Source organism: Rhinolophus ferrumequinum, chromosome 24 (assembly GCF_004115265.2).
Source record: "Rhinolophus ferrumequinum isolate MPI-CBG mRhiFer1 chromosome 24, mRhiFer1_v1.p, whole genome shotgun sequence".
NCBI lineage: Eukaryota > Metazoa > Chordata > Mammalia > Chiroptera > Rhinolophidae > Rhinolophus > Rhinolophus ferrumequinum.
In genome coordinates, this window is record NC_046307.1 from 5,887,052 (window position 1) to 6,008,947 (window position 121,896).

Consider the following 121,896-nt stretch of genomic DNA (forward strand, 5'->3'; position numbering starts at 1 on the left):
GGTGAACAAGGCCCAGGGTCTGAAACCAGGGCTGGAGGAGCAGGCCAACCGGAGCTAGGCCTCTCGGGTTCTGTTGTTTATCCCGTTGTGAGGTCCCAGCAATGGCAAAGCTAAGCTGAGGGGACCCATGAAACGGTTATTCACATGGGAGCCAGGATATCACAAAAAGCAGCACTTGCTACTGACCCTTGAGGGAGGGGTGGCAGGAATCAGAAGGAGAAACCTCCAGGGAGAGAGTGAAACTTAGGGCACAGTTGTCCCAGTTTCATTAATGGAAGCAGGAGCCCCTGGCAGAGGGATCCCAACTCAGAGGAAAGATGGCAGACTCCAGACAGGGCTCATTTGTCTGGTCACATCAGGGTGTCACCTGGCCCCTGCCCGGCTCCTGGACTCTGAGCCCCTCAAAAGTATTGATGGCATCAGTCAGGCACCTTTTGGTCCCCACTGACTAAGCCCCACTACGCCTGTTTCCATCACAAGAGGAAATGTGCTGACTTACACCTGAAAGTCAATCGATTGCTGAGCTGGCCACTGAGGGCCGCAGAGAAGGTTCATGTTATGTATCAACTTGACTGGGTCACAAAGTGCCCAAATATTTGGTCAAACATTGTTCTGGGTGTGTCTGTGGGGTGTTTCTGGAGGCGATCAGACTGACAAGCTGATTGCCCTCCTGCTTTGGGTGGGCCTCATCCAGTCCGTGGAAGGATGAGAATAGAACAAAAAGGCTGACCCTCTTGAGTAAGGAAAATGCCTCCTTCCTGACTGCCTTTGAATTGAGACAGTGGCTTTTTCCTGCCTTCAATCTCCACTAAAACATCGGCTTCTCCCAGTCTTGAGCCTGCTGGCCTCCAGGCTAGAAGGACACCAGGGGCTCTCGTGGGTCTGCAGCTTGCCAATGCCCCCTGCAGATCTTGGTACTTGTCAGCCTCCATAATCATGTGAGCCAATTCCTTATAATCAATCAATCCATCTCTCTCGCTCCAGTTTCCCTGGAGAACCTTGACTAACACAGCCTGGGGCATTTGACGGAAAGAGGTTCAAGCTCAGGTCAGGAAGTGGCTGAAGCTGCCTCATGTGGCCAAGGTCCAGCAGAGAGCAGAGCTGGGGATGTGAGAAAGCCCCGCCTCTCTCCTAGATAAGTTCTTGAGGGGCCTGGAGCCCAGAGGTGCACCCAGCTCGTGCCACCAGCTTCTGAAGTTGCCTCAAAAAGAATTCCTCCTACTAGAATGGCTGGAATCAAAAAGTCAGACAGTAACACGCGCTGGCAAGAAATGTGGAGAAATCAAGACCTCCCACACCGTAAAGTGGTGCAGCCACTTTGGAAAAGTCTGGAGGTTTCTCACACGCAGAGTTGCCATGTGACCCAGGAGTTCCACTCCTAGGTATACACCCAAGAGAAATGAAAACATCTGTCCACAGAAACATGGACACAAATGTTTATAGCGCTATTCATAATAGTCAAAAAATGGTAGAAACAACCCAAATGTCCATCAACTGATGAATGGACAAACAAATGTGGTCTGTCCATACAATGGAATATCATTCTGCTGTAATGATGGAATAATAATGGAAAATGATTCAGCCATAAACGGAATGGAGTACTGACACAGGCTACAATATGGATGAAACTTGAAACATTATGCTGAGTGAATTAAGCCAGACACAAAGGCCACATAGTGTTTGATTCCATTCATATGAAATGTCCAGAACAGGAAATCTATAGAGACAAAAAGCAGATTCGTGATTGCCTCGGGTTGGAGGCACATGGGGATGATAGCTAAAGGGTTTCTTTTGGAGGTGATGAAAGTGTTCTAAATTGACTGTGATGATGGTTATGAAGATCTGTGAATACTCTAAAAACCACTGGATGGTACACTTTAAATGGGGAAAGTGTGTAGTATATAAATTATATCTCAATAGAGCTGTTTAAAAAAAAAGCAACTGTCCTTTGTAATCTTTGCAATTTGAACCCCCAGAGAGTTCTGGAACCTGAGTCCTCATCCCAGAATAGAGAACCTGGTCCCTACTAGGCCACTGCCCCCATTACTCTAACTAACCCCCACATCCCTGAGGGCTGGGCCCCAAATGCTGCCCCATGGACGGGGCCTCAGCCAACCCTGTGGGTCTGAACGAAGTCTCCCACGTTCAGCTGGACCCTTGGGTCCCTGTGCTGCCTTCAGGGAGCCAGGTTCCCTGGAGGATCCCTGCATACCCGTGCTCTCCAGCCCCTGCCTGTGTTGCCCCCGTCCACAGATTCAGCTAGCCAGCAACCCGCCAACCACACAGTGCCCTCTGATTCCACCCTCCAGCCCTTGCCTGTGGCCCCACCGTCACGTCCAGGGTCATGCCTGCTGTTCCTTTGCCTGCCTCACTAGAATCCTGCCCTCCACCTTATGGAGTGACACCTGGAGCTCTGGGGGTCCCTCTAGGGGATAAGGTCTCTCTCCCTTCCACTCTGATGCCCTGTCCATCCAGCTCCTTGCTGCTCCCCTGTCTTCTACCCACTTGGGCAGGAATCCAAGTGTCAACCACCTGGGAGGCAGGCAGTTGGCTGGAGCTCCACAGGGGAGCCCCTTTGGGCAGCAATTGGGCAGTGTCTCCTCCAGCTGAAAATGCACGCCCCTCCCCACCAGCGAGTTCACTGCTCACCCGCCCTCAAGAAAGTAACCCAGGTGCCCAGGAAGAGGACAAAGGTCCTTGCAGCATGGTTTGTAATTGTGAAAAGCTGGAAGCCACCCAAGTGTTTGTCAAGGTGGCTAAAACACGGGCTCGCCGTGGAAGGGAGAACCACATGGCAGTTCCGGGACATTTGGAGACCCATGTGGATCTATGCACACAGAGCTTGCAAACACTGAGTGCAAAAGACAAGGAGCTGAATGACATAGTTTAAGAATGGGGGTGGAAATCTATTACCTCTTTTAAGGTATCTTTTTATATTTGTAAAATTAAGAGGAAAAAAATATTAAGAGCAGTTTCTTCTGGGGAAAGGAAAGAAGAGGTGGGGCTGCTGGTCACAGGAGGCTTTACCTGGAATGTTCTCATTTTTTCAAAAGGAGAATGGTCGTTGTATGACATGTGTAATTTATCATAACTGAAAAAAGACAAAGAATTCCAATAGCTGGGCCACATGCCCCTTGTGTCAGCCTCACTCTGGGCTCCCCACCGGCCTCCACTCCCCCTACCTCACCCCTCACCCCTCAGGCCTTCCTTCAGTCCCATCTCTCCGGCAGACCCCAGAGCTGGAACTGTTAGATCTTCCATTTAAAACTCTTCATCCGAGGCTCACTGGGGAGTTTCTTATTCCCTTTCAAATGTAACTGTCACCAATAATAGTCTTTTTCGATTTCATTTCCTTCAGCTCCTGCCAGCCACTCTGAGAGCCTCCTTCCTCCTTCCCATCCCCGCTGCACCCCCCAGCCCCAAGTCAAGGGGAAAAAAATACATTTTTGCCTTTACTATGATGTATGCGATCCCATAAAATAGTGAAACAGATATGAAAGGTTGAAAGAAGGTAGATAAATGGCTCCTATTATTCTACCAATCAAATGAAATACCTCTCCACGTCCTCATTTGAATGATAATAAAACTCAAAGAGGCTGCTGGTTCACTGTTGTCATTGCTGGCAGCAGCTCCAGCCCGGAGCCACAGGCCAAGGTAACCTTGGGGTGTCCTCTGCAGCCAGCAGGGGCCTGAAGCCCCCATCTCCTCGCCTCTCACCCAGGGCTCTCTCTACTCTTACCCCCATCCTCCTTTCCCTGCCTGGCCACCCCCCCTTCCAGATCACCCACCGGACACTTATGCCCATCTCCAGCTCCCTCGAAGGCCCCCAGGGCAGGGGCAGTGCCCAGGATAAAAAGCCAGCACCCCCTCCCCTCTGAATGCCCCCCTCTCTCTACCACAGCCTTTCACCACCCCTCTCAGCCTTCCTGGCCCAGGCCTCCTCTGGAAGCCCCCCAACCGCCTATAGAGGCTCACCACCACCCGTCCTGGGCATTCCCATGGCACTGGCCGCATGCCTCAGTGACAGGGCTACAACTGTGTCTTGTTCCATCTCTAGTCTGGGGCACGTCTGTCTCCACTGCGCAACTCTGAATTCGGGAAGTCAGGGGCCGCATGGGATGGGCTTGGCAGCAGCCTCCAGGCCCAAGCGCTGCGTAATTGGCACTAACGAACGAGCGGAGTCTCATTCATTCCACCTGCATTGACCAAACACCCGTGGAGCCCCTTCTAGGTTCCAATGCTGTGTCCACAAAAGAACAGATTGGTATCCTTTCCTGAGGGCAGCTACTCCATAGGTACAGGCTGCAGGCGAGGCCACCTCCCCTCCTGAGCCCTACGATACCAAAAACCTCTGTGCTTATAGTTCGGTTTTCCGTGGACTTGTGGGCCTCCCATGAATCCTTGCCTGACAACCAAGGGACAACTGTGGCTCTTTCCTTCCCTGCATTTCTCCTACTTTTCAGGGTGCAGCACCAGAGGACTCACCCCTTCCCCTCCACAGGTAGTCCAGGCTGTCAATCATGAGCACTTGTACCCTGGTGGGTACTGTCGCAGGCCAGTGAGGCCAGGCAGACCCTTCTCAACGATTTTGACTCTTCAGCAAAATTTTTCATCCTGATGGCCACCCCCTAAAAAGACTTTCCTTTCAGTTCTCACTACTTAGATCCCCAGCACTGCCCTAATTTCTGCCCTTCCAATAAATTCCCCTTACTTGAGGGGGCTAAGGTCGGTTTCTGACCCAAGAGTCTGGACGATGCCCCTAGTTGGCCTCCAGGGTATTGGGACTTGCTCTGTCCTCTCACCCCACTGTGACATCTTATTGTCCTCCCCTCTCCAGTAGGGCAGGGCCCAACCAAGTCTGCTCCCCCCACTGTCTCCCCAGCACCAGGGACAGCGCCTGCCCCATATGAGGCAGTCAATGACAGTGAATGAAATAGGTAAGGGTGCCCATTTTAGAGACGAGGAAGATGAGCCCCAGAGGGCAACTGACACGTCAGTACCCAAATCCACATCTTCCGTCCCCAAGCCTGGGACCCCTCCCTCTGCACCAGTTGCTCCTAAGTACGATGCTCTCTCTCATGCTGAGGAAAGTCCAGAGGAAGAGACTCCTGAGAGACAAGCTGGAGCTGAGGCCTCAAGTCCACGAGGGAGGGGAATAGTAAGCATGGTAAGCAGGGTGAACTGACTGCAAGCAACAGAAAGCTCCCAGAATACACTGGGGGTTGTCTGGCAACTTGCTGAATTAAGAGCAGGCAGAACACCCAGGCCTGGAAAGAGCCAGGAGCAAGTGCTGCTTGGAGTCCGGTCCGTCCACTTGGCAGTTCTTGTGTCAGGCCTCCCTCTGCTTGGCTCAAAGCCCTGGGACAGAGATGAGCATGTGATTGTCCTCTGTCTGGGTAAGGCCTTGGGAGACAGTCCCTGCAGGCTGCACCTGATGGAGGAGGAGGACGGCCCTGTTACCTACAGCAAGGGGAGTGGATTTGGGGCAGCGGAAGCCCCACAATCCAACAAGCCAGCCTCCAGACCCTGTCACTCCTGGTTCTAGCCCAGCTCGGCCTCCCAACGGCTGCTTTGGGCCTGGCCCCTTTGCTCAGGCTTCCAGCAGGGTTAGGATCACAGGCTTGGAAAACCGAGGGCTCCTTGGAGGGAACTGGAGCTACACATTGTGCAGCTGGGGAACCTGAGGCCTGTGGAGAGACAGTGACAGATGTCCTTCCCACACCAGCACAGGGACGAGCCTGACTAGAGACCCTCAGGTCTCCGCCAGAGAAGAGGCGGCAGGCAGAAGCTGTGAGCTGAGTGACCTCGGCGGGCCAGCACAGCCCTGAGCCCCCATCTTCTCAGGTACAAAATGAGTCTGCTTTAGAGGACAATTGTAAGGATTAAGCAAATATTATGTTTATTTTGCTCATATGAAAATACTTGGAATGGAAATGAAAACATCTGTCCACACAAAGACTTGTACACAAAAGTTTATAGCAGCTCTATTCATAATCGCCCCACACTAGACACCATCCAAATGTCCCATCCACGGGGGAATGAATAAAGGCCAGGTGTACCCACACGATGGAGCACCTCTCAGCAGTAAAAGGGACAAACATGATACACCCAACGACATGCGTGAATCTCAGAAACATTATGGTGAGTGGCGGAGCCAGACTCACGGGGCTGCATGTGTACTCGTATGTCCCAACCAAAGTCGCTTCTCGTTACTCATGGTTGTCGTGCTCCAGAGTCTCCACAGGCACTGAATTTGTGCTGGGCCATTGCTCCTGGGTTCGGTTGCTGGGAGCCTCTGGCCATAGCATTTTCATCAACCAGTCAATACATAACTTTGTTGTATGTGTCATTTAAAGAGATGTTATTTAATATATATTGTTGATTCATCAACATTGACCTCAAGGCCACCAGCACTGGAAGCCATGCCTGAATGAAGCTCATCCAACACACGTATTTTCTCCGTAAGGCACAGCACAGGCTTCTCACACTTAAGGAACATGAGACAGCACTTCAGCGCCACACTTGGCGGCCATTTTAAACAACAAAGCCACCACCAACAAAAAAACCATAAAAATGTGAAAACCATGGCATTAAATAGACTGCAAAAAGGAGAGATTTCCAGTGTATGAGCTGACACAAAAAGGCAGAGCGTTGCCTCAGCTGGGAGTCTGTGCATCAGGCACATTCAAATTTTCACCACTCGGCCCGTGTCTGTGAATGACCAGAAAAGCACTGGCAGTATTGATTTGGGGGTTACAAATAAATTTTAGCAAGTAAGCGAGTTCACAAATGTGGAGTATGTGAATACTGAGGAATGACTGCATATGAAAAACCCTGGAGGAAAAAACTCTAACCCTTGGTGACAGGAAGCAGGTCCGTGGTTGTCTGGGGGGAGGAACAGAGACTAAGAAGGACCACAGGCCACCTTCTGGGTGGTGGAACATTCTCCATCTTGATTCGGAAGGAGTTACAAAGGGAAATAAATTTGTAATACTCAATGAAATATACACTTAAAATAGGTACATTTCATAGTTTATAAATTATACCTCAACGAAGCTAACTATACAAAAATGACTAAGCATGATGTCTGATCATTCTGCCATTCCTCTTGGGATCTTGGGACCAGCCCCCTTGGAAGGGTCATCACGGGACAAAAAAAAGAGGAAGGGATGCCAACCTCGGCTAGTATGATCCAGAACTTCAACTTCTCCCACCCAGACATTCTCATTGCCATTGTGTCAATCAAATTCTTGGTTGCAGATGTCAGAAACCCAACTTGAAAGAACTTAGACCCAAAAAGAGGGAGAAGAGAGGCAAATTTATTTGCTCGTGTCATTGGAAAGCGCAAGAAAGCTCTGCCTCAGATATGGCTAGATCTAGGGCTCAAGTGTGGTCCCCAGGCCAAGGCTGGTCACCCTCTCCTGACCTATTTCTCCATGTCACCTGCTCTCTGGGACTAGGAGCAGGAAGGTGGTCACCAACAGCCCCATAACTCCAAGGAGAGGGAACTGCTTTGTCTCAGCAGACTCGAAAGCAGGCGTCCTTTGCCCAATTCTCCATGGCCAAGGAGATTGTCATGTGGGGTGTCAGGCGGGGTCTCTGGTCCCACTCCCCACATAAGAACGCAGGACATGGTGAGGCCAAAAAGGAACACCCACGGAGCCATAGGTAGGGGAGTCACACCACTATACTCTCACTGGCGGCTGGGTTGGAGACACAGGAACCAGGAGCAACACAATTCTCAACCCTCACTGTGCCGCTTGCAGACTCAGCCACCATCTTCTTGCTAGCTCCCCCCCGTTTTCTGCTAGCCTAGCTACGGCAGTTATATTATTGCCCAATGGCTCACTGGTTACAGCTGACGGCCAACTAGCCACAGCTGATGGCCATTTGATCACAGTCGATGGCCATTTACTACCTGAGCCAGCACCTTTCTATGTGAGGCCGAGAGCCTGGAAACTGCTTTTTGGGGCTCTGTCCCCACAGAGATGGAACTGGTTAGGCCTGGGTCCTGTTCCCACACCGCTTGAAGAACGGGACAAAGGATTGGGGAGATTTCTCCCCTGAAGAAAACCCAGGTGCCATTTCCAGAAGATAGGGGAAGAGACAGGGACCAGGCAGAGAGAATAGATGCCCAACACTCAGTTTGTCCTGAGCCAGAGCTACTTTTCCTGGGCATGTCATAGACACATCAAGAATCCAAACCTGACAGGGAATAGACAGGAAGTGGAAACTAAACTCAGTGTTCTAGAACCCCATGGAAAGCAGCAGGATATTCTAACTCTAAGTGCCCCAAGAGAAAGAGCAGAAAGATTTTCTGGGGCCCATGACTCTTATCCATGCAGCTCCCCCTGGTTAGGCTCTGCTGCCCCCGTTTTCTGCTCCCGATGCAGAATCCAGGTGCCATCTACTGCTGTTGCCACCGAGATTCCACCAACCTAAACATCTTATCCCAGTTTTGGAACCAACACCAATTATTTTGAAAACTGAGTCTTTTCCTGGCATCCCAAGAGCTCTCTCGTTCAGTTCTGGTCTTAGGGAAATGTCGTGCTTCTGTATTTTTGGCAGGACCACAATTATGGAACCTGTTGAGCACCAGTGAATTTTCTCAGACTTTTGCTATTAGAGGATCAGTTCTGTCCCTGCCCCCTTCAACAACTTAAGGACACACTGACTTTTTCTTCAATGTAATGAACAGTTATTGAGTATCTGCTTAATTGGAAACAAGATAAAAGAGATGGTCCCTTATCTTTTCCTTCCTAGTCTATCTACTTCTTATGTATTATCTTGTGTTATTGCATTGGCTCGGGCTCAAATGCAATGCCGCAGAGCAGCAGAGACAGTCAGCATCCTTGCCCTATTTCCTGTTACTAATATTTCAACGTTAAGTATAATGTTTGTTCCATTTGTTCTTTATCAGGTTAAAGGAATTCCCTTTATTTCTAGTTGCAAAGGAATTGTGATTTTTTTTTAAAAAATCATAAATTGATGTTACAATTTATCAGATTTTTTTTCTAGATCATATTTTACCAGGATCTGTAATCCAAAAGCTCTACTACACTGAGCTCTAGTAGAGGGGAGGCAGGAGCCTAGAGGAAGGAGAGAGGAGAACCAGGGAAATGAAGGAACATTTAAGTAGGTCCTTCAAGGGTGTGAAGCAACTGCCCAAGGGGGATGGCATTGTGCATTGGGGAGACAACCAAAGCAAAGATATGGGGGTGTGAACATGCCTTCAGAGAATGGGGACGAGTCTGGTGTGTCCTTTCATGTGAGATCTCACCCTTGGTTTGCAAACGCCTGCCCACTGTACAAACAGTAGGGACTGGACGCTTTCTCCCAGGATGGCCAAAAAGTCCTCTACGTCCCCTCTAAGTCAGGCTGAGGCTAGCCCAGACACCCCAGGAACACTGCCACCCCCACAATCTGCAGGCACGGTGACCAGGGAGTGACAGGGGTCTTTGCCCAGCCTGGCTTCCCTGGGGTCCTCCAGCCCAGCTAACTCAGGCGGGACCTTACTCCCTGCCTTTATGTATGGCAAACACCACCTCAGGAAAGGTGTTCTGTCCACCATACCCCACAGACCTGGCAACTGGGCTTCTGGCCTTCACCATGAACTTCTTGGCTTTATTGCCACTGAATTATCAGCTCATCTTCTCCACAGGCCATTCTCTAGCCACACTGGTCCCTTCTTTTTCCTTAAACACTACCTCAGGACCTTTGCACTTCCTGTTCTCTTTGGCTGGAATGCTTTTCCTTCTCACCATTCAATCTCAGATCACATGGTGCCTCCCAAAGCCCCTACTTCCTGAAGCACCATTTCCATTCATGCACCCCCATCACATAACCCTGTTTATTTTCTTGTGAGTTTTTATCACCATTTATTACCACCTTAAGTATTTTTTTTCCTGTCTCCCCCCACTCATGGAAGATCTTCACTGTCTTGGTCACCTTGCAGCTACCAAGTGCCTGGCGTACAGTAAGCACTTAAATATTTGTTGACTGACTATATCATGGAATCCTTATTTCTGGTCGGCTTCATGGCTGCCCAATCCAACTTTGGAGTGTCTCCTCTCCTCCCCCACACATGACTAACTGGGGACACTGCCTGCCTTACCTTGGGGTCCCAACACTCATCGTTTTCCTCGGATTCCATCCTTGAACACCTCCTAGACTGGCCCCTGCCCCGGCCCCTGCTCCAGCGGGCGACTGAATTCCAGAGCCACTCTGCCCACCTACATGCTCATCCTGCCCCAGGGCCCAGGTTGGGGACCAGATAGCAGCCTGGGGATGTGAGGTAGGCAGAGGCAGCTGCAGGCTCCGCAGCTGAATCGTGGGCCTGCTCAGTGCATCTCCATCTCCTGCCCGCCTCTCCGCCCTGTGTGGGCCTCTGAGAGAACATCCCTCAGCGGCAGCACCTCCCGCCCCATTCATCCCCATTAGCTGCTGTCCACACTGGGCCGGATGGAGATCAATTACCAGTGCTGGCCACTGAACCGTGCTAATGAGGATGTACGCTTGCCTGGCCGGCGGCGGGGATGGGTAAGAGGTGCAGGGGAGGCTGAGGGGCAGACAGGGGCGATGGAGGTTACCTCACTAAAGGCTTGGGGGGCAGGCCCCCTCTGGGGACCCTAGTAGGTGGCCCCGGGGGCAGAGACCCCCCAGAAACTGAACTTAAGCTCAAGCTATTGCAGGAGCAGAGGAAACGGGATTAGGGACTCAGGGAGCAGATGTGACACTGTGGAGAAAAGGGGTGCCCCAGGCCTGGATCCCAATGCCCCTGCCCTCCCCTCTGTCAAGAATGCCTTCTCTGTGTCTACCCCACACCCCAAGGGCCAGCTTGGATGCTTCGCCTGCAACACTCCTAGACCACCTCCATTCTCACCTGGAAAGAAAAACCACCCAGCCTTTTTGACGCCTGGCCCCACTGGACCTCACTCTGTATGAGTCTGACTATACCGGGTGACACTGATCTGTATGAAAACACGTCCAACCTCCTGCACAAGAGCAATGCAAAGGAAAATCACGAGGGGAAATGTCTTCTATCAGATTAGTAAAGACAGAAAGGTGAGTAAGGCAGCTGGCTCTGGCTGCTGGGACGGGAGGGCAGGTGCACCTTAGTAAATGGCTGTGACCTCCTCAAAGGGCAATTTGGTAATAGCTCTGGACATCTAAAATGCATGTGCCCTTTAACCCAGCCATCCACTTCCAAGCATTTATCCTCCGAGATACAAGTGCCCAAAGATAAAAGTACAAGGGAGTTCACTGCCTGCAAACATCCGGCATGTCCCTCAGGAGTGGCCGTGAAAGTTGGTCAGGCCACATCACACCGTGGGGCGTCCCCAGCCCCCTGGCCTGCAGAGGGGCAGTAGAGCAGTTAATATAAACAACGCGCGCTTAGCGGAGTGCCCCGCACATAGTAGGTATCAGTTCTTGCTATTAGTATGGGTTTGCTGTTGTTGGAAAGAGTTGGGTGGATCTATACATACTGATATGCAATTGTCTCCCAGAAATACTGGTCAGTGAAAAATGCAGACAGAAGAGTGTGCAGCAGTCATGCAGTGAGTGGACTGGGTTCTACTTGCTTTGTTTCTTGAGTAGAGCTGCTTTTGAACATATCTCCGGAGGACAGGACAAGGCTGGCAACTGTGGCTGCCTCTGGGGGAGGGAGGACACAGGCTAGAGGGAGATTGGCACACACGCTCCATTGCAGTTTACAGTTTGTAACCACATGCCTGCACCACCTTACGCAACAAATAAATCACGAGTAATGACTGGCAATTCACCTGTCTGCATCTCCCACCAGACCGTGAGCCCCCTGAGGACAGGAACTGTGTCGGAATCACTGCCGGACTCCCAGCTCCCAGCATAGCCTGGCACTCAGAGGTACAGGGCAAATGTTGGCTGACAGGCAAGCCCGCTGGGATCCTCTGTTGGGACCCGTCTCTCCAGTCACGATTCCTAGGAGACTCCCACAGATTGGGAGTGGGGCATACCAGGGCAGCCTGGGCAGGGTCTGGCCTGGACGGAAGGCAGGCCTGGGGAGCTATTTCCCAGACAGGATCACCCCAGACACGGGACCCAGGTGTTCAGGTGTGTCCACGCCTCCGGGCACCTACAGCAGTCTTCAGCCAAGGGTTAGACACTCGTGTCACCATGGAGGCCCCTCTGTATGCAGGATGCTGTGGTCCCCATCTGCCTGCCTAGCTGCACAGTGGACCAGGGAGGCATTGCTGTGGCAATAGCCTTGGCAGTGCCAAGGGGCTAATTGCGTGGCTTTCACACCTCTAATGGGCATGATATCCGGTTGATGCCTGAGCTGAGGAGCAAAATGAGGCCCCCAGGCCAGGGAAGCATCCTGCAGGGGCCACCTGCCATCAGCCCCAATGTGGAGGCACCCTTTCCTGTAGCACTTGTCCTCCTGCCCGGCAAAGCAATGGCTGCTCCAGGGAACAGGGCTTGGCTTTGATTCTAACCAGAGACTTGGGGTGGAAAGAGCCCCAGAGCAGGAACAGCTAGACTGTCCACCATCCATCAGGTGAGGGACGGAGAGGCAAGCATGGCTTGTCCCTGCAGGAAAATGCCCCCACAGTCACACAAAATGAGCAGCTTTAAAGCACAGACATGATTGGGTCTTCAAAACACATCGTGAGGGCAGAAAAGCAAGACACGGTGAGAGGGGGACGGTCACCTGCCACTTCAAACACACAAAAAACAATACTGAATGTTTTCTACAGGTACATAATATGAGGGCAAAATTTGGAGAATGCAAAAGGTCCAAAAGGATCTATAGCTCACAGCTGGGGGAGGGGAGGGGAGTGGAGCAGAATGGGGCGGTACAGGGACCCGAGTTTCTTGCATTTTTAAAGTAGGTTGGGTGTCTATTTTACCTGTGCTATCAAAATAATTTAAAATGAAAATCAAAAGTCTTTGCTCCATCTTGCTTTCTCTAGGAGGCCCCCTCTGAGTACCCAATTTAATACCAGGGCGTGCCCCGCCTCCGCACAGCCAAGGCCCCATACTCACCCTTTTTCCAAGGCACTCACACCCTCTCCCAGCTGAGTGACTTGTTACGCAGCTCACTGTGTGTCGTCTCCCGTCCTAGGTTAGGGGTCAGCCATTCTAGCCCACTGCCTGTTTTTATACAGCACAAGGGCTAAGCATGGTTTTGTGTTTTTAATGGTTGAAAATCAAAAGAGGGATAATATTTTGTGACACCTGAAAGTTATATGAAATTCTAATTTCAGTGTCCAGAGAATTTTACTGGAACACTGCCACATCCGTTCATTTGTCTTGTCAAGAGCTGCTTTCTGCTGTAAAAGCATAGTTGAGTGGCCCGAAAGCCTAAAATATTTACTCTTTGGCCCTTTGCAGACACAAGCTGCTGGCCCCGGGTCTGGAGGTTGAGCACCACGAAGGGGATCTCCATTTTATTCCCTTATGTGTCCCAAGTGCGTACAACAGTGTCTGGCACATAGTAGGCACTCAGTAAGTCTGGCTGAATGAGTGAAAAGAAGTGTATGTGGTGGAGCATGTCGCTTCAGCCTCCTAGAGAAAGTGACACCCCCCCCCCAGCTCTGTCTGGCGGACATCACCACTTGTGGGAGCTGGAAGGTGGGCTCAAGTTTCCTGGAACACACTGGGAGATTCGGGGGTATGGCGGGGGGCAGTGTCGTTTGCTTCAAGTTCCTGGAAAGGACAAAGCAGAGGGTGGCAAGGCCTGGATTTAGCAAAAGAGTGGACCCCCAGGTCTCTGGAATGATGACATGGCCTTACTCAGCCACAGGGGCTCCCCTCAGTGACCCCCACACCCACATCCCCTCTGCCCTCAAATAAGAGAAGGTGTTGGCTGCACTTTGGTGCCCTCTGGTGGGCACCTAGAGTGGCTCCCTCCAAGGCAGGTACCACCTTAGCCTCGCTGGCCATCCTGAGAGGGTTCCTGACCTGACCTCCCTAGCCCATCTGACCACTTCACCCAGAGATCCAAAAGCTTGCCAGCCCAGGATCTCTCTGTCCCTTCCGGTTCCCCCTCCGGCCCTCTCTGAGGCAGCCCAATGTCACAGGCCCTCACACAGAGCTGGAAGCCCCCACTCCGGTTAGACGAGGCAGGCCCAGGGCTCCTGGGGAGCTCACAGGCTGCCAGGTAGTGCACACCTGTCACCTCCAGCATGCACACCTCCCTGACAGAGGGTGGGACGGTTACCCTGGTCCACACGGCCCAGGGACACGCCTAGAGAAATGTGCAGGGGTGGCCTTACAAGCTCCCTTGTGTTCTTTACACATCTGGAATGGTCCGGATGTAAGGGCTCCTCAGTGCAAGGCAAAGAACTGCTCTAAGTTCTCCTTTGGGGACAGATTTGTCTGTAGCCAGCGTAATATCCCACCTAGCAGTGATCTTCATGTGCTCGTCACCATGTACACATTGCACCACTAGCAGCTGTTCCATCTGCCTCTGCCAAGAGACTGAGGGCTCGGGAGGGCAAGGGCAGTTGTGAGCTGCCTCAGTAACCCCAGCCCCCAGCCAGTGCCTCCCTGAGTGGATGGCAGCGGATGGGGAATGAGTTGGTGGGTAGATGGATGCATGGATGTCCTGCAGCAAAATTGAGCTTTGCAAAACTCTGGGTCCCAGCCAGGGTCACAACCAAGCCCTACCAGTCACTCCTATCCCATGTCATGAACCCTAGTACCAAACATAAGCTGGCTCCACCACTTCCCTCTGTCCATTCCCGCTGCCCCTTGCCCACTCCGTCCTCTCCTGGACCCCAGCCTCCCTCACGCCGAGCCCACTCCAGCTTCAGGGCCTCTAGGGCAGCTGGTACCAAAACCTGGAACACTATCCTCCCAGAGCTTCCCAGAGACGGCAGCCCCGCCCCGGGTCCCCCCAGCAAGGGGTCCCTTCTCCCACAGCCCAGCTGTCATTGTCTAGCCCATCACTCTTGCATTCTCCACAGCACGTATTCCCAACATGAATGCTTACTTGCCTGCTGTCTCCTTCACAAGGCAGCATAAGGGCCAGACTCTGCCCTGCCCTTCATCCCCAGCACCTAAGCGGTTGCTCACCTCCCACTTGGGGAATGATAGCTGACTTCCCCTTACTGGTGGGCACTTGAGTTCACAGGTTTCACCCTGATGTGTCCGAAAAGCAGGACGGGTCTGGTGCAAAACTCCAACGAAAGGGGCCAGAGCTGGGAGCCTTCTCCAGCTGTGTGCTGGGCAACTTCCTCCCCTGTCTGAGCCATGGTTTCATCAGAAAAGAATCTCTACCTCACAAGGGGATTGTGAAGTTGGGGTGGGGGGGTAGTGAAAACATTTGAAAACATGAGACACGTGCACAATACTGTGAATTGCATTTATTGTAACATCTATAAAACACTTGCAGCCGGCGCCTGTCAGGGACCCAGGACACGTCCAGCCTGCATCTGGGAGCCACGATGCTGGCTGCATGCCCGACGCCCTGCCCACCTGGCAGCAGCTACCAGCATCCCTGAATGGCAGAGCAGCTGGGGCCCCGATGGGTGACTATCCCAGAGAGGTCTACAGTGGCACAGGGGCCAAAGCCGGCCCCCACGCTTTTTGTTTGGCTTGCAGCGTTTTTAAATTTTTTTTCATTAGTTGCCAACAACTTAAAAGTTGAAATATTTTACATAAAAATCTGGATTTCTGTTTCTCCAGATTTGTGACATTAGACCTGCATTGTTACTTCAGAGCACTTAGCTACAACTTAATGACAGCCACCAACTTCAGATGGGGATCTGTGCTTTGCCCTGCACCCCAACACACCCTATCGTCTCCCGAGGCCAGTTGCCATTATCAACCTGCTCGTCACAAAACAGTGTCCCAGCTCCAGTAACACTAGGAAAGTCAAAGGTACTGCAAAGGCCTCACTACTCAAAGGCCTGCTTCATTCATCTATGAGCGTTCTGGCCCTCGGGACATCTGAGTTTGAGATCTGGGAACTAGCCCAAAGCGCTCCTTTCATCCACACAGGGCAGCCCAGGGAGTGCTACGACAGTCACGCCACACACACTCCTCCATGCAGCTAAGAGGCAGAGCTGGGGGCAGCAGCTAGACTTCCCCAAGTCTGAGCCAGTTGGCTCCTTTTGAAGCTGTCAAGCTCCTGAACCCAAAGTACTAGTAAGCAGGGCGGACACACCAGGCACTTGGCTGCACCCCGAGGTTGCCAGAGGAAAGCCAGACACAGGGAATGCTGTGCTGGTGCGCCCTCTGGTGGCCGCTCTGCAGGCCACGGGGAAGATTCTGAATTTGATTCCAAGTAGTGAACCCAGGAGTCAACAATCATCGACGGCCGCCCAACCAGGCTACCCAACCCCATGGGTGCCCAGCTCTGGGCTTCCAGCTACTTCCTTCCCCAAACCTTGCTGATCTCTATACTACCCCTAAGCCACCCTCCTGGGCCTTCTGGCACCCGTCTCAGTCCCAGAAGGGTCGGCCCCTTCACCAGCCCCTTCAGGGCAGGGTCCAGCCTCCCCAATCTTCCCATCCCTGGGCCTCACTCCAGGCTTGACCACAGCAGCCTGGCAGTGTCAGCAAGGAATAACCCTACAGAGGTGGGGGAGGTCACCCCCCTGTCCATGAGTTGGGCAGGGCACGGAGGTGAGAAGGAATGGGCCAGGCGGGCCTCCGAGAGCAGGGACTGTGTGTCCCAGGAGACTCTGCCACGGAAGAGTTGCTGGGGTCAGATTGCCTCTTCCCGAGAAGCTGGGGATGTGGACTTTTATGTGAAATATACCGAGTTTTAAAGGGTGGCTCAAATGTATGCATGACCCAGGCCAAAGAAAACAGGGCAGGGTGGGTCCAGGCCAGGGGCCCTGAAGCTGACAGAGCCTTCGAGATGGTGGGCGTAAGCCAGGGGTTTTCAAGGTTTTGTTTATTTGTGTAGTTTGTAGCCATCATCTTGTTTGAGCCTGAGAGGCAAGCAAGGAAGAGAAACTTCTTGGACCCATTTTAGAGTCTGAGACATTGAGGCTGAAGTGGGCTCCTGGCAGGGTCAAGGTCACAGCTAATAGAGAAGGGAGCTCTGGAGCTGCATGAGGCTGTTTCTGGCAACAGCAGGCCCCAAAGCCCACCCCGCCGTCGCCATGCACAGTGTGCCCCAGCCTGGGCCCTTCCTAGTCTCCTGGAGAGCTCAGCACACAACGTGTAAGAAGTGGCTCCCTGTGCACACCCACACCGACACACGCGCCTCCATGCACACAGCTCCAGGACAGGCAGCCTGGGCAGAGCCACGTGGCTTTCTCCGCGGGCGCACAGCACACCCGCACACGAGCCCCGTGTGGGGCTCAGGTCCAAGCAGAAACGCCTCCTGCAGCCTTGCCCATCACGGCACAGTGGAGGGTCCCTGGGAAGGCCAGGCAGGTGGCCATGGCCAGCATGGCAGTCTCACCAGTTGGCCTTCACTGCCTTGATGTCACTCACGAGGTTCTGGGCCAGGCAGATGCCAAAGATCTGTAAAACGGTGGGCAGGTGAGGGAGATGCAGGGCGGGGGGTGGGGTCCCAGGGTAGGGGGGGCAGCATGCGGGGCCTCAGCAGTACCTGGAGGAGGGCGATGCCCACAAAGACCCCGGCCACGATGATCAGGTTGTCCTGCAGCCACTTCTCAAACTGGCCCACGCAGCCCTTGGTGTGGATGGAGCCCTGCTGCTCCAGCTCCTGGCGGGGTGGAGGGCACAGGCACTGCACTCAGCCCACCCACCACCTCAGGCCTCGTCTCAGTCCGTCCTGCCAAGCTCACACCTGCCCCGGGCCTGGCGCCTCAGCCTGGCGCCTCAGCAGGCCTCCGCATGGCTGGCTCCTTCTCATGGGGGTCTCAGCACACATGCCCACTCCTCCGAGACATTCTCTGAACCACCCAGCCTCAATCCCATCATCTCCCTATTTTATTTTCCTCCAAGCTCCTAGCTGAAATGGTCACATTACTGTTCACATTTATGTATCATGGAGCTTCCCGCCTCTTCCTCCACTGGAGCTCCCGTGCCTTGACAGCGGGTTCTGTGTGTCTCAGGAGCACGAATCCCACGCCTAGGGTAATGCCTGGCACCCAGTGGGTGCTCACATAAGTTGGAATGAGCAGACGCACCTGTGCCCATGCTGATGGGCCCACTGCCCCCACGTCTGGCAGTACCAAGGCCTGCGTGCCTGGACGGTTCTTGGGACTCTGCATCCCCTCCCCCACAGAATCCTTGAGGCCCCTCAGAGGAGCTTATGGAGGGCCTTTGCCATCCCAGGGCCCCCAGCTACCCCCATCCCTGGCCCCGGCCCTCTCACCAGTTTGAGCCGGACATCATAGCCACACTGGGTGTTGAGAACATCTTCCTGAGGAGAAACAGGCCCGTGAGCCACTGGTGAGGGGGCACCCCCCAGGGCCCATGGCGCCCAGCACTGCAATGGTTCTTGCTTCTCAGATGAAGCAGATGAAATGTGGATTCTACCACGTCCACTGCTCCTGAGTGAGGCTCGCAGGGGCCCATGTGCCTCTTTGCCTGACGCCAGCACACGCCAGCTTGAGGTGCCTCCTGTTTAGGAATTGTGCCTACTCACATTTTACAAAAATGCGAAGAAACCTGGCCCTCAGTGTCCCAGATGAACTGTACTGGAGGGATATCACTGTAAGAAGTTTTTGCTCTGAAACCATAAAGGGATCAGAACCCCCACCCCCTGCCACCCCAGCATGGTGGCCCAGGAATGTGGCAGCCGGCTGCGGCCTGGGTGGCCCCTGCCACATACACCCATGACTAAGGGAGTGACCCAGCCCCCGACCCCAAGACAAACTTCAGGCTGGCCAGGAGCAGACACTGCCTGAGCTGCATTTAGCTGGGAACACCGGGTGCTGGGAGCCCGATGGGCCAGGCCATGTGCCCGGGGTCCTGCAGCTGCCATCTCACCACAGTCAGAGACAGGTTTCGCTGAAAAAGCACAGCCCCGGCTCCAGCAGGCCTCAGTGCTACCCACGGACACAAACTCCCCAGCCTGGTAGGGGTACCCCATGTAAAATGACCTCCTCCTGACATGCATGGCCCCCAGGGTGGGGCCAAGTGAGCCCTGTGGTGGGTTCCCCCCCCCCCCGCCACCAGCCCACTCACCGAAGGGTCCCTAACGCAGCAGGAGAAGGGCACCCCACAGCGCTCCCGGCTGGGGTTCAAGTCAGTGCAGTTGAAATAGATATTGAGGTTCCAGTCGTTGGGCCCTCGGGCTCCACAGCAAGACCACTGGAAGGGGAAGGGGAGAGCCCCAGATGAGCCAGGCCCACCCTGTTTGGGGACAGGCCCAGGCTGTCGAGAGACAAGACCAGGCTGGGGAGAAGGGCGGGGGTAGAAGCAGCCAGGAGGGTGGATACCTCCCCATCCCCCACCCCCAACAGACAGGCCGGTCCAGGCCCAGGGCCATCGGAGCAGCTCTACGTTCCTCCCCAGGTTGGTGCGAGCAGGGAGGAGTGGGAAGGGGCTCCTGAGCTTGCTCCCCTAACCCAAGAGAAGCTGGAAAAGCAAGGGATGGAGCAAGAATGTTGGCCCAAGGACTCTGACTTCCTCCAGGACACCCTGAGGGGTGGGTGCCAAGCCAAGCCCTGTGGGGAGAGGCACCACTGAAGCCATCGGTGCCAGGTCTCCCCACACTCCCCCCCGAGATTTTACGAAGCCGTCTCTTCCTTCCTGCCACCTTCATAATTCTCCCGTTCCACTTAGTAAATGCTGTTGTCAGCACCCATATCCCCATCACCCCCACCCAGAACACGGTGAGATGCCTCCCTAGGTACAGCAATGGCGCATGTGCGGCTGTGATAGGGCAAGGCGGTCACGACCTAGCAGGAGAGACAGGAGCGTGCAGCCCGGGCTGCCGGACAGCCAGCCCTTGAGGGACCAGCTGAGCGGCAGACACAGTAGGCCACGGCGGGGCAACAAGGCACGGTAGCGTAGCTGTGTGTGCACAGGTCCCCATCCTGGCCTCTGCCAGCCTCCTCTCCTCCTAGCACCTGCTGGGGAACACTGCCCCCTCTCTTCACAACCCTGTTTCCTCTCCTGCCCCAAGGTCACCCCCCACAGGCTCTCCCCTTCTCTACTCTTCCCCATTTCAGTCCTTACCACAATTTGTAACTTTACACACACACACACACACACACTCCATTTGTTTGCTTTGCTTGTTTTTCATCCGTCGCTCTCCCACACTGCCATCCCCACAAGGACAGGTCCCTGCTTTTTTCACTTCAGAATCCCCAGCACCCAGCCCAGGGCCTGCACACGATAAGCCTGTAGCAATTCCGTGTTGAATGAACAAACCACATCCTAACCACCTGGCTATATGTCTGCCTTGGACCCAGGTTGAGAACTCCTGAAAGCAGGCACCAGCTCTAATTCATCTCTGGATCCCAGAGCAGACAGGATGTGAATGTGTAAATGAGTGTGACTGGGGGTGACGGTGTGCACAGGTGAGAACTTGTAGGTGTGAGGTATCTAGGATTTCATGAACTGTTCACTGACTGCTTCTCCACAGGGGCAGGTTGTAAGCCTGAGGGCAGAGCTTCTGTCGGGAGTCTCAAACTCTAATATGTTCAGAGGCCAAACAATTAATATAAATGAGAGAAGAGGGGGGCGGCCGGATGGTTCAGTTGGTTAGAGCGCGAGCTCTGAACAACAGGGTTGCCGGTTCAATTCCCACATGGGCCAGTGAGCTGCGCCCTCCACAACTAGATTGAAGACAACGAGCTGCCGCTGAGCTTCCAGAGGGGCGGCCAGATGACTCAGCTGGTTAGAGCGTGAGCTCTCAACAACAAGGTTGCTGGTTCAATTCCCACATGGGATGGTGGGCTGCACCCCCTGCAACTAAAGACTAAAAACAGCGACTGGACTTGGAGCTGAGCTGCGCCCTCCACAACGAGATTGAAGGACAACAACTTGGAGCTGATGGGCCCTGGAGAAACACACTGTTCCCCAATATTCCCCAATAAAAAAATTTTTTTTTTTTTAAATAGAGAGAGAGAGAGAGAAGAGGGCCGACAGGTGAAACAGAACACAGAGTGGTAGGGACAGTGGCAAAGCACCCCTGCACTAGCAAAGAGGGTAGCAGCAGTGTAGCCCCAGCCAATACTGTGGGCCCAGGGTTCAGTAGATGGGAGAATCTATCATTTTACACCACATTTCCTCCTGTAAGTGTCGTGTACGCCCTGACCTACAAGCTGCCACTTTGGAGCTTCTGGCCTCTGTTCCCCAACCCTGTGTCTCTGTAGGGCTAGGCACATGAGGACCTGCAGGGATCAGCAGGGGCTGGCCTCCCCTCAGACAGGGGACCTCCTGGCTCTTCCTGGGGTCTGCCTGGCCTCGGTAGGTGAGGAAATGGTCCCAGCACACCGGGCACTTGCTCCCACACTCATCTGCCCAGCAGGTGCCTCCTGCAGGTGGCTAGCCCGTGCTGGACGCTGGACTCACGTATTCCTGAGCAAAGTCAATGAGGTTCTGGAGGTCAATGTCGTCCCGATAGGCCTTGACGTTATTGTTGATGAAGAGGTTGAGCTGGTCTCGAATCCAGTCCTTGAAAACGAAGGCCAGGATCCCTGTCGCCAGCTCCAGGAAGAAGATGAGGCCGAGGAACACGGAGAACTGGGCATACAGACGGTGGAGGTGAGTCACAGGTCCTGGGGTGCCACTGGGCAGAGCTCCACCCCTCCCCCACCCTGCCTGGATCCAAGACCACCACCCAGAATCTCCACCCTCTATCATGCCAGTGTTGTTTTATGATGGTAAAGACAGTGCTGTCTTTATCTATGCGTCCACTCCATTTCCTCTAGTAATCACCTGTTTTCTTTGAGAAACCACCTTCCACCTACACCTTCAGTTTCCGTGGCTCAGCTGGAGCGTTCGCCACCTCCTTCTCCATTCCCAGACAGAGGATTGGGCATGCTCCGGGAGCTCACCCATCAGAGCCCTACCTCCCCGGGGGCCACAGGGATTGGTCCAGAGACAGCCAATCAAAACCAAGGAGATACAATTAAAGGACTTGGACAGAATGGTTGAGAAGAGCCTCAACCTCCAATAGGAGTTTCTAGGAGGGGAGCGTGAAGCCAGCACCCACCACCCACCGTTCCTGGGCATCCTTCTACCCCATGGGGAATGGAGCCAACCCAGAGGGTTAGGGCTGAGAAACAGAGAGACCAGACCAAGTGACACTGTGGTGGCTCCTGGATCCGAACGTGCGGGCAGCCAGCAAACCGCTAGGCTTTTCTTAGTGACCCAATAAATATCCTTTTATGCTTAGGCCACTAGTTTTCAGTCACTTACAACAGAAATGATCCTATAAATATAGATAATACAAATCTGATGATTATTGTTATAATAACATAATAAAACTACCTGTTATTAAGCACAAACTATATGCAAGAAGTGGGCAGGAGGAGGTTGGGGTCCCCAGTGGATCTAGGTGGAGGGCACTCACAAACTTGAGCAGGAAGGTGTTCTCCCGGAGGGCCCCGATGCAGCCAGCAAAACCCAGCACCGACATGACGCCTCCAACCACTACAAACAGCCACACGGGGTCAAAGCCTCCCAGATCTGTCAGCGCTGAGATGTTGGACAGAACGCCCTGTACCAGGGGAGCAGATGCAAATGGGGTGTGATCCTCCTACCACTTTGACCCATGGCAGCCCCACGCCCTACCCCACTATCTTACCTTCTCACCCCAGGCCCAGAGACCAATGGCCAGAAACAGGGCTCCCAGCACCTGCAAAAGCAGCAGCAAGGAGCTGAGGGCTGGGGCACCAGCATCCTGCTCCACTCCCAGTAGACCCTCTTTTCCCCAGCATTCAGGGTATTCAGGGGGAAAGAAAAGAAGAGGGCACAGGGCTGTAGATGGGATCCAGGGTCCTTCCACCTTCCCAAGAACACATGTCAGTGCTTCTTCCCCACAGGACACAGCCTGGAAGACTGAATGCTCCCTAGCTCTGGGGTGGACATCAGGGGTGCCTTCCTGGAACTCAGAACTGGAGCAGAAGGCAACCAAGACACTCCCACCAAGCAACAGCAGTTGCTCCCACCCCAGCCCAGGCTGGGGGCTTCAGGCCTCTACCCCCTCCCAAGTCTGGCCCTCCAGCTGCCCTGCAGCTCTGTGACCACCAGCCCACCGCCATCCCACCATTTCAACCTCTGTCTGCCAGAGGCTGTTTTCTGCCAAGTTCCATTCTCGTAGCTCACAACCAAAGCCCCTTAAGTGACAAGGAATCCTGAGGCCGAGCAGGACCCAGCGGAGGGGCTCCAGTGGCTGTATCCCAGAAAACATGTGGCCACAGTTCTGCCTGGGCCTTCTAAATGCCACCTGCCATCCTGCCCTCAATTCCTTACTGGGAAGAGACCTGGCTGTCACGGCCGCTGCCTGACCCGGAGCAGATTCCTGACCACCCATCACCTGCTGCCCACGCCTAAGGCCATGAGTTCACCTCCCCCAGACCTGCTTTCTCTACAGGCTCCTTTCCCTCAGGACATAGCCTCCTCACCTTTAATGGCTTCTCTTCTCTGACCCCAGGCTCCTCCCACTGCTGTATGCTTTCTTCAAAAATGTCTTTCCTTCCCTCCCCCACACGGGATCTGGGATGTGAAACCAAACATCACTTCTCCTGCCTCATCCTGCTTGACGCGCCCATGGCCTTTAGACAGGCTCCCATCACTGCTTTCTCCTTCCTGACCCCCTCGGCGCTTAGCTCAACACCATTCCTCACCATGCCTCTTCTCAGCCTCCCTCCCAGCTTCACCCCCCATACACCTGGCCCCCCCTCACCAGTCCCATCCTCAGCCTTCTGCCCTTCTTTGTCCTCACACTCACTGTCCACCCCTTCATGACACGGACATCTCCCTACACCGCCCAAGCCTCTGCTTGGCTCCAGACCCCTACTGTAAACACCTCCGCGGTCCAGGCTCTGTTCTAGGTGCTGGGAGTACATCAGCGAATAGGACAGAGAGCTCTCAGCCCTTATGAAATGTTCACACTGCAGCAGGGGAAATCCACAGTGAGCAAACAAGGTAATTTCAGATACCAACACATCCTTTAAAGAAAATCAAACAGGGTGACGCAATGGGGAGTGGTTGGGGGTGGCGGGGGTGTGCTTTAGTTAGGGAAAGTGGTGACATTTTAGTTTGAGATTTGAATGATGAAAAGGAACAACGAGGAGAATTCCAGGGGGAGGGAATGACAAAGGCCCTGAGGTAAGATCACGTTTGGTTGTGCGAGGGACAAACTGAGGGCATCAGGACCAGACCCCACAGGGTGCTGGAGGCCATGGGGAGGAGTCTGAACGATATTCTCACGAGAAACCACTGGAAGGCTCTGGGCAGGGTAACACCAGAGTTTGCTTTCCATTAAAACAAAAAAACATCTCTGGGACTATTTCATAGGCACCTCCCTTAGGCCATCTTGACCTAAACCTGCAACCTTTCCTCCACCTCCAAGTGGCCCAGTCCTATCAGTTTAGTCTCATGACTTCCCCTGAAGCCTTCCTCATTTTTCCTACCCCCCACCACCCCAGATTTGCCCCAGCCCTCCTCCCTGGTCTCCCCACTTCCAACCCTGCCCCTCACCCACACTCCCCATGGCAGCCAGACAGATTGCCTATAATACAAGCGACAGAACAGACCCATCACCCAGCAATGATGCCTTCACTGGTCCACACTGCCCTCAACATAAAACTCAAACTCTGCCCCAGCTCAGGAGCCCTGGAACAAGCCTGGGTCTCTCATATCTGTCCCCTCTTGGAATTTGGGGGCTCCCTCTGCTCAATGCTCTGCCTTACCTCCACCCACTGCCCACTGGGCTGTCACCTTGGCTCTGCACTTACTGGCTGTGTGACTAGATTAAATGACTTACCCTCTCTGTGCCTGTTCCCTTATATGTAAACTGTAGATAACAATGTGGCCTCAAGAATACAGTAAGTTAGAATTCATTTAATCTGTCTAACCCTGAGGGGCAGGCATCATTATCACCCTGTCCCAAACAAGGAAGCAGAGCCCCAGAGAGAAGTGACTTGCCCACAGTCTCACAGCTAGGCCTGCTACAAACTGGACCCAGGCCTCCACACTTCCCTACCAGCATTCTCTGCACATGTCCCACATCCTCTGAGAGCTGAGCACTGCTGGGGCCAAAGGATACCCACACATGCATGACTGCACGGGCAGCACATGGGTAATGGGCAGTGCCATCGAGTCCTACTGAACAAAACTAAACAGGCCTGGCATTTTGACCAAGGTAGCAGGAGCAGAGACTGCAGAGGCAGCAAGCAGCCTTGGAGAGATGAGATGGGGGAGGGAGAAGGAAAGATGACTTGGCAGGGCCCAGGGGCACAGATGCCACCCTGGGAGGGGCACCAGAAGTTCCCTCCTCAGGACAGGGGCAGGCCTGCCCTGGAGCCTCGGTTGGGTCAGCAGTGGAATGCAGAATTATTCCCCAGGGCCAGCTCCAGGCCTCTCAACGGGAGATTTCTCCCCCTCCCCCAGGACTCTGGCTATTGGCCCTTTCAGCCCCAAGGCCTCCCAGAAAGGGGCTGGGGGTGGAGGGGCTTTGGCCCAATCCCCTTAGTCGGAGCTTAAGGAGAGGCAACAGTCCCAGATACTGGCGGGGCAAGGGGGCAGGAGAAGGAGCCTGGCCCTTCCCTTCGCACAAGACTCGCCCCCCTAAATCAGGGGTGGGGCTCCGCGCGCATCCTACACCTCAGAGTATCAAAGAGGACTGGGCAGGAGAGAGGGCGACCCGCACCACGCGTGCCCCTGGGGCTTTCAAGGAAACACTCCCCTTTCTCCTCCAGGCTTTGGGAAGACACAGGGAGGCTCCCTACCCCATCCCCGGGGAGGCTAGGATCCGCCCCCATGCAATCTGGGCTTCCCGGCAGTTCCTTCTGGTGGTCCTGGAGATGGGCGTGGAGGTAGGGGTGAGAGGAAGGAATGGGGAGACCATCCCAAGCCCTTGTGGCAGGGTGTGGTCTATCCCCAGTAAGGGACTGAACCTCCTGCTCCGGTCACACACAGCACAAGGCCCAGAACCCACCCGGCGCTCACCCAGAAGACAATGTTGAAGCCAAACAGGAAGTATTTCCCGCAGCAGCCGACCTCGGGTTCGTGGAAGTGCTGGTGCTTGCCGGGCATGGTGAGCGGCCGCCCGCCGGCCCGGGAACCGGAGCCGGAGGCCAGGCCCAGCCCTCCGCGGGCCGCCCTGGGCTAGAGCCGCCCGGGACCTAGCCCGGCGGCTGCGGGTTCATGGCCTCGTCCACACCAAGCGCCCGTCGGGCCCCGCCCTCCCCGCAGGGACCGCCCCCTGCGCCGGGGCTGCCCAGTTCTGAGCCCGCTGAGTACCCTCGGAACCTTAGCAGCCCCTAGGCCTGTCTCCGCCCCCGGCCCGGGCTCCGCCCCCCAGCGCGACTCAGTCCCCCGCAGTACCCTGTTTCTGGGCCTGGCCCCGCCCCCGGCCCGGGCTCCGCCCCCCAGCGCGACTCAGTCCCCCGCAGTACCCTGTTTCTGGGCCTGGCCCCGCCCCCAGACAGGCTCCGCCTCCAGCTCGCTGCACACGCAGAGCCGCAGAGTGTGCCCAGGCTTCCTTCAGTACCGCCTGAGAAGCTTACTAATGGCCACGCAAACCACATGGAAGGACCCCCTCAGGTTCCCCGACCCCGCAAGGCTCAAGACCAGCGCCATCACAATCCCGGGCCTCTCTGTGGGAGCCCGTCTCTAGATTTAATTATTGCGCTGGTAAGCAGATGGGGATTCGACTGGTGTTCTTAATACACGCGCAGGGCATTTTATTACAGTGAAGTCGAATCAGACGCGTTTCACTCACTGGAAATTCAGCCCTACCTATACTGGCTCGAACTCGGGCCAGATGACGCCCTGCTCTTTTGAGTGCTGTGCTGGTTGCTCCCTGCCCTTTCAGTTTTGCAGGGGGCATACACCCCACCCCTGGCTCAAACCCCTTTGGCACTTGGAGCCCCCCAGTCTTACCCCTCTCCCCCATCCCAGCTAGGGCCTGCTGGGCTCCTTAGTAACAGGGAGTCTCACACGAGCCTCTTTAAGGACTGGAGCTGATGGAAGTTTGGAGGGGACCGAATCTTACCCAATGTTTGCACCCTCCCTAAAAATCATTCCCATTTTGTTCAAACGTGAGTATTTAGAACAGGAACAGAACAGAAAGGGGCCTCAAGTTAACGCACCTCTAAGGGACAGAGGTGAGGCCTGACCACCACCCTCCTCCTCCTCCTAAGTCCTGCCCTGAGAAGGGCAAGGCCCAGACAGCCCTGACCCCAAGGGAGCAAGACGGGAAGAGACTGTGCAGAGCTGCCTCCCTCGGCTCTACACATATCTCTCGGTGAGATGTTCTGCCTCTAAGCCGCCAGCCTTTGGGTGGGGGTACAGGGAAGGTGTGGGATTCAGGGTGGGCTCCAAGGCCACGGATCTGACGAGGCAATCCACAAGGCTTTTTTTAGCACAGTGATCACCAAAAGGAGAGGCCCTCACTCCTATCCCTGAACTCTAGCTCTCAGAGCATCAGTGGCCGTGAGTTCCCTCCCCTCCAATGGAAGAGTCTGGCCCTCAGGCCACCTAGCCAGCCCCCTACCAGGGTAGTCACACAGTAAGTGCTGGATCACAGGGTTCTCTCTCCTGACATCTTTCCACCTGTGGTTGAGCCCACCCAACCCCAGTGATATCCCACCCTCCTCCCAGCCTCCCCCATGAAACAGGAAAACCCAGGGATTTCCTCCATCTTTCTGCTGTCCTGGGTCCTCAGCCTGCCCTCCCCACCCCGACCTCACCACCCCAACCAGCACCACCACCACTTACAGACTAGAGCCTGGGCCCAAACTCATGTTAAAAAGTGTTTGTTCATTCTAGAATAGGTGAGAACCAGGCCCTCTGACCCTCCAGTCCTGCTCAGGATCGACACCCAGCAGTGAGAGGCTCAGGGGTGGCTGCACGGGGAGTGGTGCCAAGGTCCTCTCACACCACAAACTTGTTCTTGGCTAGGGTATTGCTCTTGGTGGCCGTGTCTGCATGAGCCTGGTATCCAATGACGATCTTTGTGGAGAGTCCCAAGCGCTCTTTGTAGACACGCCTGGGGGGTGAGTGGGAGAGGAAATAGACAGGCAGTCAGCAGTGTGTCATGGCAATAACCTGGGACTGTAGGTCCTTTGTCCAGAGCTGCTACCCTGGTTCCAGCCACAGTCACTCCTGTTTTGTGTCTCGGCCATGTGGAAACACAAAATAAGACTAATGCAAAAGATAACAGTTCTGCTAGAAATAGTTTGAAATCTCAATTCCAAACCCTTTGTACATGTGGGTAAGGCAGAAAGGGGAGACGGCAGGGGGAGACGGTAGGGGGAATCCCTTGCAGGCCAAGCCAGCCTCATTTCACCTTCTCCCCTAGAAGAGAGCCAGCTCCCACCCCTGCCAGAGACATCCTCACCCAATGTGGAGCACGCCTGTCTGGTTCTCTGCCTCCCGAGTCCACACGGAAATCTTGTCCCCCTTGGTGCGGATATTGATGACAGCCCCACACACGTCTCGGCTGTACTCCTCAAAGCTCTCGCCAATGAGACACAGTAGCTGCGGCCAAGAAGGGGGATGATGAGACCTCCAGCTGTGGCACAAGGACTGTACCTGCCATCCTTGAAACCACTGCCACCACGGTCCCATACCAGCCCTGCCCTTTCCTACGAGGACCCTCCCCGCCCAGCCCCCTACTCACTGTCTCCAGCCACAGGCGGTCCAGCTCGATGTGGCGCTGCTGTTTGGAGAGGCTGACCAGCCAGCGACCACCCCGCTTATTCCTGGGATCTTCCCACATGGGTTTGATGCCATCCTGGGACGCAAATGGCAAATCAATTGCCTCCTTTTGTTCAAAGGGAAGTGGGGGCACAGCCCTGCCCCCACTATGCCAGCCCCTCAGTAGGTCTCCACAGGCCAAGTTCTCTCTTGCCTCTATTTCCTCTGTACAGACAAATGCTACCACCAGCCATTCAGCCCCCAGACCCACCTCTGAGCTCCTCCAGGCCCCTGAGCCTCAACATTTGTCCCCTTTTGTAGCCTTGCAGGTATGTGTGTGTCTCCTTTACTGATCAGAGTTCCTTAAGACAACAGTGAAAATGGGGGTGGTGAACAGAGCCTCTGGGGCAACCCCAGTGTGGGCCAGGCCAGACATCCCAGGCTCGGCTGGGCACAAGGTCACCTGGGAAATCTTCAAACTCTGATGTCAGGGCCCTAGCCCACACACCTGCTGGGTCAGCACCTCCAGGGATGGGCCTGGACCTTGATGAGCAGTAGCCTCAGGCAATTCTGATGCTTGTGTCTAGTTAAGCAGCCCAGCCAGTCCAGAAACCTGGGCTCCTCCCTTATTCCCCCTCCACCCCGCCCACCCCCCTCCCAGACTCTTCAGTGTGCTGCAAGGTGCAGCTCCGGTCTAAGACTTCGGCCAAGCTTTGTATAGCATTCCTTCAATCAGAAGTCAGCTCTGAGGGAGACTGTCCTCCGCACCCCACCCCCAAAACCCCTGTAAAGGAGTAATACAGCAGATGCTGAGGAAAATCAGCCCCCCTGTGCCCGGGGGCAGGGGTGGGGTGGGGGGACCAGAGCTTACCTTGAACAGGGCATAGTCACAGCCGGAAGAGAGCTTACTGGCCAGCTGGGTGTGATTGTACACCCTGGAAAGACATCCCCAGCTCAGGCAGAAAGTCCAAGCTTTTCAGGGCCTGGTTCCAACTGGCCTCAGCCCCCTCAAGTTCTCACCAGACCCCACTGCTTTCCCCTCCTTACAGCCTCCAAGCCCTTACTCGCACTGGCGCCCGCACCTGGAATTCCATCACTACTTACCCAAACCCTCAAATCCCACCTTCTCCCTGGAGCCTTCCCTGACCCATCATCAAAGCCCCAGGCCTTCTCACCTGCCCCTAGGGTCTGCACAGCACTTTTCAGGTCCCCTCACTTGACCCCCCACTGACACGGTGAAGCAGCCTCATCCTTAGTTTGTGATTGAGACAAGCTCAGAGACGGGAAGGAACTTGCCCAGGATCACAAAGCATGAAGTGGCAGAGTCAAGGTCAACTCCTTGCTTCTTCCACTTCCCAGGCTCTCTCCCTAAGCCCCAAGAAGGCTTCAGGGGGCCTGTGCCCCAGCCTGAAAGCCCCCCCATAACCCACCAAGCCCCAGGGAGGGCTAGGAAAGCTGCGTAGGAGGCAGCGTCCTGGAGAAGAGGAGTCTGGGAAGGATCCTGAGCTCAGAGCCCCCTGACCCCCACCTCCTCCATTAGGGGCAGACACTCACGCCCAGAAGTCCTCCACAGTGTCAAACTTGGTGACCAGATGCAGGTTGTCCTGCCAGGCCCGGCTGCGGTCATTCTTGAAGAACCACAGAGCCCACCTGGGGGGAGGGGTAGCCAAGAGGAAGCAGAGAGCCCCCATGCCCACCCTGGCAGTACCTGGGCTGGCAGGGAAGTCTCACACCTTCGAGGACAAACTGGGAGATGGGATTTGGGGGTACAGGCCCCCTAAAGTCAGTTATCCTGAAGGGTCAGGGGACTGGAGGACAAGTAGAGGCATTTAACCCAGAATCCCCGCTGGGTGAAGGCTGGAAGGGCCAACAGGGCCTAAGTCTGAGGCCAGCCCGGGCCTTCCCAATCAGGAACTGGGGCCACCAGAGGAAGGGGTCATCCAAGGTGCAGAGCAGGGGCTGCCCTACCTGCTCTGCAGAAGGTGCAGCTCTGGCTTGACCTCCATGGGGCCCTCATCCCGGGCCTTGCTCCTCAGAGAAAAGAGGTCCCTGGGAGAGTCCAGACCCTCCTCTTCCATTGAGGCCCCTCCTGCTGCTGCTGCTGCTGCTGCTGCTGCTGCTGCTGCTGCTGCTGCTGCTGCTGCTACTGCCTCCTCTTCCTCTTCCTCTTCCTCTTTCTCTTCTTTCTCCCACTTTTGGATTCCACCCTCAGCTTCTCTGTCCTGACCAAAAAAAGCAGTCCGAGTGGGCTGTGAGTCTGGCCGGCTCCAGCCCCGTCCCTTGCTGTGGGTAGAGCAGCCAAGGGGACTTACAGAGTTGGCGGTGGCCATGCTGTGGCAACTGGGGCTCCAGCAGAGGGCCTGCCCCACCTGCTTCTTTTTAACCCACCAACACCCCCGTCTGGCCAGCCCAAAGGGGGCGGAGCCAACATGGAAGTGCTCAGAGGGGAAGAGGTTACACTTTTCCTTCTGAAAGCAAGCCTTTAGTGAGCGTCTTCTGCATGCAGGCTCAAGGCTGGAGACGGGGCTGTGACCAGGCGAGCCTAGCCTGCCCCCATGGTGCTGGCCGTGTGGGGGCTGAGACAGAACGGTATGGGTCAATATTAGGGATCTGCCCTTGGTGAAACCACATCCCACTGAGGGCGAGCCCTGAATGTAAAGCGACTATCCCAGAGATGGCAGAAGCAGTGACTAGACACAGCCAGGGCGAGGCCAGGTCAGACCTTATACACGCATTAAGGTATCTCCTTGTTTGTCTCTGCTGCCATTCACCCCCTCAATTTGGCCACCAGTGTCATCTGACACAGGCATTTATCTGGTCTCTGGATGCATCTAAGTTTATTTTAAATGTAATCATTCAGAAAGGGGAAATGATATATTAAAAAGCCACATTTTTGGTTTCTCTTGAAAATTTGGGAAGGTCTGGCAACACAGGGGCCTCCACCTCACAGGTCCACAATCCATGGCAGCTGAGGCTGTCCTTTGGATGAGCAAATTAGGTTCCACACGGCCCCACCGGCCCACCACACTCCTGGCCTTTCAGAGTATCCCCCGCCTGGGCCTGGATGGCAAGGGGTAGTGCCATACAGCCGGTTCAGGTCCTCCCTGCCGTGACCTCAACCAAGTTACTGAACCACATGGAGTCTATTTCCCGATCTGTAAAATGGGAATGTTATGATACACAACTCAAGCTTATTGTGATAAGTGATATAAAACACAAAAAGCCCATAGACCAAGGCCTGGCTCAGAACTCATAGAAATCACCTGAGGGCTACGCCAGGGTAGGGAAGCGATTGGGAAGGGGAGGAAAGAAGAGGGAGGGGAAGGAAAGCTCTGGCTCAGGATACCCTCCCCAGCCTTCCGAATAGCACCCTTTTCTGGAGAGGCTGAAGCCTCCCCAAATTTCTTAAGGTTTCTCACCCTCCCCTTGGCGAATTTTAGGGGCCCCTCCTCTCCTCGACACCCATGGAAGCCCATGACCACCTGGAGGCTGACAGTCACCATCTGTTCAACCCCCATGCCCAGGTATGTGCACAGGGTTATGTGCTAGGAGGCGGTGAGAAGCAAAAACTGGGTGGCTCTGGTCTGCCAGGGAGCCCGACATCAGATGATCCCACAAGGACCACATTTGTAACCACAGATGCAGACCTCTGAAGGAAAGGAATTTGCAGGTGGAAAAAATAAAGTCCATGACCTGAACCGGAGGCTTTACGACTACAGTTCTCAAGTGCATGGATCAGAACCACCTGCAGGGCTTGTTAAACCGACCGCAGGACCCTGGCCCAGAATTTCTCAGGCTTGGGCCTGAGAACTGGCATTTCCATCCAGTTCTCTGATGATGCTGGTCAGGGACCTCATTTCGAGAACCATCAGCTTAGAGGTAGTTGGTGGAACAGGTGATGCTGGAGCAGAGACCTAAAGCATGAGTGAGAGTTAACCAGGTGGGTGGGGGCATCTCAGGGTGTGGAGCAGCGTGAGCCTCTGGGGGCAAAGGGAACGTGGGGTACTGGAGGAAGAGAAGAATGTGGTGAACCCCAAAGGAGGAAAGGATGGTTAGTCTTGATCCTAGGAACGTGGAGAGCCACTGAGTGCTTCAGGTGGATACAGGTGGGCTGGGCAGAAAGTTATCTGGGCTGCTGTGTGGGAAACAGACACAGGCGCAGCAAGAGTGAGTGGGGGTAGATCTATTAGGATGCTAACGTAGTTGTCCAGGAGACAGGGAAAATGGAGAGAACGTGTTGAGTTTCAGAGGCATTTAGAAGGAAGACTCAGTGGTGTTTGGTGATGGACAGGCGCTGGAGAAGTGGAGCACTGTGTCCCAACTGCCTGTCACTGCATAATAATCCACCCAAAATTAGTGGCTTAAAACAACAATCATCTTTTTGGGTTTTTTGCTCACAGGTCTGCAATGTGGGTAACGCTCAGTAGGGACAGCTTGTCTCTGCTCCAAAGCCCTGTGGGATGGAGTGGCTCACAGGCTGGGGCTGCAGTCATCGGCTCACTCCCCATGGGGCAGTTGATGCTGGCTCTCAGCTGGAACCTCTGCTGGGGGTGTCGGCTGGGACAGCTCTACATGGCCTCACAGTGGCTGGGTTCCCAGAATGAGTGTCCCAAGGGATGAAAAACAAGCTGCCAGTTTCCTAAGGCCTGGATCCCAAACCTGGCACAACATCATATCCACTGTATTCAAGTCCCAGGACCCACATTCAAGGACGGGGACATAATAGTACCTCCCAATGGGAATTTTGTCAGGGGAAGCCCTGGAAGAAGGCCAGGCTTGGGGAGAGAGCCTGAATCTAGGTTTGATGGAGAAAAAGGGAGAAAGGACCTTCCCCAAGTGCCAGGCATGGCCTTAGATAGCTGCCTTAGAGTCCTGGCCCACAGCCTGGCATGGAATGACCCTGCCAGCCACAGCACCCCTTCCCGCCATTTCTCACATCTTCCAGCCCAGGTGACTAAGGAGAGACCCTGGCCCTACTGGGGTCCTGGCCCCTACCAAAGCCCTCCCAAGCCTGTCTCTGAGGGACATCTTCCCAGTGTGGTTGAACAAGCAGGAGCTCTTAAACCCCAATCCTGGCCTTCTGTCCCTAAAATGTCTTGAATCTGCCAACTTCCCCCCCATGTCCTGCCCCCATGCCATGCCATCCCCGGCCTGTGTCACTGCCCCGGTCTCTCGTAACACTCTCCTAGCCTCCATTCCTGCCTCCCTATGAAACATTCTCCACGTGCCTCAGAGGGATCATTTAAAATACTAATCTGATCACTTAACTCCTCTGTTTAAAACCCTCCTGGACACCCAGGATGTGATTCAAAGTCCAGATTCTGGGCCTGCAAATTCCTGCAAGATCCAGCCTCACAGTGCCCCAAGCACACTGATCTTTCAGCAGGCCAGATTCATTCCTGCCTCGTGGCCTTTACACTTGCATTTTCTTTGCAACTCTTTACATGACTGACTTCTTGACATTTGAGTGCTTGACTCAAATGTCACCTTCTCAAAGAGGCCCTCCCTGACCAACCTGTCTAAAGTAGACCACTCTCTGCCACACACTCTTTAACTCATTACCCTGTTTTATTTCCTTCTTAGCACTTACCACCATTCATTCATTCATTCATTCATTCACTCATTCATTCAGCTATTCATTCAGCAAACACTGACCTAGCAGTTACTTTGCACCAAACACTGTTTTAGGCACTGGGGAACACAGATACGAACAAAATCAATGGTTCCTTCTCTTTGCTTTAGAAGACCCCAGAACTAAGCCCTTGGATCTCTTCTATGCTGTCCACATTTGCTGTTTCATGATCTCATCCAGTCCTGGCCACTACATGTCACATGTACAGTGTACCTCGGGCCCCGACCTGAAATCCAGAAGAACACATCCAACTCTCTAAGGCCCAGCTGGGATCTAATGTGCCTCTGTCTCAGGATTATGGCATGCGAAGCTGAATTCCTGTCTTCCCCCGGTCTCCAGACCTACTCCTCACACAATCTTCTCTATCCTTCCAGTTTCTGGAAGTATCCAGGACTCTTTCTAACCCATCAGAACATTCTATCTTCAGCTCTACTTTCATAACAGATCCAGGATCCGACCACTTCTCTCCACCTCTATTGCCACCACCCCAGGCCCAGCAACAGTTATCTTGCCTGTATCATGGCAATGGCATCTGAACCGGCCCCCCAGCTCCCACCCTTGCCCAAGCACCATCTACTCCCTACATAGAGGCCACTGAAAATGAAAGTTAGGGCCCATCACTCCTCTGCTCTCAGCACAGGGTCTGCAGGGCCCATCAGCTCTCTGCCCTTCTCTCTTACTCGCTCTGCTCCAGCCATACTGGCTTCCTCGTAAGTCTTCAAATGTGCCAGGCCCTCTCGGGCCATAGCAAGTCACATGGGCTGTTCCCTCCATTCCAAACTCAAGTGAGGTCTTCCTTGCCTACCGTATTGAACTGTCCAGGCCTCAGGCCCACGCCAGCACCATAGATTTTACTTATTTATTTTCCTTGTTATCTGCCTTCTACAAGAACATAAGGTCCCAAGGCCTCTTTCATTCACGGCTGTGTTCTCCGGTGCCTAGAACAGGGCCTGGCTCAAAACAAGTACTCAGAGGTCAGAGTGAGGAGGGAGAGCTGACCAGTAGATTTAGCAAGGCAAATGTCGCTGTTTTTGGCAAGAGCCGCCCAATCTAAAGCATCTTATTTGGTTACGAGTTCATTCATTCATTGTCTGTTGCTTCCTAGTGAACCGTTCCAGAAGAGTAAGCACTTCGTTGGTCATTTTTTCTGCTGAATCTGGGGTACCTAGAACAGTGCCTGGCACACAGTAGGCACTCAGGAAAAACTGATAGGATGGAATAGATGTCAACGACCAGTGAGTTCCCCTCTCTGGTGTCAATTCCCTCATCTGTCAACTCAGAATGAAAATGCCTGCTTTAAAGAATTGTTCCTAGGGCTTAATGATATACTGGATGTAGTGCCTGGCACGCAGTAGGTGGTCAATAAATATCACCCATTCCTTTATCTGTTGTCAGCCCCCCGTCTGGCCTGCCTATCTTCCTCCCCACCCTGAGGCTTCTGAACCACAGGAATGTTGATAAATGTTTAATCAGACTGTCAAGCACCACACACAGAGTTATAAAGGCACATCTGAATTTTTGCAGAACCAGGCAGGGCTGTGAGAATGCCTTCTGCTCCAGCTGCTTCTGCTGGGATTTTCTCCCACCCCCTTCTCCACATTCTCCTCCCCTCCCCTCCCAGGAAGCTTCAATAGTCATTCCCCTTAGTACATTCTATAGGGAGGGGAGAGGCAAGAGAGGAATGGAGGGGCCCATTTTCCAGGGGCAGAGAGAATTCACAGGTTTAAGGCCTGGCCAGAAAGAGACATAGAGGCCTGAGCTCTGCCACCCTATACCCTAAGGGGGGCCAGGAGTGTGGCATGGGTAAAGAACCCACTGTGCTAGAAAGTGGCAGCCCAGTAACCATGTCCCCTTCTTCTGAGGACAGCACATGTAAAGAAAACAAGAAAAATGTAGCAAATGTTAACAATTGGTGAATCTAGGTGAAGGATATTCGGGTAGCCATTGTACTAATATTGCAACTTTTCTGGAGGTTTTGTTTCGTTTTTTCTTTTTTCTTTTTTTTTTAACTTATTTTAAGTGTATCTTTCCAGGACCCATCAGATCCAAGTCAAGTAGTTGTTTTAATCTAGTTATGGAGGGCACAGCTCACAGTGACCCATGTGGGGATCGAACCGGCAACTTTGTTGTTGAGAGCACAGCACTCTAACCAACTGAGCTAACCAGCCGCCTCTGGAGGTTTTGTTTCTTGTACTATGCTTGCAACTTTTCTCTAGGTTTGACATTTTTCAAGACAAAAGAGTTGGGGGACAGAAAGAAATAGTGACAGAGACGCTAGTACCTCACCAGTAACCATTCTCCCTTCTAATTGGATTCTGGGAAGTCATATGCCCAGCTAGATGACCACACTTCCCCAGCCTCGCTGCAGCTAGGCCTAGCCAATGAGAGAGAAGTGGAAGTTGTTGGGTTGGCTTTTGGGGAAACTCCTTATGAAAAAGATAGACAACAGGAAAGTGCTTATTTTACCCTACTTCACTTCCTCCTGCTTTCTGCGTAGACATGATGGCTGGAGCTGCAGCAGCCATCTTGGACCATGAGGTGGCCTTGAAAATGGAATCCATGTACTAAGAATGATGGAACAGCAAGGTAGGAGTCATCACACCAACTGTGGACTGCCTCCTGTTGGACTTCTTTCTTTAAGTGAAAGGATATACACCTGCTTTGTTTAAGCTTCTGTACTAGCAGCCAAATGAACTTCCTGCCTGATTCAGAATTTAACCTGTTTCCTGTCCCATCGACACTCTGGACTTTTCCACCTGCCAGATCCTTTGCCAGGAACGCTCACCACCACTTGTAAGGTCTTTCTCATCTTTCAAAACCCATTTTGAATGTCACTTTCTCCTGGCCACTTCCCCTTCGCTCCACACACAGACACATACAACCAGGGCAGCTGTTAAACCCCCCACTTGCTGCCAGTCCAAAGACCACTCACTACTCATGGCTTTGGCCCCTCTAGTATTTATCCTGTTGTCCTCTAATGTCCTTGGTTTCCCTGCTACCACTTTCTCCAACTTCTCTTCCTCTTGGGGCTGTTCCCTCTCAGTCTTTTCCCCCGGTCTCTCTGCTTCTGAAGGTTGCAGTGCCTCAGGATTCTGTTCCAGATTCTCTCTTTGTTCCCCTGAGCAATTGCATCCTCCCCATGGCTCCAGCCACCACTTCTGTGCTAACAACTCCAAATGCCGTGGTGTACTGGGCCAGTTATGGGACTCCTGAATGATACTCAAATCTCTCCCTCTGATCCTGTTCCAGGCTCACTGAGGCTTCATGTTTGTCATCCCTCCTGTGGGTTCTGCCCCAGCCTCCTCCCTGATCTCGCCATGTCCCCTCCAACCCACCTCCATTTGGCCCCATACAATGTAAATCTTATACAGGTCTCTCTCGTGCTTAAAATCCTGCGGTGACTCCCAGCTCCTACAATAGGAAGCATAGATCCTCTCATCTGGTCTTCTTTCTCCCTTCCTCCCCTCCTCCCTCCTCCTCAGTCCTTCCTCATCACCTACTCTCACATTCAGGGGTTCCTTAGTCCCGACTCACAGAAATCACTTCTGGCTAATTCAAGCAGATACGTTTATTAACCAATACTGGGCAGCTCAGAAATTCTCCAGGGAGGCCAGACCATTCTCCCTGGAGACCACAGCCTGGAATCATGCCCCAAATCACAGTGCCGAGCAGACCCAGGAAGACTCCCATGATGCTACGGCTGGGTACAGACAATGCAGCTTGCCCTGTCATGCGGGATGCTCCCAGAAGCAGCGTCACTGATGCCCGTGGGCCATGACAGGAGCTGCCATCACCAATGCCACATGTCCTCACCAGGGCAGACTCCCTCCTTCCCTGCTGCTCTGGCACTAGCTTCAGGTTCTGAATCTGGGGCTGGAGTGTCTGGGTCTGATGTCACCAGTCCTGGCTGCAAGGAATGCTGGGAAAGCATTGGCAGCTCCTAGAGGGGGAGGTGGGCTCTGCCTCATAAGGTGGGGAATCCCCCAAACATAGGAAGGGGCAATTCCAATGCTGAGAGGCCAACAATAATGATGTCTTTTAAAAATGTACAAGTAAAATCCTATTCAAGGTAAAATAATCAAACAGCACAAGAAAGAAGGCAATGAAATGTAAAAGCATCTCTCCTTAGTCTCGTTTGCCAGGGGCAACTACTGTTGATGGTTTGTTTGGAAGTCTGTATGAAGTCTGTATATAAGGTACCTATAATGTATATATATGTGATAAGTATATACATATATACATATGTATATATGATTTTCTATGTATCAAAATTGGCTTGTCCCACGTCCGTACACCTGGGCCTGGCTTATCCTTTCCAGCAGCACCACATTGACTGACTGGATATACCACAATCAAATAGCCAGTCTTCTACAGATGGATATTTAGGTTACTTTCAATTTTTTGCTACAAGAAACCATGCTGCAGTGAACATCCTTGCACAAATGTCTTTGTGCGCTTGTGCGAGTAGAGATCCAAAGGATAAATTCCTGGAAGGGGAACTGTTGGCTCAAAAGGAACACGCATTTATGTCTTAGGTAAACATTGCCAAATTGCCTTCCAAAAAGCATGCGCCAATTTACAGCTCTACCAGCGGCCTGTGAACATTTTTTTTCCAGGCCCTGTACTCTGGCCGCTGGCTACCACCTCACCTCATCACCTACCTGTCACTTACACACCCTGCGTTTCCAGCCATAGTGCCTCTGCCCATGCTGCACCCACAGACTAAAACGCCCTTCCTCCTTTATCTGCTGGATGAAATCTTACCCATCCCACAAGGCCCAGCTTAGATGTCACCTCCTCTGTACAGCTTTCCCAGACTCCTCCAAGCTGTCAGATTCCCCTTTCTCTGAGATCCCAGCTTCTTCGTTCTAATTCTGTCAGAGCCCAGGCTGAGAGCCTCTGTGTGCCTGGCATCCTATGACCATTTTGACAGTCCTCACTACGACCATACAAAAAGTGGTCTTGTCCACTTCCTTCTCTCGCCCTCCTGACTCTCCAGCAGCACTGCCTTTTAACTGTTCCAAAGCACAGCCCTGCCTCAGGGCCTTTGCACCTGCAGTTCCCTTTCTATGGATCTTACCTTCACCCGTCGTGGCCTCAGTGCTTCTCTGTGCTTCCTTCCATTCACCTCCTTACAGAGGCCATCCCTGACAACTCTGTCTCAAGTACCCCTCCTCTAATCTCTGTTACATCATCATTTTATTATCTTCACAACGCTCCTCACAAGCTGAAATAACCTTATTTGGTTTAAGTGTTGTCACGTTTATTTTCTGTCCTGTGTCCCGTCTCTGCGGCACACAGCACTGTAGCTCCAGGAGAACAGAAAGCACGGCTGGGATTCGAACCCATCCGAACTACAAAGCCAACTGCGTTATTCCCACCCCCGTCCCCGCCCCATCTCTTAGCACGCGGCACTGTCTCCCTCACCAGACTGGGCTTTGTGGGGCAGGACGTAAGTGTGACGCCCTGAGGTCCTCAGCGGCGCGTCCCAAGCCGGGCCGGGGAGGCCGGCGGGCTCTGCGGAGTTGTCACCCTCCCCGCCCCCTTGTCAGTCAGGCCGAGGGGGCGGTGCGGCCGCCAGGCGGGGGCGCTGAGCTCAGAGCTGCCGCAGCGCCGGAGCGGGAGCCCGAGCCCCAGCGCGCGAGCGAGCTGGGCGCAAGGCGCGAGTGGTGGCAGGCGACGCACCCAAGACCCGGGCACTGCTACGTCCGGCTCAGGTCCCGCGCCCCTCCTGCTGCGGACCGACCTGATCGCCTGGCGAAGCCCCGATTCCTCACGGGTCCCAAGCCCACCGCAGCCCGGCCTAGCCGAGCCCCAGCATCCGCTCGCCGCAGCCGCCGTTCCATCCCCTGCTCGGGCCCCACACCCAGGTGAGGCGGCCGCGGTCCAGAAGCGAAGAAAGGGAAAGGATGGGGATGGAGAGGGGATCGGGTGGGATGGAGAAGGGGCTAGGGATGGAGAAAGGACCGGGTAGGATGGAGACCGCCCTGGAACTGGAGAGGGGACCGGGTGGGATGGGGAAAAAGATGAGGAAGGGGCTGGAGAACCGAGAGAGGGCGCGGCGGGTCTGTGTCAGTGTGCGCCCCGGGGTATGTGTGTCTGCTGCTCTGTGTCTGCAACCACCTGGGTGGCCGTGTGGACGTGCGTCCGCGCCTGTGTGCCGGTGTGTGTTGGAGTGTCAGTGCGCGTTTGAACGTCTGCGTGTCCTGTATGTGCACGTGAGCGTGTCCATGGAGTATGTTTGTGTACATGGTCGTGTGACACTGTCGTGTGCGTACAGGCAGGTTCCGGGGCTTCGCGCCGATTCCAGCACTCCGGTTCCGCGGGGCTGCAGGTTGCGGGGCCCCGTATAACCGAGAAGGTGGCCCCTCCCGCGTCCCCGGATTTCAAGGACGCTAGGACTCGCCGCGGCCCAGTGCCTCGCGCTGGAGACGGGGAAAGGCGAGAGGGGGCTCCGGGTCGGAAGGGCGTCGAGGTCTCAGGAGGGAGGGGAGGGGACCCCCGCGTCCGTCGGGAAGGGCTGGGGTGAGGGTGCGGAGCCAGCGCACCGTGCCCGTGTGTTCATCCTCCCCAGGCCGCCAGGATGGACGTGTTCATGAAGGGCCTGTCCATGGCCAAGGAGGGTGTCGTAGCCGCCGCGGAGAAAACCAAGCAGGGGGTCACCGAGGCGGCAGAGAAGACCAAGGAGGGCGTCCTCTACGTCGGTGGGCAAGGGGAGGGGCTTCCGGGCGGCGGGGACCAGGTGTCCCCTGGGGGAGTGGGGCTGGGGTCCGTAGAGAGAGTCTGGGCAGGAGAATATGAGTCAGCAGATGAGGTGGGGTCGGCAGGGGTCACTGAGGACACAGCCCATGGGTGGGGGAATGGGGGGAAGGGTTGGTGAGGGTGGAGTTTAACTGGAAGGCCAGAGACTGAGGGAGTGATGGAAGCAAATAGTCTCCCTTTTCTTCTTTTTCGCATTAATAGTTACCTGGTGTTGAGCCCTTACTCTCTGCCAAGTACTGTGTGAAATGCCAACACATCCATTACCTCATTTAATGCTCCCTGCCCATTCCACAGACCAGGGAAACTGGGATTCTCAGAGGTTTGACTATCTTGCTCAAGGTCACACAGCTGATAAAATCTGAAGCTGTAGTTTGAGCCAAGCTTTCTGGACTCCAAAGCCCCACCCCTCCTCTTGCCTGCCCTCCCTCCTGTATTTTGGGGGCTCCCTCCCAGCACTCCTCTTCAGCTACTTCCACCACTGAGTTGCTCTCCATGTCTTTTTGCCTACCAGTGCTTGTGGTTCTACCATTGCCATCTCTCATCTGGGTCCCCTCTCTTTGCACCCACCAGCTGGCAACAGGACAGAAGCCAAGTGGTTAAATCTCTCACCCTAAGTGAAAAAGGAGAGGGAGCCTGTGGGCTCATTTGCATAAAGGGAGGTTGGGCCCAGAAGCTGACATTTACTGAATCCTTTTTGGTAATTGAGGCCTTTCTTGTGTACAGTGTGTAGAAGTGTCCCTTATGCAGGCTGAAGAGGGCTGGTTAACCTCCCCGTGGAAGATTTGGGTTTGTGGTCATTTGAAGAATATTTGACCACCTACTATGTGCCAGCCATATGCATGGTTCCTAGAGATGTAAGAGTGGACAAGAGAAACAAAGATGCCCTCTCCTAATGGTGACTCAGAACATTCCAATAGTGGGATTTGACATCAAGTGGCTGTGGTGAGGGGCCACTTTGGTAGGGTAGTCAAAGAGGGTGGCATTGGAGCTGAGCTCTGAGAATAAGAAGCCAGGAGGTAGGTGGAGGAGGCTGGAGAGCAAAGGGCAGGAAGCAGGGATAGGTGGGCAAGAGCCAGGTCATGAGGGGGCCCTAGGAGGCCAGGCAGAGCATTATTACAGTTGCCATGGCAAAGGGGAAGCTAGGGACTGACAGGGTCTAACTTCAGTTTGGAAATGTCCCTCCGGCCTCTGGGGACAGTACAAATCACAGGAGGTAGTGCAGCCACCAGACAAGGGTGGTTATAGCTTAGGGAGAAGTGATGGGATCAGGGAGAAGGCTTGAGCCCACGCCCGCCCGCCCAGCTCCGGCCTGCCTTCTGACTCAGCCCCTGCCCAGGGGCCCCCACTAGCCCCTAGTTCCTACACGGATAAGCCTCACGGATGTAGCCTGGCTTGGTCCTGCCTCCGGCTGTTTCCAGCTTTGTTTCTCATTCCCATTGCTGCAGGCACACAGACGGCATGGATGTGCTTCGTGCAGGCCCTGAACGCACACCCCTCTGTGCCCTGCCTGCATGGTTCTCTGTGCCTGAAGTACCCTCCCCAGTCTCCTTTCTGCATATCCACCTGCTCCCCGTTTGTCAAGGCCCAGGCAGTGCCCCTTCCCCTATCACGTACCGCACTGCTTGAGGCTGGCGGTCCTCTCCCCACTGCTTTAGGTGCTGGGCACCGAATCTGCTCTTCTCTTAACCCCACACAACAGTGAGTGGTTGGCCTGGGGCCTGGCACAGAGCAGGTGCCAACAAATGTTTGTGGGAGGAATGAATGGGCACACATACAACGCCTACCCCCATCCCTGGGTCTGGCTGGCCTTAGGTGTGAAAATCCTGTCTTCCCACACCGGCCTCTCCTCCTCCATGGGCCTCAGCCTACCCAAACACCCGTTTCTGGGTCTGTTAGCTGTCCTCTCCCCTGAAGTCTCCCCCCCAGCTCAGATCAGGCCCCTTGGCTTTTCTCAGCAGCCCCACATTTGTCGGGAAGGCCCAGGCAGTGTCGTGGGTGTCAGCCACAATCTGCACATCACCCTTAGACCCATCCAGCATCTAAGACATTCCCCACTCCGGCCAAAAGGAGTAATTTGCACCCTTGTTAGAAGAGAATCTTTGGAAGAAATGAAGAGGGGGGTGGTGAGACGGGGATGCCCACAGGGGGGAGGTGGGCAGCCAGGCACCAGGGCAACCTTTCCAAATACACAGTCTGTTTGTCCCCCACCCCACTCCCACTCCCACCCCCACATGCTCCCACCCTGGGCAGAGAAATGACCTGGTACAAGTAGAGCACTTTGCAAAGTGCTGGCACTCAGGCAAAAGCCACCTGAGGGCTGTGGGTACCACATCAGGTGGGGATGGTGGGGGACAGACCGTGAGGAGAACTGAAAGTCCTGAGGAAGTAGGCGCAGGGGGCTCAGTGCAATGATGAGCTGGGACTTGTGAGATTTTGAGGACCAAGGTGGCAGTGATAGGGCCAGGAAGCCAGCTGCCAAGTGAGTCCCTCTGCCCACTTTTTAACCACCATGCTTGCCAGAATCTCTGTTCCCTCAGCTCAGAGCCCTTAAATGTGCCCCCTTTGTCTTCCTGCAGGAAGCAAGACCCGAGAGGGGGTGGTACAAGGAGTGGCCTCAGGTACCAGCCCAGTCCTGGCACAGCCCCTTTCCCTCCCCCAGGCTGAGAACTGGCTCTGATCCAGGGGGTGGCAGGGAGGGGTGGTGGAAGAGGGCTCCATGGGGGTGCTCCATGGGGAAGGCAGGTCCTGGGACACTACAGGGGGAGGGGGATACCTATGCCTCCTTCACCCTGGCCCCCAACCACCTTCCCCAACACCCTCCCTGCTCCAGTGGCTGAGAAAACCAAGGAGCAGGCATCACATCTGGGAGGAGCTGTATTCTCTGGGGCTGGGAACATCGCAGCAGCCACAGGCCTGATGAAGAAGGAGGAATTCCCCACTGATCTGAAGGTGAGCGATCCTCCCACCACACACACTCACACATGCACGCACACACACACAAATGCCAGGCACACCCATGAACCTGCCACTAGGCTCCCTGCTCCCCCAGCCAGCCTGGGGCACAAGACACCTGTCTCACATTCTGCGACCATGACCCAGATCTGGCTGTATACATGTATTCTGCTTACAAGTATGACCTCGACTGCTTCTGGCCATGTCTGCATGTGTCACTGATTGTTCATTCACTTTTTTTTTAATTAAAGTTTATTGGGGTGACAATTGTTAGTAAAGTTACATAGATTTCAGGTGTACAATTCTGTAATACATTATCTATATCTCACATTGTGTGTTCACCACCCAGAGTCACTGTTCATTCATTTCTTTTCATTCAACAAGTATTCACGCCAGAGAGGAATTGTTCCAGGGGTTACCGCAGTGAATCAGTGCCTACGTTCATGGAGCTGACACTGTAGTATAGTGGGAGAAGATAGTAAAAAGCCAACCAATGAGCAAGATGATTTCAGACAAGGTTAAGTGCTATAAAGAAAAGACCACAGGGTGCTGGGATAGAGAGTCCAGGGATAAGGAGGCTACGTTGTCTGAGAGGACCTCTCTGAGGGGGTGACATTTGAACTGACACCCAAGTGGGAAGTGTATATGAGGCAGTAGGAACAGCGCATGCAAAGGCCCTGAGGCAGGCATGAGCAGATGTGGGCCGTGGGGGAGGGGCGAATTGCATCACAGGTTTGCGCAGGCATATTCCCCCAGGGGAGTGGTGATGGCTATCCCTATGTGCATAAAGAAGAGGCCTCCAGTAGGACACAGGGCAGAGTAAGAGCTGTGAGCTCTGGAGCCTGACAGAGCTGTATCTGAATCCCAACTCCACCACTTCCTAATTGTGTGACCCTGGTCAGGTCCCATCACGTCTCTGAGCCTGATCCTTTGCCTGTAAGAAGGGAGATGAACATAACAGGGCTCTTATGTAGATTAGGTAATATAGATCAAAGTTTAAGTGTGCATCGGAATGACTAGTTGACCAAATTCAAATACAGACTCTTGGCCCCACCCCGAGAATTTCGGATTCAGTAAGTCTGATGTGGGGCCTGAGAATCTGCATTTCTAACAAGTACCCAGGTGATGCTGATGCTGCAGGTGTAGGAACCCCACTGTGAGCACCGCTGGTAAAGGGCCGGGCTTGCATACAGTGAGTGCTCAGGAAGAGATGGCGGCCCCATGCCCATGTGAGCGGTCTGTGTCTGCCCCCAGGGGCTTATGTGACCACAGGTGTGCGTGGAAGGGTACTATTATGACAGTGCACCCTGCCCACTCATCTGCACAGACAGCCTCCTGTGTGCATGCCTGTCCTCGGACATGTACAGATTCTGACTCTGTGGGGGTGGGGCTCCTTCTTCAGCGGCTGGTTTGGGAGATCAGTGTGCTTTATGCATGAGTGTACCCATCGGGCTGTGCGAGGAGACCCTACCCCACCCTCCCTTCCAGGCCTTTTACACAGTTGGTTCCTTCCCGTGTCAGAAGTCTCAGACTTGACTCAGAAGTTCTGATTCAAGTCCTGCCTATGCATTTTACCAGCTGGGTGACTTCGCATTTGTTATCATTATGTTTCCAGTGATCCTTGCTATTATTTATTGACCTCTTGTATGGGCAGGCACTGCTCTCGATATGTTACATGGAGTAATTCACTGAATCTTCACAATGTCCCTATGAAGAAGTCACCACAATTAGCCCATTTTACAGATGAAGGAACTGAGGCTCAGAGAGGTGAAGTGACTTGCCGAAGGTTCCATTCCTGCCTGCCTCCCTGAGAAGTGGTCAGGAGGATAAGCTCAGGTCCATATGATTAGAGTCACTTGGTGCTGACATAGGGCCAGGCCCTGTGCTGGGGGGCTGGGGTACAGAGAGAGGCAGGTTTGGGCCTGAGCTGTCAGTCTTGAGGCTGTTTGTGAGGGGCATTTGCACAGAACCATCATCTTTCTTAGGCTGCCTTCCTCTTATCAGCACTTGTTGACAACTCAAGCCTCCTCTCTCAAGGGAGCTCAAAAGCATAGATTTACAATCCAAACCACAGCCCTTTGGGGCCACTGGGCACAGGGGAACCCGTGGAAGCCCAGGGTACATGTCCCTGAGTATCTCTCCATCCCAACCCGCTCACATACGTTACCATGGAAGCCTCCTATACTCCTCCAAAGCAGAGACGCCATCTCATTTCCCAGCTGAGACCACTGAGATCAGAGGTGAAGTGACTTCCCTAATGCCAGACAGCTAGTGAGTGGCAAGGCTGGGAAACTCCCCCCTGTTACCAGCCTCCAAATCAAGACACAACATCAGCCCCTCAGAAGCCCCCCTCCAATCCCTACCCCTAGTGCCAAGACTAAGGTGAGATGAGGGAGGTGTCGGGGGTGCAGAATTTAAGGGACACTCATTCTGGGGTCTCATTTGCATAGCCCTGAGAGTGAGTGCCTTCTTAACACTTGCACCCTAGGCACCTTGCTCTCCTTACCTTCGGCCTGGCCTTGTTTCCTCCTCCATGGGTAACTGCTTCATGGCTTCCATCACCACAAATTAGTGGGGTATTTTTGAATTGCACATAAATGTTATCCGAACGTACATGCTCTTCTGTACCTGGCTTCTTCCACTCAACAGGCAGCCGTGGTATGCACTATTGGGCTCCATGTTTATTGTACAGTACCCATGTGTGATGAAACCACAGCGTACACATCCTTCTACTCTTGTTGGACATCTGAGTGGTTTCTAAATGATGTGCTCCAGCTGGGATTTGTAACACTCTGTTTCTTTCCCGGGTTCTGGTCATAGCTGAGTGACTTTGAGCAAACTAACATTTCCCCACCTCCTGGACCTTGGTCTGCCCATCTGTACACTGGGGGGAATGAGCCAGTTCAGGAGCTGTAAACTCCTGTGCCCACAGGGCCCACCTAGACAGGTAATGCGAAGGACGTGAAGCTGCCTGGATGGGGCTGGGCCAACTCTAGTGCAGAGATGGCCAGGGCAGGCTGTCTCAGTGCCAGCCTTCCAGGGTCCCAAGAGTCTTATCTCCACGCAGTAGGGAGGGACAGTGGTATGTGTGGAAGTAGAAGAGGTGGTATGCCGCCCTGCGTAGTTTCTACCAGGGTTCCAGGTGTGTACTAGCCCGTATGGCCTTGTGCAGCCACACATGGACCCCAGGTTATTATTGTATGTGCCTGTATGTGCAGCCAGCTCGGTCCTGTGTTTGTGTGCATACATGTGCTCACCTGCAGGTGGCTGGCCATGTGTCTGGCAGCCCCCCACTTGCATGCCTGCTGGTTTGCACCCATCTGGGCAGCAGATGTAGGGGGAAGGGAGAGTCTTAGCTCACACATCCAAGCAACACCATGAGCTGTTGCTTCCAGCTTATCTTAAAATAGCAACAGCTGAAGAAACCAGGCCATGCAGGGCCCTGGGGGAGGGATGGGTGGAAAGTGGCAGGGGAATGGCTCAGAGCCCCTGCTCAGCCCTGTATCTGAGCCTCTATTTCCCTCCAGCCCAGAGGAGCCTCCAGGGGTATCTCTGGGGTCCCAAAGCCCAGCACAGAGAGTCTGACCCAAAGAGGTAGGGATTAATGGGTGACTGAAAGTGCTATCTCCCCATTCCATTCAGTCCAAATGATGGAAGTGCAAGAGGCTGCCAGGTGCTGGGGAGAGGGGGATGGAGAGCCCCGCTCCGCTTCCTACCCACAGCCTCAAGAGGGATTTGGAGGGATTTCACTCTTCATGCCTGCATCTCACTTCCAAGGCACTCCATATAAACAATTTAATTAGAAATTCTTGATTATACTGCCAACCAACCCTAGTCTTCCCCCAATCAACCAAGAGTTTCCCAGGGTAGGAATCTGAGGGAGCATCCCCAGCTGTCTTCACAGGCCCTGTCCTTTCTCTGCCCGCAGCCCGAGGAAGTGGCCCAGGAAGCTGCTGAGGAGCCACTGATAGAACCCCTGATGGAGCCAGAAGGGGAGAGTTATGAGGAACCGCCCCAGGTGAGGGGTGGCAGGGCTGGGTGGGGACTGGGTATCCAAGAGGATTGCTGAAATCCCAGCAGGGTGGGAGGTCCTTGGCAGGGTAGGGTTGGGCCGGGAAAATTCAGGCCCCTCTTTTCTAGAACCCAGGCCCCAGGATGTAGCACCAGGGAGGGAGGACAGATGGGGCCTATCACTGAGCCCCAGGTACTAGTGCCCAGGACTGGCCAGGCTGTGCCCCACCTCACCTGTTCCTCACCTGCCCAGGGGGAGGGGATGTACTGTTCCTCCTTGAAGGGAAGGGGTCTTGGGCTCAGGGCCTGGCCACTTGGTCTCCAACCCCTTCCTCTTTTGCTCTTCTCCACTCCACCCCCATCCCTCTGATGCAGGAGGAGTATCAGGAGTATGAGCCAGAGGCGTAAGGGCCCAGGAGGGCCCCCTCACCAGCAGCACAATCCCTTCCCTGTCCCTGTCCCACCCCCCAAAGCCAGGGCTGTCCTTCTACCCCTTCCCCCCAAACAGGAGATCTTCCTTCACTCTGAGGGGCCCCCTCAGAGCCTGTGTTAGTGTCTGTCCATCTGTCTCTCCTACCCGCCCACATCCAACCCTGTGGCGTGGACAGGGCAAGGGCTGCGGCCTTGACTCGGAGCCTCTCCCCACCTGTGTTGCCCGCCCCTCGCCCCATCCTGTCCAGTGTGTGCAGGGATGTAGCATGTTCTATGTGTTTTTAAACGAAGATCTAAAAGCGATGGCTCTCCTCTCCCACTCCCGACAGAAGCTCTCTGAAGGGCCATCCGGCAGCCCCAGAGCCCCCCACCCCCCCGCCCACATCGACCCCAAGAACCATTTTTTTAACCAAAACCAGGAGCCAGGCTGTGCCATGCCCCCTCCCCCAGCCGGCCCGGTCCAAGCGCGGGCGTCATGTGTCGTGATTGTGGCATGGAGAGTCCCCCAATCCCCGTGTGAGCGTGTTCCAGGCGGGCAGCATTGCCGCCCCCTTCCCCCCTCCGTGTCCATGAATAAAGCCAATCTGTCTGTAGCCGGCGACGCAAGAGCAGGACAGGGCTGGGTGCCAGATGGGGGTGGCCGACGGGCTTCCAGGTCCCAGCCTGCCCCACTTCCCTCTTTGGGGCCCGCACACTTGGCCCAAATAGGAGACTGACCACCTCTGGCTTCAGCTTCTCGGTCTCCTACCCTCTCCCGGGATGACCTGGAGGGAGGGGTTCCCCCCCAGGCTAGGACACACAGTTGGCTGGCAGGCCGGAAGGCGGCCTGGGGCGCCACCTGCTGGGCCGTAAGTCGACAATTAGGGGTGCAGGGCGGAGGGAAGCCCGGTGTCGCAGGCAGCGCAGGGTAGACCAGCTCACACCTCGCCTCACACGCAGCGCCGGCTGCCACGCACGCTGGTCCCTGAGCTCCAGCCCGAGTGTATGCACCCTGGCAGGTGTGCACCTGCAGACACCCGTGCACGCACGCTGGCCGATACGTGCGGGCCCGTGCACACTCAACTGCACGCGCGCCGTGAGAAGTCCTCGGAAACCAGCAGCGCGGGCACTGCAAGACGCTGTACGTGCAGACGGACCTCTACCCCCCCACAGAACGTTTACATACACACACACACACACACACACACACACACACACACACACAAACCCTGCCCAATGCAGGAAAACCCATCCAAGGGGAGATGGGCAACTGCCCCACAAGGAGGCAGAGTTCGTCAATCAGTGCTCCACCCCTCCCGGAAAGGCGCCCGGAGGTTTGTGGCCTGGCCTAAGGTGGGCGAGGGTCCACAGAAATCCGAAAGCCGGCCAGGCGCCTCGAAGGGACCAGGATCGACACTAGAGGGACCCCAACACTGCTTCAGTGAGGGAAAGAATGGGCGGAGAAGCCGCGGAGCTGCGCAGAGGCCCCGCCTCCGTCAAGGCGAAGAGCTCTTATTGGCTCCAAAGACCCGCGCCGAGGCCCCGCCCCCATCGATGCGGCGCTCAAGCAGTCTGCGACTGTCCCTGTAACTTCGTTTTCTGAGGCCGGTCCCCGCCCCGGCGGAAGCCCCGCTTTGTTTGGCCACTGGGACCCCCAGCCTCGCCTGCGCGAGACCCCACCCCCTTCTGTGTCTGGTCCGACGTTCTTTCCGCCTCCAGCCCCAGTGTTGGAAGGAGCTTGCTCCATCCAGTCTACCCCCCAAGTGTGAGCACCGCCTCCTTCCCTGAGTGGTTGGGGGTGGGGGGTAGTGCAAGGCCAGGAAGGCCTTGAACACTGCAGGAGACCAGTCCACTCAAGTCACTTTGGCCTGCAGTGTACTGAGCTTTTACTTCAGTAAGTCGGAGGCGGCTGGCAGACGTGTGTGGAGGGAGAACAAACCGGTGGGCTGGGATTCTCTGACTCAACGCGCGAGAGCCACAATCCCAGATACCTTTTGGCTGAATTAGGACACTATTTACAACCCGCAGTCCTGGAGGATTGCAAAAAACTCTTGGCCCTCAGGTTGGATTTGGCCTGTAGAGATGTTTCATTTGTAGCACAAGGTTTAATTTTTTTTCATTTGATGCCAGTTGGCAAATGATTCCAGTTTCTCTCCCTATCCACTCATGTTCATGAACTGCCTGGTCTCTAAAGAATTTGAGTTTGCCACCTCCTCTCCAGCTACGAGCACCTGATCCCCAATTTTAGATGCCAAAACCAGATTCACCATCTGGCTTGTGGAGGGTTTGGGGGTTATTTTGTTTTCCTGGGTGCCAAGCCACGCACCTGGTTTTCTGAGCCTGGTTTTTTGCCCAGAACCAATGTTCCCATCTGCTGGGGTCAGTTTAAATGCATTCCAGGCACAAGCCCAGAAGCGTCAGCGGAAGATGCCAGCCCTGACTGTGGGTGCACATGTGAGAATACACCACTCATGGGTCCCTCCCTCCTGAAAGGAACGGAGCTATTTCCCAAGCGCCCACCATGCCCCAGGCATCTCACACTTGTCTCCCTTAATTTCACCTGAAACCGTGCTCAAGGATTCTTTGTTAGTTTCAATTTACAGACAAGAGAATGGAGGCCAGGGAGGCGACATTACCTGCCCTGGGGAACAGTGCTAGAAAGGCCACATTCAGCTGGAAGCCTGAGTCCAAAGCCCCATTTTCCAAAACAGACTTGCCCCTAGGGGAGACAAACAAAACCAACAACCATAGGAAAACATGGGAACAGTAGCACAAAGATAACAGATGCCTGTGCAATTTCATGCAGACTGTGTATGTGGGGGTGTTGAGTTATGTGTACACACAGATATGATGCGGTTATCTATTTACACATGTACATGGGTGTTGCCCATGTGTGTTGTGTGTGTTTATTTTGTCATCCAACAGTGTGTGTTGCACACCCACTCTGTTCTTAGAAGTGAGGGGCCGCAGGAAACAGTCCTGCAGGTCACTGCCCTCACAGAACTCATGTCCCATGGATCAACAGATACATGGATCAAGATACTTTTGAGTTTTATGAAGAACATAAAACAGCAGTGGGATAGAATATGACGGGGGCGGGGGGTGGTGACCAACATTAAATTGGGTGGTCAGCTCAGGTGCCTGAGGAGGTGAGGTTGCAGCTGAAACCTGCATGAAATGTGGCGTGGAAGGTGTGGGGAGAAGAGTGCTACAGCAAGGGTGTAGTCCACCCCTCTGTGTCTGCATGGACACGAGTGTGCGGTCAGCCAGATGAGCCTAGCCAGGCCTCCCAAGACGTGTGGGTCCAGTCCCACCTCGCCTGACCCTAACTTCCCTTCTTTGCCTGCACTCTTTCCTCCACAGCTGCCCTCAACTCTGCCTGTTGAAGCCCTTACCCCCTCTGAGCTTTCCCTAGTCCTCCAACCAGAAGGGTTTTCCCATCACCCCCATCCCGCTCAGCTGTGCACACAGAGATCCCCTCCCCACCCATGTCGGCACTCTGGATTTTTGCCAGCAAGCTAACCTAAAAACTGCCCCCTTTTCCTGATGAAGGGCCGAGGGCCATCTCTCCCTCACCCCCAGCTCCCCACCCCCACCCCCTGGTAATGCAGCTCCACAGCTCTCCCTGGAACTTTATTTTTGTTTTCTCCCTTCCCTATTTATAGCTCTCTCCCCTTCAGAACCATCCCTGCATCCATCCTGTTGCCTAGAAACCAGCTCTGGGCTGAGGGTGGGGGAAGGCCAGGCCAGCCCAGGCAGGGGAAAGAAAGAACTGTCACACGCTCCCCCTCTCAGCACCGCTCCCAAGCTCCCAGAAGCCCACCCTGCCCTTCGTCCAGCACCCACGAGTGTTTTTTAAAAGCTAAAATGTGGAAAACAGCAGCCTTTGTGAAGTCCTTCACAGCTTCTAAAGGTCATGAAGCATGTGATTTTAGTCAGCACCTCTCAATTGCCTACCTTGCCAGAGGCTTGGACCCAGTTTTTCCAGAGGAGGAAACTGAAGTTTCAGGAAGCAAAGATCCATAGCTCAAAAGTCTTCTCAGGAGAAACTCCATGGCTTTGGACGTGTTAGCCTTGGGATATCAGCCTAAAACACGGAAAAGAAGTAAAAGAATTTTTAAAAGCATGAATAATCCCATAACCCATTAATTTCAGAAGGGTAAAGAGAAAACTTTTGTCATGATCTTGCCACACACTAAGCCACCAGTCCTGCCTCCACCATACACCCCACCATACATTCTGCCATGCCCTCCACCATGGCCCCAGCATGCGCCTGAAATGCCCCCACCATGTCACCCCACATTCCACCCACCATGCCCAACCACAGCCCGACTCCTGGTTCTAATGCTTACCTTCCACAAATCCGACCAGGAAGCCTGAGTTTGCTTCCTGGCTCTGTTACTTCACCAACTGTGTGACCTCGGACAGTTCACACAACCTCTCTGAGCCTTGGTTTCCTCAGCTCGAAAGTAAGAATGTTAATTTCCACCCCTTCGGGCTAGTAAGAAAATTAAACGTGATACTGATGAGACAGTGCTTTTAAAACCATAGAGTTCTGTAATATGTGTGATCAATCAAAATAGTTAACGTTGTTATTGTGGTTATTAGGACCAAGAGGTGGGACAGGGGAGCCAAAATGGGCTTAGGGCTGACAAAGGGAGCCCCTGGCCCTTGTCCAGGCAGAAGGACCACTTTCCCTAGCAAAAGGAGGGACGTGGGTGGGGGCTGCCTGAGAGCACCTGCAGACCACTGAGGAGTAGGGGAGGGCCGGACCCCCCCCCATTCTCAAACGCCCGCATCCCCTCCTGCCCTACTCCTTATCTCCGACCCCAAGGCCCACCTCTGCCTTCGACATAGGCTCTTTAGGAAGAACAGGGGAGAGGTCTGCCAAGGAGCCGCTGGGGCATGATTCAGCCTGAGTCACCCATCCAAGTCCCAGGGCCACCCCCAAATGAGCTGTGGCCTGCAGCTGCTGGGGGGTGGGGATGTAGAGAGGGAGGGAGGGGGCCTGTGTGCGCGGCAGGCTGTGCTCATATGTGCCCAGGCCAGGGGCTTCCATGAATATCAGGGCAACGCTGTGAGGGACTGGGAGTGGTGCACGTGAGGAAGGCAGAGTGGGGACATCAGTTACCTGGGCTAACTGAGGAGGCAGGGTTTGTGTGTGTGTGTATGTGTATGCCTGTACATGCATGGGGTGTCATGGGTATGTCTGATTAAATGAAGAAGGGCTAATAGTGTGGGCTGGAGTTTGGCTCCCAGCTTTGTCACTTTCCAGCTGTGTGACCCTAGCAAGTTACTTAACCTCTCTGAACTTCTGTTTCCTCATCTATGAAATGGGAATAAATCTCAGATGGTTTTCCTCAAAGAGTAAATGTAATGAGATGATGACTATAAAACAATTAGGCAGTCAGTAAATGGCAGACCATCGTCATCTAGGGTATATTGGGTTATGCATTGCATGCATGAGTACAGGTACATATCTGAGTGTCTGTATTTAGGGGTGTGTCTGTACAAGCCTTAAGCCTCAAGCGGATGGGGGATCTGGTGAGTATTTCTTGAAGGAGCTGATGAATGTGTATTGTGTGCATCTCTGAAGCAAACATAAGAACTTTCCAGAAAGTTGGGTTTATATGGCAATGCCTGCCACATGATCTCACACACACACACACACACACCACCTTCCCTAGAGGCTGTGACTTGCAGCAATTGGGTCTCTACCAGGACCAGTATCCAGGCAAAGAGGTCAGGAACTGCAGATGCTGTTGTATGGGGACTCTCAGACCTTCTCAAAAGCCTGTAACCTCAAGAACAGCTGGAATGGGGGTAACTGGCTAGACCCCAAGTGTGGGTGTGCCTGGGGTGTGAAAGGGGGACTGTGTTTGATGGAGGGGATGTGAACATGAGAGAGCACGAAATGTGTGTGTGTGTGTGTGTGTGTGTGTGTGTGTAGAGGTGGTTTTGGGGGGTGGCTGCTGTCTCTGCTCTGGTACAGTCTGCTTGTCTCCATGGCGCCTGTTGCCACACATGCTTGCTTTTCAGAAAGTCACTGGGATTGTTTATTCCACCCCCGGCCTGGGCGCCAGCCAAGGAGCTGCAGGCACTTGTTTATCTTCTGGTGCGTACGAGTGTGTATGGCTTCCCAGCGGTAGACCAACTGAAATACGTGCACACACACTCACATGGGTGTGGATGACCGTGTTGGCTGTCACAGGATGAGCCTGAACCCGAGGGTGAGCCAAAATCTGGCTCCAGGAAGACTTGCTCCACACGAGGACAAAGATGATCCCCCAGCAGCCCCAGGGGACACACCACTAATTTAGCAACCCCCAAAAGCTACAGAAAAGTGTGAGAACCAGTTGATCTGGCCTCCAGCCAGTGCTCTACTCCCACCTCCCAGACCTAGCACTGCATAGTGATTGGCCAGGCCTGGGTCACTGCCCACCCCGAAAGCTGGCAATGGAGTAAGTCCCACCCCCACTTAGACTGGAGTGAGGAGGTAGTTCCCCAAGGAAACTGGTGGTGCTGTGGTCAGAAAAGGGTGCACAGTGCCAGGCCGGCCATTATCTTGGTGTCTAGCACACAAGCTACCCTATGCCTGGTGCTTGTTTTTTGTGTGTGTTTGTTTTTTCTCCCTACATCCTCTTCAGAGCTCTGAGAGCTAAGAGTTACAAGTGACAAAGTTGAGTCTCAGGGAGACCTCAATAAGGCCACACAGCTAGTAACTGGCAAGGCCAGGATCTGAACCCTCCCTCCTGCTTCCATGCCATTTTTGAGCTACACTCTGCCTTAGCAAGTGTTTTGTTTCATTGTCTGGAAATTTTCATTTTAAAACATGGTTTTATCAACAAGTCCCCATGGAACAAGAGTGGTTGGAGAGTGTGGCAAAGGGCACAGATGGAAAGAGGCCCTGACTGTGCCCACATAGCAGACATGGCCAGAGCTCTGACCACATCCCTTCAGACAACTTTACCAAATCTGTACCCACCAGTAGGACTCCCAACAGGACCTGCGTCTTTGTCAAAGAGTTGCCCTCTGACTGCAGAACCCACTTTGCTCGCAGGCACTGTGGGCCAGAAGCACCTGGAATTAACACACAGCATCCGTGTCTGCCAGGTGCTCAGAAAAAAATACACTGGCTTCCTTGCCCTTGGCCAGGGGAATTCTGAGACGTTCATTTACTCCATTTCCCAAGACTTCCTGAAGGATTAAGCTCACTCACCCACTGTGGTAGCTGGCTTAATAACCACCTCTTATTGGATGTCTTCCCCTCCTGGATCACCTTCCCACTCCCCTACTGGTGTCCCTGCACCTCCCAAATAGACCACGTTCCCTTGATCTTCATTTCAGGGTCTGTGAGCTGCCCCAGGCTGCTGGATCCCATCCTAGCCTTCCACCCTGAGCATCTGGGCCCAGCCATCATGCTCTTCCTTCCTGGCATCTCCCCTTTCCCTCTCTGCTGGCCCCTCCCATCAGGATTTAAGTGCCTCCAATCTCCTCCTAGGCCCCTGTAGAGACGGTCATATCTCCTTTCTCCCTCCAAGTCCAAACTTGTTGAGAGAGTCATCTGCTTGCCCTCTCCACTTCCCATTTACTCATCAAATCTGGCTTCCACCTCCACCACTCCACTAACTGTGCTTTCACCAAATTTCCATTACCTTCTTTCCAAGTCTAGGGAACGTCTCTCAGGCCATATCCTGTCTTCCTGATGCGGTTGGCCCTGACCTCCTTCTGGAACATTCTCTCCCCTTGGCTTCTGAGACATCACACTATCCTAAGTTCCTTCTGGTTTCTCGCACCACTGTTTCTCATTTTTCTTTGTAGCCTCCTTTTTCCAGCTAGCCCCTTAATGTTGCTGTTCCTCGGAGTGGACCTGGGGCCTTCGTCGCACCCTATATGGTCTATACTCTCCCTTCATGTACTGACACACTCTCATGATTTCCATCACCAGTCCCCTGGTCTGCCCACTCCATAGCTGGGTTTTGGACTCGGATGTGTCAGCATAGCCCACAAGCTCCTGCTTTGCCCAGGACTCATCAGGTATCTGTCCTTCATCCACTTGGCTCCCCAAGGCAGAACCTCAGAGAGGCAGCAGAACCCCCTCTCCCCTCACACCCATTTCCACCCCATGACCAAGGCATGTTGGCTTTACCCCTAAATAGGTATCAAATCTGTCCTCTCCTCTCCATCCCAACAAATGCTGCCATGATTCAGGCAGCAGCATCTCTAACCTGGCCGACTGCCATGGCTTCCTCACTTATGCCATGGTCCCACTCAGATTCCCCCCTCGTCCTGCCCCAGGAGGACATTTTATTTTATTTTATTTTTTAAAAAAGATTTTTATTAACAATATAGCTAACATACAATATCATATTAGTTTCAGGGGTACTTATTCAACATTCATATACCTAAAAAACTAATCACCAGGATAAATCCAGGAACCATCTGACACCGTAACGTGCTATCATAATATTATTGACTGTATTCCTTATGCTGTACGTTACACCCCCATGACTTATTTGTTTTATGCCTGGAAATTTGGACCTCTTATTTCCCTTCACCTTCCCCCCCCCTTTTTAATTTTTAAATTACACTTGACATTCAGTGTTATTTTATATTAATTTCAGGTGCACAGCATAGTGATTAGACATTTACCAGTAGGACATTTTAGAGAACAGTTTGGTCTTACTACTTTTCACATCTTGTGAACCTTCCCAAGCCTCCACGTCTTCATCTGTATTAGGGGGCCAATCATATTTACCTTGAAGGACTACAGGCGGAATAAAATGAAACGACAAGTGTAGAATAGGGTTTTTAAAGTGTGAAGCGAAGTACCCTTGTGGGCAATGAACAAGCAGTTTTCAGGGCCTGAAACCTTAGGAAGCAGCCCGGGTATGGATGTTGTCCGTGGTGCTGAAAATTGGTCCGGCCCTCTGCGGTTTTCTGCTTCCCTGGAATGCTGGCTGAAGACGCCCGCCCGCCCGTTTGATAGACGTTCTTCATTTGCTATCTATATTTTTTTAAGAAGTTTTTAAAAGATCACGGTGACTTAGGGTTCACCAGGAAGTGAGAGGAAAAGAAAGTGAAGGTTAAGCATGAAGTTTCAGGAGTTAGACAGCTCCGCTACTAATTAACTGTTCTTATCTGAAAAACGGGGATATAACACATTAATATTAACTTGCTTCTAAGTGATTGGAAATTGAAATTATATGAAACCATGCACGATGTCTGTCCCTAACTAAGTGTTACATTAACGTTAGCTGTTACAATTTTTAGTAGATGGCTTCACAGCACAGGCAAGAGGGTTTTTTATCATCTCTCAGCAATTACAAAATTATTTCTTCTGCTCCTCTGGGAAGTCAAAGGAGAGGGGACAATTTCTCTGCCAAGAAACGTCGAGGCGGGGTATGCAGCAAGTCCTCGTGTCCTTAGCAATCCTGAGTCAACTGGAAGCCCCTGAACATCTTCAGGCTCCTTCATCCTTCCAAGACCACTGGGAAGTGATTAATGTTAGTCCCATTTCATAGATCGGGAAACTGGAGCTCATTCAGGTGAAGTGATTTGCTCGAGGGGTAACCAGGGGGAGGAGAACTGGACCTGCACTGAGTAGAGGGTGGGCGGGCACCTGGCGAGGGCGGCCGGTGGCGGAGGAATCGAAGGGACTTCCTGGAAGAGAGAATCGAAAGGACCACTCGTGTCCGCTGCACTCGCGGGGGCGTGGGCGGCGGCGAGACAAAGGGCGGGGCGGGAGGGGGGAGATGGCCGGAAGTGTGGCCAAGGTGGAGGCGGGAAATTTCCGCGCAGTGGGAGCTCGGAGATTTCGCTGACCTGGGTCCCCCATCCGGACTCGAGTGTCCTGGGGAAAGTCGCTTCCCCTCTCTAAGCTCCAATTTCCTTTTCGGGGAGACATGGAGAGGGCGTTCGCGGGGCTGGACTGAGTGAGATCTGAGACAGCGCGCCCGCCCTCAGCAAGCGCGCAGCAAGAGGGCAGCCTCGCCGCCCTTCGCTCTCCTGTCTCCCTGTAAAATGGGAACCGGGTCGAGGACGGCGGGGGACCCAGGAGCCCCGTGGCCGCCGTGAGGGCGTCCCTCCCTCCCTCGGCCCCAATTCCCCGCGGGCACCGCCCCTCCCGGTTCCGAAGCCCGAGTCGGCCAGTGCGCATGCCCGGGGCGGGGCGCGGGGCGGGAGCGCGGAGCCGGCGCCGAGGACAGCGGCGCCGAGTCCGCGGGTCCGCCCGCCAGCCCGGCCGGAGGCAGCCGAGGCCGCTCGGGCGGCGGCCGCGGGAGCCGGAGCGCAGCGCGTGGAGGAAACGGAGCGGCGGCACTGCCGGGTAAGCGCCGTGCCCGCACCTGCTGCCCCTCCGGGCGGGCGGCGTCGACCCCCTTCGTCTCTCACGCCAAGCCCGGAGTCGCTGTCCAGGGTCCTCAAACCGCCTGGGTGACGGGGCTTCGGCCCCGCGCGCGGCTTGTGTCCGGCGTGAGCTCGCGTGCGTGTGCGCGCGCGGCGGGGGCGGCGGGTGTCCATTGCCAGGCTCCTTGACGGGCCGGGGCGGGGCGGGGGCGGGTCCCGCAGTCCTGGCCGAGCCCCGGAGGGGCCCTGCGGGCCAGCGCGTACGTGTGTAGGACCCGGGCTCCGCGCTGGCCATGCCTCCCGCAGCCCCTTTGTTCCGCATGGCCGTGCGGGAGGGGGCGCTTCCCGCCACCGAGGGGCGGGGGTCCGCCCGCGTTGATTCATTTCTCCCCTGGAACAAGCTCAGCGCTGGAGTGGCTCTGCTGTCTACGAGACACCGAGCACACTCGCCGTGGCACATTTAGTGTGGCACACACGCTGGGGTCCCATCACACACTCACCGTGCGAGGCCACGGGTCCACACACATACACTATGGCCTTTGGTCATTCCATTGGACTCATACATTCGGCCACCTGTGCACCCACCCAGTACGCCAAGCGGGAGCCTTGTGTACACATCCAGGCATAGCTAGCTACGCACTCACACCCGCCATCGCTTATCACAGCACACTCAACTCGACAGTACTCCCTGATTATAACACACTCGCAGCCACCCTGCTCTGGCCTGCTTATGCCTGTTCACACCTGCTCATCACGGGTGCCCCTCGTGTACTTCCAAACCCTGGAGTAGGCGGTCACGATTGTGCACACACTCCCTGTCACACACTCTCTGTCTCTTAGCTTGCTGTCCACCCCTCACCCACACTCAGCCCAAGTGTGCACACACTCTTGCCCTCCTGGGGATGGATGGATGGATGGGTGGATGGATGGATGGATGGTCTGGGGGCGGTTTCTGAAAGGTTTGGCTATCACCCTTAGCTAGACTCCTTCCTTCTCCCTTCCAGCCCCAGACAAGAAGCTTTGCTGCTCTGAGGGTACTGGCATGCAAGGGGGTGAGGGGGCGAGGGCCGGCAGACACAGGCACATACTCACACCTGCCAAAGCCCCACAAACCTTTGTAAGTCTTGTCACCATGGGAGGAGGTGTTCGCTGGTGCCTGGCAGCCCTGGCTCCATATTGGGAAGAAATCGTTGAGGGAGAGGCATATGCTGGCTGGGTGTCTGGGCCAGAATGGGCATTTACAAGGGCTTTGCTGCTCAGGAGCAGGGCACAGGCGCCTGTGCACACATCCAGGCCAGCTCTCCCATGAGTGAGACTCTCAGGCCACGTGGCCACACATGTGCACACCCACAGGGTCCAACGCCCCCCATGGGACACAAACAAACAGTCCATTCTGCACGTACAGGTTGCCCATGTGCACACCAAGCTGTTCTTGAACAGAATGCAGGAACCAGGTCCTGCTCCCCAGGCTGGCCTACACTGGCGCAGACATCCACGAGCTGTCTACAGGCCCTCTGCACACCAGGTGAGCTGGCCCACACACCTACGGGGTCATTTTAATCTTTTACCTTAATTGGGCTATACCTCTGCTCATAGCGTGTGTGTGTTCCTGCAGACGGGCATGTGCATGGGCGACACTCTTGCTTCCTCTCCTGGATTCTCCCTGTACTGTTGCCTATTAGGTCCGGGGGATGAGGAGGACCCTTGGCCTGACCCCAAAGAGCACAAGCGTCAGTGTCCAAGACCTTAGCTGATACAAGTGGGAAGAACCCCGGCTTTGGGTTTAGACACAATAAGCTTTGAGCCACAGCCCCCAGCCCCAGCTGTATGGCCTTGGTGTTGTCTTCTCTCCCTCTGACCTGTGTCCTCCTCTGAGAAATAGGATGATAATATCCCCTTTATGAGGTTGTTGTGGAGTCCAGATGCTAAAGTAAGGCTGAAAGTGCTCGGCCCAGGGCTGAGCACACAGCGGGAGAGTGATGGATCTGGGTTCTAGAGGGAGGAGTGGGGGTGTGGAGGTGGCACCCTAGGCCTAGCCTGCTTCTTGGAGAAGTGGCTGGAGGAGACCAAGTCTTCCTCAAGAGCCAGGAAGGGCCTGGCAGAACTGTGAGCAGCAAAGCCTCTGGGAATGGTATCTTGGCTGGTCTTAAACTGAGGTCTGGGCCAGCTCTTCTAGATATAACTACACCCCCTCCCCCATTTCACAGATTGGGAAACTGAGGCCCAGAGTGTGGAAATACTCAACTAAAGTCATGGAGCAGGTCAAAGTCACTAAGCTCAGGCTTGACCCCACATCTTTCTAACCCCTGGCCAGGCTCTCTGTCCCTACCCCAGACCTGATCCCGTGTCAGAGAACCTCGAGCTGGGACTTGAGAAGCTGGCTTCTTCCAGGGGACGCTTTCAGAATGGACATGTTACCAGCTGGATCATGCCTGCCTCCCAGAACCTGTTTCTTCCTCTGGAAAATAAGAACACAACACCTGCCTGCCAGGTGTACGAGGTCTGCACATACGTAAACATAATAAAGGCTTGATGTATGTGAGGTCACCTCCCACCTTTCTGAGCATCTAAGTCAAGGGTCAGAACTCAGGTGGCTACAGGCCAGGTGGATAACATACTTGAGGGGCTGGCTTTAACAAAAATGATGGTACAAATTCAGTGACCAATGGCAACCAACAGTCAGCCTCAGTGTCCAGTACACCATAGGGAGGGTTGGAGATTGTGGCTAATTGAAGACTACACCCACATCTAACAAGGCAGCCACTTCTGGGCTCCAGCCATGCAGGAAGCACACTCAGATAGCCAAATTTAATTTTCCAAGAGAAGCTGGAAAACTGATTTTCACATGAAATCTTCTAATTTTTAGAAGTTAATTCCTTAAAAAAAATTTTTTGTTTTAGCACACTGGGTTAAACAAGCATGTCTGAGGGCTGGGTTTGCCTGCTTGTGCTCTGCTGTTGGCCTTCCCCTCCTCTGTCCCCTCCTGGGAGCACAGCTGGGCTCTGACAGACTGAGAAGACAAAAACAGGTCTTCCACATACACAGCCTGGCTCTAAAGTGCAGAGCACATGCACCCCTCATCTTCTGTAATTCTCACAACAGCCCTGTGGGAACAGGGGGTGGGTTTGTCAAGGTCCCTAATGAGGAGCAGGGACTGAGCCGAGGTCACAGAGCTGGTAAGTGGGGAGCTGTCCTGACTTGCTGCACAGGCCGCACCCAGGGCGAGGGAGCTTGTTGGAGTGGCTAGTGTGAGGGGACCCCAGGGTAAAAGGAGGGGTTGAGAACTCAGCACTCCTCCTACAGCCCTTGCTGACTCCTTCCAACTCCGTCTCCAGTTCCCCGTACACCTGCCGGGCAGCAGTGCCATTCCTATTTTCCGCAGAAGGAAACAGGTTCTGAGTCAGGCATGGCAGGCAGACCCCAGCCGTCACCAGAACCTGAGGGCTCTCACTTGCCCATCTACCCAGTCGACCTGGCTTGTAGCATCCTTTCCCACAGTCACAAGGACCAGGTAGATGAGAGGTCTGAAGCAAGGGACCTACAGGTCAGAGCTGGCTCACAAAAGTGAGTTCTTTGGCCTGTGCGGTACTTTTTAAATTAGCCAACATTGAAAATATAGAAAAATCCAGATTGATGACTGCTCAAAAAAATTAGGAGGACTGGCCATGCAGGAGCCACATTTACTTCTCTGCTTAAAACGCCCCAGGAGTTTCCCTGTAGCCTAAGGATAAGTCCCCACTCCCCCGCGGTGGCCCCCGCACGACGCTCCCACCTGCCTCCTCCGTCTCCCCCTTCCAGCTCCACTCCAGCCACTCAGGCCTCGTCATGGCTGCCGGTGCTGTTACCTCCTCAGAGGGGCCTTCCTCGACCATGTGTTAAACCAGCTGCCCACTCCCTTGTCTTCACAGCATCTGTTATTTAAAATTGCATTTCTTATTTGCTTACTTGTTAATTGCTCTCCCCCCAATCTTTACACACCTGGAAGGGCATTCTTATTCACTGTTGTATCCCCAGTACCAAAAACAGTGTTTAGAACATTGCACATATGCTCAATAAATGTTAAATCAGTAAATGAATTCCTAATTCGCTGGTAGAACTGAGCGCAGCTGCCCCAAGGGCCAGTGCCCTCCAGGTTGCCACAGTCCCCACCCCTCCCTCTTGCCTCCCTCACCCTGAGGGTGTCAGGAGTCTTTAATCATCTCATTTGCTCTGCTGTTTTTCTTGTGGGAGAAAAATACTCATCTGTGCCCATCTCACCATCAAGAGGCAAAAAATGATGATGGATGCAGTCCATCCCACTCAAATCTAATGACAGCCTGATCCCGGTGAGCCAGTGACCTTCCAACTCATTTTTATGCTGCTGAAAACCAGATCCAAAGAATTCCAGCCAGACCTCTCCTGTGTTTCAAACCTGTCTCCCACCTGCTGGACGTCCCCCCATAAGTCCTGTAGGCACCCAGTTCACTTTCTCCAAACCAGTGCCCTACCATCTTCTGCAAAACTGCTGCTCCCTCTGCACCCCCATTTTGGGGATGCCCCCCACCCCCAAGTCATATAAACCCAAAGCCTGGGCACCCAGTGGTGAACAGCGGGAGCTGAGTCCCCATCCAAGGACCTGAGGTCTAGGCAGAGACCCAGAGGAATAAAGGGCTAAGGGCAGAGTGACACGAGTCTGGTTCCCACTAGAGGCTGTGGGAACCCCACGGGAGGTGGGGGCAAAGAAGGCTTTCAGAGGAGGAGGCATTTAAACTGAGACCTGAAGGTTGGGTGAAAGCCAGGCGAGAGGGTGTGTAGAGGCTGAGGTGGGAGAGATGTGCAGCCATGGAGGAACCCAGGGAGGTGGTGCGTGTGTGTGTGCGTGCATGCGTGTATTTGTGTGTGTGTGTGTGCGCGTGCGTGTGTGCTCATGTGTGAGTGAATATGGGTGTGTGTGCGTGTGCATGTACATGCTTTGGGGGAGGGAGACGTGATGAAGCATATAGCCCAGCAGGTCAGTAAGTCCGCAGGGACTGGAAAGCACATTATGAAGTTGGACGTGACCCCACAGGTAATATGGAGTCATTAAAGGTTTCTTTCTTTCCTGTTCTTTTAGAAAGCAATATGTGCACATATAACCCAACTTCAGACTTCGCAAAGGGGCATACAAAAAAGTCTCTTCCACTTCCAGACCCCTGGTCTCCCTTCTCAGAGGCAATCATTGCTAAAATTTCATAGGTTTACTTCCCGAAATGTTCTCTTTATAACCAAGCCATAGATGTGTATTTGTTCTTTTCCTTGGCTACACTCATGGAATCCCACTGGCCATGCTGTCCCCTGGCTTTTTTGACTTGTCTTGGGCATCCTTCCTCATCACCCCACACTTTCTGACAGTGGTCGCCCTGCATTTCACAAATCTGCTGCCTGCTTCTCACCACCAGCCATGGCCTCGTGCACCTTCAATGCACCATCAGGTTATCTTGAAAAGCGTCTCTGGAGGTGGGCATGCTGGCCTACATGCTATGGGCACTGAGAACTTTGATGGAAATTGATAAATGTCCTTCTAAAAAGATTATAGCCTATTTACTTCCCCAAAAAGAACCAGGGGAAGTAAATTGTATGGAATGGCGTGGTTGGACCAACATCTTAGAAAGATCATTCAGTCCTTCGTTTGCCAAATACTTATCGGGAGCTACCAGCTTACTACTTGCCAGTCATTGTTCTCCACCCTGAGGATATATCAGTAAACACAACAAAATCCCTCCATCTGAAGCTGACATTCTAATGGGAGAGACAAATCGTAAGCAATAAAGCAATGTAATATGTCGGGCAGTGACAGATACTCTGAAGAAAATCTGAGCAGGGCACCGGGGCTGCAGAGCACCCGCAGTGTTGGGGAGGAGGCTGTTTTATCCAGGAGGGGTCAAGGAGCGGGCCATGCAGCGAGCCGGTGGGACAGCGTTGTAGGCAAAGGTCAGGGCAGGAAGTGTTCAAGGCTCAGCCAGGCAGCCAGTATGGTGGAAGCAGCATAATCGAGGGAGAGATAATGGGGCCAGAAAATACAGGGTTTCATGGGCCATTGTAAGGAGGTTGCTTTTGCTTTGCATGAGATGGGAATACATTGCCTGCTTCTGAGCACAGGAGGGGTGAGGTCTGTCTTGGGTCCTACCGAGATCCCTCCGGCTGCCATGTTGAGAAGGAGCTCTGTTGGGTGAAGGACAATACATTGGTCCTGAGTGCAGTTGCTGAACACCCAGGTGGCATATGATGCGGGTTAAGCTCAGAGTAGTGGCCAGATTGTGGGTATACTTTGAAGGTAGAGCCGTTACATTTTGCTGATGGATGGGACGTGGGCTGTGAAAGTCAAGGGTGAGTAGGGATTTGGGCCTGAGCACCAGCACAGTGGCTCTGGAGATGAGGGCAGGAAGAGCAGGTTTGGGGGCATTGGGAGCTCGGCTCACTTTGGTGGCTGAGTATAATGAAGCGGAGTTGCTTGCAGACCCTCCCCCTGGCTGTCCCAAGTACCACATGTGGCTTACCCAAAACACAACTCTCCCTTTCCCCACATCTCCTGCCACGACCATCACCCAGCAACCCACACACCCCCAGCCAGAACCCTGCAGGCTCCCCTCACTGTCACCCCCACAGCCAGCTGGTTCCTGTCTGTTTTCCACCTCCCCATGCCCAGGACCTCTGCTGTAACGTCTCCCATCTAGACCACTGCAGCTGCTCAGGGTCGCAGGCAGAGAAGGGGCTGCATGAATGAATGAAGAACTGGATGAATGAGAGATTCATTTGCAGCCCCCTCCTGGGTCTTGGCCAGCCCCTCTCACACCATCCCAGAGCAATCTCGGAAAATGCACGTATTGGACTGTGTCCCTTCCTCGACTATCAACTGTTCACAACTCCCCAAGGCCTACACAGCCTCGAACTGGTGGCCTGCAGACACATTTTGTTTGGCCCCATAGTGTTGTTGTTTTTGTTTTGTTTTGTTTTGTTTTTTAAAGATTTTATTGGGGAAGGGGAACAGGACTTTATTGGGGAACAGTGTGTACTTCCAGAACTTTTTTCCAAGTCAAGTTGTTGCCCTTTCAGTCTTAGTTGTGGAGGGTGCCGTTCAGCTTCAAGTTGTTGTCCTTTCAGTCTTAGTTGTGGAGGGCGCAGCTCAGCTCCAGGTCCAGTTGCCGTTGCTAATTGCAGGGGGCACAGCCCACCATCCCTTGTGGGAGTTGAACCGGCAACCTTGTGGTTGAGAGGATTGCGCTCCAACCAACTGAGCCATCCGGGAGCTCAATGACAGCTCAGCTCAAGGTGCCCTGTTCAATCTTAGTTGCAGGGGGCGCTGCCCACCATCCCTTGTGGGACTCGAGGAATTGATCTGGCAACTTTGTGGTTGAGAGCCCACTGGCCCATGTGGGAATCGAACCAGCAGCCTTCGGAGTTAGGAGCACAGAGCTCTAACCACCTGAGCCACCGGGCCGGCTCCTGTTGTTTTTTTAAATCTTAACTAGGATGCTTTACATCAAAGTACTGGACTTCCCACTTCTCACTGGTCCTACCAGGATACATTTCTCCAGAGCAGCACTTGGCTGGTGGAGTAATGGTTCCCTCTTCGACAGGGCATGTGCTCGCACTTTGCCGTAGTCCTCACTACTCCCTACTATTTTATACCTAGCCTGCTTCTGTCACTTCAATTACCTACCTGGCTCCTATGGCATCAGAGCTTGTGACCCATGGGCAAGAAGACAAAAGCATAATTTCTGGGTAGCATATTGCATGGGGTGGGCTGACAAGGGAGCGGTAGATGAAGTTGAAAAGTTAGACTGTGGCCAATTGTAAAGGGTCTTGAATGCCATGTTAGGAAGTCTGGCCCTTATCCAGAGGCCTCTGGGAACAATGAAGCAGGGGAGTGATGTGGAGGTGTTAGTGCTTTTAGCCCAGACTTGTTGGACATGAGGAGACCAGACGGCGACAGAGAACCTGGTGGGGGCCTGGCTGCCAGGAAGAGGGTGAGAGAGAGGAGGCACGTATAGAGGCTCCTCCCAGCTGGGTCTCCCCTGAGTCTGAATCTGCTCTTTCTGTGTTTCAGAACCAGACAGCAGCCTGGAGCTGAAGCATGGTCATGAGGACAGTTGGGCTGTGCTGAAGACCCAGCTGGCTCCAGCTGTTTTGAAAGGACTCCAGCCCCCCAGGACCCCAGCCAACAGCCCTCTGCTGCCCACAGGATGGGAGCCTGGGGGCTGGGAGCCTGGCCATGAGGGACAACTGCCCCTCCCAGCTAAAGGCCAGCCCTGCACCCCCCAGGCATACCCCTACCCAAAGCCCTGGCATGGACTCCAGACACAGCAGCCCCAGTGGGGCTAGGGAAGGGGCCTCCTGCTCTGAGGGTCTTGGAGGGAGCTTGGCCTGCCCCTCCCTGACCTGCATTCCTCCCCAAGAGGCAGCCACCAAGGAGACGGTTGGGGCACATGGAGCCTCAATCTCAGGGACCCCAGAAGTCACCTTCTCTGGGAAGCCAGAGCCTGTGTCCTCAGTGAAAACTGATCCTTCGTCCTTAAAGAACAGAAATCCTATGTTCTTGGAGAAGGTGGACTCCAAGTCTTCAACGCAGGCAGACCCCACTTCCATCAGAAAAGAAGATGCTGGGTCCTTGAGAAAGGCAGATCCCACGTTCATAGGAAAGACAGAGCCTGCGATCTTGGGAAAGGGGGATCCTGTGGTTTCTGAAAGGATGGATCCTGGGACCCCAAGAAAGGAGGATCCTGGATTCTTGGGAAAGGTAGATCCTGCATGCTCCAGCAAGATGAATGCAGTGTCCCCAAGGAAGGAGGATCCTGTATCCTCAGCCAGAGTGGATCCTGTGTGCCCAAGACAGGAGGAGTCTAAGTATGCAGGACAAAAGCTTCCTATGTCCTCAGAAGAGATGGGTCCTGCCTCTGCGGGCAAGGTGGATCCTGGGCCCTTGGAAACGCTGACTTCAGTGTCATCTGGCAAAATTGAGCCTGTGTCCTCTGGAACAGTGGCTCTGGGGTCAACAGGAAAGGTGGGCCCTATATTCTTGGAGATGACAGACCCTGTATCTATGGGAAATGCAGACACTGTGTCCTCCACGAAAGAAGACGCTCAGTTCTTGGGAAAGACAGATCATGGTTCCTCAGGAAAGGGAGATCCTGTGTCTGTGAGAATGACAAAAACTGGGTCTGCTGGACAGGTAGAACCTGTGTCTTCAGGCAAGGTTGGTCCAGTTTCTTTGGGAAAGGTGGATCCTGTGTCCTCAGGAAAGCCAGAGCCCTTGTCTCCTGGGCAGGCTGAACCGATGTCTGCGGGAAAGGCAAAAACTATATCCTCAGGAAAGGAGGACCCAGCGTCCTCCAGAAAGGTGGATCCCATTTCTGTGGGAAATACAAAACCATCATCTTCTGGAAAAGTGAATCCTGAATCTTCAGGAAAGGTAGACCCTGTGTCCTCAGGTCCAGGGGATCCCAAGCTCTTGGGGACAGCGGAACCCTCATCCTCTTTAGAAGCTGAGGTTGTGACTGGGGGGAAAGCAGATCCACTGTCCTCAGAAAAGGCAGGTCCTATGGCCTCGGGGAAGTCAGACCCCTGGGCCTTGGGCAAGGTGGACCCTGTGAGCAGGGGAAAGGCAGAAACTGTGCCCCCTGGAGAAGTGGACTCCATGTCTCTGGGAAAGGTGGCCCCCACGACTCTAGGAAAAACAGTCCTGGCACCCTCAGGAAAAGCAGAAGCTGTACCAGAGGGAAAGGTGGGTCCTCTGCCTCTAGAAAAGGGGAATCCTGTAAACGCCACAAAGGTGGACCCCAAGACCACAGGGAAAGCAGAACCCAAGTCCCAGGGCAAAGCTGAAACAAAGCCCCCTGAGCAGGGAGGCCCTTCTTCATCAGGAAAGGCAGAGGCTGCATCTCTGCAGAACGAGAAGCCACCGGCCTTGGAGAAGGGGGATCCCGGATCCTCAGAAAAAGCAGACCCTGTTGCTTTTGGAAAGGTGGAACCTGTGGCCCCGGGGAAGGCCGACTCTGCACCTCTGGGAAAAGCCGAGCCCCCATCCTCGGGGAAGGTGGCCCTCCTGACTCTGGAGCAGGTGGAGGCCTCTTCGTCCACGCAGTCAGATGGCAAAGCCTGCGGCTCAGCCTCTTCTCCCTCGGGTGCGGGAAGTGGCGGGGACCGCGTTGAGCCAGCGACGGCGTCCAGCACGGAGGCCTTTGACCTCGTCCAGAAAGACCCGGAGGCTGCAGGGGCCCAGAGAAGCCCCGGCCTGGAGGCCGCTGCTCCCTTGCCTGGGCCACGGACTCGCGACAACTTCACTAAGGCACCGTCGTGGGAGGCGAGCGCTCCACCGCTGCCGCCACGCGAGGACGCGGGCACGCAGGCGGGCGCGCAGGCCTGTGTGTCGGTGGCCGTGAGCCCCATGTCTCCGCAGGATGGCGCGAGCGGCCAGGCCTTCAGCTTCCAGGCGGGGTCGGGCGCGCCCAGCCCCGCACCCAGGCCGCCCTCGCGCCGGGACGCGGGCCTGCAGGTGTCGCTGGGCGCGGCCGAGATGCGCTCCGTGGCCACGGGGCCCATGACCCCGCAGGCCGCCGCACCGCCCACCGCGCCCCCCGCCTTCCCCGAGGTGCGAGTGAGGCCCGGCTCCGCGCTGGCAGCCGCCGTGGCGCCCCCGGAGGCGGCCGAGCCTGTGCGCGACGTGAGCTGGGACGAAAAAGGCATGACGTGGGAGGTGTACGGCGCCGCCATGGAGGTGGAGGTGCTGGGCATGGCCATCCAGAAGCATCTGGAGCGACAGATCGAGGAGCACGGCCGCCAAGGGGCGCCCGCGCCGCCGCCCGCCGCCGGCTCAGGCCCCGGCCGTGCGGGCTCAGTGCGTGCCGCGCCCCCCGAGGGCGCCGCCAAGCGCCCACCCGGCCTCTTCCGCGCGCTGCTGCAGAGCGTGCGCCGGCCGCGGTGCTGCTCACGGGCAGGACCCACGGCCGAATGATCTGCCCCCCCAAACCCTTTTTGTACGCCCTGGTTTCCAACCTTCTCAGGCTCCCTTCTTGACCCCAGGCCCCTAGAAGGGATCCCCTCGACGCGCGACAGCCCTCCGAGTGGTGGGCAGCCTCTAGGGCCCTCATCCCCTTCTTTTCAGCCCCCTCCCATACCACACAAATGTACCCCTTCTACCCAGCTTCCTTGTGGTCATGAGCCCATGAGCCCAGCCCTGAAACCCTACTGTCCCCTCACAGCCTTCAGCTCCGCTCCCACTCGGTCACACTGTGACCTCGGGACCTGCTCACCACCCCTACCCTGAGAGCTGAGGCAGCCCCGGGAGATGTCCAGATTGGTGCGCTGACATTGGCGGCCAGGTCCCCAGAATGGGAGAGACTGTACGAAAACTCCAAGTGTGCAAGGATTGGCGTGTGAGGCCCCCCGAGTGTGCAGGGCTCTGAAAGTGAGGCCCTGGGCGTGTGTGAGTGTGTGTCCTCGCCATGGGCTGGCCCCCGTGGCCCGGGCATCTCTTGCATGCTGGTGGTCATCCCCAATTCCTGTCAGACCCTCACTGGCCCATCCCCCAGCCCTGTGTCCACCCTCGTAGGTCACCCGGTCATAATTCCCAGGCAGCTGCAGGGGTGCCCTGGGGGCTCAGTTAAAAGGAGAGTCACAGCAAGGTCAGAGGGTCTCAAACAGGTCTGGGGATCACAGGCAGAGGCTCACTGAAGGTCTTGGGCCACAGGCAGCCTGGTGACAGCTGGTCTTGGGTATTGGGGGCAGAACGGAGAGCACGTTCTACCACAATTGTCCTTTAAAGGCCACCCTCTCCAGCCCCTCATACCCCCTGTGCTGTGAGCCCCACAAGTCCCTGAGGATCAATCAAGTACCCCTGTCCCCACTCCTCCAGCCACAGTTTTTGGCTACAAACTGTCACAATATACATTGGTAATAAAACTTTCCCCCAACTCTTGTTAGCTGTGATTGGCTACAAGCAGAAGGGTGCAGAGTAATTATGTTCAGGGAGGGTAGGCATAGTTTGGGGGAGACAGGTCATCTTCTGAGGTAGACCAGAAGAGTGGGGGCCCATTTAGGGATGGGTGGAAGGGCCCCCATCATATGTCTGTGGTGTCTAGGCCAGCATTGGTGAATGACAGCTTGTCCTGCTGTCCCCCTGTGCCTGCCTTTCTTCCTGACAGCACCACACTGAGGGGCTCTGCGTCTGGCTCCATTGAACTATGCAGGGGCTCCATCTGTGGGAAGAGAGAGGGGAGAGGTGAAGGACGGGCAGGGGTGGGGTGATCTCCCCAGGCCCTACAGGAGTGGGTAGGCTTTCACGCCTCCAACCAGATGATTGTTTGGCGGGAGTGCCAGCTTCCTGGCTGTGTTCCAGAGGTGGCCATGGCCTCTGGAGGTGCAGATGGGCTCAGGTAAAGGGCTGGGCCTAAGGTTGTCTCCTCTGACCTCTGCCCCATCCATGGACACAGCAGCTCCTTGGCGTTCTGCCCAGTCCTGAATAATGCCAGGCCCTCGGCCCTGTGCCAAGGAGCCAGTCCAGCACAGTTCCTGTCACCTGCGTCCCATGGCAGGCACCGTGCTGGGTGCAGTAAATCCATTACCTGAAATACCCACAGGAACCCCCTGAGGGAAGGATCGTGTGGAAACAGGTTTGGAGGGCTTGCACGGCCAGAGGGGCAGAGCAGGGTTTGAGCCGCTGGTTTTGCTGGCGTTAAAGTTTGTCCACAGCACAACACTACCCCGGTTCAATGTGACATCTCCGGCCAGCCTCAGAGGGACACGTCGCACCCACAGTCCCACCCTTTCATGGTGGTGCTCACTCACTCATCTCCCTGCCTTTCTTCTTCCCCCTCCCCAGGTGACAGGTTGCGTACATGCACACACACACCTCACAAGTTCACCCTCCTGTGGACCAGCCAGGCCCAGGCTCAATTACACAGCAGGGGCACTATGGGGCAGGGTCCCCTCTGCCACCACCTTCCCCAGGACACGCCAAGGGCTATTTCCAGACTGGAGCTCTTCCAGTCCCTGGTAAACAGTGGGACATCTGAGGGCCCCAGGATGGGCTAACCATTCTCCTGTGCTCCCTGGAGCCCTTGCCACAGACTCTCCACAGGAGCTGCTGACACAGTAACCCAGGAAAATGTGACCTGGCCTGGGAGACAGAAGACCTAGGTTCTGGTGTGCCCTGGCCTTGCGAGCTTTCTGACCTTGGGCAAGTCAGCATCCCTCTCTGGCCTCGGTTGCTTAAAAAGTTTGGATTAAACGATATCTCAGCTATCTCATACCTGCCACACACACTTATAGAGGTCTTGGGTGAGTCAGGGTACCAGGGATCCAAGGAAAAAGCCCCTCACTGCTGTGTTCCCTACCCAGCCAAGGGAGAGGAGGGGCAGCCAGCTCCTGAGAAGGCCCCGTGCCCCCAGGGCCTGCCCAGAGACCCCAAGGCCCACCAACTGCTGCAGGAGAGGGGGTGGCGCCTTGGGAAGCTTCTGGAAATATAATGACCCCCTCTCATACCAGGACAGTCGTGGCTCTATCCTGGTTTTGAAGGCTCTCAGTGGCCTGGCCCCTTCCCTCTCTAGACTTCTTTCAGAGCTCCCTGCCCCTCCCTAGCCCACAGGTCCAGCCCCATTGCTGGGGCCCCTGATTCCACTCTCCTCTGGGGGTCAGCTTTGGCCTCTGCCAGGAGCCACCTGTCTGGTTACAGCTCTGGCAGGTAAGACTGTTCCCTTCTGCCTTAGTACCCCCAAGACATGTGCTTTGGAATTTTTGCCTCAAACCATCTTCAGCCAGAGATGAGCCACCCACCCAGGGGTCTCCAGCACTTTCTGGTAGCCTGGATTGCCATCTATGACCCCCATCCTAAGAAGCCCGTTTGGAGGTCTCCATGTCACAGCCTGGTCCCTGTGCGACATTCTGGTATTTTAACACCCACTAGAGGCTTTGAAAGAACACCCACCGAGTGTTTCCATGTAAGGCGTCCTCAAGGGAAAGGAAGTACCGAAGCATGAAGGAAAGGTGGCGAACCCCAGAGAGCAGAGCCCAGCTGAGGGCAGGACCCAGAGAGGAGTGGATACAGTGATGGTGAGTGGATACTGCACCCCACCACACACACACACACACACACACACACACACACAACCGCAGACTTAAAGCTCAGTGGGCCTTAGAGCTTCTACTCCAGTGGTGGTTTTCAAAGTGGGAAGGAGACATGGTAGTTTCTTCCGGTTCTGGCTCCCTGCTCCTCTAGGGAGAGGACCCATCCCCCACCCCGCCCACTGATCTACTCTGCTTCGCAATCCTGCCTACACATGAGAACCCCAGGAGCTTTAACCACATGTTCATGCCAGGCCCATCTCAGCCGTCGGATCAGAATCCCTGGGCTATGACACGGCATCTCTAAAACGCTCCCCGCAGGATTCCAGTCAGCAGCCGAGGCTGTGTGAGCTATTGATCTAATCGATCCAACTAACCTATTAAACAAATGATGGGCCTATTGTTTATTTGAACCTACCTGCTCTCCTTTGCCAGGTTATATTCTCCTCCAGATCTCTTCCCCTACCCTGCCAGCTTTTATATAAAAGCTATAAAGGCAGGGAACCAGATTTTTTAGTATTTGCTTTGTGCCAGCTGGTTTTTATACCCACTATCAGTTCATCCTCTCAACAGCCCTGCGTGGTTGGTGTTCTGATCTCCATTTACAGGTGAGAAAACAGAACCAGAGGGAGAAGTCGCCCAGGGTCACGATGAACCATAAAGGAGCAAGGACACCCCATTCCAGAGCCATAGGGTGTCCTAAGGCCTGGAGCAGAGACATGCCCAAGTCAGCAGCAGTCCTTCAGCTCTGTCCTGAACCCCACCCCTTCAGAGAAGGACCCCAAGTCAGAATCCCCGGACAACAACTCATCCTCCATCTTGCCTTGGTTTCCTGTTTGTCCTTTTCCAGGTCCACGGAGTTGTTGTCCAGGGAATTGAGGCTGTGGGGGAGATGATGGAGTTCAGACACTTGGCAGGCCCAGGCCTCCCTGTCCGTGTCAAGAACCACCACTGCCTCTACCACCTTCACCACCATCACCGCCACCACCATCACCACCAGACCCATCTTCACCACCATCACCGCCACCACCATCACCACCAGACCCATCTTCACCACCATCACCGCCGCCACCACCCTTACCAGCACCATCATCACCACCACCCAGCCTGGCTGAGGGGCACTGCTCACCTGATGTGATCCAGGTCGCTGGAGGAGGACTGACTCTCAAAGCCTAGGTCCTTGGTGGAGAGGTTCAGCATGGGATTGGCCCTGGAGAGAAGGCCTAGTCAAGCAGCCGCGGACCTCAGCTGTCCTGAGGGGCCTCTTACCCACCCTCCACGTCCTGCTCACCGCTCAGAGGTGTACACGTTAGTCCCGGGGATGGCAGAGACTGAGGGCATTACCCCTGCCGCTGTCTTCCGGGCCTCCTTGGCAGCCTTCATAGCCCAAAGCTTCCGCTGGTAGCTGTGGGGAACCAGGAAAAGGGTTACTACTTTCCCTGCACACCCACTGTGCGCCCAGTACAGGCCCTGGGGATGTGTCTTCACAACAACCCTGGCAGGTGTGAATGATCACTCCATTTTGTGGAGAGTACAAGTAAGAGCCAGAGAGGAGAAAGGATTTGCCAAAAGACACACGGTTAGCTAATGGCAAGGCCTAGAATCAAACCCAGATGTGGCTGCTGACTGCAAATGTATTAGAAAGGGGAAAAGAAACAGCATTTATTAAATGCACAGTATGTGCCAGACATCTTGCTGAGTGTGAGATGCACATTGCTTCTTTGAAGCCTTTGAGGAATCTGGTGTCACACCCATTCTGCAGATGAGGAAATTGAGTCTTGGGGAGGAGATATGACCTGCCCAAAATATCACAACAGGTAACTGGGGATTGAATACAGATATACCTGGCACCTAAACCCAAGTTCTTTCTCTTCCCTCCCCACCATGTCTTGAGGGGTTGGAGAGGTGGGGCTGGAGACAGGGCGATGGGAGTAGCACCTCTTTCGGACACACACGAGGACCAAGGTCATGATCATGATGACCAGCAGCAAAGCCACTCCCAATCCTATGATGGTGCTAGAGAGCGTCTTCAGCAAGTCTGACTCCTGGCTCTGCTGGGAGCCCTGGAGAAGAAGGGGTGTGAGGGAGGCTCTGGGGTCAGTGTGCCCTGCCCCATCCCCCATCACTTCCGCCCTGCCGGCACTCACCAGCACCACCAGCCCCAGCTGCAGCAGTTGTGTCAGGGAGTCCTGGTCTTCCCGGATCAACCTGTCCACAGAGCCCCGCTCAGGCCCGAGGGACATTGGCATCCCCCAGGCTTCCTGGTCCCCCTCCTGCCCATCCCCAGGGCACCCCACTCACACATTCAGCTCATCAAGTGTCAGGGCTGACCCATTCGAGAAGACAAAGTAGGCATCGAGGTAGGAACGGCCTCGGGCCCTGGCATGGGGCAGGGGTGAAGAGTCAGCAGCCTAGAACTGCCCAGCAGACCCGGCTGCTGCTGCTTCTCTCCCTCAGCCAACACTGCGCCTGCGGGCACTCACCGAGCCGTGGAGTCCAAGTCCTTAATGTCCACAATGTAGACAGTAGTCCTGGTTGCCTGGGCAAGAGCCCTACAAAGGGGGCAGGTGTCACAGAGGCCTGGGATAAGGCCCTTACCCCAGGCCTATGGCCAGAGCTCTGCCAGTGGAATTAGGAATTGTGTGAACTAGAAAGGGGCACTTCCTCTGGACAGCTCCATTGGCTAAACAACTCACACCTCTGTGCAAACAAACAAGGAAGCCCTTTCCTCTGGGGTTGGGTTTACAGCTAAGCAAGCAGAGTGTTCTTGTGCAGTACACAGCCTTAGCAACTGTACATGGCAGCCTCATTGATGCCTCTCCCGCCCAGCCAAACCATAGTCTTCTAGGGACAAGCAGAAAGGAAGTGCAGGTACAGGGTCAAGGACAGGGGCAAGACACAGTGTGTCGGGGACAGGGTTGAGAGACATTCCAACCAGGTCTCATCAGGGCCCAGGTTCACAGGCCCTGTTCTCCCCCACAGCCCTCTTCCAGGCTCCCCAGACCTACGCCATAATCTTCTCCGTGTTGGCGCCCACCTCCTCCTTGTTCGTGGAGAATTGCAGCCTCACACGGTAACTCTGGTCCACAGTGAAGAGCTACGAGAGGAGGGCATGTGGGGAGATGAGGCACGAGGGACCCGGGGGCTGGCAGAGGGCACTGGGGGCTGGAGGCAGGACCCAAAGCTCACATTCAGGGTGATTTTGGATGCCTGGGCAGGACCCACGGAAGGTTGGTCCTGGGCCTGAACTGTCACTTGGTAGGTACCTCGGAGAGTGGAATCAAGGCTGGTCACCAGCCTATGGAAGGTAGGAGGGCACAGCTCAGTCTTGGAACCTGAGCTGGAGTTCTCTGGAACCCACTTGTTTACCGCCAACGATGGGGAACTCACTGCCTCGAGGGCCCACCAAGGCTCCCCCCGCCCCCATCCAGGGGCTGCCCACAGTTACTCAATATTGCCGATGAATGTGTTGGCCTCCGAGGAGGTGGAGACCCGGAAGAAGCCCTGGAAAGGGATCACGGTCCCATCCTCAGTGATGAAATCCACTTGGAGGATGGAGAACAGGATGGCCCCGTTGCTCCCTGAGTCATTGTCTCTAGACTGGGAGCAAGAAGGGACAAGATCTGTGGACCAGGCCAGGCATCCCTCCACCTCCAGCAGGAATCAGAGGCCAGGGTGGCCTGGGAGGCTGGTCCCCATCATCTCTATCAGCCTTTCACGGGCCACCCAACTGAGAAAATGCTTTAAACAAACTCAGGTTTGGGCAAGTCCCTGCCTCTGGCTCCCCAGCTCCAAAGTCCCTTTCATGTGGAAATCCTGCCCTGCTCCCCCCACCCACTACCACGTACACACACACAAGCACAGGAACACTCAGAGTTCCTGAGCACCTACTGTGTGCCAGGCACCTTCCCTGGGAGCCCTCATTTCAGTGCTTACTAACGAGAGTACAACTTCCCCTCCTGGACCATGAAATGACTGGGGGAGAAGGCACAAACATTTTTATCCATTCCAGTGCCTTTTAAAGGAAAACACAGCCAACACACAGAGACACGAGTCCACTGACATCACTGCTCAGGATGCAGCCAAAGCTGGTGTTTAAGTTTCAAAAGGAGTCGATTTAAAGAAATTGTTCAAAGTCGTGGCCAGACTCATGACATTGGAAGGCAATTGGCTGGAGATTGGAAAACTGACCATTTAAGGCTTGAAAGAACCTAGTGAGGGAGAATTACTATCCCCATTTTCTGGGAGGAAACCGAGGCTCCAGGAGAGTCCCCCTCTTACCAAAGACTTGGCTCTCAGTGGGGCAGGCTGGGCTGTGTATCTCCTGCACCCACGCCCTTGCCACAGCACAGGGAGTGGCACCAGACACCACAGCCAGCTTCTTGTCCAGGAGGGAAACTGAGTTCCAGAAAGCCTTGGAGGCTCCCCAGGTCAGTAAGAGACCCGGCCTGGCCCGGGCCTCTGGCTGCGTGGGAGGCTTCACACTCTGCATGGCATAGCCACTGCCCCTACTAAACACACTGCATCCAACACCATAACAAAAATTGAAAGTCTTTTTATGTTTCTCTGGAAATTATTTAACTACAAGGAACTCATTTAATTTACAGTTGCTACAATTTCTCTGTAATACTCAGGAATTCTAGTGTAGTGAGACAAATCTAGCCTGCAAGTGGTTTTTATGGTCATGAAATTTTTATGAATACTAAATTTAACAATTAATGGAGTTTAATCATATCAATTAGGCAGGTGTTCATTTCCATTCTGGGCTTTCTTTTCACATGGTGGAGCCAATACGTTTCCTTTCCAGTGTTAAAACATTTTGGAGGTGGCTCAAGGGCCTGAAGGCCGTTGCCCTATGTCTCCTGGAACTAATGTGACAGACAATGGCTGAAGCCAGGGACTTACCCGGACAGAAGCCACCTGCTGATTGGGCAGCACAAGTTCTGGGATGATCACTACAAGTATGGACAAGAAGGGGTCAGTGGGGTCAGGGCCAGTGCCCAGCTGGCCTAGTGCTGACCCCAAGCTCAGCTCCTCCCCTCAAAACTGCCTTCAACCTCTCTACCACCAGATACCCCCATACAACTACCCTTGAGCCATTCGTTCACAGGTCATCCACCTCCCATTGCGCAGATGGGGAAACTGAGGCCCAGAGAGGGAAGGCCTGGCCCAGGATCAGACAGGAGTTGGGGCGCAGCCTTGGCAAACACTCAGGTCTCCCCTCCTGTTGGAACCTTGGGGGAGAAGCAGGACTGGAGGGGCCTTCTTCCCTTTCTAAGGGCCCACCTGGGACTTGAGGAGGGTCTATGGCAGTTGCCCACAGGTAGTCCTGGCAGAGTACAGTGCGGGTGGGGAAGGAGAGGATTGCTGCTTACCGAAAGTCTTATTCTCAGGCAGAAAATAGGGTGCGTTGTCATTCACGTCCTCAATGGTGATGAGGAGGCTTCCTAGGACACAAGGTTGGCTGGCTCTGGTTTCAAGTCTAAGGCCTTGCCCAGAATGCCTGGGCCTCAGCCATGCTCCCAGCAGCCTCCCTCCATGCACCACCCGTGCTCAGTCGCCTCCCCTGCTCTGGACCCCAGATGCCCACTCAGTCTCCTCTGGCCTTTGTGGGAGGGAGTTTCCTTCCCAGACCTCAGAGAGAGTAAGCAACTTATCCAAGGTCACACAGCCAGAGCAGTGGGCCAGGACTGAGCCCAACCCAGGTATATCTCACCCAAGCACAACATCATACTGACACTTGTTAGCTACGTATGCGACGTTATTAAACTGCCCACTCTGTGCCTCAGTTTCCTCATCTATAAAATTGAATAGGGATTACCTACTTCGTGGGTTGTGTGGGAGTGAAATGAAGGCATGCTTACAAGGTGACTGGCATAGCTGTTGGCTGTAGTAAGGACTCAGTGTATGCTAACTGTTAATACAGCTATCACTGCTACTTGGTGTCAGAGGTGGGATACGAGCACACATCTGACTCTGAAGTGTGCACTTTCCTTTACACAACCTCACAAAATAATAGCACTAATTGAGTGCTTACTATGTGGCAAGCACTGCACCAACGCTTTATAGGCATGGTTTCATTTGATCTGCACAGCCAACCTACTCCATTTGACAGACAGGGAAACTGAGGCTTGGGGAGATGTCATGACTTTCCCGTGAGACAGCTGGAGCCAGCATTTGAACCCGCACGTTGCAGGCCCCAGTCGGGGGCTCTTTCCCATGGCCCCTAAGCTGCAGCCTGCGAGCCCTGCAGGCCAGGCGCCTCACCATTGTCACTGTAGGCCTGGAAGCGGGGGTCCGTTGTGAGGTCATAGGCCCGCACGACCAGCGTGACCAGGTCACAGGTCTCGTAGTCGATGGCCTCGCTCTGATTGACGAGCACAGAGCCGTTGGCCAGCACAGAGAACCAGCCGTGGCACAGGCTGCCCACGTCAACCCCAGCCTTGGTACAGGTCACATCCACAAGCTGCACCTCCAGCTGGGCAGTGGTGTCCACATCCCGGGCAACCACCTCAGCCACCAGGCCATGATGCGAGCCATTCTCAGCTACACGGATGCCCCGGAGCGAGGCCGCGTCCAGCGTGGGTGGCTCATCATTCACGTCCTCCACGGGCACGAAGATTCCTGCTGTGGCCTCAGCCCCCTGGGGGTCTGGGTTCTCGGCACTCACTGTCAGGTTGTAGGAGGCCTGGGTCTCGTAGTCCAGGCTCACGTCTGAGGCCAGCCTGAGGTGGCCCTCGGCCTGCCCAGACTGCAGCACTGAGCCTCGGATCACGAAGTTGCTGGCACCGCCCCCTGACAGGCTGAAGCTGATGCGGTTGTTGGCTTCCGTCTGGTCTGCATCCCAGGCCTTCACCACACCCACCAGCACCCCTGTGGACCAGGGGCAGATTTCAGAGGGGCCCCTGGCCTGGCCACCTGGAGGCACCCCCTGCTGTCACCTCCCTCAGGAGCTTCAGGCCCTCCCTGGGGGTGGCCGGATGCCACACTGGGCTCCAGAACCCCACGCCCAGCCTGGCCCAGGGAGGACTTACCTAGGTCCCTCTCCTTCACCGGGAAGGTGTAGCTCAACTGGCTGAAGATGGGCACATTATCATTGATGTCCTGCAGGCAGGGGCAGCTCTGAGTCCAGGGACCTCCGGAGACCCCAGGGCTCAACCTCCCCACAGCCAATCTGAGAGACCACCACTTCCTCTGGCCCAAGGCACAGACTGTGTGGTCTCCGCAGACAGCACTGCCCACTTCACAGAGGAGGGAACAGCCTTGGAGAGGAAAGAACTAGCCCAGGTCTCACACCTGGGGCTCAGAGGCCTCTGCTTCTCCAGCCACGCTCAGAGCTGTCTTAGACCCTGTTCTCTGGAAGGACGGTTCCGTGTCCCCGCCTGTGTCCCTGTCTGCCCAAGTTTGGCTCCCACCTCCCGGATTTATCATGTTGGCACCAATACCACTGTGTTTCCACAAACATGTTGGAACCCGAGCTTTCCCTCATCCCCTCTTCCCTCTTGTCCCTCCTGCCCTCAGCTGACAGTGGACATTGCTCTGTACTCAGGCAACTGCAGGGCTGAGACTTGGCCCTGCCCTCAGAAGCCCACTGTTTTCTGTGCTCACTGTCTCTCTCTGGCCCTGGCCACCTGCATAGACAAAGCGCTGCCACTGTTGTCACAGCATGGAGCCAACATCGCCTATCGCTTCCGCCCCTAACACTCGTGTGTGCTGGGGGTGCCCTTGGCTTTTCCAGCCCTCCCCCGGGGAGCCCACAGGCACCTGCTTTTGCTTTCAGCTTTTTCTAAATAACAGTAGAATGGACATCTTTGAAAACAAGCTCTCTTCCTCTTAACTAGACATTTTCTGATGGTGATTTCCCAGAAATGGAGTAACTGGCTCAATGCACGTAGCCTCTGCATTCTCAAGACTTTCTTAACTCGCAGGAGTGGCTGAGCACAGCTCTCAGTCAAATCCAACTCCACCTCTGCCTCACATGTGGCTTCTCTGGGCCTCAATGTCTTCATCTGCAAAATGGGTAGTAGTCCAGGACCTACTCACTCCCTAAATGCAATTCTGCTTTCTTCCTTCTTTGTGGCCTCCTTCCACTCCAAGGACAGTTGACAAGTCCTAATTCAGCTTCTGTTTCTCCATTTTCCCTGAGGGGTCACTTTGATCCTTGTAGGAAAGTCCATTTCCCAACCCAATGCGACACAGGGCGGCTGTGTAAGGTGGGGGACGCGGTGCACTGCACGACCCCTAGGGGGCGTCATCCACATCATGGACATTTTAGAGACGCACATTTTTTACAGGACTTGCGTGCAAGAAGGTGACTTTTGGGCTGATAGCAACCTTATAACCAGACAGACTGGGTTCAAAACCCCATTCTGTGACCCTAGGCAATCTACTCAACCTCTCTGTGCCTCAGTTTCTTGGTCAATGAAATGGTAATAACCACCCCTACCTTGCAGGGCTGGGTGTGCAATAGACACTATAAATGCTGAGTTTTGCCCCTTCTCTTCCCCTTTGAATGGTAGTGGGACATAGGAGGGTGTCAAGTAGATTTGTAAATGACAACTAGAGCTAATATTTACTGAGTGCCTTCTATGGCTCAGGCACTCTTCGAAGCACTTTCCATTTGTTAACTCATTTGATGTTATTCTCATCCTTATTTTACAGATGAGGAACTTTATGGCACAGAGAGGTTGCGTGCCTAGGGCCACACAAGTAGGGAGCCAGGATTCTAACCCATCAGTCTGGCTCCAGAGCTCTCTTACCCACCATACCGCAAAGGGCAGACATGTAACTCTAATTGGGGAGAGGTGAGGAGCTGGCCATGTGCTCAGGGGCCCCCAGGCAGGGCCCATCGTGGCCCAATGACCCCGGCTGCACCAGGCCTTACCTCCACAGTGATGCTGACGTTGACCTCGGTGCTGAGGACAGGGTTGCCACAGTCAGCCACACGCACGGTCAGCACAATTCGGCCCCTCAGGGCAGGGTCGATGGCCTCTCTGTCCAGGGGCCCCAGGTTTCTGAGGAGCCCTGTATCGGGGTCCACTGAGAAGTTGTGGCTGTAGGGACTGGGCAGTAGGCTAAAGTACAGACGGCTATTGTTGGTGCCTGGCTGGTCGTTGTCATGAGCCTGTGCAGATAAGCAGCGCTTGGCATCAGCCTTCAGGTGCTCCCCCCTCCCGACTACCCCCCACAGACTGGCCCCCGAGGACAGTAACTGGTCCTGAAGCCAGTGGGATGCTGGCCAATCTCCCAGCCTCAGTCTCCCAACTAAGAGGGTCCCATCAACAGCTTGCAAGAGCTTCTGAGATCTTAAACACTGAGGTCGTTCATTCATCCCCAGTGTTTACTGCACATGTGCCCGGCCCTGTTTCAGGCACTGGGAATAGAGCCAGGATCAAGACAGTTCCCTTCTGGAGCTGATATTCTAGTGGGGAGGAGGGCATGGGGGCAGTATATTATAGAGATTCAAAATTTAAACAAACAAACATAAAATAAGTGTGAAGTCTGACAAGATTCTGATTTTTCCATGATGACTAGTGCTGTATTTTCAAAATAGCTGCTTCTTTACCCAGTGTGTGTGTGTGTGTGTGTGTGTGTGTGTGTGTGTGTGTGTGTGTGTCACATGCTGGGTTTGCCTTTGGGGTGATCCTGCACGGAGAATACCATAGAGCCTTTGCACATGCTGTCCCCTCACCCTGTATACCCTTTACACCTTTTCTGCCTGACTCCAGGCCAGGTTGGAGTCTCCCCCAGGCCTCTACGACCCCTGTGCTACCTTCAACACAGCACAAGTGACACCCCTGAGTGACTGTCCGGTGTTCTTCCCTAACTGAGAGTCAGCCGGGGCAGGATTATGGTGGATTCATCTCAGGACACCTGGGGCCCAGCAAAGGGCCTGGGGTATAGTAGGTGCTCGGCAATGTGGCTCTGAATCCAGCGCTGGGCCACGCTGACGTGGAGCCAGTTCTCTCCCCTTCCTCCTTGCCCGCACCCCCAACTTCAGCTCTTTCATTTCAGTTCTGTTAGAATCTTGTTTATTAAGTGACTCCTGGGTAGGCAGCCAGAGATGGTTTTTCCAGAAGCCTGACCCCATCTGTTCATCCCTCAGTACCCTGACCTCAGGCCAGCTACTTCACCAAGTGCTTCTCTGGGCTCACGCTGGGCACTGGGGTTACAGCAGCAGATCTGACATGCTCCTGCCCAAGGAGCTCACAGACGGGGGTGAGAAGCATCAAGGAGCAGGGAAAAGGCCCAAGTCTCAGGGCAGGGAAGTCTGATGTCCAGCCCAGCGCTGCAACCACAGAAAAGTCACTTGACATCTTTAAGCCTCAGATTTTTCCTTCTGTGAAATGGGACCATTAGAGCAGAGCATCTGCTTCACAAGTCGGTCATATCAGGAATGGGAACATGCTCTGGAAACCACAGCTCCAGAAAGACGGGAGGGCTCCATGGTCACGTGTACGTTATTCTAACAACCTGGTTTCCCACTTCTCACAAGACTCCTTTTCAGATGACTCAGGGGAGAAGCTTCTCTCCTGTGTTTCTCTGGAGCCAGTAGTGTGTTTTTATCTCATAGACTCCATAAACCCGGCTGTTGATCTCATTTCCTTTTTTGCTCTGGCCATTAAGCTCAGAACTGAATTTTCAGCCTACTCCTAGCAATTGTGTGGCCCTGGGTTCTAGATCTATCTTTGTGTCCTTTAAAAATGCCATCTTTATTTTCCCTCTTTCTTTATTTCTTCCATACTTTTGCCTTACTTTTTAATCTAAGCCACCTCAAATCCTTTTTGGAATGAGGCAGAGGCCTGAATTTAAAAGAGCAATATGTTTGGGGGGCTCACTCTGTGCTAGGCTTTGTGCTGAGCACTTTACATCCAGTATCTCATTACTCCCCAGTGACCTGGGAAATAAATAGTACGATCGCCCTCATTTTCCAAAGAGGAAACAGAGGCCCAGAGAGACTGAATGGGCCACACAGCAGAGCCCAGGTTCCAACCCAGGGCCAGCACGACCACAGGGCCAGGCTTGGTGCCCTGCCCCACCCTACCCACCAGGTCTAGGCTGGCTCGCACCTGGATGGTCACAGAGACATTGCCCTCCTCCTCCTGGACAAAGATGTTGTAGGAGCCGCTGACCACCGGCACGTTGTCATTGATGTCCAGCAGGTAGACATGCAGCATGGTGGAGGACGACAGGTTCCCGCCGTCGGTGGCCTGCAGTGTGAGGTAGTACACGGCCTGCTTCTCCCTGTCCAGCAGCTCACTATTCTTCACCATCAGTTTCCCTGAAGCTGGGTCCACCTCAAAGATGTCTTCCCTGTGCAGATTGAGCAAGTGAAAGGACAGGGTGCCACTTAAATGTGAATTTCAACTAAACAATGAAATGTAGTGTACCACAGACTATCTGCAACCTACTTATACAAAAAAAAAAAAAAAAAAAAAAAAAGATTCGTTGTTTATCTGAAATTGCAATGGATTGCAATTGGATGCCCTGTATTTTATCTGACTAGCCTAGACCCACCACCCACCTGCCCGCCTGCCCACCCCCTGCCCACCCTGAGCACATACCCACTCCCTGGAAGCAGGCTGTAGGTGATGCGGCCCCCCTCACCTGTGTCTGGGTCAGAGGCCTGTGAGGCAGAGAGACGGGCAGTGGCACACTCTTTGGAAGTGATGGCACTCGTTGCCAACTACACAATTGGGGACAGGGCTGTACTGCTTCCTGGCACAAAGGGAGAGCCCCCTGACACAGATTCACACATAGGCACCCCACACAACCCCCCACACACTCAAACATGCATGCACACTTGCTGGGACCTGAAGCCATTAGACGATACGGAGACTCGGTCAGGGCCAGCGTCCCTGGTCTGCCCTTCTCCGTGCCCCTCCAGCCCGGCCCGGCCCCGGCCCTCGTCACTCACATGGATGCTGTCGGTGATTACAAAGCCATTTTTACTGTGCTCGGGGACACTGAGGTTGTACAGGCCATGAGGGAATGTGGGCCTGTGGTCATTAATGTCTCTAAGATGGACGGTCACCATGGCGACAGAGGAGTTCCTGCTGACAGAGTCAATGGCCACGACCTGAGGACAGGAGAGGAGGCAGCAGCATGGGGACCACAGCACCCCACGACCTGTGCGCCCCGGTGCCCAGAGCGCCCCTCACCTTCACCAGCATCACGGGCTGCTTCTCATAGTCCACCAGCGACGGGTCCCGCACCAGCACCTGTACCTCGGCTGAGCCTGCTGCTCGCTCAGGGGAGATGCTGAAGGCTTGGGCATTCGGGCCCTCCAGCGACAGCAGGAAGGTGCCATTGCTGCCCTGCAGAGGGGACTGTGTAGTAGGGACCCCACCCCCCACAACGTACCCACTGCAGCTTCCCCCAGTCCCTGGCCATGGGCTCCTGCCTTAGGTAACCCTGCCCCCTGGGGTACCATGAGAGGGGAGCTCTCTGAAGACTGAGGCACGAGGAAGGCTGGGCTGGTCACCAGTCCCTAATGACCCCGCTGGGCTCATCAGGAGACTTCCCCAGGCACTGGGGCCCCCGGCCTGGCCTGCAGACCTGGAGCCCAGACACCCCCCCAGTCTCATAAAGCGTTGCAATGAGCCTTCCCAGTCACATCGCGCCACCCTCCATCACCCGTGCTAACAGCAGCATCCAGCATCACCTCATTGCCGACACCCCCTCCACTCCACTCAACGCCAAACACCAACTGCACACAGCCACCCACCTACCACCACCCAATACCACCCAGCACTCCACATTTTGTGCTAACTCACTATCACCGAATACAACCAACACCATCCACAGCTACTCATCACTCGGTCCCACCCACTCGCCCACCGCTCCATACCACCCTCCACTTAAGAACTCCCTCCAGCTTACCAGTCAGGCAGACCATTCTGTCTCAGCACTGCCCACATCCGCAATAGCCAGTACTACCCCAGCACCCCTCAACTTCACCGACACCATCACCATTCTCTCTTCACCACCGAAAACTACGGGTCTGTTGCCTCCACATTACCTGCATCCAGTACCAAGCTCCATCCAACTGCCTTTCTGTTCACCACCACCTGGCACCGCCCTGAGCACAGGACTGCCCGCCAGCGCCACATCTCCAAATGTCGCCCAACAACTCTGATTTTCACCGCACTCATCACTGGCACCACGTCCCTCACGACTCACCCCCCACCACGCCCCATGGTACTTCGGTCTACGGGTCACTGTGCACCTCCCTCCCACAGCCATCTCCCCCGTCCCGCCTGCCCACCCCCCCCCCCGTTATCTGGGGGTGCCTGCCTTGTCGGGGTCGTACACCACCATGGTGAGGTCATCAATGGGGATGCGGGTGGAGGCGTGCTCATCCACGGAGCCGACGAAGTTGGCCTGGGCCTCTTGCGGGCTGAAGGTGCAGGCTGGGAGGCTGCAGTTGAAAAACTCGGGTTTGTGGTCATTGACGTCTGTCACGCTCAGCACGACCCATATGCTCACCTTGGCTTCCTGCCCATAAATGTTGGGGTGCTCCTCGGTAGCCTAAGAGCAGATCAGAGGCCAGAGGGCGGAAGTCAGAGGACCAGAGAACCAGAGCTCAGAGAGCTGAGATCAAAGGTCAGAGGTTAGGGAGCGGGGATGCAAATGCGGCGGTGGGCCCTTCACTCACCGTAACCTGGACCTGCACCTCCTCATCGTCCTTCAGCAGCTGCTCACGATCCAGGGCAGCGCTGACCCTGATCACCCCGTCTGGCCTGATGTCAAACCAGCCTGGCCTTGTGGAGTCTGGCAAGAGGCAGCAGGAGCGGCGGCTTCCAGTGGCTCTGACAGAACCCCTGCCCCTTTCCTTTTTTCCTGGGGCCACCCCCGTTCTTACTGGAGATCCGGTAGGTCACACGGTCGTTGATGCCTTTGTCCCTATCCACAGCCTCCACCTTAAGCACTGAGGTTCCCTGCAAGGAGGCATGGTCAGTGGCCCAGACCCTTTCTCTGCCTCTGTCTCCACCCAGACCCCTCCGCCCCCCACCCCAGTCCCTGGCACACCTGGGGCGCATCCTCAGCCACAGAGGCCGAGTACAACTCTCTGACAAACTGGGGGTCCAGATCTGGCTGGTCAACCACAGAGATGGACAGGAAGACAGGGGAGGAGCACTGGGTGATGACGCTGTTGTTGTACTCGCCGCCTGAGTCCTGCCAGAGACAGACGAGCTTCCGTGAGCCCGGCAGCAGCCCCGCCCGCCCTGCCTGTGCCGGTGCCTGCGCCGCCACTCACACAGGCCTTCAGCTCCAGCTGGTAGAAGGCGCTCTTGTTGTTGTAGCTGAGGCTGCCATTGAGGATGATGGAGCCGTTGGGCAGGATCCTGAAGAGGTCCTTGCTGTCCCCGGTGCTCGGGATGACCTGAGGCAGAGCAGTCAGGCCAGGCTCCTGACGGCCCTGCCCCCAACACCTGCTCTGAGAGACCTGGGCTCGAATCCTGGCCCTGCCATGGACCAGCCTTGTGACCCTCGCGAGGTCACTTAACCTCTCTGAGCCTCCGTTTCTGAGCCTCGGTTTCCACTATCATGTGGTATGACACGATTCGGTAAAGGCTCAGACTGCCCTGGGCAAGAGGGTGGAAAGAAGGGTCCTGTCTGAAGCAGGTACCCTCCTTAGACCCTCAGGAGGTCCTGAGGGGACCAGCAGAAGGCTTGGCCACCGGGCTGGACCACCACACAGCCACCTTCCTCACCCAGCCCTCAAGGTCCCTGCAGGGAGATGCTGCCCCCTGGTGGCCGTGAGGGGCAGTGGGGCCCACACTGCACTCACCTCCTGTATGAAGTACCTCACCACACCAGCAGGCCCTGTGTCTTTGTCCACCGCCAGCACAGAGAACACCAGGGAGCCGACCGGCAGGGTCTGTAACGAAGGATTCGTCACCTATGAGCTCCAATCCGTCTCAGTCATGCCCGAGCGCATCACACCCTTGCCCTGAGCTTGTGTCCCTAACTGTCCCACAGGGATAATGTCAGAAACGTCCAGGGCCTGAAACCCAGCATTCCACAGAAGTCTCCTTTTTCTTCCCACCTGCTCTACGCCTCTAGAGACAGCTGGGGGCCGGGGGGCAGGGCACAGAATCCCTCCTCCCTACTCTTCCTCTCCCCACACAGCCTCCCCACCATTTGAGCTGGCTTCTCATTTGCAGAGCGACCATTCCAGAACCCAGGATGTGTCACTCCCCTGATTGGACATCTCTGTGGACTCTGTATAGCTTACAGCAGTAGGTTCCAAACAGCATCCTACAGAGCTGGAAGGTTCTTTTGGGAGCCTTTGCCCTCTGGGAACAGGTCCTGCAATTTCTGTCCACACCTTCTCTATTTCCACATGGTGGCCAAAGGGATCTTTGAAAATCATGAACCAGACCACATCGCTCTGGTACTAAAAATCCTCCAGTGGTTCCCCATTCCACCCAGAATATGGTCCGTGCTGTCTCCATAGCCTCCACGGTCGGGCCACCGCCCATCTCTCTGACCTCATGTCCTCCTTGCCCTTCACCTTCCATCCACACTGGCTTCCTGGCTGGGCCTAGAACACTCCACACTCATCCCCACCTCAGAGCTTTTGCAGCTGCTGTTCCCCTGACTGGAGCATCCTTTTCCTGGAGCATCCTGGAGCCAGCTTCTTCTTGCCACATAGGTCTCTACCCAGGTGTCGCTTTCTCAGAGAAGCCTTTCCGGACCGCTCCACTTAAAGCAGTCCTTCCCCAGTCACCCTCTCTCACTGTGGCCTCTTTCATGAGGCTCATGGAGCTCAACTCCATCGGAAATAAGCCTGCTTATTTAATGTCGCCCTGATGAGTGTCTGTGCTCTTAACTAGAATGAGAGCTATCGAGGTTGGCAAGCAGGTCTGTCTTGTTCCACAGAGATCCTTAGCACCAAGGACAGCCTCTGTCACGTAGTAGGTGCTCCATCAGAGCCTGTCGGATGGCTGTCTGGACCTCACAGGCCTAGTGTCTGGCCTCACAGGGGGCCCTAACCTCATGGGTCGTCAAGCCATGTGGTAATGAAGATTCAGGAGTGGCATTGTTTGCTGCTCAGGGACCACTAGGGCACCTCTCCCTGCCCAGGCCACAGTGAGAGAGGGTGACTGGGGAAGGACTGCTTTAAGTTGAGCGGTCTGGAAAGGCTTCTCTGAGAAAGTGACACCTGGGTAGAGACCTATGCGGCAAGAAGAAGCTGGCTCCAGGACGCTCTAGGAAATGGATGCTCCAGTCAGGGGAAGAGCAGCTGCAATGGCTCTGAGGTGGGGATGAGTGTGGAGTGTTCTAGGCACAGCTAGGAAGCCAGTGGGGCTGCCTCCCCTTACTAGAGGGGAGGGCCCATGATGCTGACCTAGCCAATCAGAGCACTCCATACCCCTAGAGTGATGAGTCCGTGATCTAAAACGGGCTAATGAGAATCAGCCCTAAGGTTTTGGCTGGGACCACTGAGAAAGACACAGTCTATTTGGAAGCTGCAAAGCTGCTGGGATATGAGCCTGGAGCTGCTGAGGAGACTTTTATCACCTCAGGGGAGACCTCCAGACCCCCAGGATGGAGGCAACTGGAGAAGCAGAGCTGAGAGGTAGAGAGAACTCTCTTCTTGATGACATGGTTTGGGTACCTGGATCCAGCCATTCCTAAATCTAGATATACCCCCACATTTTTCAGATACATGAGAAAAATCAATTCCTTTTTTTCCGTTTCATAGCTGAAAGAATTCCAATGCAATCTAATTGATTGCCAAATGTTGCTGTACCTATTGTTCATAGGGTTACATTCCGCTAAATTTGGTTCCAGCAGCCGCCCCTTCTAGCAGGTGCTTTTCCCAATCCTGGATCTCCTGCTGGCTGTCTCTGGCCCATTCTACTCTGAGAAGAGCTTCTAGGATGCCTGCCTCCCCCCACACACACACATACACAAACACACATCCTATTAAGGCAGATGTTACCTCACTGACGTTGGTGGAGAAATCGGTGTTCTTGAAAACGGGTGCGTTGTCATTTCTGTCCTCCACAATCACCTGCAAATTCTTCTCCTTCTGTGGGGAGAAAACCCAGTTAAGCCCAGAAAATGAGGGCTCCTTAGAAAAGAAAGTGAGGAGCATCTGGGTAGGAGAGCCATTTGGCATAGTTTCTCAGGCAGACAATTAGGCGATGTTTGGGGTAGGCTTTTGTTTGATACAATTTCAAATGCCAGAAAAGTTGCAAGTACAGTACAAAGAACTCGTCATCCCCTTCATCCACGTTTGCCCAATGTTTGGTTTCTCTCTCTCTCCATGTTTACGGAACCATTTGAGTGTAAATTGAAGACATCATTAAGTCACTTATTAAAAAATCTAAAATGTGCCTGTCCTGTTACAAGAACGTTCATTTTAGCTTTGTTTACGACCATGTAAAGCTGTGGACAACCTAAGTGTCCATCAGAGCAGACCAGCTAGAGCACCATGCTCTGTCCCCACACCGGAATAGAGACAGTAAAGAGACAGGGCCTTGAGTGCAGATACTGGAAGAGCTCCAAAGCCGGCAGTTCAGTGGACAAGGCAATCTAAGACAATACGGACAGTGGGATCCCACATGCGTTTCAGAAAATGCACAAAAAAACGATCCCCTTTCTTCTGTGGATACGTATAGGTACGTGCACACTTAGTGAGAACACGAAAGAACACAACAGCGCGGACGCTGTAAGCGGCAATGGGCTGGGAGGATCGCCCAAGGGGACTTGACCTTTATTTGCAATTTTTGAGATATTTACAAAGAGAATGTATTCATGAATATCCACATCATTGAAACGATTTCTTTTTTAAATGGATAGGGTTTGGAGACTATCTTATCGAGACAGAATCCTCAACTTTCACAGATACAAGGCATAGTGGTGTAAGTGTGTTACTTAGAAATATGAGTGTTGATATCAACACATGCAGCCCACGGAGGTGAAGGGGATCATCTCAGAGGACACAGGGTAGGAAGGCATTTGGCATTTGCTTTGTCATTAATATGTATATTAATTAATAATATAATTCGTTGTGCTATAATATACACAATGTATTTATATAATTAAATTAATGAGAAATATTAAAATCTTGGTCATATTGTGTAACAAGAAGTGGACAAGTATAATTTTGATATAAATAAACATTCCATTTTTTTGTCGTTAACTGGGGCTCTCTCCGCTTGTTGGAAGTGGGGCACACAGTCAGGAGCGGGCTCCAATTCCCTGACCTCTGATCCCTGAACCACCCTCCCCTCCACACCCCACCCGACTCACTGGGTTGTTGTGATGGTCGGTCACAGAAATGACAACGTCGAACAAGTAGAGTGTCTGCAACAGGAGGAGAAAAGGGCCCAAGGTTAGCCCCTAGTCAAGGTGAGAGCACAGGCAGGGCACCCACCCCTGGGACACTGGCTCCCAGGGCCCTCTGTGCCTGCCTGTCTGCCTCACGGGGCCTTCCCAGGCCACTGTCCTTTACCTCATAGTCCAGAGCGTAGGCCAGTTTTACTTCCCCAGTGGCTGGGGTGACATTGAAGAAGTAGGCGTAGGTGCCACTAATCCCATAGGTCAGAGGGTCATGGTCCAGATCCTCAGCTGCCAACCAAAAGGCCTCGGCACCTGGAGATGGGACAGAGATGCCCAGGCTACAAAGCCCATCCCCCATTCTTCCCCGTGTACCCAGACCCAGCTTCTGAATGCCAGGGCAGAGTCTGAGTTTCACCTTCTTTGATGCAGTGTCTTCCTTCCTCTGGTAGTTTTAGCTATCTGAGATCCTAATTCTAACTCTGCTGACTGCAAACTTCTGGCCAGATGTGATGAAAGGCTGAGCCTAAAGCCTGTTCTCTCTTTTTTTTTGGGGGGGGGGAAGCAGGGGTGGAAGAAGATTATCCAGTGTGAGAGGCGTAAAAGAAGTAATGGGACCAAATGGATACTTTCACCTTGGGGAAACCAGAATGACTGAAAGAGAAAGAAAACGGGAGGACCATTCTTGTGGGTAAGTCTGGATTATTTGATGCTGTGTGAGAGGACCCTTGACCAAAATGCTGAAGAGGTTCAAACAAACTTCTGGAACAAACTCCCTTCAGGCCACCTTTGCCCGATGATGTGCCCTGAAGCTGCAGGATGGGGAGCAAGTCCCGCCTGGGACTCTTGTGGGAAAGGGTTTAGCACAGTCTGGGCACAGGGATGGTTACTCACCCACTGGTAGGTCCTCAGGCAGCCTCACTGCCGTCATGTTGGGCAGAAACGTCGGGGCCACGTTGGCTGCCACTGTAGGGACACAGGGCTCTGGAACAACTGGACGCCCCTGTAAGGCTGACCCCCCCCCCATTTGCCCCTGTGGGAGCCCACACCCGTCCCCCTGGCCAAGCTTCAGTCCAGCTCAGCCGCCTGAGTCTGTATTCCTCCCCAGACCGCCCCAGGGCAGCCAAGCACAGGGCTGGGTCATAGAAGCTGGGTGTTTGCTGAAGAGGGAGCCTTTCCCTTCTGGAGGGTTCTGCCAAGGGTCCCCAGGGAGGTCAGGCACCCACCAGACATGATGAAAGCAGAAAGCAAGAGGCAGGACAGCCACGGCCGCGCCATCATGTCTGAAAGCACCTGGAGGAAGAGGCGTCAGGGAAGGGGTACCTGTACCCAGGCCTTGCTCTGTAGGAGGCCTCATCTGTGTGGGTCTGACCCAGGCGCACCCACCACTCAGCGATTCTCCCCCAAGCCTCCATCTCCCTCTGCCCATTTTCCAGATGTCGCAGGGTAAGGGGAGTTGGGGGGAACCAAGAGGGTGAGCTGAGTTTGATCCAGAGACCCAGCCTGAACTTGACCCCAGGGTTCGGAGCCGACTGTGTAGCAGTCACTGATTCAAGCACATGTGACACATAATCTTGTTATACCTATAACTTTGAGGTGACTTCTAAGGAAGCAAGGCTAAGAGTAAGGGGCTTGCCTGAGGCCACACAGACAATCGATGACAAAATCATGCTCTGAACACAGGTATTTTGGGCCAGAATTCACTCCCTCAACCACTGCACTATCTTCCCTCTTTGAAGGTTCGCGTTCATAGAGCTGAGAAGCAGCAGAGCCTCACTGGGCCTTGACTGCCCGTCTCTGACCTGTTTCCTCACCTGTAGGATGTGAAGGATAACTAATAAATGATTGGGGTGGGGGAGTATGAATGAGAAAGGAATGTGCCAGCTCAGCTCCCAGCACACAGTAGGTGCTCGGCAAATGCAAATCCCTTCCTTCTGCATCTTGTGGGATCAGCTTCACCTTAGGACTCCTACTGCCAGTGCAGTCACCATGGAAACTGCTCCCGTCTCTCCCCTATGCCCACCACCCTGCCTGTGCCCTGAGACTGAATGCAGAGGTCAGGGACAGGGTGGGCAGTATGTGGATGAAGCCACAGACTGTCTTCCGGTCACTACCTGCAGTGTGACTAACCACTGCCCCTTGGGAAATGGCTGTGAAAACTGCTGGCTTGCCAAAGTCCCCAAAGATGATAGCTGGGGATGACCCACATGCTGGACAGCCAGGCTACACTCAGCCAGGTTGGAAAATGCTGATTGGGAGGAATTACTAAGTCCTCAGTCCTCGGGATCGCATGTGCTGAGCCACAGTCCTCAGTGAGACGGAGACGACGCTGTGGAGGTGCTGGCGTGATGGAATCGTGGTCAAAGTGTAGTGAGAGGTGTCCTGGAGCTGGTCGTGGGGCTGGGAACCGGGACAGCAGGGTGGTTGGGGGTGGTAGGGATGGCAGTGGGGATGGAAGCTGTGACGGATGGTGGTGATGACGAGGCGGGGATGGACACGCTGGTGACGCGTGTGACGATGAGGGTGGAGATGCAATGGAGTTGAGCAGTGGTGATGGTGGTGGGCGGCTGGCGTGCGCCGTGTGGGCAAACTCCAGGGTATTTTAACACTGGCTGGACACAGCCAGTCTGGCATCTCCTGGTAGTGTGATCTTGGACCTGACACCCTCATCTCTTTTATTCTCTCGTGTCCCTTCCTTCAGAGGTGAGTCAGCAGCCACAGGACAGTTAGTCATACAGTATGCAGCCGCAGGGACACACCGTGGGCTCCTCACCGTGACAAAGTTTGCCTCAGTGCAGTTGGGAGGACAGGAAGGAGACTCCCCATCCCCAGGTCCAGCCCCAAGGGGAAGGGGGCTGGCCCAGCCACATGCTGTGTCTGGCACTTTGTCCCATTACCATTTGGTCCTCAGCACACTGTGGTCCCAGAGGGGAAGGGACGTGGCCCAGTCAGTGATGGGATTGGGACCCAAAGCAGGAAATCTGTGCTTTCTCTTTCTAGTCTTCTGATTTGCCCTTTCTTGTCAACCAGATTTCCTCTCAGGCTTGCAGAGCCCTCCCTTCCCTCCCCCCAGGCTCCCCACCGTCCCTACATATGTGTCCCTTCGTCCAGGATGCCAGTCCCTTGCCTTATAGAATGTGCAGATTCTTTCCCCGGCCTGAGGCCAGGCCCCCTTCCTACACACCGCTACACATCGCTCATCAGAGTTTCTTCCAGCTGCCCCCCTCCCATTCTCACGGGGCCTCCAGAAGCTTTACTCAGAGCAACATGACAACCCTGACATTTGCATAGGGCGCACACAGACTTTCCCTGCACCTGGTCCTCACCATGCCCCTGGAAGGAAGAGATGGTGGTCACCTCCCCCTTATGCCTGAGTCCCAGGGAAACTAATGCTCCTGCTCAAAGCCCCCCAGCCAGTCGGGGCGGAGCTGGGATGCCACCCCTCTGACTACCAGTGCCACGCTTTGTCTTGCTGCGGTCCTGCCTGTCCTTCCTGCACTGCCTGGGTCGGCCCTGGGTTTCCACATCTCCTTCTCACAGAGACTTTTACAAGCACACACTCATTTAATCATAATAAGGCCAAAGTCCTCCAGTGCATGGCGTCTCCTCTGGATTCGGTCACTGAGGAAACTGTACAGCCTGTGTGAGCTGGGGAAGGCACGGGAAGAACCTGCCCCACCTCACTGGGTGGCAGCCACCTCCAAGCTCAAACCTCAACCATGGCTCCCACTGGCTGCCAGACACGCTTGCTGCCCGTTGGTCCGGCAGGCTAGGTCCTCACAGGTCCTGGCTCTCTCCCCCCATACAAGCTGTTCTGGCCGGTGGCATGAATGCTCCTCTTCTCAGTTCACACCCTATGTTGTCTTTTGTCCAGGCATTTGCATATGTGTCTCCTTTGACCAGGATGCCTTCCCTTGCCTTATAGAATGTGCAAATTCTTTCTACCCTCTAAGGCCAGGTCAGGTGTGGAGCCACGTTCAGGCATTGGTGACCCCTCCTCTGGTCCCCTAAGCTCCTGGGACCCCAGCAGGGACAGAAGACAGAGCAGGTACAAATGGACAAGAAGTGAATGGAGTTGCGTTTGACAGTGCCCAGGCTGTCCTTTCGCCAGGCCTCGCTGTGCTGGGAAGCCAGGCACGAGGGTGGAGGAGGCACAGTCTTACTCTAGCCCCCAGTCACTGCATAGCCATACCCAGGGGCTCTTTTTAACTCCTCTCTGCCTCTCAGTTTGCCTTCTAAAAAATGGGACTATCTACATCCTAGAAATTAGTTTCCTCCCCACCCCCTCTTTCCCTACTCTCAAAAAGTGCTTAGGGAAGAGTAAGAAAGGACACAAAGGTAAATTAGGGTGGCTTCTAGATTCCATCGCATGAGACATGCAGCTTGGACTGGCACACCCACCCCGGCTGCACGGGAGGAGGCGTCAGCCACAGTTCTCAACAGCCCATGGTTCCAAGACTTTCTAGAATTGGGAGGCTTAGGGAGTGGGGACCCCAGACCTGCCCAGGTACCCAGGGGACCAGAGAGGGAGGTGGCCCTCACCCACCGGCCCCCAGCAGGCAGGCTCAGCCACCACCGCTCCAGCACCTCCAGCTCACCGCATACTCTAACTTTCGCTTTCTCACAGTTGTTCCCCAGTTGTAGGAGTGGTCATTCCAGGGTCCAGGTGAGGAAACTGAGGCTCAGAGAAGCTCAGAGAGGGATGCCCAGAGTGAGGGCAGAGGGTTACCCCAAACTGGCTCCAAAACCATGAGTCCCTGGGCAAGCCTTGGTCTGGGCTCCACTTGACTCCATAGGGGCCGTACCCACAAAGCACACACCAGCTCAGCCAGGGTGCCCTGGTACAAGGATGTGGACCCCAAGGCCACTGAGCTCCCTGCTGGGAGCCCTTTCCAGAGTCCATCACCCAGGCTGCTTTGCCAGCAGACAGATACATATGGAATCAAATGCTTCTGGGTTCCGATTCCAGCATTCCATTTACTTGCTGTGCCACCCCAGGCAAGCCCTTACCCTCTCTGGGTCTCAGTTTCCCTGCTGAGACTTGGGGTGCGAATAAGAACCACAGAGTCCTCACCCACTGGTCCCAGCCTGTTTCCATCAGTCAGATCCCAATGATCCCTGAGCCCCTGCTTTGTGCCTGCTGCCCAACCCAGCAGTCCCAGCCTCCAGGAAGAGGCCCGGGCCTGGCCCTGGCTCTCAGCTGAATCTCCACCTGGTACACCAGGGCAATGACATGTGTCAGGGCCTGGGAATGAGTCAGAGGTAGGGACCATCAAGCCATTAGTCCCAGCCAGACCCTTCCTGGTGCCGGCTGAGGTGGTACTGGAGTTAGTCATGACCACAGGCCCAACTCTGTTTCAAGGTCCTCTCCAGCTTCCTTCCTGCACTGTCACTATCCCTGTTCTACAGATAAGGAAACCAAGGCCCAGAAGAGTTACAGAGCCCACCCACAGTCGGGATGGAGCTGGGATCTGAACCAAAGCAGTCAGGGTTAGAGCCCAGCTCTTTCTCCTCCAACTCTGGATCCCCCAGTTCAGCCACCTGTGACTTCAGCCCCTGGAGCTTCCTGTGAAAGGGGCCCAGGCAGGTTAACTCATTCCCCTGGGGCAATCGCCTCCCTTCCATCTTGTGAAAACTCCTCAGTGGGTCTAAACGACCCAAGGCCTTAGAAGGGGAGGACGGAGCTGTCAGAACCCTGGGAAGAAGTATTACTGGCCCCACACTGTAAAGGAAACTGAGGCCTGGCAGCCAGGCTGGGACTCGCTCCAGGGCTGCCCAACTCAGCGCCTGTGCTCACTCCCTGAGGCCAGCGCTCCCAACCAGCTGGGGTGGGACCCCCGAAACTCACCTTGTCTCCAACGATCCCACTTGGTCCCTACCCCTGGCAGGAGACTCCACGCCCCGCTGCAGCGGAGCTGTACGGTCCCTACCTGTGCACCGGAAGGGGCCGCGGGGGCGGCGGATGGACACCTTCAGGCACAGGTGGGCACGTCTGGGGCTTACAGCACACAGCCGGCAGACTTTGGCACCATCTCCGCCTCCCCTGAGCAATCATTAACTCTGCCAGAGACCGCACCCCCGAATGGGGCTGACTCGACTCCTCAGGCGGGCGGGGAGGCGCTGAGCACAGCGAGGGAGGAGGCCGGAGGGCAGCGCGGGCAGCCCCGGTGCTCCCAGGATGGAGACCCAGGCCACAGGAGAGAGGGCCCAGCAGAGCCTGAGCCCAGAGCACCTGGGAGCCAGGCCCAGCCCTGGGGCAGGCAGGAGGCAGGGAGGCTGACAGTCGACATCTAGGGCCACTTCCGGGCCCTTGGTCCTCTCCCCGCTACAAGGGACCTCCACAGCAGGTGACCTGTGGAGGAGATGAGACAGGGTGCGGTCAGGAGAGGGAACTAATAAGAGGCCCCCAGAGGGTGTCAACCCTCCTGGGGGGGCTTCATCCACCTCTCCCCGTACATATCGGACATCCGCATTCAAAACTTGGAGAAACTAATATTGCGTCACAGGATTCTTGTGAGGATAAAACCAGATAACGGAGATACCATTCCTGGCATGTAGCCTGGCATGCAGCATGCACCCCGTGACCCCCGCCGGAGCTCTCAGGGCCCTGAACCCACAGCTTCCTCAGGGCACAAGCGCCCTGTGTTGCCATAACCCCGAGTGGCCTCCCCACTGGGCAGGGGCCACACCCGACTCACAGTCAGTAGGTATGCAGCAGGTAGCTACTATATGCCAGGCACCTTAACAGGGATATTTGTCCTCCAAACCCCCAAATTGAAAATAGATTATCAAAACATACATCCATGTTCACAGCAGCATTATTCACAACAGCTAAAATGTGGAAGCCACCCAAGTGTCCATCAACAGATAAATGGATAAACAAAAGGTGGTCTATACGCACAATGGAATATGATTCAGCCTTTAAAAAGGAGATTCTGACACAGGCTACAACATGGATAAACCTTGAGGACATTACGCTAAGTGAAATAAGCCAGTCACAAAAAGACTGTGTGAGTCCAGTTCCATGAGGTACCTAGAGTAGGCAAATTCACAGAGACAGACAGTACAATAGAGCATGGGGGTGGGGGGGAATGGGATTGGGGAGTTACTGTTTTATGGGCAGAGTTTCAGTTTTACAAGATGAAAAGAGTTCTGGAGGTGGATGTGGTGATGGTTGCACAGCCATGTGAATGTCCTTAATACCACTGACCTGTACACTTAAAAATGGTTAAAATGGTCAATTTTATGTTATGTGTATTTTACTACCATTTTTAAAAATTGGGGGGAAAATGCTACAACAAGCTTAAAAAAGGGAAGAACCCTGGATGAAGGCAAAACAAGTGAGAAAAATGAGGAGACATCTAGGCTTGACTAGAGTCCACAGAATATTTAAATATTTGCCCTTAAGTTTTGGGTAATTGTCAGAAGTGAGCCATGAAATGAATTCCAGGCTTCATAGCAGGCAAGGCAAAAAGGGAAACAGGATCCATGGAGTCCAGCATCTATCCATTTAAATATACACATAAACATATATATATAGAGAGAGAGAGACAGAGACAGAGACAGAGAGACAGAGAGACAGAGAGACAGAGAGAAGATGCCAGGATCTGGGAGCTATGGTACAGTTCTGAGTTCTGACACCTGAGAGGTGTCTCCTCCTCTGTGTCTCCAAGGAGAGGATGCTACAGGAGGTGGATGGCACTTGGCATGACTTATTACAGTGTAATTATTCAGAGATCAGGCTCAGGGATCAGGGGCTGCATTCAATTGTGGTGAGGCAAGTTACAGAACCTCCCTAAGCCTCAGTTTCCTCATCTTTAAATTGTGAGCAATGTATGAAGTCTACCTCAGAAGGTGGCGGTCAGGATAAAATGAAGTCACACACTTAAAGTCCTGAGAGCCCAGTGCCCAATCCAGAGTAAAGTCTCAGCGAATGTTAATGTTTGGAGTGGCAGGTGGGACTGCTGGTGGCCTAACTGGTAGCAAGAGAGGCAGGTGACTCCTTGCCAGGCTCAAGGTCTGTCTCTGACCAAGGGAGTCCACCTGTCTCTCTGTCCAGACCTAGGCAGGGCAGACCCCAGACCCACGCCCTGCTCCCCCTCCCTGCACTGCCTTCTAAGACGAACAGTTCTGAGTCACTGCTCTGGCCCCCACAGGACATGTCCTGGCCTGTCCACCTTTGGACAGCATCTGGATGAGCCAGGTGTGGCCAGATGGTGCCCTGCCCATCTCAAGGGACACTTGTCTGCCTGTCACAAGGCAGCTGATTGGCTGAGTGGGCTCTGGGCTGTAATGATCCAGGTCTGAGCCCAGGGTCAGCTTCGGGCAGTGGTGGGAAAGCAGGCAGAAGTGGGGCCAAGAGGCCAGATAAGGACTTAGATGACGTAGGTCCTGCTCCCCTGCCCACTACTTGCCAGTGGGTGGCCTTGGGCATGGGAGTTCATCTCCCTGAGCCTCCATGTCTTGTTATGCCCCAAACAGCAGAACCCAACTCAGAGGCTTGTCATAAAGATGAATCAAAAGAAAATGGAAAAATGAAAAGATGAATCAAGTAATGCAGTCTGGCACTTAGCACGGGGCAAGTGACAGAGAGACGTGCACGTGAGGTAGCAATTCAGATGCACCTCCAGCTTCCTTCATAGTCACTGTCTTAGGTGTGTGGTTTTGACAAATTCTGAACTGAAAAACTTCTCATTTCCTGTCTTTGCTGTGTGTACCCACAACCTACTGTGTGTACCCACTATGCGTTCAGAAATTGATCAAGTTGAAATCAAGTCCTCACTTACCCCTGACTAGCTGTATGACATTGAGCAAGTCACTCCTCTCTAAGCCACCACTTCTTCTGAATCATGAACCTCCCCACCCCCTACAGTGAATGGCTTCGAGGCCACCTGGAGAGCCTGTGCGGAGGGTGGCTCTTTGCTAGGAATGCGTCCAATCCCTCCTCAACTTCCCAGCCATCCCTCCATGTTGCACACGGCTTTGCAGAGTACAAAATCCTGCACCGCGCTGCTCTACAGTCTGAGCACCCCCCTGCCACTTCTGTGTGCATTCAACACACTGAATGCTCATTTTGTGCCAGGCACTGTGCTGAGTGCCGGGCACTGGTAGGGTGTGTGGGGGGATGTGCATCCCTGCCCCCACACATGGAGACTCTGTGTGAGAGCAGAGTAGGCCAGGCCCAGAGGAAGGAAAGGGAAGCCCAGACACAGGGAACAGTGTATCCAAAACCCCACTCTGGAAAGAGCCTGGCCCTTGGGGAAACTGAAAGACTATGGTGGCTGGAACTCAGAGGTCAATTGTTCAGAGGATCAAGTTTCAAAAACTGTTGTACGTTCATACAATGGAATATTATTGAGTAATTTTTTTCTTCCCCCTTTCTTCCACCTCCCCCCCCCCGCCCCGTTCAAGCCATTGTTTCTCAGTCTAGCTGTGTAGGACACAGCAACCTGGCCCATGCTGCTATTATGAGCCTTGCGCTCCCGCCGGCTGAGTCAGTCGGTCGACAGTCACTGGCCGTTTACAGCGGCACACAACAGCGGCACACAACAGCGGCACACAACAGCAGCACACAACAGCCCAGCTCCAGAGAGAGCTGTTGTTCACAATCTTAGCTGTAGAGGGCGCAGTCACAGGCCCATGTGGGAATCAAACCAGCGGCCCTTCGGCCTTAGGAAGGCAGTGCACCAACCGCCTGAGCCACTGGGCCAGCCCAGTAATTTTTTTAAAAGGCATTCATTGCAGCATTCACAATAGCTAAGACATGGAAACAACCTAAGTGTCGATCAACGATGAATGGATAAAGGAAATGTGATACAGAGTGGGATATAATTGTCATAAAAAAGAAGAAAATCCTGCCATTTGCGACAACATGGATGGACGTGGAGGGCATCATGCTAAGTGAACTAAACCAGACAGAGAAAGAGAAATGCTTCATGATCTCACTTATATGTGGAATCTTAAAAAAAAAAAAGTCGAATACATCTAAACAGATTATAGAATGGTGGTTGCCAGATGCTGCGACTCGAAATGAGGAGATGTTGGTCCATTCCACATGCGCCGGTGAGCTGCGCCTTCCACTCCAGCCGGATGGCTCAGTGGGTTAGAGCGTGAGCTCTCAACAACAAGGTCGTCGGTTCAATTCCCACATGGGATGGTGGGCTGCGCCCCCTGCAACTAAAGACTGAAAATGGCAACTGGACTTGGAGCTGAGCTGCGCCCTCCACAACTAGATTGAAGGACAATGACTTGGAGCTGATGGGCCCTGGAGAAGCACACTGTTCCCCAATATTCCCCAATAAAATTTATTTAAAAAAAAAAAAAAGGTACAAACTTTCAGCTATAAGATGAATAATTTCCGGGAGTCTAAGGTAGCTATAGTTAACAATACTGTATCTATCTTAGACGTGAAAGTTGCTGTTAGAGCTAATGTTCTCACCATAACAACTACAACAAAATGGTAATTATGTAGGTGAATGACTAACCTTAATACAGCAATCATTTTGCAACAAATACATGTATCAAATCATCATATTTGTACCTTAAACTTACACAATATTATATGTCAATTACATATCAATAAGTCTGGGGGGGAAAAGACAGACTACTAACACACACAACAGGATGGATCTCAAGGGGATCCCAAGGGGAAAAGGCAGCATTTACACAGCCAGTCATTCCATTGACACAAAGTTCAAAACACATAAAACTAATCTATAGTAACAGAAACCAGACCAATAGTTATGTTTGAAGGGGGCTGACTTGGAGGGAACAAGAGGGAACTTTCTGGAGTGATGAAAATGTTCTAGATCTTGATTAGGGTTTTAGTTGTATGGAGGCACACATTTATGAACAATTCACTAAGCTATACACATAGATACAGATAAGGTTACAGATAAGGTTACAGATAATGTTTGTATCTGTAAAGTACGAGTATACCCTAAATTAGGCCTTAATGTAGTTCTAATTAAAAAAAAAAAAAAAGGAAAAGATATTTGTTGAAGGATGAATCAGAGTGAGGTAGAAAGCAGGTTCTTCTTCGTCTACAAAATGGGCATAACATGTGAACCCAAGTCAGGTTCGTTATAAAGATTAATGAGGTAATGCCATCAAGCACTTAGCACAGGGCCAGTGATAGAGAGATCTGCATCTGAGGTAGCAATTCAGGTACACATCAGGCTTCTTTCCTGGCCACTGAGTAGAAATCCTGGGTCCTGTCACTTCCTAGCAAAATCCCTTTACCTCATTATGCGTCAGTTCTCAAATCTATAAAACAGGAGTAATACTATTCCCATACTGGGTTGTTAGACTTTAAGGAATAACTAAGCAAATTCATGTTAAGCACTTAGAATATTGTTTGACTGTGGCAAAAGCTCAACAATTGAAAGCTTTAAAAAAATAAGCTGGCCTCGAAGCAGCGGGCCTAACCTGAGGAGCCAAGTCCTGAGCTGAGAAAAGGGGGACCTCGTGAAGCCAACTCTGGGAGGCGAGGTCTTCAGGGACTACAACTCCCGAGGTGACCGGGCCAGAGCGGGGCACGCTGGGAGTTGTAGTCCTCGCCCGCCTAATACTCCCTGGATGCGGAGCGTCGGGGATGCCCTCCCGGACTCGGAAAGGCCAGCTTGAGCAGATGTCCACCATGCTCTGATCTTGGTTGGCTCTAGCGATGGGCATACGCCTCCTCTTGTCACTGGAGTCTCCCAACCATCCCGAGGAGGTATTATTGCTTCCACTTCACAAACGAGGAAACTGAGGCTCAAATGCCCCACCCTCACTACGAGGCTGGGGGAGAGGGACAGACTCTCTGGGAAGGAACGGTTCTTTGAACGGTCACTGAGTCATATTACTTTCCCAATTTTATAGACTAAGAGACGCAATCAGTCACTAGTCCAACGTCACGCGGGCAATAAACCTGTGGCTAGGATGCCAGGTTCTGGGAACTTCGTCCTTATCCTCCCTTTGCCGCGGGGAGCTGAGTGGGCGTGGCTGAACAACGCCACGCCCCTTTCACCTCCCGCTTCCGCGCGCTTGGTGCAGTCCAGGTAGTTCCATACACGCGCGGGAGCGGAGGTTAAGCTACGCAGCCGGCATGGGCATCGCGCGCGCGCGATCAGTGATGAGGTCCGCGGACGGTTCCACTGCGCGAGGCCACAGTGGGGGCAGCAGCAGGACCCGGACCCCGGGCTACCGCGGGAGCGACAAGCTGGCCGCCGGGTGGGGGTGGAGTCCCGCCGCGGCACCAGGTAATGCCTGGCCTGGATCCTGAGCCTTGCGCCCCCGGCGCAGGGCCAACGAGGACAGAGCTCTAGGGGGCGGACGCGGGCTGGCAGAGAAGAGCGGGGGACTTCCAGCGAGGCCTTTGCCAGCATCCTTAGGGCCCAAGCTCGCCGTCCCGGGACCCGGAGCGAGAGACGCTCCCTTCTAGCCGCTGTCTGCCTGCTAGGTCCAAGTACCCCAGTTCGGGAAGCCCCTGGGAACAAGTCCCAGTGTGCCCTGCGCATGCCCCAATCTCAAACCCCGGTGGGTCACAGTTTCAGCTGGGGCCCAGGCGTCCGGGACTGAGAGCTGCAGTCCTTTGGATTTGTTACGTCGGTCCCACTTTACCAGCGCTCCATGTGCAAGCCGCTGGGGAGACAGAGCGTCCTGGGCCCTGCCCTAGAGTGGCTGCGGGACCGGAGAACAGATCACTAAACCCGTCGTTACTGCTTTCAGGATGTCGGATCGCCGGGGGGTACAGAGAGGGTCTGTGTCTCGTCCGAGGTCATACAGCTTCCGTTGCCTGAGGACCACTAAGCCCAAGTCGAGTTGGTTCTGGGGATTGAGAAGGCGTGTGGGCCCGAGGGGGATGGTGGTAGGAAGTTGGTCTTCGAGTAAGAGAGACACTTAAAACGGAGAGAAAATGGAGAATTCGGGTGGACTCATCTCTCAGGATTTGCTCGGCGCTGCAGTCCTGTAGCCCCTGGTGACGGTACCTGTACCCTCCTCTGCAGACCCTGGGGGTTCCAGTAGTGAGAGCTTCAGGGAAGAGGAAGTCGGGAAAGAGAGCAGAGCGCCTCCTAGCGTCATACCCACAAAACTCGCCCATCCAAGCGCAGCTCCAGACCCTGAAAGTCAGGCAGGTAGCCCCAAAGATGCAGATAGTGAGAGAGAGCCACTAACTCGCTGAGCTATGTACTCTCACGCCCATTTTACACCTGGCCAAACAGCCTCACAGAGGTGGTGACTTACTTCCTCAAGGTCACGGAGCTGATAGACAAAGCCAGGGTCCAAGCCCACACAGCCTGGCTTCAGAGTGTCTGTATTTAACCATGAGTGTATGCCGGCCTCCTCAGTAGCCAATAGGAGGTGAACAACAGAGCGGGCACATACCAAGTGCTCAATAAACGTCATCTGCCACTAGTGTTGTTATCAATGTCCTGATTTTACAAATGAGAGACTGAGGTGGAGAGAGGCCAAATAACTGATCCACAGTTTCAAAACTGAGGCCAGAGTGCTGCAGACCAGAGCCCCAGACCCAGGAACACCCTTCCTGCATCTGCACAAAGATGCTTCTTTTTAGAGGAGCTAAAGCTTGGGGCTCAGATGTGAGGGTGGTGTGTTCAGGCCTGTCCTGAACAGAGAGGACTTGGCAGAGGGCCTGTCAATCCCCACCCTAGTGTGTGAGGCGCTGGTAGCTGGGAGGTCTGAGTCCTGAGCTGGCTGTACCAAGCTGTGCTGTGTGTCCCTGGGTGGTTTCTCAATCTCTCTGTTCTGCCTGGGCCTGGTTTATTGCAGGAGAGTTTGACAGGTCTTAGAAGAAAGGAGTGGGGTTCTTTCTGACCCTGACGGAGGGAGGATGGCAGCCAGCTGTCCAGGCTCCTGGGTGGGCCAATGGAGGATGGCAGGGCCCCAGCAGGAACAGATGAACCACCTTCTTCCTGCCCAAGCTGAATCCCTCCCATCTCCTGCAGAGGAGGCCTGCGTCTGGGAGCATCCAGTGTTTTGTATTGGAGCAGTCAGGATTTGAACGCCTCTGCCACTCATCCAACCTGTGATATAGAGTCATCCACTAATCCCTGAGCCTCCATGGTCTCTCTCCTCATGCCCCAGAACATATGTGCTTTTGATTATTGAACAACCCTTGAGGACCCTGTGTTGACATTTGCATGGCACGAATCAGACTTAATATGGGATCACAGTGTGATCCTAGGTTTACCCCTTGATGGCTGTATGACAGTGGGTGGTGAGTCATATCCCTTCTTCCCATAGTTTCCTCATCTGTAAAATGGGGCAAATGCTGGTGCCCAGCTCTTAGGTCATTGGGAGGACCAGTGAGCCAATGATGAGGACAGGACTTGCCCAGACCATGCAGAAGACCCTACACCCCGATTTCTCCACAGAGCCTCTTGACAGCTGCCTGGGCAAGGGTGAGCCACCACCACCTATGGACCACACTTCTGGGATCTCTTCCTGAGCCACTTTCCTCATCTGTAAGATGAAAGGAACAGAACTGGCCTTCGAGGCGGAGTAGGGTGGGCTGATGAGATGGAGGCATGCAGGTGTGCAGGCAACATCCCCCCATGGGGTTCCAAAGCGTAAGACTTGTCGGTGAACCTGAGAGGGGGTTTCACAGGCAAGTCCAGATTTCTGGCTTCTATGGAAAATCTGGTAAAATTGATCCTCCTTCCCACGTGCTCCAGAGTGATTCTGCATGTGCCCAGGAAAGTTTTTCAGGTGCGTGTGGCGGGGGTATTACTGGTCTTTGGCCCTGGGGAGAACGCTGGGGCTGTGGGGATTTACTCGAGGCCCCAGAGGGTCATGCTTGAGGGAAGACAGGGCAGGGACTTCCTGGCCCTGTAGCATCAGGGGCAAGAGTCAAACCCAGAGCTCCGTTCTTAGGCATCCACCGCCTGATGGACCCTGATGGACCCGTTAGACCCTGCTGAGAGTAGTGGGGGGGCAGTCCCGTGGAGCTAGCCTTCTGCTGTCCTGATGCAATATGATGACAGTCGTGCTGTGTTGAGGGCGATGGAGCAGCTAACTGCCAGAGACGGGTCAGGAAGCCCTGGGAGGCCATCTGTGAGCTGAGCCCCAAAGGTTGAGCAGGGTTTTGCCAGAGGTGAGTAGTGGGTATTGAGGGTGTTTTAGGCAGAGATAATAGTACAGTCAGAGGTTTGGTGGCTTCAAAGTATGTAACTGGATTGTGGCTGAAGGGTTACTTTCTGAGAGTAGGGAGTGGGAAGGTTTTCTCACTGTGTGGCCTGGAGCAAGGTCACATCCTGGAGCCACAGATCCTCACCTGTAAAATGAGGCTGGTGGTGTCTGCCTTCAATGTGAAGGCTGGATGATAGTGCCCTTAAAAATTCTGAATCCTCTTAGGCCAGGAGATGAGTATGGAACGATGGATTGTGACGGGGCTGTGTGCAAATTAAATGACCTGAAGTGAAGGTCAGGATGCAGCTAGCCCAAAGTTCAGAGATGGGGGGGTTCAGTACAAGCTGGAGACTTCACAGCTTCCTGTAAGAGGTGAGATGGGAGCAGAGCCTCAAAGGACAGAAAAAGAGAGGGCATCTCTGGCAGGCAGGGAAGGCCAGAGCGCTGGGAAAAGGTGGGCCTGAAAAGTTTGGTGGGGGATCTTAGTAAGCATACCCCTGAAGGCCAGGCAATAGGGAGACATTGCAAGTTGTATCCCTACACAGGCAAGCACGGTGTTGTCTTAACAATGTAGGCACCTTTGAATGTGGGAAGGATTTTCTAATTCCTTTTGCATAGTGGGAAAAATAAAAGGTTGGAAGGGATACAGGAGAAGAGAGTTGATGATGAGATGGTTAGAGAAAGCCATCACCCCGTACATCCCCATTTATTCTCAGGCACACATAGTGTTAACTGTGATGGAGAGAGTTTGGCTTTCCAGGTAACATCGGTAGCAATGCATTATGAACTTGATCTCTGCCTAGAAGTCTGCAGATATCCCCCCGGGTACCATTTTCAGTCATTGTGTTGCTGGTTGCATATCCACGGTGCAGTATCAGATTATGGCTGGTCTAAACAACACTTCGATAAACATGTTTGTTCCCTAAACTTCTGGATTTTTCCTTTGGATACCTTTCCTGAAGGAGGATTTCTGACTCTAAGGGAACAGAAGTTTTTATGACTTAAAAGACTAAAACCATACTCATTGACAGTAATTTTCTTTAGACTTTTCAGTAGATTATACTCTATAGGTTTTTTTTTTAGAGCAAATGTACAAAAGCACATACAATTAAAAAAAAAATCTATCCTCCTGACCCAGTGTGCTCTTCCAGTTCTCCCTGAAGACAGTTGTCAATCAATTTCCTGTGTATCCTTCCAGAAATATCCTGTGCAGATATTGTATATATCTAATGTTTAAAAAACAGATACATATGCTGTTACACTCTGTTCAGCATCTTGTTTTCTATTTTTATTTTTAAATTTGGGATTATGAACTATACCAAAGCAGCAAAGAATATGACACTATCCCCTACTCTCCCAGTAGCCCACCACACAGGTTTAGGAAATGTTAACATTTTGGATTGGCATCTCATTTAGGGCTGTCTTGGAGGTAGCCCTCTGTCAGTGCAGCTCCATACACAGAGGAGCCCAGTTATTGATTATAGGCATACACGATTCTTTATTGGGCTTGTTCCCAGCTCTGGATATTTTAGAGCATTACTGATTTGTTTTTGCTTAAATAATCGATATAGGGTTATATCCCACTTTGTATGTCTTCCCGAAGAGGCATCAAGACAAAGAGGAACGAAGCTCGGCTTTGGCTTAGGTTCAAATATCTGCTCAGCCACACTTTCTTAGCTGTGTGACCTGGGGTCAGTGACACCCCTCTTGATCCTCTTTACCCATCTGTAAAATGGGCAAGTTGTAGTAATCCCTCCGTCTCATAGCTGCTAGGAGGAGTACAGTTGAAAACTAAAGACTTCGTTGGGCTTAGTTCCCCAACCCCCTTAGCCAAGAAGCACTCCGGAACCCCAGCTGAGAACACCTGGAGCGCCCAACCTCCGCAGTTCAAGCTTCAAACTATTGCCCGCCCCTTTCCCTGGCCACGCTGGGGGCGGGGCGGTTAAAATATTACTGTGACGTCAGTGCGCGCAGGACCAATCCCCGGGCCGGGCAGGCGTTAACTTATTTACATGGGTTGTCCGCTATTGGTCCGTTGGGCAAGCCAGGCCGTCCCAGCTTTTTAAAGCCGCCGCGTAGTATAAACAAGGAGATGGGGGGGCGGCCAGGCCATGATGTCATCGCAGCGATGTAGCTCTTTGGGCTGACGTCATCTCCGGGGAGTTTGCCGGCACACGGCTGTTAGAGCTTTCCTGACCACCCTGGCTGGCCTAAGAGGACGTCCCAGCCTGGTCGAAAATCGGCCCCGTTGCACTTCAGTGTCCCAGGCGGCACCCCGTCTCCGAGGAGGGGACCATGACACAGTAAGTCCGGTTGCAGTTCTCCCGGCGGGACCCATTTCTCCGGTAGGGATACAGCCTCAGAGGCGCGAGTGGTTCGGGAGTTTGCATAGCAAGTTCGAATTGCAGCTGATTGGTCTTGCCCACCTCGGGGTCTCCCATCTTTAGTCAGGCCATGTGGCCCCGCCCCTTGCCTATGATGGCTGCGGTCACTTTAAGTATGAAGGTGGGGGCGAGAAGGTTTTTTAAAAAAAATCTGCCTTACAAGATGGCGGCCCGCTTATCACGTGCCTAGTCGCTTCTAGTGATTGGCTCTCGGGGCACTCGCAGGGCGGGGCTGCCGCGGGCAGCTGCGGGCTACTGTTTGCCGGAACCTCCCGGCGCGCCCCCGCGAGGCCCCTCCCGCCCAGCGCGCGACCCCGCCGCTTCGAATGTTGTGAATCAAATGTGGGGTTTGTTACATTCCGCTGGCGCTGCGGACAGTTCTTAAAGGGCCAGCCGCGGGCAGCTGCGCAAACCTGGCCGCGTCCTGCGCCGCCTCCCGCTCCCGGAGGGCCTGGGCGGAGAGAGGCTGACCGCGCGTGGGCCTCGCGAGGCAGACGCCGCGGACGGACAAAGAGAGGGCCCCGGCAAGAGACGGACTCCCCCCGGACTGGGGGGCGGGGAGGGGAGCACATTGTTCCGCAGGGCGGGGGCTCTTAAAGTGTCCAGGCTGGCCCCCCGCCCCCTTGCCCAGCTTGGCCATCCTAGATCGGGAACAAAGGAATCAACGTGTGGCCTGGCGGCTGAAGGTGAGTCGGGGCCAGAGCCCCCAACTCCCGATTTCCGCATCCTTGTAAACTCCTGCCCCCCTCCCCTGGGACTGGGGGCTGTGATATAGGGTACTCCGCAGGGGTTAATCACAGGCGGTCTGGAGGGAGCGGCAAGACCTCTAGGATCGGAGACATCCTCCGCTCAGCGCCCCCCAAGGCCAGGACGAGTCTCCCTTCTCTTGAGGCTGAGCGCTGCGGTTGGAGAGGAAGGAGCCGCCCCCTCCCCCTGCTGCCGCCACTTCCTTTGTTGTTGCTTTTGTCTCACGCCGAGCACATGGTCTGGGATCCTCCGCTCTTAAAGTCACAGCGCTCTTGCCCAGACGCCGCAGCCTGGCCTTCCGCCCCTCATGTCCCTCCGAGTGTGGCCCAAAGAGTGAGAAGGGGACGAGGGAGGCCCCTCTTCGGGCGGGTGTCCGCACCTCGGTCCTCCTTCCCCGAGGAGGGGTGCTGAGGAAGCTCCCCCGAGCCCCGCAACCTGTACCTGGCCCGCGTTGATGTGGGGCTTGCCCCTCAGGGATACTGGTTTCCTATCCCACTAACGTGCCCACCAGGTTTTTTGAGGCTTGTGTCTCTGGTTTTATATGGACGCTCTGGGAAGGAGAGTTTTCCATCCTCATTTTACAGTTGTGGCAACTGAGGCTCAGAAGCAAAGAGATTTCCTTGACCAAAGCCATCCAGGGAGTCGGGCAGGGGAAGGACTCCTAATTCCAAGCCTGCTGGTCCTGCCCTCAGCTGCCTCCAGTCACCTCACGTGGGGGAGCTCTGCTTGCTCACCAGGCAATGCTGGGCCTGGCCTACCTCTTGGGGTGGGGAGAGTTGGGAGGGGGCTTCTCTTCCTGCTTAGTCTACTCATGCTCTCAGAGGCTGACTTCGCTTGTCTGCAGAACAGCCCCTTTTTCCTACAAACAGCCCCTGGGCCCAAGTGACATGACATCACAGGGGCTCCCTAGACCCTGATGGGAGTAGCTGCTGGGGCACTGAAAGTAGGGAGTCGGCCGCCTCCTGGGGGAGGGTGTGGATGCAAGTGTGGTGCCTGCTTCCATGCAAGGTTGGATTTAGGGATGGGACCCTCAAGACCCATTTACACAGACCTCATTGAGAGCATGGCCACCCTTGCTGTTTGACCTTGAGCACGTTGCCAGCTCTAACTCTGAGCCTCCCTTGCTTTTCTCCACAATAGGAGGAGTCACAAGCACCTTACAGCTGACCTGATCTCCTTTAGGGCCTGGAATAGAGAGTTGGGATTAGGCAGTTTTTGGGGTCACTGATGCTAGTGAGACAGTCAGGAGTTGGGGGAATCTGGGCCCAGGGGCCAGCCAGGACCGATTTTGTCCCTGTCTGGCTTTGTGGCCTAGAGCAAGTTACTTCCTTTCTTTGGGTCTCAGTTTCCTCAAATGTGAAGTGGGTATGTTCCCTCTTTGCCACCTCTGTTCCTAGTAGGACTTCAGGAACCAGGGGCTCCTCCCTTGCCAGCTGGGGTATCCCCTAGGGAGGCATATTTCCCAGCTGCTTCCTGCAGAGCTTGAAGTAATAGTGCCTGCTTTCTGCTTGGGGGGTGGGGGTGGAGGGCAGCCTCTGTTATTTTCTCATGGTGATCATTCACACTTAAAACTTTACAGACTACTCCTGCCGTGGCCTGTGAGCACCCCTTGCCAGTCTACTGGGAGTTGTCATTGGGTTGTTCTCACTTTACAGATGAAGAAGCTGAGGCTCACAGAGGGCAAGTGATGTACCCAGGACTCTAGCCAGAAGTCAGGGTGTCGTGTGTGAGAATGTAGGGGTTGACACTGTCATTTTTGGCATCAGTGTCCACATCTGGAGTCCCTTCTGTTTGCTGGTTTGGTTTCTGAGCTCCTTGCTACTTCCCTTTTCTGAGGAGTGGGTGTCTTTGAGGGGCTGGCCACAGAGCAGATTCCCATGGGTCTGGGCCTCTGTGGGGTCTGCACCCATGAGCCTTGACACTACCCAGACTTCAGCAAGATAACCTGGCACAAGAGAAGCAGTTGAGGCCACTTCCTAGGTCGTGTCCCAGTGTGTTCACAACTTCAGTCGACTGACCTTGGACCTTACCCTCTCTAAGCTTCAGTGTCCCCACTTCTGAGGGTTGCTGTGAGGACTCACTGAGATGGCACATGGGAAATATCGTAGTATTTGTTACTATTCCTCATTGGCAGGACTGTAGGTTCCCAGGATCTCTGAGGTCTATTAGAGCAGAGATTCCCTAACATGACTGTGCTACAGAAACTTCTGGAGAATTTAGTAAAAATCTGTGTTCCCAAACCGTCCCAAGATTCTGATCTAGGAGGTCTGGGGTGGGCCAGGGGTCCGCTGTTTCAGTTATTTGGAGGGTTCTTCTGAGTCTCTCTTGGCCTTCGTTTGCTAGGCTGGATTGTTAGCAGGAATCAGGGAGGCTGCTTTTGTACAGACACGTGTAAGGACGTGCACGTGGCCACACCAGGGGTTACAAACCCAGTCACCTGTGGTGGTCAGGCAGGGAATGGGCCTGGGGTGCCTGGAGAGAAAGCTCATGCTGCAAGTGAGGGGAGCCAAGCAGAAATGAGGGCCCTGTGGAACCAGATTTTCTGGGCGTCCCAACCAGAAAAACCCAGATGTGTATGGACTAGGCTCCCAATTTTGAATCGTTGGCACTAACTTCACTGCTTCCAGACTGTGGCCTTGGCCTTGTGTGATGGACTCTCCAGTGTGCGTTATCACATCGGGCCTCCCTTGTGCTGGACACAAGCTGGTCACTGGGCCCTGCCTACCCCTCTGCCAAGTGCCAGAGCCTGAGTTGGGCCGGAGAGGTGTGCATTCCAGCTCTTCCACTTCCTGACTGCGGCCTTGATGGGACTCTGTCCTGTCAGCTGGAAAAGAGCCTCCCTTGCAGGCTCATTTTGAGAGTTAGGAGCTAAAGACGAGCACAGAGGAAATGTTCTTGCTCCTGTTGGCAGGAAGGAATGAGGTGTTGAGGGGACAGTACACAGGTCCCCTCGCTGTATCAACGGGGTGGCAACATGTAAAGCTGTGTATCAAGGATGAGTAGGTGTTTTGTCAGATGGAGAGGGACGGTGGGGCCTCCCTGTGGCAGGAACTGCAAAGGGCTGGTCCTGTTTGATGCACCCTTCAGCTTTGCAGGGCCTGACAGGTTCCAGAGCTTTCCCTGTGGGGGCCTCATCCCAATCTCCGCAGTTAATGAGTAGTCCCCCCAACTGCCCCCACCCTGGACCCCCAGCTCCCAGGGAGGGAGGAGATCTGCCCCGCCTCCGCCTCGGTCCCAACTCAACTTCCTTCCTTAGGTTCTGGCTTCCCCTTTTTTCTCAGCAAGCCCCACCTCCCACTTAGGGGCTGTGTGGGGCCCCCAGCGAAAGGGCCTGGCTGCATTCCAGACCCACCTGCCAAGCACTGGTGGCTGGCTTCTTTCATCACTTCCTGGGAAGCCCTTGGGCCACACCCCTCCCATTGGCAGCAGGGTACAGTGAGAGGGTTGTGGTCACCCACCCCTTCCACTTTGACATTTGGACAAGTCCCTTCCTCTCTCTGAACCTCAGTTTTCTCTTCAGTAAAATGGAGCTGACAGTGTCCTTTTTGAAGAGTAAAGGAAGTCACACATGGGTAGGCACTGTGGGAATGGCTTATGGAAACAAAACTGACCTGCCGTGACTGGGAGCGCCTGAGGGCCGGAACTGGATCAGAACCTCTTACCTGGCAACAGTGGAAGGAGAACTGGGCCCAAGACTGATTGGAATTCCCCTCCCCCAACCCTGAGCCAGCCAGGTGGGGGGAGGAAGCTGAGGAACCCCACCCGGAGGGAGCCTGACGGAACCACCTGGCTCAGAAGCCCTCTGACACTCCCACAACCCCCAAGGAGAAGCGAGATCCATTTTGCAGAGCAGAAAACTGAGGCCTGGGCTGCCTGCAGGCCAAACCTGTCCCTGGTCTCTGCCCTGAGCCCCAGTGCCAAGAAGAGGGTCAGACACAGAGTGCATGTGCGGAGGTAGCCCAGGCGCGCTGGACACCAGCAGCCCCTGGAATCAGGCTGCAGAGGTTTGACTCTGTCTCCCAGACAAATGGGGCACATGACGGGGCTTCTCTGTGCCTCAGTTTCTTTGTCTGTTTGACTCGTAGGGTTGTGAATCCCAGTCCAACCCCTCCATCCCTCTGCCACTCCTGATGCGACCATGGGCTCTGGCAGTGACTAGAAGGCCACCTTCTGCCCCTGTGGGTCAGCGGCGATTGTCTGCAGGACCTGGCAGCACTGCAGGCCAGAGCCAGGGAAGGTAGGAAGGCATCTCCCAGTTCTGTGGACCCCGGAGCCCCTGGTGCTCGGCTGTCAGCTTGGGCTGAGGCACGGGGGCGGGCCAGGGTGGTGGGGTGCAGGGCCCTGAGCTGTCCCCCTTCCCCAGTGGGCAGTGGCCTTGGCTTCTCTCCATGCTCTGTGAATGAGTGTCCCCCCTCCAGTCCTACCGAGGCCTCCTCTTTGTGGTGCAGCCCCGGCCACGAGGGCCGCCCACCTGCCCAGGATGAGCGCTTACCCTCCCAGCAGCCGCCAGCCCGACTGCCACACCTCCCCGTAGAGGAGCGCCGAGCCTCGGCTCCTGCCGGCGGGAGCCCCCGAATGCTGCACCCAGCCTCCCAACAGAGCCCGTTCATGGTTGATCTCCACGAACAGGTAGGCAGAGTGCCTTTACCCCACCCCCACCCCATGTCCCCCAGCCTCTGGCAAGCCTGTCTGCAAAGCAGAAGTGGCAGGGCCCTGATTTCACCTTGCTTACTTAACTCATTGCATGTTTAGGGAGCGCCCCGCTTTACAGGTTGGTAAATTGAGGCCCAGAGACGGGAAGGGCCTGCCCTAGGGCCACACAGTGGGTGAATGGTAAAGCTGGAAGCCTCTCCCAGGTTCCCAGAAGGTTCTTTCTGCCTTCTGGGGCCTGGGACGGGGGACAGTACCTCAGTAGATCCCAGCTACAGAAGGGAGGGGAGGTGGCCCTGTAGGACTCTCTCACCTGGGGAGCTGCGTGGCCAGGCTTCCTCCCTACAGTTCCTGGGTCTCTGCCCGTAGGTGCACCAGGGACCCGTCCCTCTGTCCTACACAGTCACCACAGTGACGACCCAAGGCTTCCCCCTGCCTTCAGGCCAGCACATTCCTGGCTGCAGTGCCCAACAGCTCCCAGCATGCTCCGTGATGTTCAGCGGGCAGCACTACCCGCTCTGCTGCCTCCCGCCCCCGGTGAGTGGGGCCTCCACCTCCCACCCTCCCACACCCCCCATCCCTGAGAAAGTCCCACACAGGCCAGGGGCAGAACTGCCAAGCTTACGACGCCCCTCCAGGCTGTCAGAGCGCCACCTGGCTCCGGCCTGAAGCCCTGCCCAGAAAAGCATGTGTTCACGTGCAGTAAGAGCTTTTCAGGGCTCAGGGACCTCCCTGCATCCAGTGCCTGCCTGCGGTTTGGGCTGGTAACTATGGACCTTAAGAGTGTACTGTCCTGCCTGGGGGTGGTGTAGGCGAGGGATGGGTCCCCCCAAAGGTTTTCTGTGGGGACCTCTTGCTGGATGGAATGACCCCTGGACCTCATCACAAGCACACGCCCAGCCCAGAGCCCAGAAGAACATTTTCCAGCCCCCTGCTCCTCTCTCAGCAGCTGATCCAGGCGTGTACCATGCAGCAGCTCCCCGTGCCCTATCAAGCCTACCCCCACCTCATCTCCAGTGACCACTACATCCTGCACCCCCCACCGCCAGCTCCACACCCCCAGCCCGCCCACATGGCGCCACTTGGGCAGTTCATATCGCTGCAGACCCAGCACCCACGTATGGTGAGCCTGGGCGATGGGGCCGATGCTGGAGGGGGTGGCATGGGGCCAGGGGTTTCCCTGTCACGGACTCCAGCTGACCCGTCCTTGCCTCTTGCAGTCCCTGCAGCGTCTGGACAACGACGTGGAGCTGCGGGGGGACCAGCACCCCCTAGGGAGCTTCACCTACTCCACCTCTGGCCCAGGCCCGGGCCTGTCCCCATCCGTGCCCCTGCACTACCTGCCCCACGATCCCTTGCACCAGGAGCTGTCCTTTGGTGTGGTGAGTGCCACCCCCACCCAGGCTCTGGGGCAACGGGAGCTGGGCCGCCGGCTGACCTGTCCCGGCCCCCCTCCCGCAGCCCTATTCCCACATGATGCCGCGGAGACTGAGCACCCAGAGGTACCGCCTACAACAGCCGCTGCCCCCGCCGCCCCCACCACCACCCCCGCCACCGTATTACCCCAGCTTCCTGCCCTACTTCCTGTAAGTACCAGCACATCTGCCCCCGAGCCATGCTGCTCTGTTCTCCTGGGGCCTCCCGCGGTTAGACCCAAACACAGCTGGTGGGGTCCAGGGGCCTCTCGGCCATCTGGCACCCTCAGCAGACCACACTCACACATGCTTACGCTCATGCTCACCCCCACCAGCTGGGCTCTCCCCTCCTACCATGCCCGGGGGCAGACACTGGGCCTCGGTGTGAACAGTGCAGAGCTCTGGGCTTTGTTTCGTGAAGGGAGTCGGGAGCAGCTCTATGCCCTCACACCAGCTGACCTTGACCCTGGTCCCCTGTACCTGTCTCCCCTAGCTCGATGCTGCCAATGTCACCAACAGCAGTGGGACCCACCATCAGCCTGGATCTGGACGTGGATGACGTGGAGATGGAGAATTATGAGGTCCTGTGGGGTCCTGGGAGGTGGGAGATGGGGGGTCCTCTGGCTTCGGCCACAGCTGACCGTGCCCTCCTGCCCATTTACAGGCCCTCCTGAGCCTGGCGGAGCGGCTGGGAGATGCCAAGCCCCGAGGCCTCACCAAAGCAGACATCGAGCAGCTTCCAGCCTACCGATTTAACCCAGACAGCCATCAGTCCGAGCAGACACTGTGAGTGCCATGCCCCTTCTCCTGCCCTCTGGGCGCAGATGGACTGCAAGGGGACCCCCCTCCAGGGGCGGGGGTGGCCTCATCCTCTGAGATGAGCTTTTCCTTGGCCATCAGTATGGAAGTGACGATCTGCCCTCCTCCCAGGTGTGTCGTTTGCTTCAGCGACTTTGAGGCGCGCCAGCTGCTCCGAGTCCTGCCCTGCAACCATGAGTTCCACACCAAGTGTGTTGACAAGTGGTTGAAGGTAACGCCGCCCAGGCCGCTCCCGGGCATTCCTCATGGTGAGGGAGGGAGGAGGTGGGCCTTGGGACCCCTCTTCATCCTGTCATCACCCACAAGTTCTGGCTGTATTCTGGGCACTGAATCCCCACCAGAGGGGATGGGATAGGTGAGAGTGGGGCCTGATATGTGGCTGCTCCCCCCAGGCCAACCGGACGTGTCCCATTTGCCGGGCTGACGCGTCCGAGGTGCCCAGGGAGGCCGAGTGAGGCCGACAGCTGCCCAGGAGAACCCTGCCCGAAGCTCTGGAAACCTGGGGGGACCAGGGAGGACGAGGAGGGGATGGCCCAGGCCTGCCCCATCGTTCCCGCCTGCATCTCCAGAGCTAGTGCCAGGGTCAGGCCTGAGAGAAGCCCCTGCAATAAGTCCCTGCATTTGCCAAGCTCCAAAGACTCCTTCCCCAGTCTGCCTGCCAGTCCACCTGCCACAGGGCTGCTTGAGTATCTCTGACTTCGGTCTCCCTCCCGTTTGTTCTCTGGCTCGTCTCCTTTTCCTGCCAGCACTGGGAGCCAGGGGTCGATTCCCTCAGTGTGGCTGGTGGAGATCCTTGGCCCCAGGATGGGCAAAGGGGGCACCATCCTGGGTCACTTGGTCTCTTGCACTGAAATGGTGTGCTCTCTGCCCAGGTGGCACTGACAGGCTCGGACAGACGGTGGCATGAGGCCATTTTTCCAGCCCCAGACCTGGGTCCTCCTGCCTTGACCCCAGTCAGATTCAGGCTACCAGCCTGACCCAGCCTGCTGTAAGGGGTACGTCTGGCTCCCTAGAGAACGCCAGACCTGACATTCCAGCCCTGCCCCCAGGCTGGAGGGCATTGGAACCAGCCTCCTCCCCTGAGCCCAGGCGACACATATCCTGAGGTGCCTGGGCCATGCCCAGGACAGTGACCTTCTGTGTTCTTGGTGGCCACCCCTCCATGGCAGTGACAGGGGCCAGACCCATGTCCCATCTCCCTTCTCTGTCATTTTGCATGAATGTGAGGAGCAGCATTTTTTTTTTTTTAATTCATTTGGCCCAAAATTGTGTGTAGGATTTCGGGGTGTGGAGTTTTAAACAGTATGGGGGTTTTTTTTGTTTTGTTTTTTTGTTTTGTTTTTTGTTAAGTGGGGGGTATAGGGACCAACCAGGACCGAGTGCACGGGGGGGGGGGGCAGGGAATGGTCCCGGGGTGCCACCCGGTCCGCATGCATGTGTGCGGCTGGGCTGGGCCGGGCGCCTGGTGGTCATGGGCAGGGTTAGAGGGTCTGTGCTCAGCTGATAACTGCCATGCACTGTACTGCACACGTCCCCAGAGCCTGCCGGGACCGTACGCTTTTCAGGGCATTTCTCCCTCTCCAGCCAGGGCCCATCTCACACCTGCCTGGGCGAATCTCCTCCAGGGAAGTCCCAAGAGGACAGGGACCAGGAAGGGCGTGGGCCCCACTTCCAGAGGCCCCCTTCCAGCCTGAGCCCTGTCCTCCAAGGTCTGGAGGAGGCCCCCTGTAGGGTCTGGCTGAGCTCCCTTCCCTCGTTCTCCTGGTCCCTTTCCTGTCCTACCCCCAGCTCGGGTTGCTGCCCCAAACGAACGAACCGCGTGTGGGGCCGGCACATCCTAGCAGGCAGCCCCTGGCGCCTGCTGCCTCAGGGATGCTCCATCCACCCTCGTTCTCGGCAGCAGCCCTGGCTGCCCCCTCCCCAGCCTGCCATGGGGCCCATCAGCCTGGCCCCACCCCGTGGACAACCCAAAGTCTTATTGTATATAACTCCAGGTGACGTTTCTATATTTATAGCAGTGTTGAAACCCCACCTGTTTTACACAGAGAACCATCTTCTCCAACCTCTCCCTTCCCCACCCAACAAAAGGATTTCAAAACCCTCCGGTTCCTGGGGCAGGCGGAACAGGCTCTCGGATCGTGTCGGCTGCTGCAGTGGTTCCAGTGAGCAGCTATTTCAGGGGGGTGGGGGGAACACAACATTTAAAAAAAATCATTAAAAAAAGATTTATAAAACAATTATTTAGGATGTTTGTGATTTGCCGACCTTGCTATAGATGCCATGTTACCAATGATTTCCTGTGGTGGGGGCTTGTTACTGTTTACTCTTATTTACCAATTTCTGGCCTAGGCATGACAGTGGGCAGCATCCCCCAGCCTGGCTGGGCCCGCACCTGTTCTGTGTTAGAAAGGTTTTACATATATATATGTGATTGCATATATATATACTATATAAGTATATGTCATTTGGGGGGCCCTGTTCCTTGCACATTTTACAGTTACCTCATTTTTCCCATGTATGTATTTGAGAAAATGCTAATATATAGAGAAAAAAAATGGTTCTTAAAGCTTAAATGTGTGGTTTTTTCCATTCCATTGGATTCACATTGGTTTGTAGCATTTAACATAACTAGTATGTTGTATTATATATATGTGTATACTGATTGAAATTTTTAACAGATTTGTACTTTTTTTAAAATGAAAGTTGCTAGTTCTGCTTGACCAAGTAGTGCAATCATTATTTTTTTTAATATTGTTGCTGATTTCAGAGGGATATTCACTAATAAATGTATGATGTATATCAAGTATTGCCCAAGCTGCCTTTGGCTGCCTGTGTCTTTTGGTGGGCAGTGGGAGTGGGGGGGCGTCCATCTGAGAGTGGGTAGGGAAGAGTGTTCTCGGCTGTGGAACCTTGACGGTACGTCCTGGCAGGAGTCTGCCAAGCCGTTTCAGTGAGAACTTCCTCTGCTTCACAAGCAAATGAGACAGGATTCCGTTGACAAGTGATGTGATTGTATCCAACTTGTTTGAGAAAATTGTCCCTGGTCTGTCATTTTTATTTTGGAGGCAGGTTCTGCTTCGAGCATCACTGGATTGGGCTCACACGTCACAGGCGCCCTTCCTCTTACAACTTGGTTTCGAAGGAGCTCTGTGTGGTGGTTCTTGGTAACGTGAGCTCGTTTTTCTGTAGTTTAGCATCATCTCCATAGGAAAACAGTCTATCCAGGAAGTCTAACAATTTCTGGTGTGGAGTGTTGTTAGCCAAGTCGGTACTTGGGTTGTGTACCCATCCCTGAACCCTGTGCTACCGGCCGGGGCTCCAGTGCTGTGATAGGCCCGGCCTGCGTTACACACCCACCCACCGTAAACACCCCACTGTGAGGACCAGAGCCCCTTATCCCCAGGCTCAGTAAGGACAAAGGGCCGGAGAGCCACCAAAGGAACCAGACTGGTGATGGTTGCGTTCCTCTTATCCTTATGGCCTATAGTGCTGCTGGGATAGTGGCTGACTTGTTAGCCTGTCAAAGCAGCATGGTCTGGAGCAGGAGCAGTGGGCTCGGGTGTGAAGACCTAGGACCTTGTGTCTGTGATGCCACTATCTGTAGCCTTGGCCAGGGCACTGGTCTTGGCCTTTAGGTCAAATGCAAATTATGGGACAGAGTCAGCTGAGTGACTCCCTAAGTGTGTTTCAGAAAGTCCTGTGGGAGCATGACGAGGTTTTTGGCAAAAAGCTCTGTGGTCAAATACGTTTGGGGAATCCTATGTGAAGTTAACAGGAGCCTGCATTTCAGGGCTTTTCTGGGCCTTGGCTATGTTGACATGTATTGTAAATCTCTAGGAGTGGGTACTATGGGCAGCATTTCCATTTGGCCACATGTAGGGCTCAAGTTGCAGTCTCTGGAGCACACTGGGATATGGTGGACTAGACCAGAGGTAGCAACTGAGTACCCGGGCCCTAGTCTGAGAAAATGGTCAGGTGGGGAAGTCTCGAAGCTTTTTTCAGTATTTCAAGAAGCCAATGGGAAAGAAAAAGCACATGATCATATCAACTGATGCAAATGAAAATTGCCAACATTCGTTCATGATGAAAACTCAGCAAGCTAGGAATAGAGGGTGACTTCCTCAACTTGATAAAATAACATCTACAAAAAAACCCTACAGCTAACATTTAATTGTGTAAAAGATGACGCCTCCCACTGAGAGAGGGACAAGGCAAGGCTATCTGCTCTCACCGCTCCCATTCGTACTGGAGGGCCTAGTCAGCCCAATAAGGCACGGAAAAGGAAACAGTTTGGCACACAGATAGAAAAAGGAAGAAATAAAACTCCCTATTTGTAGATGATATGAAGAAAATCTATGTAGAAAATCCCAAGGAATCTACAACAAAGACATCCTAGAACTAAATGAGTTCATCAGGCCATAGGATACATCAATGTACAAAAATTAATTATATTCCTATATACTAGCAATGAGCGCAAGGAAATTGAAATTAAAAACACAATAATACCATTTGCAATCACTTAAAAGAGAAATTAATGTATAAATGTAACAAAACATGTTACAGAGGTTCTCCCTTATCTGCTGGGGATGTGCTCCGAGACCTCCCAATGGATGCCTGAAATGGCAGATAGTGCTGAACCCCGTATATACTATGGTTGGTGTTTTTTTTTCCACATACACTTTCTCTTTGGCAGATCCAAATTGCCAGCATCACTTTTCTTGCACTTTGGGGCGATTGTGAAGTAAAGTAAGGGTGACTTGAACACAAGTGATACTGCAACAGCTGATTTGATAACCGAGATGGCTAAGTGACTAACAGGTGGGGAGCGTCTACAGCGTGGAGATGACGGAGAAAGAGATGAGAAGTGTCCCAGGTGGGACAGAGTGGGACGGCGCAAGATTTCATCACACTACTCAGAGCAGCGCGCAATTTAAAACTTATGAATTATTTATTTCTGGAATTTTCCATTTACTATTTTTGGGCCTCAGTTGATGGTTGGGTAACTGAAACCACAGAAAGTGAAACCATGGGTAAAGGGGTACTACTACAAAGTAACACTGATGAAAGAAAGACCTACATAAATGGAGAAACGTCATGTTCTTGGATGGGAAGATTTAGCACAGTAAAGATATCATTTCTTTCCAAATTGATGTGCAGATTTAATGCAATTCCTATCATAATTCCAGCAAAGTTTTGTGTGGTTTTTTTTTTGAGATAGACATGAATATAAAATTTATACGAAAAAGCAAAGAAACCAGAGTAGCTAAGGCAATTTCAAAAAACAAGAATAAAGTACGAAGAATCATAATAGCTTATTTTAAGATTTAAAATAAAATAGAACACAGGGTTCAGGGATGGGTACACAACCCAAGTACCGACTTGGCTAACAACACTCCACACCAGAAATTGTTAGAATTCCTGGATAAAATAAAATAGCTTATTTTAAGATTTACTATAGAGCTGCATTAATCAAGACAAGCATAAATAGATCAATGGAACAGAGTAAAGAACCCAGAAATAGACCCAT

At 54.3% G+C, this 121,896-nt stretch overlaps 6 protein-coding genes across 19 annotated transcripts; 3 read left to right on the plus strand and 3 right to left on the minus strand.

The window, feature by feature from the left end:
- Positions 1 to 15,320: 15,320 nt before the first annotated feature.
- TSPAN17 (tetraspanin 17) lies at positions 15,321 to 26,375 on the minus strand. Of its 2 annotated transcripts, none has more exons than XM_033096652.1 (8): positions 26,041 to 26,375; positions 22,673 to 22,723; positions 22,439 to 22,585; positions 21,436 to 21,606; positions 19,099 to 19,224; positions 18,284 to 18,327; positions 17,552 to 17,668; positions 15,321 to 17,463 (listed from the first exon to the last, which is right to left on the minus strand). In XM_033096652.1, the coding sequence occupies exons 1-7, from the start codon at positions 26,125 to 26,127 to the stop codon at positions 17,593 to 17,595; spliced, it is 702 nt and encodes a 233-aa protein (XP_032952543.1). In that variant the 5' UTR covers positions 26,128 to 26,375; the 3' UTR covers positions 15,321 to 17,463; positions 17,552 to 17,592. The 2 variants fall into 2 exon arrangements, with proteins under 2 accessions (XP_032952543.1, XP_032952542.1); XM_033096651.1 differs by having other exon boundaries at positions 18,284 to 18,331.
- A 1,431-nt stretch (positions 26,376 to 27,806) lies between these two features.
- Positions 27,807 to 31,152, minus strand: EIF4E1B (eukaryotic translation initiation factor 4E family member 1B). 2 transcript variants are annotated; one of them, XM_033096482.1, is made up of 7 exons: positions 31,047 to 31,152; positions 30,703 to 30,956; positions 30,289 to 30,384; positions 29,606 to 29,669; positions 28,718 to 28,831; positions 28,436 to 28,575; positions 27,808 to 28,084 (listed from the first exon to the last, which is right to left on the minus strand). In XM_033096482.1, exons 1-7 carry the CDS (start codon positions 31,062 to 31,064, stop codon positions 27,970 to 27,972), a joined length of 801 nt encoding a protein of 266 aa, XP_032952373.1. In that variant the 5' UTR covers positions 31,065 to 31,152; the 3' UTR covers positions 27,808 to 27,969. The 2 variants fall into 2 exon arrangements, with proteins under 2 accessions (XP_032952372.1, XP_032952373.1); XM_033096481.1 differs by having other exon boundaries at positions 27,807 to 28,084; positions 30,703 to 31,079.
- An 8,691-nt stretch (positions 31,153 to 39,843) lies between these two features.
- SNCB (synuclein beta) lies at positions 39,844 to 49,116 on the plus strand. Its single transcript, XM_033096486.1, has 6 exons — positions 39,844 to 40,236; positions 40,941 to 41,070; positions 43,705 to 43,746; positions 43,959 to 44,077; positions 48,009 to 48,098; positions 48,467 to 49,116. Exons 2-6 carry the CDS (start codon positions 40,950 to 40,952, stop codon positions 48,497 to 48,499), a joined length of 405 nt encoding a protein of 134 aa, XP_032952377.1. The 5' UTR covers positions 39,844 to 40,236; positions 40,941 to 40,949; the 3' UTR covers positions 48,500 to 49,116.
- Positions 49,117 to 58,694: 9,578 nt separating this feature from the next.
- On the plus strand, positions 58,695 to 70,621 carry GPRIN1 (G protein regulated inducer of neurite outgrowth 1). Of its 2 annotated transcripts, XM_033096289.1 has the most exons (3): positions 58,701 to 58,829; positions 60,255 to 60,374; positions 66,915 to 70,621. In XM_033096289.1, the coding sequence occupies exon 3, from the start codon at positions 67,080 to 67,082 to the stop codon at positions 69,816 to 69,818; it is 2,739 nt and encodes a 912-aa protein (XP_032952180.1). In that variant the 5' UTR covers positions 58,701 to 58,829; positions 60,255 to 60,374; positions 66,915 to 67,079; the 3' UTR covers positions 69,819 to 70,621. The 2 variants fall into 2 exon arrangements, with proteins under 2 accessions (XP_032952181.1, XP_032952180.1); XM_033096290.1 differs by lacking the exon at positions 60,255 to 60,374 and having other exon boundaries at positions 58,695 to 58,829.
- Positions 70,622 to 70,749: 128 nt separating this feature from the next.
- On the minus strand, positions 70,750 to 97,230 carry CDHR2 (cadherin related family member 2). Its single transcript, XM_033096291.1, has 32 exons — positions 97,071 to 97,230; positions 92,449 to 92,515; positions 92,117 to 92,188; positions 91,398 to 91,537; positions 91,196 to 91,249; positions 89,880 to 89,969; positions 87,720 to 87,809; positions 87,186 to 87,311; positions 86,957 to 87,103; positions 86,790 to 86,865; positions 86,583 to 86,698; positions 86,222 to 86,455; positions 85,087 to 85,242; positions 84,843 to 85,004; positions 84,490 to 84,551; positions 83,995 to 84,238; positions 81,810 to 82,049; positions 79,960 to 80,029; positions 79,193 to 79,798; positions 78,301 to 78,372; positions 77,831 to 77,880; positions 76,374 to 76,525; positions 76,115 to 76,223; positions 75,934 to 76,022; positions 75,409 to 75,477; positions 75,227 to 75,304; positions 75,073 to 75,133; positions 74,864 to 74,988; positions 74,217 to 74,330; positions 74,055 to 74,135; positions 73,749 to 73,806; positions 70,750 to 71,061 (listed from the first exon to the last, which is right to left on the minus strand). Exons 2-32 carry the CDS (start codon positions 92,501 to 92,503, stop codon positions 70,924 to 70,926), a joined length of 3,936 nt encoding a protein of 1,311 aa, XP_032952182.1. The 5' UTR covers positions 92,504 to 92,515; positions 97,071 to 97,230; the 3' UTR covers positions 70,750 to 70,923.
- A 5,737-nt stretch (positions 97,231 to 102,967) lies between these two features.
- RNF44 (ring finger protein 44) lies at positions 102,968 to 119,168 on the plus strand. 11 transcript variants are annotated; one of them, XM_033096508.1, is made up of 11 exons: positions 102,968 to 103,464; positions 113,571 to 113,722; positions 113,904 to 114,114; positions 114,505 to 114,672; positions 115,082 to 115,258; positions 115,356 to 115,517; positions 115,597 to 115,721; positions 116,044 to 116,131; positions 116,215 to 116,336; positions 116,481 to 116,580; positions 116,762 to 119,167. In XM_033096508.1, the coding sequence occupies exons 2-11, from the start codon at positions 113,616 to 113,618 to the stop codon at positions 116,822 to 116,824; spliced, it is 1,323 nt and encodes a 440-aa protein (XP_032952399.1). In that variant the 5' UTR covers positions 102,968 to 103,464; positions 113,571 to 113,615; the 3' UTR covers positions 116,825 to 119,167. The 11 variants fall into 11 exon arrangements, with proteins under 11 accessions (XP_032952399.1, XP_032952397.1, XP_032952404.1 ...); XM_033096506.1 differs by lacking the exon at positions 102,968 to 103,464 and adding an exon at positions 108,328 to 108,657; XM_033096513.1 differs by lacking the exon at positions 102,968 to 103,464 and adding an exon at positions 108,349 to 108,657 and having other exon boundaries at positions 113,986 to 114,114; positions 115,085 to 115,258; positions 116,762 to 119,165.
- Positions 119,169 to 121,896: the final 2,728 nt, after the last annotated feature.

Coding starts and splice junctions, on each gene's coding strand:
- EIF4E1B (XM_033096481.1), bottom strand. CDS start 31,064: ATGGCCACCGCCAACTCTGTAAGTCCCCTTGGCTGCTCTACCCACAGC. Junction 30,385..30,702: donor CTGCACCTTCTGCAGAGCAG/GTAGGGCAGCCC, acceptor CCCTCCCCCCAG/GTGGGCTCTGTGGTTCTTCA. Junction 29,670..30,288: donor ACTGTGGAGGACTTCTGGGC/GTGAGTGTCTGC, acceptor ATGTCTTTCCAG/GGTGTACAATCACACCCAGC.
- CDHR2 (XM_033096291.1), bottom strand. CDS start 92,503: ATGATGGCGCGGCCGTGGCTGTCCTGCCTCTTGCTTTCTGCTTTCATC. Junction 85,243..86,221: donor TGGTGTACGACCCCGACAAG/GCAGGCACCCCC, acceptor TCCCCTCTGCAG/GGCAGCAATGGCACCTTCCT. Junction 73,807..74,054: donor AGCGACCTGGATCACATCAG/GTGAGCAGTGCC, acceptor TCTCCCCCACAG/CCTCAATTCCCTGGACAACA.
- TSPAN17 (XM_033096651.1), bottom strand. CDS start 26,127: ATGCCCGGCAAGCACCAGCACTTCCACGAACCCGAGGTCGGCTGCTGC. Junction 18,332..19,098: donor GCTGCGTTAGGGACCCTTCG/GTGAGTGGGCTG, acceptor GTTTCTCCTCAG/GAAGATGTTCTCAACACCCA. Junction 17,669..18,283: donor ATGATGTCCGGCTCAAACTG/GTGAGAGGGCCG, acceptor CCACCCCGCCAG/GAGCTGGAGCAGCAGGGCTC.
- SNCB (XM_033096486.1), top strand. CDS start 40,950: ATGGACGTGTTCATGAAGGGCCTGTCCATGGCCAAGGAGGGTGTCGTA. Junction 43,747..43,958: donor GGTACAAGGAGTGGCCTCAG/GTACCAGCCCAG, acceptor TCCCTGCTCCAG/TGGCTGAGAAAACCAAGGAG. Junction 44,078..48,008: donor AATTCCCCACTGATCTGAAG/GTGAGCGATCCT, acceptor CTCTGCCCGCAG/CCCGAGGAAGTGGCCCAGGA.
- GPRIN1 (XM_033096290.1), top strand. CDS start 67,080: ATGAGGGACAACTGCCCCTCCCAGCTAAAGGCCAGCCCTGCACCCCCC.
- RNF44 (XM_033096502.1), top strand. CDS start 113,010: ATGGAGCTGACAGTGTCCTTTTTGAAGAGTAAAGGAAGTCACACATGG. Junction 114,115..114,504: donor TGGTTGATCTCCACGAACAG/GTAGGCAGAGTG, acceptor CTCTGCCCGTAG/GTGCACCAGGGACCCGTCCC. Junction 115,722..116,043: donor AGCTTCCTGCCCTACTTCCT/GTAAGTACCAGC, acceptor TGTCTCCCCTAG/CTCGATGCTGCCAATGTCAC.